The sequence below is a fragment of the Eptatretus burgeri genome, chromosome 13 (genome assembly GCF_056783735.1).
Source record: "Eptatretus burgeri isolate ZD-2024b chromosome 13, Ebu_testis_v1, whole genome shotgun sequence".
Taxonomy (NCBI): Eukaryota; Metazoa; Chordata; class Myxini; order Myxiniformes; family Myxinidae; genus Eptatretus; species Eptatretus burgeri.
Window position 1 is genome coordinate 30,247,512 of NC_140973.1, and position 127,500 is coordinate 30,375,011.

Below are 127,500 nucleotides of genomic sequence, written 5' to 3' on the forward strand. Positions count from 1 at the left end.
CAAACTGATCTTCACGAAACTTGGTAGAGTTTGTCAGAAGGAAAAGGCCTATTGTTTTTGAGGTCAACAGGTCAAACAATTAAGGTAGCATTTCTAAAATCCTTAATTTTCATCCCATTGACTTGAAATTTGAAGAGGATTTATATTTCACGTCACTGAATTCAACCAGCCAATTATTTTTGAGGTCAAATTTGTTTTCTGGATTTTGCAAGTATTGTGGTCTGCACGGTCTTCTTCTTCTTGTTACTTACGAAATCAAAAGATTTCATAAGTATATTGATGACTTCCATCATCTGTTTGTGTGTTTGTGTGTTTGTTTGTTTGTAGGCATGATAACTCGAGAACGGACGAAGCAACCAATGTCAAATTACACCACGTGATTCAGGAGGGTGATGGCTAGCGCTGATTAGATTTTGGTCAAAATCGGTCAAAGGTCAAGGTCACAGTGAGGTCAAACATTCGATTTTTGATGGTTTGGTACAGAATCATCGTAGAAACTTCTGGTTTGCGTCGCTACCTTCACAAGAGACAGCTTTTATTAGACAAGGTCAGAGGTCAAGTTGACGATTTCGTAAGTACCAGTCTATGACTGCTTGTTTATTTGTTTGTGTGCAGGATATCTCAAAAATCTGTGGACGGATTCGGACGAAATTTGGTGGACATGTTAGGTGTGTCATCAGGAAGAATTGATTCAATTTTGGTGAAGATTCATATCCGGGATCCGGATCTGATAATTTTTTAAGTGATTCCTCACCATTGAGAGATATTGATACACTAATATATAGAACGATATCTCAAAAAGTTGTGGACGGATTTGGATGAAGCTTGGTGGACAGGTTGGATGTGTTGCAAGGAGGATGAATTGATTCAATTTTGGTGAAGATCCGAATCCAGATCTGGAATCGAGAATTATTTAATTTTTAAAGTGCTTCTTCACCATTGATAGGGCCAAAAACGATATACTGTTGTACAGCATGATATTTCAAAAATGTATTGGGCCCGATATGTTCTCGTGGATCAAGCATTGCGTGGCGGAGGTATGCGCTCTCCTGAGTGCTCTTCTCGTTTATTGTTTTAGGTCGAGGAGAGACATCCATAATAACTCATCATCCCATGATCTTGAGATTATTACATCCGAACAGATTCAGCTCTTTCGGACGTCGCAGTATTGCCAAGAAGCCGAAACAGTCTGCGAGCAGTTTCTTGTGGATGGGTAATTTGGGGGGAGGGGGTGGTGGATTTGACACCGTACTATCTATTATAGTACGTACTATTGTACTATGACATGGTACTATCTGTTGAAGTATCGATTTTAAGTTCTGGATGGTGACAAGCGTCAATTATATCCATCTGTGTTAATACAGCCCAAACCTAACAGCTTGTGGCAGCATCATTTTGCCTTTGGTTTTGCAATACTGTATGTGAATACGTTTTAGCTTTGGTTCAATGGGGTCCCAGCAGGAGTTTTGAGAGTTTTTAACTGTTGCGGTTAATAAAGAATTGACTGAATCCGAACGTGCCTGGTGTTGGCTTAATGGTTGGGTTGGTGGGCTTGGGATCCTACTCGGATGTTGAATTAATACCAGGTGGGGTTGACTCTGCCTGTCATCCTTCTGAGGTTGGCAAAAAGATAACCAGCTTGCTGGTATCCTGTGACAAAGTGGCAACCTGCCCAGGATTGTGCCCAATAGCAAAGAAGACTGTTTCGGCAGCACCAATGCTCTGAAGAGTATGGTCCCAATGGATGGAACATCTTGGACGACCTTTTTTCCATGCTAAAAACTCCTCCCCCCCTCCCCCAACCACCAAAATAAGAGAATCCCCATATGTTAAGGTTATGGCCTGTCTGTGATGGATTGGTTTGTGGTAAGATTGGTTGGGGTTGGGTTGGTGTTGGATCTTTTTCATGGAGTGTCGTTAGGGTTGGGTTTGGGGACTGTGAATATGATAGTTATGATGGACCTTTTAGCCTTCTGTTTTGACGTTTTTTTTCCGTAAACCATGTAAGATCACATTCCACACATGGAGAGCAGAGAACATGTGACTGGGTAGTTTCAAGACATGACTTTGTGTCCTGCAAAAATTATGCAAGTACTTGAAACTCCTGATGAAGCATTTCCACCAAAACCTCACTTAGCACTCAGGATGAGCTCCTACATAAGAATGCACTCATGGAAAATGCACTAACATCGGTCATTATACCATTGTTAAAATGAAGTTGCATTCCCGACAGCGTTATTTCTTACACACGAGTGGTATACACGGCCGACACGAGATCAATGGATGCCCCAGATGTTCGGCCTCCTCTCGATATTTGTTCAACTTTTGAATACCTTATTAGAGGGTAGAGAGTGTAGGCAGTGAGGGCAAGCAGGGGTGAGGGGGTCGTGAGCGTCGGGGATGGTAAGGTTGCAGCATTATTATTTAATCTGGTGTTGGTGACATGCAGGTATGGTGGACTGAATGGGCTCCTCCTCCTGTATCAAATTTCCTTGTTTTAGCTTCAAGGCAGGTGCCCCTAGTCTTGCAACTTCTACTCTTTGCTATGTCTTCAATAAACATGAGAAATATACATCATATAAAATACAATGTATGAACAAAAAAACGATTAATTATTTTAATATTTATAGTGAAGTCCAGGTAACGATGATGACAATGTTGGGGTGATGGCAATCGATGACGGCGATACTTTTTTCTCCCAAAGACAATACTTTCCTTGCCCTCTTCACAATATGCTCACCTTCACCACTCGCTCGATGCAAAGAGGCCATGATTCAGGGCAAAATGAGTAGAAATTACAAATAAATTGAAAGACAAATGCCAAGCACTTTTATGAGGTCTACTCCAATCCTGACAAATCCTACAAAGGGACAACATGAGACAGAACGAGATGGGGGGGCAAGTGTGGGTCACCACACTTGATACGCCAAGACTGACAGGTGCTTGAACACGGCGGTGAGATATTTGAAATTGAGAGTGGTGGAATGATCTGTGGCCACAGAAAACCATGGTTAATCAAAACTGCATACAGCAAAAAGCAAAATAGCAAAAATGTTACACAGGATATGAAGAGTTGATACGTGAAACCATGGTTGGAAAACTGGTCGTTGGTCAGCGATGTATGCATCAGAAAATACATGAGGCCTTCCACACCATCGGAATCACAAGAAAGGAGATACATTCCAAAGGACTGTCACTCTCCTTCAGTCAGTAATGTGGTGGGCTATTTTTATAGAAACTTACATTTGGCCTTGCTCCTCCTGCACTCTTCTACCTGTACTCTTACCATGGATGGTCAGTCTCTCACCGAACATCAGAGCTAACAAAACAAAAAAATTCTCCCATCTCATTGTCCACATGCGTCTCTGTCCATTCCTACGTCTGTTGGAATAATCTCTGGGTCCAATGTCTCGTCCTCATGTACTTACCCTTCATTTCTTCTGCACAAGCCAATTCCTTCCCATTTTGTTCTCCTTCTCCTCCATAGATCTTTGTCTGGAAAATGCATTTTTTTATCTATAGATATAATCTTTTTTGGCATATCTTGGACTATTTCAGGTGGTATATTTATCCAACTTTTTAAAGACCCGCATCCCATTTTAAAGAAAACTGAAAATGTTTTTAGTATTCAGAAGTTTACGGCTTTGACATGGACAAAGCATAATAAATTTATTACAATTAAATTATGTCGGCATATTGTACGACTACATCAGCAGATTGGAGTTTCAAATAGATTACAGAAGGGAAGAAAGGTAGATTGCTACCAAGCACACAGTTATAAAGCTGTACCTTACGTATAATTGTATGTGGAATCAATATAGTTTGAGCTTCAGAATGTCATTTAAGAGAGGCTACCTGCTATTGCTTGGCCATTTTTTAAATGCACAATTAAAAATAATTGTATATAGCAAGATAAGAAAGGTTACATTGACAAATCCAAATTTTCCAAAAAGATAATAAAGACAATGATGGAACAAAATGTTGCTACATAGCTTTACAATTGGACAAAAGTTGTTTGAATATCACATACATGACGAAATAAATTGTGTGGGGCAAGTCCGTTTGGCGTCCTGTATGCCGCCATTAGTTGATGGACATTAAAGATCCTGTGGTGTCCTTCGTGAAGAATAGAGCTATCGCCGGCACCCTGAACGAATCACAAATTCCTGCTCTGACTTCTTGTGTTGGAGTGGTGACCGATCCAGGTTTGTAACCCTTGCCATAGAAACTGCTTCGGCAGCATCGACGTTCTGTACAGCTCAGTGTGGGCACAGTTCATGATCCGATCGAATCAGTATGGATGGGGCACAGGCCTCCAATATTTAAAGATTTAATGACACCTTTAATGAAATTCAAAAGTTCACATTCATTGATCGAAAATTAAGAATTCTCCAAAGGATATCAAAATTATTTACTGAAGAAAAATAATAAGAATAAGAATAAGAATAAGAATAAGAATAAGAATAAGAAGAAGAAGAAGAATTGCAATTGTTTACACAAATACTGGAAAAAAAAAAAAGAGGAAAATAAAAACCTTATTTTGGGTCTCCAATGAAAATAGAATTGTACATTGTAGTCCACACCTTGAAAATAGAAACCATTATTACTTGCCATAATCAGTCTTTTGCATCTCCAATGCCATCAGGATTGATAGCAAACATTGCTTCAGATTCTGGCAGGCATGGCGAGTCATATATCTTGCATATTCTCGTTTCCCCCCTGCCTTTTCGTAAGTACAATCTGTAGGAAAGAAGATTTGCATAGTCTTGCAGGTTATCGACCAATCCACTCTTCTGAGTTCTGACCACTTGACCAAGTAGAGTTCCTTCAAGTGAACTGTACCAGTAACATTGCCGACATATCGGACAATCAAAGCCTGTTGGGTTAACTTCATCAACAGCATTATATGGAGTCACAAAACATTATGGAGAAAAACCAAACTTATGACCCCATGTGCGTAGTGCAAAGTGGGAAAAGCAATTGGTTCCCTTTGTTTGTCAGTCTTCCACTCTCTCTCTGCCTGTGTGTCTGTCAGTCTATGATTAAGGAAGTTCAACTGAATTTCATATCATGACGACTGTAGAACACAAATTGGCTTGTTTGCACTTCCAAAAACCTGCAGTTCCAAAAACCTTTTTCTCAGACATCGTTCCAAAATTGTCAGTTTCTCTGAGAAGAGTTGGTCGGAGGTTCAGCTCTGGACTGTTCTGTTTGACCCATTGGCTTTGTACAATTATCATTGCACCTGTTATTCTAAAGTTGGCAAACAAAACCAATGTAGATTGTGCTCGGAAACGCAAAGCAAGAGTTGAAAAGACCCTTCTCATGTCCCTTTTCTCAAGACTGTGTTGGGCAATGTGTTATAGGAACTCTCTTGTTAGAAATGTAAAGTACAAGTAAGTTCTCCTACAACATCATTAATGTGTACCTAAAAAGTGTTCATCCACAGCTTGATGGAGTACTGCTCCCCCATCTGGGCTGCCCCCCCCTGCCTCACATATTGCTCAGCTTGACGCCATGGAAACCAAGGACTTCAAGATTATTAGAACCTCCCACGATGAAGTTGAGTCTGAGCCTATCACTTCACCACCGCAGACAGGTCGGTGGGCTCTCCATCTTCTACTGCCTCCTCTCTGGTCTTGCACACTCTGCTCTTTCCGTTCTTTGTCGCCCCGTCCCCCACAGGTTTCTTCAGGGCATACGTGGTCCACCATCAACCCTCTTCTGATGAAACTACCTAAATCCAGGATTACTTCTCATCTTCACTCATTCCTCTTTTTTCACCACTTGTGGAACCAACTTCCATATTCTCTTCAATGTCATTCTTTCCTCCAGGTCTTCAAGACAACTGTTCATCTCAGATTGTCCACAATCCAAAACCATAATCCTTTCTCCTCTTGTTAACCCCCCCCCCCCCACTCCTCCCACTCAAACTACCTCAATCCCTCCTCCTCTTCCAAATTTATACTTTTCCCTCCTGAGAGTTTCCTTCTGTATCCATCGTGGCCACCCTATGTATCCTTCTCCTGCTTTCCATTCCTCCCCACACACATTGTTTGTCCAAGTCTGCCTCTATATTGGCCTACAGCTCTGCTGTTGGTGTTGCACCCTCTGCTCTTTCAGTGCTTTGTCCCTCCTGAGAGTTTCCTTCTGTATCCCCGCTCTCCCAACATTCCCGTTTGTCCTGTTGTGTCCTGATCTGTTCAGTGTATTGGTACCAGCTCTTCCACGAGCCTTGACTCTGTATCCAAACAATAATAATAATAATAATAATAATAATAATAATAATTTTTTTTAAAACCACGTCGTTGGAAACTAATTTTCCCATTTAAATTCATGTAAATAACATTTAATGTGTCCCAAGTCTAAATTTTTTGCACTAAAAACACCTTTAATGATTAAAAAAAACAAAAAACACTTTTTTGTACATTTACATTCAATAACATCCTAATCATAAAATAAAACGCTGAAAAAAAAAACAAAAAAAAAACCATTATATAAACAACAAAGTAATGTGAAAAGTCAAATACTGACCGACGATGGTCATGGATGGAGGAGGTGGAGTGCGAGGGGGAAAATGGTGGGAGAGTGCGCTATTATGAGGAGGTGGAGGAGGAGGAGGAAGATGACACAGGATCCACCGCCTACAGTGCCTCTACATTGTCATCACTGTGGTTTGTCCTAGGATTGTTCACTGGCATTTTTGTTGATATTAAAATAAGATGTTAGAGACTTGCTTACCTGCCTTTTTCATTTCATGATAAATTTCCATGTAGCATCTCAGACATTCCTGCACTCCATTCTCTGTTCAGATAATCGTTTGAAAACGTTTCCATTTCCTGTTCAATTTACTGGAATGCCACATCCATACGTTTACACGGCAATATATTTTCTACTGTCACTTCTTCAGTTTTTTCTTCCTCCTTCTCAAGCACATTTACCCTTTCCAGTTCTATCAAGTCCTCGTTCATCACACCGATTTCCTTAGCTTCTTGGCCACATGCTCATTGTCCTTATTAATGCTCATGGGAAAAAATACTCTTTGCAAGACGTTTGTTTATAACTAATGGGTGATGTTTAGCAGAAATTGATTAAACAAACAAAAAATAAAGTGCAAGTTCACCAGGTATGGCATGGGTAGTGGAAGTGCTCTTCCACCTCTTCACATCCTTACGTGTACATTAGGTATACTGTATCAACCGTTTGGGATGCGATGCCAACGCAAGCAGTTCCTAATTCTGCATTGATTGGAGCGGTGGGGGGGGGGGGGAGGGGTGGTTGGCATGTGGAGCAAAGTCGAAAAATACGGCATACTGACAGGAACAGACGACGGATGGAAACGTTGAGGCATTGTTAAGAAAAGTGTTCTTATATTGTGAAATGATGTTGGAAGAGATGTTATTGGAGAACTTACTGCAGGAGATATCTGGAAAGAGTCGAATATGACCATTTCATTCCATATTCCAAGCCCAATAATGAGACAAATGTTCAATATTGAAGGGTCAATGGCATGCAGCTTTATGTCAAACTCAAAATTTGTACATTCATTCATTCACAATTAATGCCTCCAAAATAATTAATACAAAAAAATCCCCATCAAATCAGTGCACTGGCAGAATTGGAAAGCATTCATAAGCAGTTGACAATGTTTGAATGGGGCATTGGCCTACATTTAGAGATAGAGATAGATTAATGTGTGGGGATTTGCATTTAGCTTAACAATTTAAGGAAATCAGGTTGGAGTCGGTGTTATGAGAATGCAGAGCAAGATTTTTATTGTGAGTGCGAGTGCACAGTCTGGTTGTGACAGCTCTCTGGGTGGATGCGGTTAACCGGTGGCAATTCAATGTCCGAGTACAATATTTAACCAAGATTAGCTTCTTCATAAAATTAAGGTTTCAAAGATAGCGTAAGGCAATGAATGGATTTGATGAATCTCGCTGTTTGCTAGTAATGCGACTGTAAATAGTCGAGTCTCAAACTATTCTCGAGGGCAGTGGTTAAACTGAAAAATCACAATGCTATCTATTCTGTACACTCTACAACACTGCGATAGTGATTTTGTCAAGTAACAGAAAAACAAAAAATATACCATCAGAGATGGGGAATCCCCTGCCATTGAATGAAAAAGGTCATACATATTCCAGATAATGAGGGAGGTGAATTGGAAACAAGACACCATTTGGTCATCATCTCGAAAAAGTTCCCCAGGGGTGAGGAACGTTGTAACCAAAAATAATTGAAATCAGATAAGCGGTTTTCCATTTATTACAAAAAACATTTTTTCAAGATGGCCACCCCAGCCGGCCATCTTGGATCCGGCCATGCCCAAAATCAATAGCGTTCTTCCTTTTCAGGTGGTACATGTGTGACCCAAATTTCAAATAGATTTATGAGTTATACAGTTTATGAGTTATCGCACTCACAGCTATAAATGTTGACGCCCGGACGGACGGACAGCCAGACGACCTGGGTGACAACAATATCACCCTTCTGCCATGCGGCGGGGGATTAAAAAAAACGACGAAAAAGTAGAGGGGCTTCTTAAATCTGGCATTTATGCCACGTATGTCCAACCATTGGGTGTGATGAGGGAAGCATACCCTTTTGCTCGCAAAAATGGAAAGGTTGGTGGATTGCTAAATAAATGCAAGGTAAAAAAAGTAATTTAAAAAAAACGATATTACCTGGTTGTGGAAGAGTGAGCCATTATGTTTCCACCTATAGGCTTCTTGGGATCGGCAGAGAACATGGCTGCACCATCAACCTGTGCTACCACTTGGTTGGTGATCACCACAGCGACTCCAAACTACAAACCAGCAGACGAAGCAAGTACTTAAGTAAATCAAGGAATGAATGCAGAAAACATGTTCAAACATTCATAAAAAGTTTACTACAAGAACAGAAACCCAAGTTATAGTATATCACAGATAGTGAAACGATCAACAAATGCCATTTGCTGGCTGATCAAATTATGAAACTGCTGCCAATGACTGAACCTCCTGCGGATGCCGGCTGTCACCGGTTCTGCTATGCGTCGTTTTGTAACAAGGATCATATAAAACGCGCTGAAGCCAGGAAAAGGAAATCAGAAGCCAGCACTACTGCAGTTTCTGCTCGAGCCAGTGAGGTGGTGGGCAGACGAGAAGAAGAGGGGCACTCATACCACAAAATACATAGAAAATCCCTCAGAACCTCTGTAGAAAGGGTGGCTGGTAAATCAGCTGGTGTACTGCCAAGAATTTGTGTCATATGCCAGAAAAAAGACAAATTCATCCGAGTCAAAGGAAAATTTCAACGTGATCAGTTGTCCCTGGCAGAAACGCAGGATGGAAGAAAGCTGAGGGAAACTGCTGAGCAGAGGAGAGATTAACGTGATGTGAGAATAATGACAACTATAAAGGATAAAGACTGTGTGGCGCTGGAAGTTTGTTATCACCGTAAATGTTATTACAAGTATGTGAATGACATACCACAGACAGAGTCAAAGTAAACTCCAAACTCAGAAAGTGAACTATGACTCAACATTTGACATTTTCTGTGATAAAGTAATCCAGGTAAGACTCATTGATTGAAAGCAATCGATACATATGAAGAAGTTGTGTGAGATGTTCAATAACCTACTTAGAGTATGCGAAGGTCAGGATAAGGCCAACTACCAGGCAACAAGACTGAAGAAAAGACTGCAGGAATGGTAGCCAGACATGATTTTCTATCGTCCACCAAAAATGTCTGAGAGCGAAGTGGTGTACATGAAGGACATTGATATTGATTCCATTGCTCAGGCTGCTGTTGTAGACAGTAGCTCTACAACAGAAACAGAGTCAACTACAGAGGATGAAGCCAGCCAGGGTCCACAGCAGGGTGACTCAGGCCTCAATTTAAATGTTCTATACTTGGGAGCACTCATGGTGAGGGATGACCTGAACAAACACCAAAGTGTGGACATTACATGGCCCTACTTGGAAATGCTGGAGCCAGCACGAGAGCTTATACGGGCAACTCGTACTTCAAACTGGCTGAAACACCTTGCGATCACGAGAGCGTCAATGCCCTGGTACTTTGCGTACGATCACCTAAACTATGCAAGGTACTTACCCGTTTACTGGCTGGAAATGGCCGGGTGAGAGCACTCCCACCCAGACACCTATCAAGCGTGCATGGATGGCAAATGGACTGCCCAACGGCATACTCGTTATGGATTTAGTAGTGTTGCGTGTGATCAGATCATAAAGCAGACTTTAAATCGAGACAGGAAGACCAGTGGAGGAATCATTGGTTACACTCAGAAAAGCACAGCTGTGAAGAAGTGGATCCTGTCCCAACCAGCACGTGCGGAAATCGCAAGGAAATGTGAGTCAATGGCGGGTATCCATGACGAGCCCCGAACGAGAAAGGATTTGGATGTGTCGAGCTCAAAGAAGAACGAAGCAGTGGTGGTACAAGTGATGGACACAGTACTTCAAATGATTAACCCTTTCTCCGGCACTCACCTTGAACTCGTCAATATTAGTTCAGGTGTCATTGCACCGCCAGCCACTTCCACGGACTTGATGAACGCGTATGTCAAGGGAGAGAATGCTGTCGTGCAATTCATGCGTGATCGGCTTCTCTCGGGCGAGGTCCTATTCTTCAGTCCGATTTTGAAGGCCAAATTGGCAACTTTCTCGAAGGCGCGAGGCAGGTCGGCGACTCCCCACCAGCAGACGCCGAAGGTTGAAATTGCGAATGAACGTCGTCTTTTCACACGACTGCTGTCGATTGGCGAGAAAAGCAATGCAACACTCCACGATCTGCTCGCATACCCACTGGCGAACATATCTTTCCCGCTGGCATCCGGTGATGGTTCGATTGCTAAGACGGACAAAGCCAAACTCCACAACCATATACTGAAACTGTGGCCCGATTGCCGTGTGGATGCTCGGCCTATCCAAGGTGCAACAATTGTGGATGGAATGGCCGTTATTCAGGTGATAAAGGCTGGTTGACTGCCTAACACTTTCTGCAAACTGGAAGAGATGGTGCTGAACATCGTAGTGGCCAAAGCACGACATAACCAATCTTCGAGACTGGACGTGGTGTTTGATACTCACCCAAGTATCAGCATCAAGTGGCTGGAGCATGCCAGACGAGCAGGCAGGGTGGGCGATCTTCAGGTATGAACCATCTACAGACGTGATCATGCCCTTCCAAAACAGTGGGCCAATTATCTCCTGAGCGGAGCCAACAAGGAGGCGTTGATAGAGTTCATCGTCGAATCATGGACGAGAAACATCGCTCCATCAAAACTGGATGACATGCTGTTGTACGTCAGTCATGCCGGCAAATGTGAGAAAATCAAGGCGTCGAATGGTGTCATGACTGTGTCGTCAGTACCTGAACTTGAATGTGACCATGAGGAAGCTGACACGAAGCTCCTGCTACATGCCGCTCACGCGGGACAGAATGAAGAGTCGGTGCGCATAGAGAGTTTCGACACCGATGTGTTTGTGTTGGCATTGGCTCACTCGAAGTCGATTCGGGCGCAAAATTTCCATCTGGTCACAGGAATTCCCGAGGACATTATCGTCGTTGACATTAGGAAGCCGAGTAATGCCCTGGAAAGTTCTGTCTGCGATGCGTTGATAGGTTTGCACAATTTCATGGGAAGTGATACCACCAGTGCATTCCATGGTAAGGGCAAAACAAGGCCATTTGACTTGATGATGAAGGGTCCCCATCTCATCACTTGTTTCGGGAGCATTGGTCGAGGATTCACGCTAGGTCAGAATATCATTCACGACCTGGAACAATTCGTCTGCGCCATGTACAATCAGCCGACCATGAAGAGTGTGGATGAGGCTCGCTACAAGCTATTCTGCAGCCAGTCGCTGGGAGAACAGAAGTTGCCACCTACAAGCGACGCTCTGATGCTGCATTGCAAAAGAGTGAACTATCAGTCTGCGATCCACCACCGCGTGACTGAGAGGTTTATTGAAGCCCCTTCTCCTACATTTCACGAATGGGTGGAACGCAACGGAGCACTGATTGTTCACTGGCTGAGCAAACCACCAGCGCCGAAGGAACTGTTCGAGGCGACGAAATGTAATTGCAAGAAGACGAAATGCGAGACCAACCAGTGTTCTTGCCGGTCAAAAGGACTGTCCTGCGCAGAGTGCTGTGGGTGTCAAAACTGCGCCAACGATGAACAGACCCGTGCAGAAATGGAACTTATGGATGATGAAAGCAGAACTGATGATGATTCCGACGACGAACTGTGAATGCAGGTGTCACACTGCTTTTGCTGTGGTGATCTACTACACAGTAGTATTCAGGTTGGTTAGCATGTAATAGTGGACTTGAGTTTTGTAATAGCAGCAGTCAAGAGCCTAGTTCAGCAAACGCTTCAGAGCAAGAAATACTGGAGTTCTAAGACAGTAATCCTCTTGTGGCGGTTCTACTTTTTATCAGGCTGAGTCGCGCAGTCTCTTTGTCTTTGATTTAATCCGCAATAGCGAATGTAACTGTCTTTTATAGGCGCTGTAACTGCCTTTAAGAGTCAATGTAACTACCTTTAATAGCTCGTGTGGCTGCCTTTTAAGCAAAAAGTTGCCTTGGTCAACTCGAAGGCCTGTCTGGTCGGGCCAGACGTTTTCGGCCGGTAAAAATATGTAACTGCTTCGGTTTATGACCTTTAATTATAAACATCTTTAATAACAGTGAATAGGGTTCTGAATTAACATATTGTATCATTTTAAGACCTCACAAGAGTTTTCTTTGACGTACATATCAGTCTAACCTTGATTCTTCATTTCTGTGTCAAAATCGTGCTTTAATATTCGGTTTATCTTTAATTGCCAAAAATGACCAATTGTGTCACATCCTCGACGTGGAAACAAGTGGATTTGGACTCAGCATCTAAAATTGTTTAAGTATGCCAAATTTCATCCAGATTGGTGATCTGCACAACGAAAATCATTTTCTGAAGGTAATAGGGAGTACCTCCACATGGTCTATTGGAGGGAGCGGTTGAGGACATTGAGACGTTCAAAGATGTCAACGAGATAGCACAGTTCTGACAGCCAAGAGTCCGACTCAAGCAACGCCACCCATGCCGTTTTCCCTTGTGTGCGTAGGAACTCCTTCAGTTCATCTTTGAGCTCGTAAACGCGCAGAAGAAGGTTTCCTCGAGATAACCATCTGACTTGAGTGCAGAATAGTAAATTCTTATGGTCGGCGTCCATCTCCTGGCATAATAGCCTGAATAACCAAGTGTGGAGGGCCCTCGATTTGATGCGATTCACCATTTTTACGACTTCTGAGAGCACACTCTGCAAGGTTTCTGGCAAAGTACGAGAGGCGAGCACTTCTCGGTGAATCATGCAGTGTACCATGGAGGTCTGAGGAGCCACCTCAAGCAATTTCAAGGATTCAAGCCTTGAATCCAGAACGCATTCCTAACATTGCTGGCGTGCCGTCTGTTGTCGAACCGAGCAACTTTCCGAAGTCCAGATCATGGTCACGATAAAACTGCTCTACTTTTCCAAAAATGTCCTCGCCTTTGGTGGTGGCCTCCAATGGTTTGATGAGCAGAGGCTCATCGACAAAGTTATCAGCCTTGATGAAGCGGACCCAGACGATGAGTTGCGCGTATGATGCGATATCAGTGGACTCGTCCAACTGTATGGCATGCCATGGCGATTCCTTGATCTTCTGTACGACCTGAGACGTTACGTCCAGACTCATATCTTCAATTCTGCGTTGGATGGTGTTGTCAGAGAGGGGTATAACTGCCAGTTTCTTCGCCGCTTCCTCCCCAACCATCAGAGATAGCATGTCCTTTGCACATGGCAGCACGAGTTCTTCCGCAATGGAGTGAGGCTTTTTAGTCTTGGCAACATGGAGCGACACTCGGTAGGAGGCCTCTAATGCCCGAGAATTGGTCTGATGGCATGTACCCTCTCTGTCAAGACGCGTATTCTTGAGTGCAAGAAGTTTCCTCTCAAAGAACGCTCTCTCCTTATCCTGATAAGGTGCATGTTTTGTAGTGAAATGCCTCTGCAACTTATTTTGTTTCATAGACTCCGTAGAAAGCACTTCGAAACAAATCACACACTGAGGCCTCTGTGCCCCACTTTTATCCACCACGTAGTAAAATCCAAGGTCCAGAAATTTATCCTGGTAAGAATGTTCTCGAGATTTGCTGGTGGCCGGTGCTGCCATCACAAATAAGGTCTCGAGTCATACGTGGAGACGTGAATAGACGTTAATGATAGAGTCAGAGTCTGAGTCTGAGAGGCCTTGGATCAAACCACTAATTTCCCGCGAAAATGAACCGCTCTTCAGCAAGCCCGCGCATCGGCTGGATCCCATTCCAAGCATCATGTTGCGCCGCCGGTTCCCATACTTTGAACGAACCGTTTATATTACATCCCGTAAAAGTGAACACCGATCGAAAATAGACAATTTTTTTTTTCGCTGCAAGCGGATGCCCGTGACCCCACAAAATTTGCTTGGCGACCCCACTTGGGGTTGCGCCCCCAGGTTTGAAAAACCAAGGTTTACATGGACATTGCTCAAAAAACAAAATTCCATTGCTGTGCATTGCCGAAAACTTGAGTGATTACAAGTAATGTGGGTCCGTCTCCCATCCCTCTCTTCCACATCCCCCCTCCCCCTCTCTGGAAAGACAACTTCATGGTAGCCTATGATTGCTTGCTGGGACATCTACATTTTCAAAAATTTACTCAACAAGCAATATGCTTAACACATTTTATGGGATGAAGCCAAACAAGTGACTAAGTAAGATACACACACAATTGTAAACAAAACAGGAACAGTTTGACCAAAAATTTAAAAATCTTACCTCATCAGCAAGCCTGAGCAGGATGCGCAGAAAGCGAGCAAGGTGCATTTGACGTGCCGACAACTCCGCCCGACCAGAGTAATCGGTGCGATACAATGCAGTGGCACTGTCCACAATGATAAGTGCATACCTGCAAGACCACACATGTAATGCAAAAGGAAATAGGATGGTTGGAATACCACTGTAGTTATTACTCCGAGGCATGCAAAAACGAAAAGTGGGGTTAAGCAATTGGTTCCTGTCTGTCCATCCATCCGTCTTATCAGTTTATGATTGAGGAACAACTTATTTGAATTGAATATTATATTTTGAACATAAATCTGAACATGAATCAGAAAACAAACCTGCCATTTAACAGCACTTCGTCTCTGAATTTGTTCCAATCGCACATGCGTAGAGGAGAGATAATTTTTACCTGTGACATGTCGCAGGTCTACAAGAGCTCTGTGTGGTTGTTGCTGCTGTTGTTGTTGTTCGCTCACCTGGACTTCAATGTTCACTGAACTCTCCAGAATTATGTAAGATTTATACAGGCACGCACACAACGTGATAAGCAAGCCTCCTGTCTCAATAAACTAATGAGTGAAAGGCATCAGACTAAATGGGAACAAGACAAAATGCAGATTTCCTTTAAAATATACCAGTCTATCTGTTGCAGTGTGGCTTGCAAAAAGCAGAGACCCGTGGAAATTCCACGTAATGGAGAACGTGACTTCAAATCCTAAACCCCTCACAATCTCTGTCCCTTCTCTCCAACTCTGTCCTCCCCTCAACTCCCCCCCCAATCCCTCCAAGTTCTCAACCCACCCTCACAAAACCAAGTCCTCAACCACCTCTCCCAAAGCCTCAATCCCCTCTCCAAACTCCCATTCCCTCCCCACTCCAATATACAACTTTCAAGCGATGTAATCCGCACCACAATGCTCGGTGTGCATGCATAGAAACCCCTCGCAATGTGGCTCATCAGAAAGGCCAAATGTGCCGCATAAAGATGAACATAAAATGGCTCGCAAAGCTTCGAGAGGAAGGAAAATACTTGGAAACATACCTGCAAGAAAAGGATGTGCTTCTGCACAACAAAAAATTTGGAGAAATTTCTGATCAACTCGCCAAAAAGTTGTCATCTTGCAGCCTGTACTGCAAAAACTCACGATGACGTGTGCCCGTGCAAGGCCTGGGGACAGGCTGTGGACGGGTGCATTCTACCGGACCTCCCGATCATCCCTATCAGTAAATGGACTTTGAACCTTGCGTGATTACCTCGTGTGAACATGGCAGGCTTGGTGATCTATTTAATGAAATCTGCAATCGGAAAGCCGATGCCGTCATCACCAACATTCAGGCAGACTTACTTCTCAGAGGGAGACACTGTATCTGGTTTAGTCAATTCTTAACACCGATGGGAAGGTCATATCTGGCACTTGCCAATGTACAGGTTAAGTTTAATATGATAATATTTTATGTTAACCATGTTTGGGAGGAGTGGGGGTGGGGGAAGGACGGGGGTGGGAGTTGTTTTTGCTGAGTGTCGTCATAAATATATTTTTCTTTGTTTGGTTCTGAGGCCACAAGATAAATTATACTCGATTTTTGCATCTTTTGATAAAAAGTTGAAACGTCCGTGTGTGCGTGTGCGTGTGCTTGTTTTTCCACTCCTGACGCAAGCTTGTATTACCAAGAAATGGTATGAACCCGACACCCATCATCTATGGATACTTCACGCATTTCCGAGATTTTGATGACTCGAATTTGCATTCAAGAGCAGAACAATAATGAATAACCATTTTGAAATTACCAATCTTTCGTCTAAATGCTGAAAATTATGATTAAAAGACGATAAAAAAAGTGATGGAATCCATCATCGCTTCAGACATGAAATCCTTCCTCTTCTCCAATGGCTTGATTTCCAATCATCAATTTGGTTTCAGACCAGGTCACTCTACCCTGGATATGCTGCTTCTGCTCTCCCATCAATGGATGGAGGTCCTCAATGCCAAACAGGAAATCCGAGCCGTATCCCTGGACATATCACGTGCTTTTGACACAGTCTGGCACCCTGCCCTACTCACCAAACTCTCTTCCCATGGTATTCAAGGCCATCTCCACTCATGGCTCGCAGACTTCCTCTCCTGTCGCAGTCAACGTGTGGCCCTAAATGGAGTTCTTTCATCCCCTCTTCCTGTGCAGGCTGGAGTTCCTCAAGGTAGCGTTCTGGGCCCTGTTCTTTTTCTGGTTTTCATCAATGATCTCTCGGACTCTCTGGAAAATCCTCTATTTCTCTTTGCCGACGACTCCACCCTCTGCCGTACCATCTGTCATCCCTCAGACCGGCAAGCAGCAGCTTCTTCGCTCACTGCAGATCTGGATAAAATCACAAACTGGTCCAACACGTGGAACATGTCTTTCAATCCAGACAAATCTCACACTCTCACTATGTCTCTTCGAAAGGACCGTTTACAAAACCCCCCCATCCACTTTCTCAACAATCCTCTGGAAGAAGTCTTTTCTTTCAAGCTTCTAGGTCTCACTATCTGCCATGACCTTTCCTGGGAAAGTCACATTTCCAACCTTGCCTCAAAAGCCAGTCGCCGACTGGGAATCCTCCGTCGTGCTAAGTCCTTCCTCGGCCCTCGAGCTCCTGACCACTTGCAAAGCTTTTGTCCGTAGCCTGATGGAGTACTGCTCTCCCCTCTGGGCTGGTGCTCCTGCCTCCCACCTTTCTCGGCTTCACGCTGTCGAAACCAGGGCATTTAAGATCATCGGCATCTCCTGCAATGAAGCTGAGTCTTTGGGCCTCTCACTCAATCACCGCAGGTTGGTCGGTGGTCTTTCTGTCTTCTACCGACTCCTCTCCAGCCTTGCCCCCCCCCTGCTCTCTCTGCGATTTGTCCCCACCATATTTCCACAGGGCGCTCAAGGTCCGCCAACAACCCCCTTCTGGTAAAACTACCAAAATCACGAATCACTGCTCATCTTCACTCTTTCATTCCTCTTTTTTCCCGCCTTTGGAATAAACTTCCTCACTCTATTCTTTCCCATTCTTCCCTACAGGCTTTCAAAACAGCTGTTCACCACCACCTCTTATCTTCCCCCATCCAAATCCTCGATCTTTTCTACCCCCGATAATCCACCCAAGCCCACTTCCTTCATTTCTCCTGCTTTCCTTCCTGAAAGTCCCCGAAATGTCCATCTTCTCTTCGCCATGTTCCCCGTCCCATCCCCATCCCTCTCCCTTCCACAGTTCACCTAATGTGTCTGTTCCCCACTGTTTTGTCCCTTCCACTCCCGCCCCTCTTGTCTCATGCCTCCTTGCTGTGAGTTGTGTGTTAGCTCTCATACGAGCCTCGACCAAGGTATACAAAAAAAAAAAAAATTTGAATTACAGATTTTGCATTAGCAACAGCAGGTTACAAGTACCTGGTGAGCAGAACCAAGTCATTGAAAATGCACACAGCACATGTGCAAAATGCCTTGTTTAGTTAGCATTAGTAGGGTGAATATACTGATTCTGGCTCACTTTTCCCCATGTAAATGAATGGGGGATTTTCAGCGATTCATATTTTTTTCCCAAAAAAATAAACCCCCTTTTTATCCCAAGGTATATTTATTTGTCTCCCCTTTTAACCTGGGGACACTTTTTTTCAAATAACCCATGCAATAAGATAAAGATTTGTTCAAGTAGTAAAGTGGTAATGTGATTTGTTAAAGGTGATTCTAAAGAAATATCTGAAACGTCTAAGCCTCGGGACACTCTTTTTCAAATAACCGATGCATATTGTTTAGCTCACTCATTGAACCTATAAAGATATGTTCATTCTCAAATTCCTTCAATAGTTTAATTTTCTTTGCACAATAATCCCCATCTAAAATGTTGAAAAACAAAACATTTGAATCTTTATATTTTTTAAGATACCCCTTTTGTGCCATTACGAAATGATAAACTTCTCTTAATGCTCTTGTTTGACCACCTCCTGAGCCACAGGTTATTTTTGTTAAGCCACGCCCACTTTCCTCTTAGCCCCGCCCACTTTCCGTGGAATTTTTATACGCCCCGCCTACTTTTATTTAAGCCCCGCCCACTTTTGCTAAACCCCACCCACTTTTCATGAGGTTTCTTATAAGCCACGCCCACTTTTCCTACGCCCCACCTACTTTTGCTAAGCCCCGCCTACTCTTACATCATTTCCAGTTCATCTCTGACTCACAAAGAAATCACAAGAAAATTCCAGCATATTATGGTTTTGAAAAATTTCCCAATGAAGGCTTGCCCAGGGAATTTCCAAAGGAAACCACACCCATCAGTCTTTCCCTATAAAAGCCTCAAGCTCAGGCTCCATTTTAAACATTTTTTTTTGCTGGCAATGGTGTGCTGTGTGCTTGCCTGGAACTCTCCGACTTGTATGGAACTAAACCTTCAAGTTGATGAACTGGATTCAAACCTCTTATCCATTGAGGTAAGATTTTATTTCCCTATTTTCAGTTCCTTTTCATCGACATAGACTCATTTAATAATTAAATAACTTAATTAATACATTATTATTTTCTCTCACAGGAAATTGGATCTGAAATGCAATATGAAAATACCGATTTTGCCACAACTTGGGGCGAAATTGTTGGCTTGTTTGAAGACCTTATGAGCGACCAAGACCCACAGAACGAGTTCGTCCTTGATGACCCAACCAAAGAGTTATACCTTGGAGACCAGCAAAATCCTGAAAAAGTTTTACAGCAATAGTACTCATTGTGAGTTATCAAGGCAATACCCACTGAACAAGTTATACCTTGATGAGCCAGAATACAAGTTTTACCTTGGAGACTCACAAATTTTGAAAAAAAATCAGTAAATGAGTTCTGCCTTGATGGTTTAAATAACTACCTTGGAGACTCAGGAAAAGGGTTCTGCCAAGATGGTTCAAAATATGGGGCCTACCTTGGAGACTCACAAATTTTGAAAAAAATCAGTAAATGAGTTATTCTTGGTGGTTTTAAATATGAAACCTACCTCAGAGACCTCACAAATTTTGAAAAAAATCAGTAAATGAGTTCTGCCTTGATGGTTTAAATAACTACCTTGGAGACTCAGGAAAAGGGTTCTGCCAAGATGGTTCTAAATATGGAACCTACCTTGGAGACTCACAAATTTTGAAAAAAAATCAGGAAATGAGTTATCCTTTAGAGACTTTGTAAGTTGGTTTTATTTTGGAGACTTGAAATGTGGGTTCTGGCTTGATAACTCACAATGTGATACATATCTTGGAAACTCAACAGGAATGTGGTTATACCTTGAAGACTTGGAAAGTTGGGTTTATTTTGGAGACTTGAAACTTTTTTGGAGACTTTTATTTATTTATTTATTTATTTATTATTATTATATTCATTTATATTTTGGAGACTTTTGGAGTTGCTATCACTCTTTGGGATCTAAACCTATCGATGTAGTTCTTTGTCGGATGGTGCTTGATGGGAGCAAGATCAAGAAAGTTCTGGGAAGAAAGTGCAGGCTTACTCGCCCTTTCTACGTCATCAAACCTGAAAGCCTTAAAAGACAGAATTGGAAGAAGAGAAAAAAAAAAAAAAACGTAAAAAATATATATAGGTGGAAATCTCATTTTGAAAAAGACATTGTGTTGGGCGAGGATTGAGTTGGGGTTGAGATTTTGAATGTGAGGGTTGGGACACACACACACACGCACGCACGCACGCATGCACACAAACAAAAGTTAAGCCTCGACTGTTCAGTTTAGGATTCTGTGTTTGGGGTTCACAGATCTAAGAACGTCCCCCCTTGACACACATTATATACAGTTATACACCTCGGACTTGGCCCTCGAGTGTCCACAACGGTGTTTAGTAGGAGGGAGTGAAGGGACAACCCATTGCTCCCATTGCACACACATTATATACTGTTATTCACCTCGGACTTGGCCCTCGAGTGTCCACAATGGTGTATAGTAGGAGGGAGTGAAGCGCCAACCCATTGCTCCCATTGCACACACACACACACACACACACACACACACACACACACACACACACACACACACCAACAAACAAAAGTGAAGCCTCGACTATTCAGTTGAGGATTCTGTGTTTGGGGTTCACAGATCAAAGAACGTCCCCCCTTGACACACATTATATACTGTTATACACCTCGGACTTGGCCCTCTAGTGTCCACAAAGGTGTATAGTAGGAGGGAGTGAAGGGACAACCCATTGCTCCCATGGGTATTATCTGCTTAGTTTTGTCTTTTGTGATTCCTGTGAATAAAATGAACCTAAAATCTCTTCCCCTTCCAAATCATATGTCTTATAAGTCCAAGGAACCGTATCTATTACATAAACAATTTTAAAAAGTTTGTTCGTCCATTGTTTAGTATAACCCTTTTCAAAATGAGATTTCCACCTATATATTCTTACGATATCACCAACTTTGAATAGGTTTTCTGACATTAATCTCTTTTTCATATTTTAATTTTGTAAATGTTTCTGATGGTTTCATATTTGTTGACGTGTGAATCGTGTCATTATACTTATCCACAATATCCTGAATAAAAGATGACCATTGTGAACAGAGTTGTGTGAATTTTTTATATAGTCTCTCTTTTAAGGTACGATTAAAACGTTCAACAACAACTGCCTTCCCTTCATTAAAGGTACTGTATAATGTAATACTGTTATTTTTTAGAAAATTCAGAAATGTCTTGTTATAAAACTCTTTACCCTCATCAGTCCACAATTTTTTTAGGTTTTCTCTTACTTTTATTAAATATCTGTTGAAAGGCGAACATAAGAGTATTTCCTGTTTTGTTTTTTCAAGGGACAACCCATGCGTATCTACTCCTCAAATCAATAACGGTTAAAGCATATTTGTACCCCTTATCATTATTGAGTTCAATCAAATCAGCGGACCAGATAGAATCAACTTCCTTGGAATAAACTTTCCTTCTACGAAACTTTGTGAATATTGGTTTATGTAATTCATCAGCTAATTGCTCTTCAGTCTTAATGACATCATTAGAGCCTATAAGTTTTTGGAATTTCCAAGTCCAAGTTTCAATTTAGCACTGATCATCTTCTTCACAATGAAACGATCAACTTTTTCTCTCAAGGTTGGATTTTGTATCAGAGACAAATTATACAACATTTCTCTATCGGCTTCATGCTTTTCTTCCAAAGTTGTGGTATTCCCATAATCAATATCGTGTCTCATGCACACTTCATCAACTCTATTGATGGGTTTACTCCATGATTTAGGATTGTCTGCCTCATCTAATCTTTTATCCAAGTTTGTGCCTGGACCACAGAAAGAATACCCTGGAAGATGAAATTCCCCTGGTATTCCAGTAGTTGTAAATTTACTTCCTGATAAAAACTTTTGTATATCTCCTCTGAGTTTGTGTTTGGAGATAAATTGATTTTTTTTTGAACCACACACCGAACATATACCTTTTTGTATAACCCTGTTATTTTTACTTTTAATATATGAAATATTTTTAGTATTAGTTTTCTTTTTACATTTGAGACAATAACTCATTTATTTATGAGAAAAATTCCTGCAGAGTGCAAAAACCTTTTTAGTTTCCAACATGCACATTTGAATCTTAATTTTTAAAACATAAAGAATCCTTAGAAATGCCTTCACTCTCTCCTCCATTTATTGAAGAAAAAAAAAAAATGAAAAACTTGAATTAAAATGAATATCTTGTCGATGACAATAGTCTTGTAGAAAATATTGCCAATAGACTTGTCAATTCTTTGTTTTCCTCCTCGGTGGGTTGAGTTATTTTCTGTAATACCCCCAATCTTTTTTTAATCTCATCGGTTTCCATATTTTCATATTTATTTAGTCTCGCTCTTTCCTCCCTCTCCTCCCTCTCTTCTCCCTCTCCCTTTCCTCCTTCTCTTTCTTCTCCCTCTCCTCCTTCTCTCTATTCTCCTTTTCCTCCTCTTTTCTCTCTTCTTCAACTCCTTCCTCATCCCTTATTACCCTTGAATCGCTTACACCCCATAGAATATCATACATATATTCATCAGGATTTCTTGTTATTCCTGAATCCAAAATAATTTTTTTTACAACAGGAAACCAATAAAATTTCTTTTGAATTTCTAAAAGAGCCTCACCTTTTCTTAACTTTATAATTTTTTCATTATTTAACATTCTAATTAAATCTAAAGTTGTCGGTTTATCAACATCAGCATAATGCCAATCTTTTATTGAAAATACCTCATTCTTATGTTGTAGAACATATTTATTAAAATACCGAATACCCTTTTCTTGAAGGTATGCTTGGACACAGAAATGATAATTTTCTTGAAGCCTTCTTGCTGCATTATGAATTAGAAATATATGTTAGAATAATATTATGGCACGAAACACCTCCCCATCTTTAAATCATTTTGTATTTCCTTACTTATTATATATAATCCTGTTTTTTCTGTTTTCATGATATAAACAAGGGCAAAACCATTATTATATTTACCCTCATTAAATTCTTTTATTTGTTGTTTACTAATCGTGGCCCCACAAAACTCATTCTCGATACCAAGTGGATAATATTCTTCCTTACGAGACTGATTTAATTGTTCCAGGTCTTCGAGGTCAATTTTAAATGACCAATTATACCCTAAATCATTCATATCATACCCCCATTGTTCAATTGTCATACAAACGATACGCCCTTCTTTATAAAAATTTATTTTAATTTGAACTGTGAATTCTGTATGACCTGGAGATAATATCAACACTTCTGTATCTTTGGAATACACGGCCGTTTTATTTAAGGATATATATTGTGATAAATCGCTTAATCTCACCAAGTCATTCGCGTCAGTCAGGCTTGGATAATTTTTTAATTTATAAGCATTTTTCATGTTAATATTTTTGGTTATATTATATTTATGTCGTTCAGCCTGTGCCTTTGTGTAATAATTTGATAAATCAATATCCAGTTCTTGGGATACACCAAAGATAGAACCATCTTTACCAACATAAGTCATTTATATTAGATTAAAAATAATATCATAAATTTTTTTATTTTTGTTGAGTTGAAATAACACATACAGACATAATTGACCACAACACTTGGAATTTAATTCTTGGACTTGAAATGTTTGATAAACACCATTCTGTAAGAATTTTATGACTTCAACAGGTGGTGGAAGACCAAAACTATCAAAATAATATTTGTCTTGACTATTAAAAATACAAACCCAATGAGAACCGTTCCCATTATTATCTTCTAAGTTCATAATAATATTCTTTGTATGTTTAGGGAACATTTGTTCATTCATCTCTCATACAAATAACCACATTATGAATTTTTAATTTCTTACAATATTTGACAAGTTGTAAATTTGATGTTGTATTCTTTCCAAATTCGTTAAACCACTCATCAATGCTCATTTATTTATTACAAAGATATAATCCATCACCTCTTTTCGTTAATTTTACACCTGCTTGTGCTATAGAAGAAAGCATATCTCCAACTAACAATCTTGCTTTATCAGGCAGACCTTCAAGTTTTTCAGCAAAATCTACAATTACACCACTTCCACTAATTTGTTTCTCCAACTCTTTGTTATGTCTTTCCAATTATTTTTGAGCCTGGAGTTGAGCCTTCCTTTCGTTGGCAGTTTTCACCGCTGTTGAAATACCACCCGTCAATGCTCCAACCGCACTTAAACCAGCAAATAAAGGAATTAGAAATGGGAGAAATCCTCCACTCGTCTCTCTTATTGAATATTTTTTCAACATTGGTTTTGTCATTTTAATTTTAAGTGAGCCAGTGTCATTCAAGATTTTAACCTGTTCTCTTGTGAGCAAAACATCAATTCTTACTGCTCCTTTTCTCTGAATTGTATTAACGTTAATCGTACAAGGCTTTTGATTTTGAACACAAGATGATAGTTTATGAAGATTGATTTGATTAACATATACCCCAGTTGGTACTTTGCCACTCATTTATTTAACAAAAAATGTGAGACTAATCATCACACCATTATCTGTATTAATCTGTAATTCTTTTTCTTCCAAAAGCAAACAATATGTATCAACTTCTTCACTCTCTCCTCCTTCAATGTATAGGGAAGTATCCACTCGATTAGACTTTATAGTTTTCTTTTGAGCACTCAGGTAAAACGCATAGATTGTATACAAACTTTTAAATGCTGTCATATCCAAAATAGGTTCTTTATTTCCATTACTTTCACACACCTTTTGGTAAGACTTGTATGCTTCAGCAAAATCATTTTTTTCCCAATTAATTTCCAATCTATCTCGTGGATAAAATGTTCCATCTAGAGAAACGCGAAGTTGTTTCACCTTAGCATTATCACTCAATGCATTATTCTTATCAGTCGCAGTATCACCATCTGGCTTTTTAAAAATGATCCACAGATATCGTGGCTTTCCTTCCAGAACACCCAAATTCCACGTGTAAGTGGTTTGGTTTAGTTTAACGTGTTGACGTCTTCTTTTGAGGTATGATACACTGAGTGGTTTCTTTGAGTTAAGTCTTCTATTCAACATCTCTTCTGTTTTAAGATTAGGAGTATATTTACTGATATACCAACTCATTTCCTCAATTACAAATTTATTCTGATCACCAAAAGCACTACCAACACCAAAAAACAATCTATTTTCATTATCATTCCTTTGTAGTTGAAATCTAATTTTAAGACCATACAGAACTTTATCATGATCACAAAATCCAAATATACCTTTAAGAGGAACTGCCACAGTAAAACTATTAACTGCTTTTGTATCATCATTATACGCTCCTTTCCTTTGAGTATATCCAGGGTCTGTGTTTGTTCCGGTTGACATATCAGGAATAAAACCTTCGACAGACCCCTTTCCCATTCTATCACTGAATGTATAGAGTGTAAATTTCATCATTTTAGATACAGCAGAGACATAATCAACTGCTTCAACTTCTTGTGTTCCAATATACAAACGCACACTATCAAACATTTTCCAGAAGAAATCATTTACAAGTTTAGAGTTTGTGTTATTCCCAGCCTTAGTGAATTTAAATTTACACAACAAGAAACTTTCGGATAGATTCAAATAGGTTTGTTGATTATTTATTTCAAAACTTTTTGTACCATTCGTATTCCAGTCTGTTCCAGTTATTGCATTTACCTTGAAGTAATCTTCTCTTTTAGTGGAGTTTGAGATAATAATAGTATCATCCAAATCATAGATACTATCAATTGCTTCCATACTTGCATTTATTTAGGAAAAAAGATGTTAAAACTTTTGAAACCCTGATCCAAGTATTCGAATTATTTTCTGTTGTTCTTGGGGGGACAACTGAGTTTTGCCTTTCTTAATTTCTTTTATTGCTTGTAATTTATGAGATTCCTTCTGGGCATCTTTTATGCTCTTTACAGCACCTGCTACATTTCCCACAGCAGAAGCAGTTGAACCAATTAGATCTTTATGTTTAAGAATAGTTGAACCAATACCCATTAGAGTATCAATTATCCCATCTCCTCTAAATTGATGTCCAACACCCCTTTGTCTCCTAGGTTTATAGTATCCTCTACCAAGATACATACCTTCACCCTTGTAGTATGAGGAAAGGAACATCCCATCCCCTGTAATTATTTTATATTTTCCCAACTCGTGTTTCCTCACAATAACCATCATATTTATTTATTGGAAAACTTCACGTAGGTGAATTCTGATGGATATAACTTCTCCATTAAAAGAAATCATACGATTATCTTGGTCGGTTATCCTAAAATTTACTCTGTGTATGGTTTTTCCTGACACAGGGAGATAAACCAAATTTTTGGGTTCCATATTGAATTTATAACCAATTGGGGTTGAGTATGCGCTGAATGAAAATATTGTATTTGTTTTTATTCCATCATTATAAGCACCATCAATCAAATCACAGTGAATTAACACCGAATTTATTCCTGAGGATATTTGAATGACATTATCACTGTAAAACGTCCCATTAGTTTCAATCTTTTTTGAGGAGAAGCCCAATAACTCTCTAAATGAATTATCAATTGTGAAATCAACCTTGTAGTTATTTTTAACTTTAATCGTTGATTTTGAAGTATGTTTTTGAATGTCTATAACAATATTTTTTGGTTCATCACCCTGTTCTTTCATAAGACGTGCAATTTCGGAAGATATTTGAGAAATGTCATATGCTCCGGGTGAGACTGTTATCGTTTTGTATCCACTTCCGGGATTATAACTAAACTTGTCATTTTTATCAGTTATATTAAATAAGGTATTATAAGTTTTCATGGACAATAAAGATGCCTCATATTCTTTTGTTGGGTCAAGTTGTAGTGGGTATGGGAATGAAGATGTGTGGTCACTTGTTGTGAAATTAAAACTCAGGATTGTGCTTCTCATCTTATTTAATAAGAGATAAAATGTCTTTATATTGAGATTTATTAATTATTTTCATGTTCATCAACTGGTCTAAAATGGCTGATGCTTCATTAAAACAATTGTTATTTCCAGCCTTCTTACTACCTAACAACAATAACAGTCTATTAACTAATTGCGATGGGTCATTTGGAAGAAAACTAATACCTGAACCAAGGATACTTAAAGCCTGAATAATGTGTTTCTCCTTCTCATTTTTCCTACTTTTACCAGAAATACTAACCCTATAATTTAGAGTGTTCAGCAGATCAATATATACTCTATCATCATTATTTTTCATATCCAATGGTTTATCAATATACTTTGATTCATCCCTCACAGTTGAACCTTGTCTTCACTCTTTTGTGAGAAGAAACATTAATCTCGGAGTTAGTTTAACAGGGGGTTGAGCAGAACCCAAGAACCTTAATTCATCATTAAATATCAATACCTTTTCTTGAACAAGATGAAATATTGCTGGTTGTTCTGTTGGAATGAGTCCTGCTTTGGTTTTTGAATCCGCTGAATATTCATTGTTTTGAAGAGCATTCACAATATAATCAGGGGGTCGATTTATCTCTTCCAGTTCTTGAAATAAACCTTCATCATCATATTCCAATTCTCCGAAATGCTCTAATTCTTCCTCCGTCATTTGATCAAAATCTTTTAACATTTGAAGTTTTTTAGGAGTATATTCTACTGTGGGAACTGTGGAAACATCTTTCATTTTTTCTTGGGAAGTTTTGAAAAGTGGTTTAAAAATTTTCTCTTGTTTTCTTTCAAATGCTTCTTCGCCCGTTAGTTTCTGTCTGCGTTTCTTCTTTATGTCTTCCTGTTGTTTTACAACTTTTGAAACCAACTCTTGATGTTCCTTAAATCTTCTTGCTCTTTCTTTTGCATCCATTTATTTATTGGAAAATATCATTTAATGAATTGTAAAGATCAACAGGGAAATTTTCCTTTCTTCATCATTCAAGTAGATGTGTTCAAATAAATCCTTTTCTTTAAATATTTCATCAAATTCTTTATTAACATTAATGCGAGTTGTAATTTCTTCTTCACTAATACTTGCATCTCTGCTTTTCATACGTTTGCGTTGAGTTTCTTCATCAACATCAAAACCGAATGATAAAATCTTCACTCCGCTCAGATGTTTAATAATTTGTCTCGTTCCTTCTGGATTAGTTTCTAATATCCCAAGACCACCAGATTTTAGTTTCCTTAACTCACTCTTGCCATGTGAATATTTTGTTGTACCAAGAGAAACCTCCTCAAATATTTGACCTTCATTCCTCAATCGCATATGTTCCTCCACTGAAATATAGTGACAATCTTCACCTTTTACTTCTCCAGGTCTTATTGCTCTAGTTGTTGTTGATACAATGCGTATCGTGGGGTGTTTTTTAAGTAAATTTACAATATTCTCATTTGTACTACACAAGAACCTTGATTTATGAAAGTTTTTTTCCAGAAGCAGATTTACCCACAAGATTTATAATAATAGTTGTCATATATATATATGTAATTGTTTATAAAATGGCAAATGCTGAAACGGGACATTAGCTGGATGTGAGGCATCAGAGACTGTCCCCCACGATCTATTCACAGTACACTCTGTATACATTGAAGCCAAAGAAGGCAACACACATCCAACTATCCTACCAGCAGTATGCAAAACCCTCTGGAGCTGAAGCTTCTGTTGCTGGGTGCAGCTGCCATACCACACACACACAGAGAAAAAGTCAAAACACTTTCTATCATGGCCCGATAAAACTGGATGAGAATCCCTGTGAAGGCCAAACTTTTTGAGCTGCCGCAACAAGTTGAGGCGTTGCTGAGCTTTCCTAACAAAAAAAAAATCTGTATTGTGGTCCCACTTGAAACTCCTGGTAATGGTTGTACCTTGAAGTTTAAAGCAGTCAACAATTTCAATAACTTCACCATTCATGGTCAGAGGGTCAACAATCATCTCCATCACCTCAAGCGGGCGGCCCGCGCTCCGTCACCCTGAGCGAGTTGTTGTGAAATAACAGCCGATTTCCAAACCGTTTGCCATTTTGCTGAAAACAGGACATTAGCCAGATATGAGGCATCAGAGACTGTCCTGCGTGATCTATTCACTGTAAACTCTGGATACATTGAAGCCAACACACATCCAACTATCCAACCAGCAGCGAGGAGGGGTGGGGGAAGGGATGACTGTCATCCCTCGCTCCCCTCCTCGCTACCCCTCCTCCCTCTTTTTCCCCATCCATGTCTCTGTCTCTGTCTGTCTCTCTCTCCCCCCGTCCTCGCCCCCCCCCCCACATACAGTATTCCCATCAGCGAAGCGACGGGTGGTATCTGCTCGTGTGTAATATTTCATGCATAGGAAGCTCACCATGATTTTCTACTGGCGTTTCTACATGAAAGATATCAATTAATGACTGCAAAAGTTATGCCATTTGCCACTGTATTGACTAGAACAGAGCCTCAAAGACTGGTGGTCACAGAATTCTTATAAATAACTTGGAGCAACACTTACCTGGATTCTGCCATCATGGCAGAAGCCTGATATAATAGCTGAGATTGATGATCTGTATTGAAAGCCCGGGCATATGCGACATTGTCCAACACGTCACTCCCAGACAAGCCATACCTATAGGAGCATCATGACAGTGTATAATTCCTCTGGAATAGTGCATTACTATCTACACTGAATATATCATGGATGATCTCTTGTATTCCACAATACATTTTATGTTGGACGAAAATGAAATTTTAAAACCATTTAAAGATACAAAACAAAAATAAAAACAACTTCAAGGAAGAAAATTATATTTAATGCTCTGCATGGAATGAAACAAATACACAAGGGGAGAAGAGCACAACGAAGCTTCAGGTATGTTCAAGAAAAGGATGAATAAAGCAGGGTTTTGTTGAGTGACGTCATGAATGCAAAGTATACGATTCCATAACTGAAGCATGCTGGGAAAGAATCATTACAAGTGAACACACCTTTCAGCCACAGCCAGCATGCGCTCAGGCCGGAATGTCCCTTCGGTGTCAATATACATGGCCTTCCCCTCACCTCCCCCTCTGTCAATTGGAAGCTGGCAAGGATATGGAACAGTGAGAAAAAAATTGCACATGACAATTGTACAAACATACATTGGAATAACAATAAACCAAGCCAAAAGGTGACCACGTGTGACTTCTTTAAGGTCACACTGAGGTGAACAGAGCTGCGATCCACCAGGAGCGACTCCTTGAGGAATATCTGCCTACGAGAGATTCCGATGAGAATCATTCTACAGAGTAGCCATGAAAAATGTGTTTGCCTCATAACGTCACCAAATGACGTCATAAGGTCTCAAGCTTGACATATCCAGAAAGCACTCATCGAGGTGTTCAATTTGAGGTACTACACGATATGGTTCTTAAAACTTGAAAATTTGACCTTGGGGTCAAATATGTTTGACCTCAGGCGCTAACCATGAAGGTCAAGGCCAATCGCCATCAAAAATTAATCAGCTGAGCGCCAGACCATGAACTATACTCCCATGAAGTTTGAAGACTATCCGATCAAAATTACTCAAAAAATAAGGGTTTCGTCGACTCCCCTGATTTGCGACAAAGTGACCTTGACCTTTGACCTTGACCTTCAAAATTTTATGCGCTGAAAGGGACCACTATAGGCCTCTGATATGCGAAGTTACAAAAATTTCCAATGATAACTGTGCTCTGCAGAATTTTTCATACGTGATTACAGACAAACAAAAAAAAACAAAAACATACAAGCTGACTAACATATCTTGCAAAAACTTCGTTTTGGCAAGATAATAATAAAATACAATCGAAAATAGTTTTCAAAATGCATATATGTTTATTGAGCAAAGAGCTATATCTAAGCCTGGTTTTGGCTTGGAGATTAGGGTGGCTGGCCTGGGATCTTCTGGTTCTGAGTTTGAGCTCCCGTCAACCATTGAATTAACACCAGGTGGGGTTGACTCAACCTGTCATCCTTCTGAGGTCGACAAAATGAGAACCAGTGTTCCGGTATAGGGTCACAACATCAGCGACATAGTCGTGCACCAAAATGGTCATGGGGCATTTCATCAGAGGCAGAATGGCAGCACGTACACATTTCATCAGAGGCAGCATGTGCACACGCAGGCAGAATGGTGCTTCACTTGTAGCAGGACACGCGCGCGCAAAATGGCACCGTCACTCATAGCAAGGCAGACATACGCCAGGCAATGCGCAAGCAGCTTTCCACACGAAGGCTCAAAAACATGCCAGCCTTCCTCTTCCAAAGGTGCCACCTGCCTCGTGTGGTCCTCACACCGACTTTTTTTGTTTGTTTTTGGATTTTTTTTTTCTTCTTCCCCTTAGGGGAGGGGGCATGGGCTTGGTTAAAACACACATCAACCACACAGCCCCCCCCCCAAACAACACCCCCACCAACAGCATGACATATGATTTTATGCTAGTTTTCACTTCTGCATGAGCAATTTTCACCGTTCGTGCACGCGAGAGAAAGCCGAAAGCCCTACATTGTCTCATTCTATCCCCTTTCCATCAGGACGCATTGGCTTGGAAATAGACGATTTATTTACACTTTGAACTTACAGGACATTTGATTAAACACACCGCAGGTTTTTCCTGAACAATTCATTTTGACGCAGACATGGTTGTGGATCATTTACCTCAGGACCACAGTTTTCCATTGACATTCAACACCCACCTCTCTTTCATCGACGTTTGACGCCCCGTTCGGCAGCTCTATGGCAGCTGTCTGGCGTTTGTCCAGTGTCCATGGCGTCGTAAGCCAGGCCTGTGTTAATTGAGAGTTGCGTCTTGTTTGATGGTGGGGAAGGAATGATCGCGGGGGTTGACGGTTGGAGGTCACGTGCAGCGATGCGCCAATTGGCAAGCTGGATTTGGCTGAAGTCTGCTTGAGGCTCCACCCACACTGCTCATCTATAAAAAGGATGGGAGGACAGTCTTGGTGATGGTTGGTGACAGTTCCTGACCATTAGTTACAGCTCCTGCTGGTTCTGCTCAGCACCTGGCTCTTGGCGTCCCTGGTTCCTGGGGGTGACGACGTGATGTCGATTGGTGTCCGAGCCTGTTTGCGGGTGGGTGCACGGCGAGGCAGGGCACTGGCAGCGGACGAAGGTATGCACACACGTTTTGGGTCATTTTATTAGACGCATGATGACTTCAGCCTTGGTAAGCAGAGGCCAGATTTATTTTCCCCCTGAATTATCTGCTGGGTACCCACGTCTCGTGTTTAATTGTTAAGTAAGGCATCGTGATAAGCATCTGCTCTTTGTCTTTTTCTATAAATGCTTGTTGAATTCTTTATTTGAGATTATTTTGATTGATTTGAATTCATCCATTTACACCACAAGAATTAAACAGGTCTTCAGTTTATTTAATTTTCTTCATAATAAATTCCTTGACGTTTCAACCTGTCCGTGCTTGTCATTTCCTTCCATTGATCCAGCATTGTCCGAACCCAGATAGACTGGGAGGTAATTCCCAAACGAGTTAACCTTTCAGAGTCGGCGTGCACCATTGGTAAAAGCTCGGCCACCTTACTTAAGATCTGATCAAGATAAGATTGGTGCATTGCCGAGAGCGCGTTCCCCATTCAGGAGGCCATGTGACCTCCAGTTAAACGGCAAATTAGACGGTGGACACTGGAACTCGTGGTTAACTGATTGGCGTTCGTGGTTGTTAAGCAACCCACCGTACCACGAAGTTAATTGTGAGCGGTGGCCCCAGGTCCGGTTCTTCTGAGGAGAAACAAGGATTAACCCCCTCATAAATACACTCAGTACCTGTGGCCGTAACAATATATACATATGTGTGTTACGGATTTTAAAATCCGATCCGACGAACGCATACCAACATCCAGGACCTCAGATAGTTATTTCCCTAAATGCATGTCCAGGATAGACCCATCCCCATGTCTGATGGGATTCTCAATGTGATGCATTGAGAAGGGTAAACAATAGATCTCCTCTCTTATGGGAAGCTCCTCTTTTTCTCTTTATGACAGACACATTCATGCACGCGAGAGCGCATTTCTTTCACCGATGCCGATGCCCACCTTTCCCCGTTTCTTTTACAGACGCCGAGACCCGCCTTTTTCCAGCGACGCGAGATACACATTTCTTTCATGGATGCCGAGACCAGCCCTTTTTCGATCGGCGTTTGACACCCACACCACAGACGTGGCATCGTAAGCGAGGAATAATAACGAGACACGTAGGTTGTCATGGTAACAGTGCACAAGTGGGGTGGGGTGAATTTGGGGGGAGTCTGTGCCCGCCCAGACGGGCCGCCTATATAAAAAGAGGGGGAGGTCCGTTCTTGGTGTGTGTGTGTGAGCAGCGCGTGCGTCAGTCGACAACAACAGTTTGTCAGTCGGTGGCGTCAGTTCGTCCGTTCCAGAGATGAGAGAATGGCGCGCGCATGCGGGTTGGTCATCATTGAAAGTCAGTCGACGAGTGAGGCACGGGTCAGTCGACAATGAGTCAGTTTGTCAGTCAGTTGGCGATAGCTGGTTGCAGTTATGGCAGCTTCGAGAGAGTTTCGTCAGTTCCAGTCAGACGGCTGCTTTCATCGTTCCAGTCAGACAGTTTGCTTCATCCGTGCCAGTCAGATAGCTGGCTGCTTCGTTGGTTCCAGTCAGACGGTTGCCCTTGGCATCCCTGTTTCTTGGGGGTGGCGTTCAAGCTGGTTGGCAAGTGAGTGCATGGCAAGGCTGGGTGCTGGCGACGGACAAAGCACGCTCACACATTTCAGGACGTTTTTATTTGACGGACGACTTCTCTTTAGTGAGCGAGACGATTCCTCTTCCCCCCCTGAATGATCTGCTGGGTACCCTTGTCTGTGTTTAGTTGTTAATAAGTCAATCCCCAATAAGCATCTTCTCTCTGTCTCTTTTTCTATCATTTTGATTGATTTTGCCTGATTAATTATTGATTTGCTTGCGATCAATTTGATTTATTTGGAATATATTTATTTTTACCTCACCTCAATAAAAAGTTATTTATTTATTTATTTTCTTGCTCATAAATTATTTGTTGACGTTCCTACCTGTCCGTGCTTGTCCTTTCCTTCCATTGATCCAGCATTGTCCGAACCTCGATAGACTGGGAGGTAATTACCACACGTCTTGACCAACAATAGTCGGCACGAACCAGCGGTTAAACGCTCGGCCACCCTAATCAAGATAAGATTGGTGCATTGTCGAGGGCGCGCTCCCTGTTCAGGTAACCACGTGACCTCCAGTTAAACGGCATAATTAGACAGTAGACACTGGAACTCGTGGTGAACTGGGTGGCGTTCGTGGTTCTAAAGCAACCCACCGTACCACAAAGTTAATTGTGAGCGGTGGCCCCAGGTCAGGCTCTTCCGAGGACAAATGGGGATTAAACACCCGAGTAACAAACTGGTGTCTCGGTACCCGTGGCCGTAACTATATATATATATATATATATATATATATATATATATATATATATATATATATATATATATATATATATATATATCAAACATCTCCTCTGGCTAAACAGTTGCATTGGCTCAGTCTATTTAAGGCATTAGCTTAGCAGAGCTACAGCCCACGACATCTCCATAGGATTGTACTTTTTATGTTTACATAGTTGAGGAAGAGAATTTAATTTTCTATTTTATAAACCAGTCCACCCCGGAGAGGAAACATCTATGGAAAAGTGTTTCAGGCTTGTTGGCCATTGTCAGCATGGAGCAGAAACTCCTCCACTCTCACAAGCACAAGATCAGATGAACTAAATGGAGCAGAGGAAGAGCAGGAGACATTAGCGGGGAAGTTGGTAATCACCAAGTCCAGAAAGAAGGATTTGCCATTGTGAGAAATCCGAGTCGGCAAGTTGACAGATTGGGTCAGTCCCATTTCTAAATATATATGCCCTCCCTCGCTCAAATTAATACCCCCACCCGATTGTAAAAGAGCTGCTTTTTTCGTTTTTTTTGTATACGTAGTCGAGGCTCGTGGAAGCGCAACTACACTGAACACATGAGGACGCAACAGGACAAAATAAAAGGCAGAGAGAGTGGGGGGGGGGCACTGACAGCAGAGCTAAAGGTCAAGATAGAGAGAGAGAGAGAGAGAGAGAGAGAGAGAGAGAGAGAGAGAGAGAGAGAGAGAGAGAGAGAGAGAGAGAGAGAGAGAGAGAGAGAGAGAGAGAGAGAGAGAGAGAGAGAGAGAGAGAGAGAGAGAGAGAGAGAGAGAGAGAGAGAGAGAGAGAGAGAGAGAGAGAGAGAGAGAGAGAGAGAGAGAGAGAGAGAGAGACTTGGACATACAATGGTTCTGGGGAGGGATTGGGGGCAGGAAAGGATGTACAAAGCAGACAAGATGGATACAGAAGGAAACTCTCAAAAAAAAAAAATGTCCATTTGGAAGGAGGAAGACTCGAGGTGGGGTGGGGTTAACAAGGGTAGAAAATATCATGCTTCTGCATTGGGGACGTTCTAAGATGGTGGTGAACAGCTGCAGGATTCTCAGTTGGAAAAAGTTATCAACCAGAGATTTGGCCAATAAGATCTCAAAATGGAAATGCAGTATAAAATACTTAATACTGTGGTCAGAAACTCCAGGTACATCTTGGCAGGTGATATGCAGGTGACATAAATCCTATAAAAGTTGGCATTTAACAGTTTGTTGGAGAACTTGGTGTGAGAACAACTCAAGATCAGAAAAAAAATGAGAAAAATAAAACTACACTTTAAGCACCCTGCCACAACTTACCTGGCATGTTACAGCTAAAGTGTGACAGAGTTGAGTCTTTCCCGTACGGAATTCTCCAAACAGCTCTGTAATAGAGCCCGTTTCGATTCCCCCTGCAACAAAAATGATAAATTATTGCCTCTTGCAGATATATATATATATATATATATATATATATATATATATATATATATATATATATATATATATATATATATATATATATATATATATATATATATATATATATATATATATATATATATATATATATATATATGAAAGCCTGGTGTTGGCACAGTGGTTCGGGCAGTGGCTTGGGACCCAAAAGGTCCTGAGTTCAAGCCACGTTGGGACACTGAATTAATATATATATATATATATATATATATATATATATATATATATATATATATATATATAAAAAACCAAGTCGAAAACACCAGGGGGTTGACTCAGCCTGCCATCCTTCCGAGGTCGGCGAAATGAGTACCAGTTGTACTGGGCCCGGTGTATGCCCCAGTTAGAATAGGTATACCATATCCCTGTGTGTCGTAAGAGGCGACCAGGGTTGCGTCAGGAAGGGCATCCGGCGTAAAAACCTATGCCAAATCATTATGCGGAAAACAAAACGAATTTCCATACCGGATCGGTCGAGGCCCGGGTTAGCGAAATGGAGACAGTTGATCCGCTGTGGCGACCCCTTACGGGAACAAGCCGAAAGAAGAAGATATATATATATATATATATATATATATATATATATATATATATATATATATATATATATAAAATCTTCTTCTTCTTCTTCTTCTTTCGGCTGCTCCCTTGAGGGGTCGCCACAGCGGATCATCCGTATGATCCGCATAGTGATTCGGCACATGTTTTACGCCGGATGCCCTTCCTGACGCAACCCTGGTCGCCTCTTACGACACAGGGATATGGTACACCTATTTTAACCGGGGTATACACCGGCCCAGTACACTGGTACTCAGTAAATATATATATATATATATATATATATATATATATATATATATATATATATATATATATATATATATATATATATATATATATATATATATATAATTTTCAAAAACCGTCCATGCACAATTTTCAATATATCTGGCTGTCAGTCCCATGGAAGATATGCAAATGCAATCTCAATTTGATCAATAAAGCGTGAAGAAACCAACCTTGCAGGAGCTTATCCAGCTCTTTGGAACCAGTTCCAATCTGAATGATCTCAGATCGACGTTGGTGGAACTCCGTGGCCGTTGTGAAACCCATCGGCACAAGCTTAGATGCTTCTGCCTGGAAGGAAAATAAAGTACTGCAACTAAGGATACAGGGGCAACTAAATGCAACTCAACAAACACAGAACAAACTTGGACAGTCAGTAGAGAGCATACCTCTGCCACGCCATGTCTGATCCACTAGATCAGTGCTTCTCAATCTTTTTCAACTCGAGGCCCACTCTGACTCTGAGGAAATTTTCGAGGCCCATCATACAGAATCGCAATGAGAAAAATGGCAATAAAACTTAATGCCAAAACAAATCTTTATGCATACCTTTAATGAGACACTTGAGCTTGCTTCTTGGAAATAAGATGGTCAAGTCGTGGTTTGATGGGGGACAGGCTCACACGCAAAGTGGCATTCAGAGTGTCTGTTTTTAGACTATTTCGTGCTTTTGATTTTGTCACAGTTACAATGGAGAAGCCCGATTCACAGAGATAGGTTTTGGTGAATGGTAAATGAAATCTGATGGCACGCTTTGACAAAGAAGTGTATTCACTGCTTTCCAATATCCAGAATGAAGGAAGGTCTGTCTACTTGTGCATGCTGAAGCTTCAGACTACTGTCTGCAGAAAGTTCCATCAGTTCATTTTCAAGTACAATGGACAAGGCCACATCTTCTGAAGCAGGATCCACTGAGAAAGGGTTCAAAATTCAAAGGTTTCTTGCCTTGGGTCCTCTGGAAAGTAGTCTGCAAACTTTTGTGATAACTCGGTCAAATGCTGGATTACGACCCCAGATATGTCTGTATGAGGAGTGGATTCCAAAGTTTCACTCAGAAGTGGAAACATCTCAAGTCGTCCATCATTCACTTTTCTCTTCCAAAGAACAAGCTTTTTCTTGAAGCCTTCAATTTTGTCAGCAACCAAGAACACTGAACTATTCCTACCTTGCATTGATATGTTGAGCTGATTTAACTGGTCAAACACATCTGACAGGTAAGCCAATTTGGCACAAAAGTTATCATTACTGTAATGATCAGCAAGTGGTGAGTGTTTCTCTTCAAGGAACATGTGGACTGCATGTCTCAGTTCAAAGAGGCGATTAAGCATACGTCCTCTTGAAAGCCACCTCACCTCACTGTGGTACAGAAGCTGCAAGTGATGAGAATCAAGTCTTTCACAAAGTGCAGCAAAACACCTTGAGTTGAGTGCACTCTTCTTGATGAAGTTCACAGTTTTAACAGCGACATTAATGACTTCATTCAGTTCTGGTGACATCTGCTTTGTTGCCAGATTTTCTCTATGTAAGAAGCAGTGGGTCTTCTTGGCATCTGGCGCCCTCTGTTGGATCTGTTTTACAACACCACGATGGACTCCTGTCATTGATGCAGCACCATCTGTGCACACACCGACGCAGTTCTTCCAATCAATACTCTTGTCAGTGAAGTATTTGTAAAGGCAGAGCATTACATCATCTGCAGCTGTTTTTGTGGGAAGGTCTTTGCAAAACAGTAGATCCTCATGAACATCACTGTCCCTGCAGTACCTCACGAAAACGAGCAATAAAGCATTATTGCTAATGTCAGTAGATTCATCCAACTGAATGGAAAAATATGGACTGGACTTTATTTTTTCCACCAGTTGGCATTCAATGTCATCACTCATTTCAACAATTCTTCTCATCACAGTATCATTAGAGAGTGATACGGACTGAAGTTTGGTTGCAGCTACCTCTCCAAGAATTTCGACACATACAAACAGCACTGGGTAAAATAAGCTCTTCCGCGATTGTGAAAGCTTTCTTGCTATGAGCAACACGAGCAGCAACCATGTAGCTGGCTTTCAATGCTGATTTTGACCGAGTTGTAAATGTTGTAATCACTTTCTGCTGTGCCTGAAGTCCAGCCCTTTTCCTCTCAAAATATTCCTTTGGCTTACCTGCACTATTTGGGTGTCTTGTGTTTAAGCGTCTCTGAAGCTTTGACAGTTTAAGCTCCTCGTTTGACAGGATTTCAGCACATTCAACACACTGTGCTTTTGGCTCAACATCACTGCCTACCATCGTGAATCCATATTTAATGGAATCGGGGTCATATTTCCTCACCACAACCTTTCGAGATTTTTCTGTAGCAGATTTGTCTTCTCCATCACACTTTCGTTTCAAAAATCTAACCATTTTCGGTTCAAGAAATTATCCGCGAAAGTTGAAAAGTTTACAAAAATTTCAAGTTCATGAACGCATGAACCAAGTACAAGGCACGTACATGCATACACGCGCACGTGCACAATACACACATACACACGGATATAGTACGTTCACATCACAGTTACATGTAGATCGAACGCGCGTAAACCACCACTGCATAAACACGACGTACGGAAGCACAAAATGACTCAATCTATCTCTCTCTCGCGCGTTCGCTAGACGGTTTCGGAAAGACGGAAGTACAAACAGACCTAGATGAATTCCAGCTGTGTCGTGCAAGTCTTGCACTGTAAGATCAGACCCTGTATTATATACTTCTTTTCTTTTTTGCCGACCTCGCGGCCCACCTGTGAGGGCTCCGCGGCCCACTGGTTGAGAATCACGGCACTGGATGACTAGAACATATCGGGGCCAATAATTTTTTGAAATATCATGCTATATATCTCGTTTTTGGCCCCATCTCTATCACTTTGAAAATAAAAAAATTCTCATATCCAGATGTGGATTCGGATCTTCACAAAAATCGAATCATTTCATTCTTGTTACATATCCAACCTGTCCATCAAGTTTCATCCGAATGCATCCACAACTTTTTGAAATATCGTGAATATATATATATATATATATATATATATATATATATATATATATATATATATATATATATATATATATATATATATATATATATATATATATACATACATACATACATACATACATACACACACACAGTCATGCGCCGCTTAACGACAGGGATACGTTCTGAGAAATGCGTCGTTAAGCGATGTCGTCATTGTGAGAACATCTTGGAGTGCACTTACACAAACCACGATGGTATAGCTGACTACACACCTCGGCTATATGGTATAGACTATTATCAGGGGTGTTACAATCCCTGTTGCTGACCCTCCAATCAACTGTGGTCCACCTTCGCTTGTGGAAACACAGGCTGCGGTGAACGGGTTGAAATGGGGGTAAAGCTCCAGGGATCTGTGGCATCCATGCTGAACTTCTCAAGGATGGTGGAAATGCTGCACCCGTGTCGTTGCATGCAGTTCTGTGCTCTGCCTGGAACACAGGTATCATCCCAACAGACTGGAGGAGGGGGCTTGTTGTCCCTCTCTGGAAAGGGAAGAGTGATCGCCAAGACGGCAACAACTACCGAGGGGTGACACTGCTCTCAGTGCCGGGCAAGGTCTTTGCTCAGATAATTCTTGATAGGGTTCGCCACATCTGCTTGAGCACCAGCGTCCAGAGCAGTCAGGCTTTTCACCAAAGAGGTCAACGATTGGCCGTATCCTTGCTCTTCAGGGCCTCACCGAACGCAGACGAGAGTTTCGGCAGGGGCTGCTTGCAGCTTTTGTTGATCTCTGTAAAGTGTTTGATTCAGTGAATCGGGATGCCCTCTGGAGGATTATTGGTCTTCGTGGGGTGCCACCAAAACTGATCGATCTGATGTCTGAACTCTACTCTGGAACTGAGAGTGCTGTGAAGTGTGGTGATACCATCTCTGACTTATTTCCAGTTGTTACTTGAGTTCGTCAGGGGGTGTGTACTGGCCCTCACACTTTTCAGCACTTGTATGGACTGGATTCTTGGGAGGACGTCGGAGAGATCAAGCTGCGGTGCATCATTTGGGAATGTCAAGATCTCTGACCTTGATTTCACAGATGATGCAGTCATCTTTGCGGAGACTTTAGATATCCTTTTGGGGGCCCCTGAGGTGCTGAATGAGCAGTCGGAGCCGCTGGGATAACGGGTTTCCTGGGTCAAAACTAAGATCCAGGCTTTCAATGACATCTTGGATGCCGCTGTCCTGTCTGTGCCTGTTTGTGGTGAGGATGTTGAGGTCATGGAGAGATTCACTTTTCTTGGTAGTAATATTCATGTCTCTGCCGGCTGCGAGTCAGAGGTCAATAGACGTCTGAGTTGGGCCTGGGGAGTCGTGGATTCACTGGATAATGGGGTGTAGCGCTGCTAGTACCTGTGCGGGAGGACGAAAGTCCGAGTCTTCAGGTCCTTGGTGTTTCCAGTCTTGCTCTTTGGATGCGAGACTTGGACTCTGACCAAGGATCTGAGACGGAGACTTAATTCCTTTGGTACCAGGTGTCTTCGGAGAATCCTTGGCTATCACTGGTCGAACTTTGTGTCCAACGCGCGTTTGCTGAGAGAGACTCAAATGAGATTTCTTACCTGCATCGTCCGTGAGCGTCAGCTGCGGCTGTATGGACATGTGGCTCGTTTTCCTGACACTGATCCTGCTCACCAGATTCTCTCAGCGAGGGAGTCTCGTGAGTGGTGGAGGCCAATGGGCCAACCACGTGCCTCGTGGTTGATCGGCATCTCAAGGAGATGGGGATGGGCCAGGCATCTGCCTGGGGAATGGCCAGACGGAGGCCCCTGGAGTACCGACGCAAAGTGGACACAGCGACGCGCTGCTCTGGCGCATGCTCCCATACCTGAGCTGACCTGACACTCATGATGCAATAAACATTCTTGCAATTCAAGACAGAATCAGCACTTTGGAAGAATGAAATTTGTTGAAAAACCTGGTACACATTTCTTTTTTTTTGTATATGCATGCCAAAACTCATGTTCTAGTTGAGTCACAGGGATTGGGTACCTATATGATGACAGTGGGAAAGTGGGAAAGGAGCAGGTATGAAACTGATAACAAAGAAAAAAAAATTGTGGAACAGTGGAACTGGATAGAAGATAGAAGCCCATTCCACAGGTGGGACAAAAGAAGAACTAGAAGGGCACTCGGTGGAGCGCATACCTCTGCCACGTCGTGCCTGATCCATGAGAATATATCTGGCCCAATACATTTTTGAAATATCATGCTATATATCATTTTGAGCCCTATCTCTGGTGAAGAAGAATGGTGAAGAATCACTTTGAAAATTGTCAGATCCGGATCTTCACCAAAATTGAATCATTTCTTCCTTGTCACTCAGCCAACACGTCCACCAAGTTTCATCGGAATCCATCTACAACTTTTTGAGATATTGTGCAATATATCTTTTTGACCCTATCTCTCAATGGTGAAAAATCACTTTTAAAATTCTACGAGTCGGATCCGGATCTGGATCTTTACCAATAATCGAATCAGTTCGGCCTTGTCCCACACTGAACCAGTCCACAATATTTCATCTGGATCCGTTCACAACTTTTTGAGTGTCCTGTACACAAACAGACAAAGACAGACAGACAGAAAGGGGTGAAAACACAACCTCCTTCACCTTCAGTGGTAGAGGTAATTGAGCCTTGTCCCAATCTTCACTTCCTCCTCGCTTTAGCAGAAAATTCAGTGCAGCAGGCTCAATAAGTACATCCAAAAACATCCTCACGGTTCCTCCTCGATGGGAAGTCATCAATTATTACGACAAAACCCTCGCCTGCTCTCCCCCCTCCCTCTTCCCTCTTCCAGAAAAGTCCAACGCAGGCACATCGCGTCACCAATCGTGACTTGTTGCCATGCAGAAGAGTGGAGTACAGCCAATTACCAACTGTGGGGGTTAGTCCGCCCCCGACCAATAAGGGACATGTCAGAGATGAGTGTTGCGGAAGGCTCCGTGGTGTTTTTAGAGACGCGTCAGCCTCATAGAGTCATCCGAGGCAACGTCCATTTCAATATGCTCTTCATCTTAAACAATATTGTGTGACTGGAGTGTAAACATGTAGCATCTCCACTCCTTGCTCAGCGGGTAACACATCATCAAACCCAATCTGTGGAATTTGTTGTTCTGGACCAGGAAGTTGACGTTATATTGTCATTTTGATGCCAGTGGAGATGGATTATTTCAAAATCATATCGGACATGAACTCGTGAGATGTTATCCTTCGTATCCATTTAAAGTTAATGCTGATGTGTGAAAAGTTTTTATGAACTTTAAACTGCATGGAAACCAAAGAATTAGTATAATTTTTTCAAGCAACTCTCCACAGGAAATTAGAAAACACAAGTATGAAGGGAATTAAAATAAAAGTTTGGGAAGGGGTGGGGGATTGGTGAGCTGCCAGAAGGAGAGGGGAGGGCAGCATGGCCAGGAGAGAGCAGTAGTTAATCTTACCAAGATCTTTTCAGCCTTGGCTTCACTGATGCCTTTGATGTTGAGCAGCTCTTTCTTTGGTGCAAAGGACACTGCCTCCACTGTATGGAAACCTGCCTCCTCAAGTTTCTTGATGTCATTGGCACTCACCCCACATTGCTGTTGCATGGAAGGAAAACAGGCCAGCATCAGACAAGGATATGTTGAGTCATTCCATCTGAAATCACCAAATTTAAGAAAATGTTCCCAGTTGACCCCCTCAGATTTACTTTAAACTTTCATAAAATAGTTCCCAGGTATCAAAATGAAGCTGCGTAAAATTTTAGGTCCATAGATGCGGTCAACTCCGAGATATTGAGGGTTGAAAATGTGGTTGTGGCCCTATTTTTATGGTCGTTGCGAGCATCACAAAATGAACGGCTACTTTTAAACTCCCACAACTTTTTAAATATTCATGCTTGAGCCTTGAAATTTTCAGACATTATTCTTCTATAACTGCTCTGTAAGAAACAAACATAAAACGGAGTATACCTCTATTAATTTTTATGACCTGATCAGTTGAAATCCAGAAAAAAAATGTTGGTTTTGTATGAAGACCCAACTTTGAGACCACATATATTTTTATTGACCCATCCCAGAAGCTTGAATTTTTTTCAGGTAATAACTGTATGGTAGTAGTATTCAAATACATGTTTACTTTTCTTAATCAGTCATATTATAATACAGTTATGATCCCTCAAAAATTGAAAATTTTCATTTTTCCCCAAAATTCAGGTGAGGATTGCAAATATATGACAAGGTATACCACTTCAAATTGTTCACCATTTGAAAGAGCATATTGAAGTTTACAAAAAAAGGAAAAAAAGAGCATATTCCTGCCTTCCTGGGGCTCGCTCTTCTCACTAAAGCTGATGCCAGACTCACCAAGCAGCCAGTTTCTTTTTACAGCCGATCGCAGACTCCCACAAGCCGTTTCTCATCCAGCAGAAGGCAGACTGACCTCATCCAGTCCCTCTTGCCTTTCGGGGCGGCCTTTTCACGAAAGCCGATCGCAAAAACCCTCATGCAGTTCCTCTTACTGCCGATCGCACGACTCGATGCTGAGGCAGTTCCATGCTTGCCTTCTTGGGGCGCGCACCTTTTCACGAAAGCCGATCGCAAAAAACCTCATGCAGTTCCTCTTACTGCCGATCGCCCGACTCGACACTCATGCAGTTACTCCCTTTCCTTCCCGGCGCTCGCTCTGGACACTCCCCCGGGGACCCGCGATTGGTCCATCACTCGAGATTGCAGCTGCCCCCCACCAATCGGCTGCCGACACGTCTCGCCGACCGACACTCTCAGAGCGCTGGGCGGGGCTTGTTCGGAGAGGGGAAGGAAAAAGAAGCAAGGCGCCTCCCGGTCCATCACCACTATACGAACACTGGACAGCCTGCTACACCTCCCGACACACACGTAACGTCCAATTACCGAACAACTTGACTAAACATGCATTTAAGGGGGAATATGGGCTAATCCTATATTTAATAACACACTAAGGGCCATTTCCACAACAATACAACATTCCGTGTGAGAAAACAGGCGAACGCAGATCTAGTCCGATTCTGCTGAACGTCTGTCCCTGTGCTTTGTTTATTGTCATGGCAAAGCAAGGTCGAAAGGGAAATTATAATCTACGGAACTGGAATGGCAGGTCACTGTCGGATGGTATAAGTGGTATCCTTGGAATTAATGCATGTTTTCCTGCTGCCGGTCCATTAATCAGGATTACTTCAATCACATTTGGGCTCATTCGGTAGACTGTACAGGTAGACATTCATGATATTTGGTGGATCCAATGAACGTAGAACAATAACTGGGCAGCCAACTTTCAGCTTAAGTTTGTGCGGTGGTATCCCTGATATTTCAATGGAATTCAGTAATTCAACGGGAAAGTGCACCGCTTCCTCCGGAGTGAGTGTAGTGTTGATTGCATTATAAATCTTGACTTCTCCTGGGTAGCGGTCAATGACGGTAGAGTTGACAGCATCCACCGTTTCATTTAGAGGTGCTAGTATCGCTCGTTCCAACAACCAGTTGTCGTCGTTTGGAGCACATCCTGTTAATCAGACATCGATTTCCTCGATTAACTTGCATGGAGTTTCGTGCTGGGGGATCCCTTCTGGTAAAGTGATGGTGTTCGGTTTATTTTCAACAGGGTAGTTACCGTCTCCAATGTTCATGAGGAGGTCCGCGTAATTAGCAGCGGTAGGGTTGTTTGCAAGCTGTGCTTGAATGTTGTCGCGCAGTCGGTGCATTGTAACATTGCGCCATAACGGCGATCGCTTCAGCGTCGCATCGATTATGTTTGCACGTGTTGATTATGATTATGATTATGATTATGTTTGCATGGTTTTGAATTCCCACAAATATCCTGTAGGGTCCTATCGATCGCTTCATAGCGAACGCAGTGAGCTTCATACTTAACGCGTGCACGTGAGAGAATAGGAAACAACAACAACAACAACAACAACAGCACAATATCCCTGGCTATTTGGAATCAGTGTCGTTGGATATGACCTTTTGCTTCCAGTTGTTTTTAAATGCTGTGTGCTGTATAAATACGATTGCATTTTATTTCTATCTTGTGAATATTACTTAACGCGTGCACATGAGAGAATAAGAAACAACAAAAACAACACAATACCATGGCAATTGTGAATCCGTGTCGTTGGCTATGACCCTTTTGCTTCCGTTTTTTTTTTCTGTTTTTTTTTTTTGTTTGTTTCCGGTTTTTGTCATGGGGAATGATGCATGCGGGGAGATAAAGGCATCGTCGGAGACATGAAAGACCCAAATAATATCAGACATGGTGTATATTTCCTCCACTGATTTTAATAAAGATATCTCCCGCATCATCCAAAAATAATTTTTAATCGTGATTTCCGTTATTTGATCGCTGATCGCGAATCCAGGCCGAAGTAACCGGAAATTGCGCATACAGTTGTGAACAAGTTATAGGTAAAGTCAGAAGCGAATGCAAGAAGAATTATACGTTCGCTTCTCGGCTTTGCCTATTCCATATTACACGGCCCTGTGCGTCATCGAAGCCTCGTCCACAATAATTGCTATGGCTTCGTTCATCCCTCTCGCGATTGCTGTCCCTTTTTTCATCGAGCAGGTTGGTGTATCTCGTTTGTGAGCATTCAGGGGTACTTTGAAGGCGGAATGTAGAGTACGTCCCCCTGTTAGTAAAGTTGCGGCTATACCACTCGATGCTGTACAGCAATAGCGATACGGCCATTCGATCTGATGTTTGCGAGAATTGAATTCAAGAGGAACGTTTTACCTGTCCCTCCAGGAGCGTCAACAAAGGTGATACGGCAGCGCTGTGTGTTTACCTTGTCGACACATAGTGCGTATATTTCTCTCTGATTTGCCGTCGGCGGATGCTCGTGGTTGTTGACGTCCTGGTTTTGTTCACAGACGTCCAAATCCGCGTACCGAACGTACTCCCGTGCGTGCTTTGCGGCCGTTGTACGGTCAATCACAGGAAGGTTGTAGTTATCCAGAGTTTGACCTCGTTGTGCGAGGATGTGGGTTACTTTGGTTGACCAAAAAAAAAAAATCAACAGGACAATTAATTTCCGAAGAATTTGCGGGCTCTGTGCGATAGTTGCCTCTCGCAAGGCATAATATGTAGATTAAAACGTGAACACGAGAGTTTACCACAAACCTTACATCGAGTCTTGTGATCGGCTGCGGTCCCAAAGTTTCCTCCTCCGCCGTCACCTCCGTCTGAACCTGCATTGCCATTGTTGCCGCTTTCCCACAACAACCGAGCCTACGGAAAACGACCGCACGGCAAGGGCTTCAGGTTCAGGCCCAATGGTACACTGAGGTAAAAATTTAATCAAAATGTACATTACGTGTCTTAGAGCCATCTATGGTGACGGATAATACGATTCATGAAAACGTAAACAAAACAGCACTTGCCAGCAAGCGGCCACAACGCTTCATACAGCCCGCCAAACCTGCTGCGTCACTTCCTGTCTAAATTTTTCTCTCACAAACAAACGAAAGTTTAAACATTTAACCCACTCGAAAAAAGGCAAATCGATGGCGTACTTGACACGTCTAAAAACGCAAACATACGTTTGAGCAACACAGATATCGTGAAATTGACCGGTATTGCAACGGGAATTATGAGGCTATACACCGCCTCAAATATTTTTTTCAAATGTTAAATAAATACGGAACGGAATCGAAATGAATCAAAGTTGACAGTGGAGTCCCGAAGGGTAACATGTTGGTTCCGTTAGTCTTTGTCATGAATATTTTGTGTTCTTCCACTGAATATGCAAATGAGACAAACATATCCGCCTGCCCACATGATAAACCTCAAAAGGGACTCACTGCAGCGAGACTTGCTTCAACCTACAGATTGGTCGTCTGTGGAAGACGATGGCAGCTACCTGTCAATACTGATCAATGCAGATTACTCCATCTTGGAAACGGCAATAGCGGGGAGATGATGTATCAACTGCGTCGTCAAGTGCGAGAAGGAACGGATCTTGGGATCGTTTATCTGGACAAGAATGTTAAAAACTAGATCGACTCTGCTAATTTGAGCTAAAAAAGCGAGAGCACACCCGGTCTCGGGAAACGTTTCGCCGGCTTCCTCAGGCACACGATCATTGTGCCTGAGGAAGCCGCCTGTGCAGCTACAGTTATAACTATAGTACATGAGAGTTGTACTCACATATACTACAGGAGTCTGCAGAGAATTACTACAAGAAAGGAATATTATTTTTCCCTGGGGGATCTTGCTGTCTCTGTCTCTGCATGTCTGTCTGTCTGTCTGTCTGTCTGTCTGTCTCTCTCTCTCTCTCTCTCTGACCCCCTCCTCACACCCCTCCCTTCTGCAGTGTATAGCAACATTTGATGAGGCCTCCTCACCTCTCCACACCTCCCCCCACCTTTTTCCTCGCTCCCCCTTCTTCACCCCACCAATAGCGTCCCCTACCTCCTTTCCCCTCCCCGCCCTCCCTTTGTCCATCTTCTCTGCCTACCCTGCCTCCTTTATCTCCCTTTCCTTCCTCCTCTCTCTCCCTCCCTCCTTCTCCCCCCTCCCCCTCCCCCTTCCTCAATATCCCCATCAGCAAAGCGACAGGTTCCCCCCTCCCCCATGCTGTCTCCACCCCCTCTTACACTGTCTCCTCCCTTTACCCTCCCTTCCCTCATGCTGCCTTCCCTTCCTCTCCCCTCACACCTTCCTCTTGCCAAACCCTCTCCTCCACCATACAACTCTGGAGGTCGAGTAGTGGAAGGGCTGTCAAAGAATGTGGGAGTTAGACAAATGAAAGCTTTTGAATATATATATATATATATATATATATATATATATATATATATATATATATATATATATATATATATTTTAGCAGTCAGAACTGCTGTTCGGATCAATTCAGTTTTTAGAAAGCGATGAATCGTCAGATCACGGCAGGATAACAAAGAGACAGATTGAATTACTTCCAGTCATAAGTGATGGATGAGATCAGACGGGAAACGCAACATGACATGGAGTTGTCTCAAGTGTTAGATTCTGTCACTCAGGGTTGGTCTCCAGAGGCGAAACAGGTTCAACCTTTCTACAACCGGAAGGATGAACCGTCAGCCCATTGTAGCTGTCTGTTGTGGGGCACACACATAATTGCATCCCAGTCATTGTGCAGTCGTGTGCTGGGACAGCTACATGAAGGACACATTGGGGTAGTAAAGATGAGGCATTAGCACATAGCTACGTATGGTGACCCTCAATTGATAAGGACATCGAACATGTCGCTAAATGGTGTGATTGGTGTCAGCTACATCAGAACATGCCACAGGTGTCACCTTTCCATCCACGGGAGTGGCCCTCGGCCCCATGGCAGACGATACACGTGGATTATGCTGGGCCGTTTCTTGACACTATTTCTGGTGGTGGTTGATGCACATTCCAAATGGCCAGAAATTTATGTCATGAAGTCAACTGCATCACAACAGACCATTTCCAAACTGCGTGAGATTTTTTGCCATGAATGGCATACCTGAACAGCTGGTATCTGATAATGGTCCTCAGTTCACATCAGATGAATTTAACCTCTTCATGAAACGTAATGGAGTTAAACACATTCGGTCTGCTCCTTACCATCCAGCCACAAACGGGCTGGCTGAACGTTTTGTCCAAACTTTCAGACAGGCTTTTCGCTCTCTGAGGGAAGAGGAGGGCACCAATGAAGCAAAGTTAGCCCGTTTCCTGATGTACCCTATCGGAATGCTCCTCATGCAAAAACCGGAGAGAGTCCTGCAAAGATGCTTCTTGGCATCTGCGTACTAGATTGGCAGACCACTGCATACTAGATTGGATGCGGTTAAACCTGATATCAGAAAAAGGGTCAAAGATAGATTTTTTTCAACGGGTCCTTGGTGGAGGTAAAGGCAACAATGTGTGAATTTCTGGAAGGACAGCCCGTTCTTGTGCGTGACTACCATCAGGACCACAAGTGGGTAACTGGTGCTGCGAGGTCAAGATGATGTTGCAGTTGGACCCTGCATTTGGAAACGGCATGTGGACCAAATGCGGGATACCGGGTTGAGCTGTGAAGCTCAACCTTTCCAATCAGCAGACCCTCCTGCAAGAATGGAGTCAGAGGGGTCGGGGTCAACTGAGAAGATATAATACCTGCACCAGCGGAAGCGGTTCCCGCTAAGACCAATGCTATACCAGCATCCACAGATGCTGCATCTCAACCAACCGAGATAGCTCCAGGGACAAAGCGGTATCCACAGAAATACAAGGGTATGTTTCACCCCTGTGCTCATCTACGAGATGGTACATTTCAGTTACCTGCTTCTAGTGGTGGATTGCAGTGTTCTATTGTTATGTTACTCTTATAATGTCTTTGATTGTGCTATTTTCTGGGGTTCATCAAATGAGTAAAATGTTCATTTATTGTTGGTGTGGGATTGGATGAAATATGGAAATATGGTGTATTTACAGCCTTGCGTGTTGATATACAGTGTGGAATAACATAGTTCCTATGCAGTGTGGCATAAAGTAGTTCCTATGCAGTGTGAAATAAAATAGATCCTATGCAGTGTATAATAAAGTAGATCCTATGCAGTGGGGAATAAAATAGTTCCTATGCAGTATGGAATAAAATAGTTCCTATGCAGTGTGGAATAAAATAGTTCCTATGCAGTGTGGAATAAAATAGTTCCTATGCAGTGTGGAATAAAGAGGTTCCGATGCAGTGTGGAATAAAGTAGTTCCTATGCAGTGTGGAATAAAATAGTTCCTATGCAGTGTGGAATAAAGTAGTTCTTATGCAGTGGGGAATAAAATAGTTCCTATGCAGTGTGGAATAAAGTAGTTCCTATGCAGTGTGGAATAAAATAGTTCCTATGCAGTGTGGAATAAAATAGTTCCTATGCAGTGTGGAATAAAGTAGTTCTTATTCAGTGTGGAATAAAATAGTTCCTATGCAGTGTGAAATAAAGTAGTTCCTATGCAGTGTGGAATAAAATAGTTCCTATGCAGTGTGGAATAAAGGAGTTCCTATGCAGTGTGGAATAAAATAGTTCCTGAAATGAAAACGAGAGAAGAACCTTCAGAGTGTAGGCTTTATTCCATTTGATTGAAGCCGCTTCTACGGGCACACCAGGGAATACAGGTGCAGCAAGGAGTACATAAGCAGTAAGGTATACACGTGCAACTAATCACCACAAAATAAATCAGTATAAGCCCGGAGTCCGATATACTCTCAATTCTCACCATTCAACGAGCACCAAGTGAACCGCCGCCGTAAACGACAATGCCCCTGGGACAATCCCCCCGACCGAGCGGAACCTTAGCTTTATCTATTCCGTGCTCGAGCCGTGCAACATGTGATCACACGTCACGACCTTCAATTCACCACAGTTCCTATGCAGTGTGGAATAAAGCCAATTCCTGTACCTGTCATGATTTTGTGGAGCTCCACTTAATCCTATTGCATATGTAACAGTTGACAACGTGTTCGACACCGAGTTTTCTTTTCCAACTAAAATGGCCGCCAGTCGGCCATATTGGATATAAAAATGTGTATGTGTCAGCCATTATTCATTATTTGTGTGCCACGTTTGAGCATCAGTAAATGCATATCCGAGATATGGTTGAGGACATGTTCAACATCGGGCCTTGTTTTTAACAACTAAAATGGCCGCCAGTCGGCCATCTTGGGTCTGATGTCGAAAAAAACAACTACGTATTTATTTATATATATATATATATATATATATATATATATATATATATATATATATATATATATATATATATATATATATATATATATATATGTATATACCATCATGTGTTGTCTATGTGCCAAGTACGAATAAAATCGGTTCATACATGTCCGAGATATAGTTGCAGACGCACATACACGCATGCACGGACACGAAAATCAAGACCAAATCCATGAGCCCCCGTTTCGGACTGTCAAACTGAGGATAATCCGTATACTGTACAAGGGAAATGATACAAATAAAACATGAATTATGGTTCCTGGAGGGAGGAATTACGTGTTGTTGGTCTTGTTGGTCCGTGGTGTCCGTGGTGTCCATGGTGTCCCACTTTTTGGAAGAAAAAAAAAGAAGTTTGTTTTCATTTTGAGGCAGAATATCAAGAGCTTCCAATTGACTAATACTAGCAGAGTACCCGCTCTATGGGTGATCTTGTTCCAAACATACAACATGTTCTTCTGACGCATAGGCCTACCTTTATTTGGGCGGTGTATAGGCAACTGACAGCTCTGTATACACAACAACAACAAAAAACCCATGAAGTTATGTACATGAAGCAAAAACATACCTGCTGCTTATAATTCAAAACACCTCACTGCACTGGAAAACGTGGGGACAGGAATATTGTAGTGAAAATGGTGAAGTTCTGGAATGCTGTACTGTAAATGGTGAAGTTCTGGAATACTGTACTGCAAATGGTGAAGTTCTGGAATACTGTACTGTAAATGATGAAGTTCTGGAATACTGTACTGTAAATGATGAAGTTCTGGAATACTGTACTGCAAATGGTGAAGTTCTGGAATACTGTACTGCAAATGGTGAAGTTCTGGAATACTGTACTGCAAATGGTGAAGTTCTGGAATACTGTACTGCAAATGGTGAAGTTCTGGAATACTGTACTGCAAATGGTGAAGTTCTGGAATACTGTACTGTAAATGGTGAAGTTCTGGAATACTGTACTGTAAATGGTGAAGTTCTGGAATACTGTACTGTAAATGGTGAAGTTCTGGAATACTGTACTGTAAATGGTGAAGTTCTGGAATACTGTACTGTAAATGGTGAAGTTCTGGAATACTGTACTGCAAATGGTGAAGTTCTGGAATACTGTACTGCAAATGGTGAAGTTCTGGAATACTGTACTGCAAATGGTGAAGTTCTGGAATACTGTACTGTAAATGATGAAGTTCTGGAATACTGTACTGCAAATGGTGAAGTTCTGGAATACTGTACTGCAAATGGTGAAGTTCTGAAATACTGTTCTGCAAATGGTGAAGTTCTGGAATACTGTTCTGCAAATGGTGAAGTTCTGGAATACTGTACTGTAAATGGTGAACTTCTGGAATACTGTACTGCAAATGGTGAAGTTCTGGAATACTGTACTGCAAATGGTGAAGTTCTGGAATACTGTACTGTAAATGATGAAGTTCTGGAATACTGTACTGCAAATGGTGAAGTTCTGGAATACTGTACTGCAAATGGTGAAGTTCTGGAATACTGTACTGCAAATGGTGAAGTTCTGAAATACTGTTCTGCAAATGGTGAAGTTCTGAAATACTGTACTGTAAATGGTGAACTTCTGGAATACTGTACTGTAAATGGTGAAGTTCTGGAATACTGTACTGCAAATGGTGAAGTTCTGAAATACTGTTCTGCAAATGGTGAAGTTCTGGAATACTGTACTGTAAATGGTGAACTTCTGGAATACTGTACTGTAAATGGTGAACTTCTGGAATACTGTACTGTAAATGTTGAACTTCTGGAATACTGTACTGCAAATGGTGAAGTTCTGAAATACTGTTCTGCAAATGGTGAAGTTCTGGAATACTGTACTGTAAATGGTGAACTTCTGGAATACTGTACTGTAAATGGTGAACTTCTGGAATACTGTACTGTAAATGGTGAACTTCTGGAATACTGTACTGTAAATGTTGAACTTCTGGAATACTGTACTGCAAATGGTGAAGTTCTGAAATACTGTTCTGCAAATGGTGAACTTCTCGAATACTGTACTGTAAATGGTGAAGTTCTGGAATACTGTACTGCAAATGGTGAAGTTCTGGAATACTGTACTGCAAATGGTGAAGTTCTGGAATACTGTACTGCAAATGGTGAAGTTCTGGAATACTGTACTGTAAATGGTGAAGTCATTTAACTTTAACATTGTTCCGAACAAACGGGCACAGGAAGAATGCAGGCATGATAGGATGAATTGTCTTCTCGTGCGCCAAAGTTCCCTGTGTAACATTGTTAAAAACAGGAAGAAATGGGGAGGACAGAGAGTTGGGGGGGGGGACGGTGCATGCAGTTGGAAGAGGGGAGGGGGGTTTGAGGGCTTGGCGTGTGGAATGGGGATTGAGTACTTGGGGTGTGGGGCAGTTGAGGACTTGAACAAGAAAAGGGGAGAGGATGACAGAGTTAGGTTGGGGAAGTGGAGGCAGAGATGGCACAGAGTTGGGATTGAGGGATTTGAAGCTTTTGAGGGGTGGAGTTGAGGACTTTGAGTGGGGGGGGGAGGGTTGAGGGTTTGAAGAAAGGGGGAGGGAGCCCAGAGTTTGGGTGTGGTGGTGCGCGAGGGGGTGGCAGCGAGAGGACAGAGTTGGGGGAGGGGCTGAGGACTTGGGATTGTGTGTGTGTATGTCGAGGGGGGAGGGGTGGTTGGCATCCTGAAGTCACATTTACATTATGCAGAATTTCCATGGGTCCCAGATAGTCCCGTTGGGTCTTTTAGGTCCTTGTGGTCTTTTGGGTCCTCTGAGTCCTTTGGGTATGTTTGGTCTTTGGGGGTACTCGGGGTCTTTTGGGTATTTTGGTTTCTTGGAGTCTTTAGGGTCATTTGAGTCTGGGGTATTTTTGGTCTTTTGAATGTTCGGGGCCTTTGGGGCATTTTGGATCTTCGGGGTCTTTTGGGTATTTGAGGGTCTTCAGCATCTTTTGTGTCTTTTGGATATTTAAGGGTCTTCAGGGCCTTTTGAGTCTTCAGGGTATTTTGGGTCTCATTGGTCTTTGGGATATTTTGGGTCTCATTGGTCTCTGGGGTGTTTTGGGTCTTCGGGGTCTTTGGGGCATTTTGGGTCTTTTTGGTCTTCCAGGTATTTTGGGTCAGGGTCTTTTGGGTCTCATTAGTCTTTGGGGTCTTTAAGGATCTTTTCGGTATTTTGGGTTTTTGGGGTCTTTTGGTTCTTTCAGGGTCTTTTCAGTGTTTGGGGTATTTTGGGTCTTCGGGGTATTTTGGGTCTTAAGAGTCTTTTAGGTATTTTGGGTCTTCAGACTATTTTGGGGGTCTTGATGGTCTTTTTGGTCCTTGGGGTCCCGGTTATTTTGGGTCTTGATGATCTTTCAGGTATTGCAGATGGCGCTTCATATATTCTCCGCAGCACACCGGCACATCCTACCCCCCACCTCCCTTCCCCTTCGTCGTGACGTAATAAGTCTGGCACCTCACAGCTGAAGTCTTCGTGATGATCACCTCTGTGTACCCTGAAACTGGACGGTCTCGATTTGCTTTTTCATGTTTGATGTCATCCTGTATTTTTTTAATAACGTGGTCTATATAGATCTGAGTAGATCTGTAAACTCTGTAAAGCACAATAAACCATGAAGCGGAGTTTATGGAGGGCGGTTGGGGGTAAAATAAAAAAATACTTTTGCGTTTCCACTCATTCACAACGGGGTTAGTTTTGTGATAATGTTTATGTGTTTTATGATGATCACGTTGGTGAAGCTTGTGTGACGTCATAATTTCGCCAGTACGGAAGACGTGGCAGGAATTACATCTGAGGCCTTGTTGGACTATCGAGTAGATCGGTGGGGACGGGGTGTGAGACTTCAGGGATATTGAAGCCCATCCTCAATAAACGAGAGGCCATGAAGTCTGGACGTGATCCTCATTAATGTACAAGTCGAGTTCGAGTTCGAGTTCGAGGATTCTTCTGTTTTATTCTCGCTTCGTCCGTTTTCTCTCTCCTCTCCCTCCCGATTTTTTACCTTGATTTCCTTGTGTCCTCAGCATGGGTTTGTGTAAGTGTCCGAAACGCAAGGTGACCAACCTGTTCTGCTTCGAACACAGAGTGAATGTGTGCGAACACTGCTTGGTGGCAAACCACTCGAAGGTGGGCTCCAAACCTGTGCTCGTTTATGTTTGTGCCACAAGATTTATTCTCACGTCATTTCTCTGCTTATTGCCTTGGGCTCTCGACCCGTTTAAATATGACGTCAAACGTTGGTGTCCTCGGGTGCTCTCACACACGTTGGTCCTGATAACGCATCCATCCATTTCCCAAGGTTTTGGAATTGACTACACCTTTGTGGTTCTGCCGCCCTCCCACAGGTACAACTAAAGGCCCATGTAAACCTGGTGTTGGCTCAGTGGTGTGGGTGGCGGCTTGGGATCCTGGGGTCCTCAGTTCAAGCCCCGTCGGCCGCTGAATCAATACACCAGGGGGTTGACTCAGCCTGTCATCCTTCCGAGGTCGGCAAAATGAGTACCAGTTCCAGTGTGTGGACTGGTAGAGGGGCATTGCATCAGCTACACAGTCGCGCTTCAAGAAATGATAGCTACCCGGGAAGCTAAGCTGCCACACGACCACCACCACACTCTAAATTGAGCTTAGGTACATCCAATCTACTTTGATCACCGTTGAGATGTCTCCACAACTTGATCGGAGTCCACCTGTGGCCAATTCAACTGATTGGAGGTGATTTAGAAAGAAACACACCTTTCTATATACGGCCCAACAGGTGACATTGCATGTCAGAGCAGAAACTCTACCATGAAGTCCAAGAAACTGTCCGTAGAGTCTGAGATATAATTGTGAGGAGGCATAGATCTCGGGAAGGGTATAAAACAATTTCTCGAGTGTTGAAAGTTCCCAAGAGTACAATAAGCTCCATCATTAGGAAATAGAAAGAATATGCAACTACACAGACTCTTCCTCGAGCTGAACTGAGCAACTGGACAAGAAGGACCTGGTCATGGAGGTGTCCAAGAACCCAATGACCACTCGGACAGAACTACAGAATTCCTTGGTTGAGATGGGAGAACCTGCCTGAAGGACAACAATCTCTGCAACACTTCACAAATCTAGGCTATATGGGAGTGGCCAGACGGAAGCCACTCACGAGAAAAAGGCACGTGACCCCATGCCTGGAGTGTAAGTTCGATGAGGCATTTATTACTTACGAGATCTTTAGATTTCATAAGTATGTTGATCACTTCTGGACTCTGTTTGTGTGTTTGTAGGCACGATAACTCGAGAACGGAAGAAGCTACCAATGTCAAATTACACCACGTGATTCAGGAGGGTGATGGTTAGCGCTGATTAGATTTTGGTCAAAATCGGTCAAAGGTCAAGGTCACAGTGAGGTCAAACATCCAAAACATTCGATTTTTGATGGTTTGGTACAGAATCATCGTAGAAACTTCTGGTTTGCGTCGCTACCTTCTCTCGAGACAGCTTTTATTAGACAAAGTCAGAGGTCAAGTTGACGATTTTGTAAGTACCAGTCTATGACTGCTTGTTTATTTATTCATTCATTCCCTCTAACTAGCAAGTTGCCCGTGCCCACATTGGATTCTAAACAGGAGAGGGATGGAGGTGGCAGAAATGCATATCATGTCTTCTGTCATCAAGCCAGCAAGCTGGGAGCAACAATTCACATTTATTGCCACATCTGATGCAATTTAAATGCTCTAATGGCACTGAGGTGCTCCATTTGAAACTGTTCGATATATGTAGCTCTTTGATGCCTACGGTTCGTAATAAATATTTGTATTGGTGTCAAAGCCAGTGACGAATAGCAAATTAATAGTAAGATGCAATAAGTTACCAGGGTGGCAGGTTAGCTCATTCCATGTCATGTTTTCCATTTGAGTTGTTCATATCTGTTTAATCCCTGACGGAGTTGGAGTTCATTACAAACTACAGTTCAGATTTTGTGCCACCATAATGCGCTGAATCTCGTTGCCCTTCGGTTTTCGGATGGTGATGTAGAGCCAGGGACAGAGATGCTCGTTAGATCTCATGGTATCTTTTGAAAAGGACCAGCTATTGTGTGCTTGGTGTACCTAGGGTCTGGTTAGGGGCATTAAATAAATCTTCCTCCCCCTCCTCTGGTGAGTGTGAAGGTTTGGATGATCTGTATCCATACCCTGGACTGATTAAATAAATGGGATTTAGTTTTATAATTGTATCGCTGCATTATGTCAGCTGGGTTGTGGGCGTAGCAGAATAAATGGGCAAAATGACTGAACAACTTGTCCTTGTATTTGATCTCCGATGGTATCACGCCATCCTTGGATTGATTTTTAAAGTGATATTGTGGCTTGCAAACTTTCATATCTTTGCTCCAATGAAATGATGTTTGTGCTACAGTGCATCGTGCAGTCTTATCTACAATGGCTCCAGGACAGCGATTATGATGCTACGTGCCGTCTTTGTCAGCAGCCATTGAACAATGCAGAAACAGTGCGATTAATATGTTACGGTAAGCTTTACGCACTTAACTCATCCCATCTCCACTTGTTTATTTGCCACCTGTCAACCTCAAACCTTGATATACAAATTGCCACTTGTTTTGATTCATGACTTGAAAGGCTTCACCAAGTGTGTGGAAAGAGCCACACTTTGTTTACTTGTTTATTTTTGATAGCACACGCCACAGAATCAAATCTTCCTATCCCATTTGACCGAGTTCACTTGTTAAGTTCAGAAATGCAGATATGGCACACACAGTTGAAGCTGAAGCATACTGTACAGCGTGAACAAGCATCTAGGCACAGTGTAGTGGAAGACATTGGATGACACAGACTGACTGACCTGGCCATAGTTTCAGCAAGGAGCGATGCATTTCAATTCAAAACTAAAACGGCACTCGGTAGAGCACATTCCTCCAGCAGGATGAACAGTTTACGTTTTGTATACCACTGATAGGCCGGATCTGTCAAAATCTAATTGGTTTGTTATTATATTGTTCCCTAACCAAGTTATCCACCAAGTTTCATCCGAATCCGTCCATGACTTTTTGAGAGATCATGCGATACATAATTTTTGTCCCTATCTCCTAATGGTGACGGATTACTTAAATTCTAGTATCTGGATTGGGATCTTCATAAAAATCGAATCTATTCATCCTTGTCACACACCCAACCTGTCCACCAAAGTCTGTCCGAATCCGTCCACAACGTTTTGAGATATCCTGCTCACAGACAGACAGGAAAACAGACAAACAGGGATGAAAACATAACCCCTGTCCACCTTCAGTTAATTAAAGGAGAGAGTGCCATTTTGAAAAATTATACGGACTAGGACGTAGGCTTTGTTTGGCGATTTCAAACTGCTTACCAAACCATTGCAAAGAAGGAAACAAATGGTAACTACAAAAATGAGAATCTGTTTTAAGAGCTTAATACCTCGTTCTCTAAAGGAGTTTTTCCAACGTTCTTTGCCTTTTTTGTCATATTAAGTGGCATACGTATCTTTAACTGCATTGATAATAAAACAAATCTGTGTGTGTGTGTGTGTGTGTGTGTGTGTGTGTGTGTGTGTGTGTGTGTGTCTGTGTGTGTGTGTGTGTGTGTGTGTGTGTGTGTGTGTGTGTGTGTGTGTGTGTGTGTGTGTGTGTGTGTGTGTGTGTGTGTGTGTGTGTGTCGTCCCTCGGATGGACATTAAACCAGTGTCCTCTCTGCCGACATTAGTTGGATGGCATTAAAAATCCAATGGTATCCTTCGCAAAGAGTGGGTGAGCTATCGCTGGCACCATGAACAAATTCCAAATTATTTCCCTAACCTACAGAGAGCATTACATCCATCAGTGGCACAGTCATGCCCTCAACCAATGATGCTGCATATAAAAGAAGACGAAGACCCACTCCCACTCATTTGCACTGACTGCTCAACCGATGAAATAAATCATGAAATTTGCACTGACTGCTCAATAAATCATGAAAAAAATCAGATTACATTGTGTTGTGCCAGCCATTCTTGCTTGCAAAGCACCAGAGAAAAACATTCTTCTTCTGAATTTGATTGTCCTTTATTTGCCCAAAACAGTTTGCTTGCCTTCCTATGCTTTGCAGACGTTTTTCATTGGGATTGTTTGAGCAGCGCAGCGAGTCAGCTTCCAGCGACCACGGCGCCTGCTGGTTACCAGTGTCCGGGTTGTGCCGGTCCCATCTTTCCCCCTTTAAACATGGTTTCTCCCGTGGCGATGGTACTTCGAGAAATGCTCGGCACTGCTAGTTGGGCACGAACGAGCCTTGGCCTACCCATGGTGAGATAATAGGTTGGATTGGGGAAGAAGATGGAATGTTATTGCGAGAGCATTGATGTAAAGGTATGGATGAATTATGTATTGAAGGATAAAAATCAGGTTTCCTATTTCAGATAAGAAAATAATCAACCATTTATTTTTGGAAAAAACTACTTTTGTACTTTTTTGCACTAAAAAAATTTCAAATCCCTTCCGGTAACGTAAAAAAACAAAATAACCACTTCCTGTCATGAAAAAAATCACCAGGAAATATTAAAAAATCACTTCGGGAAATAAATAAAAAAATCACTTCTGGAAAAAGTTTTATAAAAAACAAAATAAACACTTAATGTCATGAAAAAAATCACCAGGAAATATTTTAAAAATCACTTCGGGAAATAAATAAATAAAAATCACTTCTGGAAAAAGTTTTCAAATCCCTTCCGGTAATATAAAAAACAAAATAACCACTTCCTATCATGAAAAAAATCACCAGGAAATATTTTTTTTAAATCGCTTCTGGAAAAAAAAAAATCACTTCTGGGAAATTTTAAAATCCCGGTAATATAAAAAACAAAATAACCACTTCCTGTCATGAAAAAAATCACCAGGAAATATTAAAAAAAAATCACTTCCAGAAAAAGTTTTAAAATAATTCCCGGTAATGTAAAAAACAAAAGAACCACTTCCTGTCATGAAAAACATCACCAGGAAATATTTTAAAAATCACTTCGGGAAAAAAAAAATCACTTCTGGAAAAAGTTTTATAAAAAACAAAATAACCACTTCCTGTCATGAAAAAAATCACCAGGAAATATTAAAAAAAAATCACTTCCGGAAAAAAGTTTTAAAATCATTCCGGGTAATGTAAAAAACAAAATAACCACTTCCTGTCATGAAAAAAATCACGAGGAAATATTAAAAAAATCACTGGGAAATAAATAATCACTTTCAGCCATGAATAAAAGAAAAAAATCATTTCCGGAAAAAGTTTTAAAATCACTTCCATTAATGTAAAAAAACAAAATAACCACTTCCTGTCATGAAGTAGTATAAAATCACGGTAGTATAAAAAAATGACTTTGGGAAATATATAAATTATAATGACTTTCGGTCATGAATAAAAGAAAAAAAAATCACCTCTGGAAAAAGTTTTAAAATCACTTCCGGTAATGTTAAAAAACAATAACCACTTCCGGTCATGGTAAAAATCACTTCCGTAAATAAATGAATAAATAATAATCATTTCCGGTCATGAAAAAAAAGAATAAAATCACTTTTTTTCAAAAAAAAAGAAAATCACAAATCAAAAAATCTCTCAGTAGTTACAGTTCGATCTCAACTTGTGTTTTAATTAATTGATTACAAAATGCATAGAATGCCCAAAACTGGTCATAAATAGTCCTACCAATTCCCCTTATTCGCATCACTACCTGTTCTCTCTCATTTACATCCCAAACGTCATTTCTCACTTGTTATAATCATACCACATCAACTGTCACCTCGTGAAAGTCCAATAAATGCGATATATAAATACAGTCGAGCCCCAATACAATTTATATGCAGCAGTGCAGTGGATTTGGTTCAACAAATAGCAAAGCAAAATTTTCAATAACATAATGAAGATCAATTAAAGTATTAAACCAATGTGGAGAAATAAATCCACGTCCAATGGGGCCGGAAATAAAGTTATGAGAGCATGAACCAAACTTTCAGTCATCCGTTGATTTAATTGTGAGTGGAATTGTATATTATTGGGCAAATAGAGGAAATTCGGTAAACACATTTTAGCAACTTCAAGGATTTAGGAAAGTGTTGAGTCCACAGTGACATATAAAAAGTCTACACCCCCTTTCAAATTGTCACCTTTTGTTGTCTTGTAGCCTGGAATGAAATTTCATGAAATCAGACTTTTTCCACCTTTACTTGCACGTCGTAACCCACAACTTCCAAGTGAAAATCAGATTTGACAAATTTCAGAAAATTAATTAAAAATACAAAACAAGAATCTCTTGGTTGAATAAGTGTCCACCCCCTTATATAATAGCAATTGTAAGTTAGCTCAGGTGTAACCAATCACCTTCAAAATCACACAAAAAGTTAATTGGCCTTCACCTGTGTTAAATTGCAGTGATTCTGATTATTTCAGAATAAAATTAGCCGTTTCTGTAGGTTTCCTCTGCTGGGTAGTGCATTTCACAGCAAAGACTCAACCATGAGCACCAAGGAGCTTTCAAAAAACCTTCAGGAAAAAGTTGTGGAGAGGTACTGATCAGGGGATGGGTATAAAAACCTTTCAAAGGCCTTGAATATCCCTTGGAGCACAGTCAAAGACAATCATTAAGAAGTGGAAAGCGTATGGTACCACCAAGATCCTGCCTAGATCAGGCCGTCCCTCCAAACTGGATGACCGAGTAAGGAGGAGACTGATCAGAGAGGCCACCAAGAGGCCAATGGCAACTTTGAAAGAGCTACAGGCCTTTATGTCAAAGACTGGTCACTGTGTGCATGTGACAACAATACCCCAAGCATTCCACAAGTCTGGCCTGTACTGTATGGCGGCAAGAAGAAACCAATTGCTCAAAAAAGCCCACCTTGAGTCTCGTTTGAGGAATGCAAAAAAAAAAAAAACACTCCGGAGATTTTGAAGCCATGTGGCAAAAAGTTTTCTGGTCTGACAAAACCAAGATGGAACTTTTTGGCTTAAATGCAAAACATTACATTTGGCACAAACCCAACACAGCAGATCACCCAAGGAACACTATCCTTACTGTGAAGCATGGTGGTGACAGCATCATGTTATGGGGATGTTTCTCATGAGCAGGGACTGGGGCACTTGGCAGGATGGAATAGAAAGTGGATGGAGCAAAATACAGAAAAATCCTGGAGGAAAACCTGTGCCCTCTGCAAAAAGTTGAAATTGGGACGGAAGTTCACCTTTCAGCATGACAATGACCCGAAGCACACAGACAAAGGCACAATGGAGTGCCTAAGGAACAAAAATATAAATGTCCTTCAGTGGCACAGTCAGAGTCCCAACCTAAATCCAATAGAAAATCTGTGGCATGACTTGAAGATTGCTGTCCACCAACGCTCCCCATGCAAATTGACTGAGCTTGAACAGTTTTGTGCAGAAGAATGGGCAAATATTTCCCAATTAAGGTGTGCAAAGTTTGTAGAGACCTATCCCAACAGACTCGTAGCTGTAATTGCTGTCAAAGGTGCTTCCACCAAGTATTAACTCAGGGGGGTGGACACTTATCCAACCAAGATATTCCAGTTTTGTGTTTTTAATTAATTTTCTGAAATTTGTAGAATTTGTTTTTCACTTGGAAGTTATGTTATGGGTCACGATGTGTAAATAAAGGTGGAAATAGTCTGATTTAATGCAATTTAATTCCAGGCTGTAAGGCAACAAAAGGTAAAAATTTTGAAAGGGGGTGTAGACTTTCTATAGGCACTAGATTTGAAATGGTTAAAGCAGAGATCAATTGGTGATTCCTAATTTTATGATTGAGGTTGAAGCTTTTTGACATTGGATGATGGGTGAAGGACCAGTATATCAGTCTTCACAGCACTGAATTTGAGAAAGTTAATGGACATCCATATATGACTTGGAGATGAGCATTCTGTGGAAGGAAAGGAGATGAGTATAACTCGATGTGGGACTGTAGAAGAATGCGTGCAACATGGATGTGCTATGTATGGGAGGATAGATTGAGGAGCAAGGCCAGAATTGAGGTGATGGGAAACTGACGGTCCACTAATCTGCCTGCAATGGGCGAGCAGACTTCAAACTCAACCTCCTGTTGAGTCATGCCAATAACTTGAACTCGATAGCTGACAGAGGAAGATGGGAAGCAGCTGCAGCACCCTCGAGTAGAGGCCTCTACTCATTCATACTTCAGATCATGACCTTATGCATTGTAATGATCTCTGAAAAGCTCAACATTGACTTAGCTATGTGGAGAATATCTAGGTGTCAGTCAACCATGAAGGCCAATTTAGAGAAATGGTCAACTCAAGACAGGTTGTGATATTATGTGAGGAAAATGAGCTTCAGGGCCTGCATCTCTTCCATGGGTTGGTCAGAGAAGTAAACTGGGAAGTTTGAAAGTCAATCCTTGTGAGATCTTCCTGCATTGAATAACGTGCTCCTGGTTAGATGACCGACGACTTGGTTTTTCCAGATCTGCTGAGATTGAATGCCACAACAGCTTGCTTCTCAGAAGTCTGGTGCACTGATCTGCACAGGGTGGAATTGTCAGCAAAATGGTACAGAGTGTTTTCCAGGATAGCAGAGAGGTCATTGATATAGACCAAGAAGAAGGTTGGACCTCAAACACTGCTTTACGGGACACCAGCCTCGAGAGGCAGATTACAAGACAATACCATCAAGCGCAACACATTGTTTCTTCTTTCACAGAAGACAAGATAACCATCCAGCAAAAACAGGTATTTGATGTAACTTAACCATTGTAGTTATAATAAGGGTAATGATGTCACTTATCCATTGTAGGAATAACATGGTAATGATGTCACTTATCCGTTGTGGGTATAACAAGGTAATGATGTCACTTATCCGTTGTAGGTACGAGCAGCGTACCTGCTGTTCGGGCGATCTTGTCCCAAGCAGACAACATGTTCTTCTGAGGCATACCTTTATTTGGGTAGTATATAGGCAACTGACAGCATTGTCTAGTCAAAAGAAACAAATAAAGAAATAACTCATGAAGTTTCGTGCATGAAGCAAAAACATACCTACTGCTTATAATTCAAAACACACCTCAATGGACTGGAAAACGTGGGGACAAGAATACTGGACTGTAAATGGTGGAGACTTGTAATACACTCCCCCACCTGGAGGTGGTGCTGCATGATACATACTTACATAGAGAATTTGCTTCCCCCCCCCCTCCCAAGACCACCAGTAAAGATAAAAACACCCATATACATTGATTTGGGTTATGATGATCCTATGTAGCAAGTCTGGATGTAATCAGCCCAAAAACTGTCAGAGTAGTGCGACAAACAAGCACACAACCACCGGTCCGTGAATTTGTGGAATTCACCGGTCCGTGAATTTGTGCAAGTAAGTATATCAAGGTAATGATGTCACTTATCCATTGTGGTTATAACAAGGTCATTAATGATATCACTTATCCATTGTGGGTTGAACATATTACATACAGAAGTGTCGGACAAACGCCACAGTGATGCGGGAAATTGGGCTAGGGATGAAATGTAAACATTTTGGCCTTTCGTGACTGTTTACCAGGGAAATTATTTTGTAGAATTGTTTAACAATGAATGTTTCTTTGTTTTTACTTTTCACGCTGTACACATGTACTATGTTTTTTTTGTGTTTTTTTTTTTTCAGGTCGATGAGTCAACACAACCACCAATAGTTCTTCAAGAATCTCATGACACCACAGACTGGTCTACATTTGATGGTAGGTATTTTTCCATTAACTTAACAGTGGGACTGTTAAGCTGTTCGAATTAGCTTGGAAAAACCCAAATTTAAGCAGTTAAAATATGCATTCCATCACATTTTGTCACCATTTTTCTTTGCCAGCCTGTAATGTGCAAGTCAGCATTCAACTCTTCTTTAATTTTTATTTTTTATTTTCCGAGAAACGATTTGCCCTGATCCTGGCCAGACTTGCCAGCTATTTTTCTCTTATCACCTCTCCTTTCCAGCCATTGAAGGCGCTGCACCTGGGGATTCCAATGCTGTGAGTTTTGCGCCTGGCGATGGGAGGTTTGAGTTAATCGGTGATCAAATCGATCGGGTTCAATATCCCGGGCTTGGAAATGAGGAGAAATCTTACACGACGCTGAACATTCCTGAAGAAACCATGCCTTTCTCAGGAACAACAGGTATTGATCCTGGTTAGTGGAATAGCAAAGTACATGATGAACCCTGGGCAATAGAAGGCTGCAGGAGTTAATGATGCCAGGGGTAAAAAAAAAAAATTAAATCAAGAGCAGGGGTGACAAGATGTCAAACTAATGAAATAAATTATAATGGTATGAATGGGTCATAGAACAAAAGGAAAAGGAGGGAAATGGGGGAGGAAGAAGGAGAGAAGGGGGAGGGAGGTGAGGGGAGTGTAGTGGAGGCATAGATGGGTGTGTCTAGTGTGAGGGAAGAGTGAGCCAGCTGGGGAAGAGGAGTTGTGTGTTGAGGGTGAAAATGTGAGTGGAGAGAGGTTTGTGTGTGTATGTGTGTATATACGATGGTTATAACAGGCTGGTATCATAGGTCCAGCAGGTCAGCCCGGGCAGCGCTGCTGATTAATGACCAGAATGTCCCAAACTGATCAAGAAGTGGTCTGACTAGGTAGTTTGAATGTGGGATCAATGGAGGGGAGATGAGTCTAGGTGGTGTAGATAATGCAAACAAGGAGGTTGAAAGTGTTGGGTATGTGCAAGAGACCAAATGGAAAGGGGATAGGGCGAGGAGGTTGATAGGAGGGTATAAGATGTTGCACGTGGGAGGGTATGGAAGAAGTAATGGTGTGGGAATAACAGTATCGAGAGAGATCAGCAAGCAGGTGTTCAGAGTGGAAAGATGGAAGGGATGGATTGTTATGGCGTGCGTGGTGGTACAGAGGCAAATGGTTTGTGTTATGTCGGTATATTAGCCACAAACGAGAAGCAAGAATTCAGGGACGCACTGGAGAGGATAATGGGAATGGTTGAGCTGGAGGAGGTGATGTGCATTGCAGGGGACTTCAACACACATGTGGGAGGAGCAGAACTGGGTGAAGAGGAATGCTTTGGTAAATTTGGATGGGGAACAAGGAATAGAGAGGGTCAAGATCTGGTAGCAAGAAATGTGATGGCCAAAGCTGGTTTGTTCTTTCAGAAGTGGGACAGCCACAAAATTACTTACAGGAGTAGACAGCATAGAACGGAACTGGATTGGTTGGTACTGAGGAAGCGACAGTCCTGGAGGATCGAGGATTGGAAGGCAATGGTGGGAAAGCATCTCACCCCTACCACAAGCCGGTGAAGAAAAGGAGGGAAGTTAAGAGCAGGGGTTGGAAGGTTATTTGGTGGGGGAAGTGCAGGGACAATGTCCTCATAGAGTGCAAGGAGAGAATGAGGGCCAGCTATGAGTAGCTTAGTGAAGATGCTGCAGATTTGGAGGTATGAAAGAAATTCAGGGCATTGCAGAAATTGTATGGAAAGACATCAGGAAAGGTTGCATCGTCTATTTATGGCAGAAATTAGGTATGGTGGATGGAGGAAGTAGCGAAGACAGATGGGGAAAGGAAGGTAGTTTGGTAGAGGATAGAGAAGATCATGGATAGAGGGGACCAACCAGATGCAGGGTTACTGCACCTGTATGGTCAAAGGAAGAAAGCACCAAGAAGAGCTGTGGATAAGGTGAGGAGTGATCTGGAAGAGGTGTACAAGTTGGAAGAGGATAGTGAGAAGAAGATGATCTATAAATTGACTTGTGACAGGGATGAGGATAGCAAGGACATGAAGGAGGTGGGGGAGAGATGGTGATGGCAACACCGAGATGGATGGGAGTGCCGGCCCAGACAAAAATGCTACAGTGAGAACTATAGTATATGAGAGTTGTACACTCATATACTACAAGCCTGGTGTTGGTTTAGTGGTTAGGGTGGCGGCTTGGGATCCCAGGGTCCTGAGTTCAAGCCCCGTTGGCTGCTGAATTAACACCAGGGGGTTGACTCAGCCTGTCATCCATCTGAGGTCGGCGAAGTGAGTACCAGTGTACTGGTCCCGGTGTATGCCCCGGTTAGAATAGGTATACAATATCCCTGTGTGTCGTAAGAGGCGACCAGGGTTGGCGTCAGGAAGGGCATCCGGCCATAAAACATTGCCTCAAGAAAAAGCCTAACCCCTGCACAGCAGGGAAAAATAGCTGTAAAAACGGTCATTTATTTTTTTATATTACACTCATATACTTCAGTAGTCTGCAGAGAATTTCTACAGGAAAGGAATGATATTTTTGCTTGGGGGGGAAGCAAAGGTTAGTTTAGTGGAAGGGATAAGCCTGGTGTTGGCTTAGTGGTTAGGGTGGTGGCTTGGGATCCTAGGGTCCTGAGTTCAAGCCCAGTTGGCTGCTGAATTAATACACCAGGAGGTTGACTCATCCTGTCATCCTTCCGAGGTCGGCAAAATGAGTACCAGTGCACTGGCAAGGGGGACACTGCATCAGCGGCATCGCCGCGTCCCAACCAATGATGCAACCAGCAGCTACAGGCTGCACTCGATAGAGAGAGAGTGGAAGGGATGTACAACAGAACAACAGAACAGCGATTTAGACACATTTTTCATAGGTCGGCATACGCTGGCTAAATCGTCAAGGTGTGACTGCGTGGTTGACACTTCCAATTCTCAGACGGTTATGATTTAAATCGGCGTGCGGCAGGTTTTTAACAGGCTACGCCACGAGTTCGTCGGCGATACGTGCAGCGCGTTATGCCTAAGTTAAACTATCGTTGGGCGTAGATTGTGAACGCCGACAACAGGCTAAGCATTCGTTGGTATAAGTTATCTATAAGACAACGAAACGTTCTGTGCCCGTTACTAATATGTTATGCATACGACCAACACGTTATGAATACGACCAAAACTTTTTTTAAAACATCAAAATTTCAGCGTACGCCAACGTTTTACATACATTTTTATACGTTGCCATTGCTGGCGAAATCGTCAAGGTGTGGAAAGGCTCAACAAGGTATACAAAAAAAAAGGGAAGAGTTTTGGTTGGTCTGTAGATGTCAGAGGAGTTTAATGTGAATATCACTTGGAGGCAGGGAAGCTCTCAGACCACCTGTGTTTATCATGGTGATGTAGCTGGTAAGCAAGAGGGTACATATGAAAGGGATTTGGGAAGCATGGACTGAGGACAGGTATGGATAAGACTACTTCTTCTTGCTTATGGCAGCTTGGCTGCCGGGTAACTATCATTTTGTTGTGGCGCGACTGCGCTGCTGATGTTGCGCCCCTCTACCAATACACTGGTACTCATGTCGCTGACCTCAGAAGGATGACGGGCTGAGTCAACCCCACGTGGTGTTAATTCAGTGGCCAACAGGGCTCGATCTCAGGACCCTAAGATCCCAAGCCAGCCGCCCTAACCGCTAAGCCAACACCATGCTTATGGAGAAGACTGAGGTGATGTAGATCAGGCAGTGGAGAAAGGAAATGAATATCAGGTTAGAGGGGAAGGAGATCAGATGTGGAAATAGGTTTGAGTATCTGGGAGCAACAGTGACCGGTGATGGTAAGTCAGGGACAGAGGTGCGGAAGAAGATTCAGGTGGGTGTGAATGCGTGGAGGAGGGTAGATATGAGAAGAGCCTAGATATGACTGAGACTGACCTTGGAAGGATGAGAGGCTGTCTACCCACCCGGTGTTCATGCCATGGAGGACAGGACTCAAGCCATCCACCTTAACTTTTAGGCCAACACCAGGCTTATTTCAGGAGTGAACAGGGTGGATTAACTGAGAGATGAGACTTGCATTCAGCTGAGTTTGATGGGGAGATTGGTAAAAAGCCAGTTGAAGTGGGCTGGACACGATGTGGATGGAGGAAGAGAAAATGGCAAAGAGAGGGCATAGGTTGAGAGAGCAAGGAAGGAGAAAAAGAGGTAGAGTTTGTTGAGAATGGAACATTGTGTGAGGAGGGATATCAATAAGGTGGGGGTAGATAGAGAGTGGAGGGAGTTGGTTGAGGACAGGGGGAAGTGGAAGAGTATCACGATCGAGGCAGGGCAGAACCTTGGTACATTGGACCTCAACCCAAATAAAGGGAAGATGAAGAGAAGAAGAATAATGGGTGAGGAATGTGGGATCATTATGAAAAGAGCCTAGATATGACTGAGAATAACAATTGTGATGATGCCAAATGATGAATTGGTGGCAGTAATACCATTTGAAGCATCGTTGTTTCGTTTAAAAGATAGTTAATTGGAGATTGCTACTTGGTAAGCCATATAATGTCATGTTTGTCAAATGTTTTTGTCATTGCCAGGCACGCAAGTATCAGCACAACGAAAGGCACATGAAATTGTACGAGAGGTTTTGCAGTTTCCACACTCGTCAAATGACTCAGATGAGGACAAGTACCGACGTCGGCCTGCATTCCAATGGCTAGCTCAGTGGCTCAGGTACTTAGCAGTGTATGGTGAGGGTTTATATTGTTACACTTCCACTAATCAACCAAGGTCCTCGCCCATTAATGTTTTTGGCAAGTTCCATATTATTTTTTTCTTTGAGTCATTCCACCTCATATCACCGGAGGCCTCCCAGTTGACCCCCTCAGATTTACATTAAACTTTCATAAAACAGTTCCCAGGTATCAAAATGAAGCTGCGTAAAATTTTAGGTCCATAGATGCGGTCAACTCCGAGATATTGAGGGTTGAAAATGTGGTTGTGGCCCTATTTTTATGGTCGTTGCGAGCATCACAAAATGAACGGCTATTTTTAAACTCCCACAACTTTTAAAATATTAATGCTTGAGCTTGAGCCTTGAAATTTTCAGAGATTATTCTTCTATAACTGCTCTCTAAGAAACCAACATAAAACGGAGTATACCTCTATTAATTTTTATGACCTGATCAGTTGAAATCCAGAAAAAAAATGTTGGTTTTGTATGAAGACCCAACTTTGAGACCCCATATATTTTTATTGACCCATCCCAGAAGCTTGAAATTTTTTCAGGTAATAACTGTATGGTAGTAGTATTCAAATACATGTTTACTTTTCTTAATCAGTCATATATAATAGTCATGATACTTCAAAAATGAAAATTTTCATTTTTCCCTGAAATTCAGGTGAGGATTGTAAATATCTGACAAGGTATACCACTTCAAATTGTTCACCATTGGAACGATCATATTCAAGTTAACTTAAGTCTAACATTTCAATGTGGTATAATGTTTCTATCAATATTTTTTAAAATATTTGAATAAATGATGTTCTGCCAGTGCTGTGCGTATTGTGTGTGCTATTTAATGAACAGTCCTTTTACATGTAGTACATATGTGTAGTACATGTATATACAATGTACATACATATCATCTGCTCTTAGGATACCATGAACACAATACTTTGAAATTTGAATTTGTAATTCTTTGTTTCTCATTTGTAAATAGCAAGAGCTTAACTCATCTGGCTGGGGCTAAAAATAGAACTCAGGAATAGGGGCTGATCTGCTGATGTCAGAAGTGTATATAGTTACATTCAAGGGAGGACATTTGTTGGGTTCCTTTGGTCCATGTGATGAAAGTTATTGATGCTCCCCTAACGTCAACTGGGAGGCAGTACAAGCTCGCACCTGACTTGGAAAAGCAGATCAAGGACCTATTCAAATCATTTACATGAAATGTTTTATTACATTGTTATTGCAGTATGTGATATAGCCTGGTGTTGGCGCAGTGGTTAGGGCAGCGGCTTGGGATCCAAGAGGTCCTGAGTTCAAGCCCCGTTGAGCCACTGAATTAATACACCAGGGGGTTGACTCAGCCTGTCATCCTTCCGAGGTCGGCGAAATGAGTACCAGTATACTGGGCCGGTGTATACCCCGGTTAAAAGAGGTGTACCATATCCCTGTGTCGTAAGACGCGACCAGGGTTGCGTCAGGAAGGGCATCCGGCGTAAAACATGTGCCAAATCACTATGCGGATCATAATGGATGATCCGCTGTGGCGACCCCTAACGGGAGCAGCCGAAAGAAGAAGAAGTATTGCAGTATGTGATATATTTTTGTATTATTAATTAAAATCATAGAACTAATCATTCATGATTACCATGGTGCCCACACCATGCACACTCTTCATGTATTCACGACTGTGTTAACAACAGTTTTAAAAAAAATTAGAAAATATATTTTAAAAAAATATACCACTTTGATATTTCATGCTTTTGTAAACTTGAATATGCTCTTTCCAATGGTGAACAATTTGAAGTGGTATACCTTGTCATATATTTGCAATCCTCACCTGAATTTCGGGGAAAAATGAAAATTTTCAATTTTTGAGGGATCATGACTGTATTATATATGACTGATTAAGAAGAGTAAACATGTATTTGAATACTACTACCATACAGTTATTACATGAAAAAAATTTCAAGCTTCTGGGATGGGTCAATAAAAATATATGGGGTCTCAAAGTTGGGTCTTCATACAAAACCAACATTTTTTTTCTGGATTTCAACTGATCAGGTCATAAAAATTAATAGAGGTATACTCCGTTTTATGTTTGTTTCTTACAGAGCAGTTATAGAAGAATAATGTCTGAAAATTTCAAGGCTCAAGCATGAATATTTAAAAAGTTGTGGGAGTTTAAAAGTAGCCGTTCATTTTGTGATGCTCGCAACGACCATAAAAATAGGGCCACAACCACATTTTCAACCCTCAATATCTCGGAGTTGACTGCATCTAGGAACCTAAAATTTTACGCAGCTTCATTTTGATACCTGGGAACTATTTTATGAAAGTTTAAAGTAAATCTGAGGGGGTCAACTGGGAACATTTTCTTAAATTTGGTGATTTCAGATGGAATGACTCCTTTATCTTATCTTAAATCACATTTGCATTTTCTAACTTCAGCAAGGTGACTGACTGTATGACCACTTGTGACAGTAAAAGTGTGGTTTATGATACGACTGGCATCAGCAAAGTTATCTTGTGACTTGGACCAACACCTTAAGGCCTTGCCCCCAAGTGGTGCTGATTGAGTAAACATTGGCATTGAGCATAAGTTTGTTTTGGCTTCTGCCGAATAAGTCACCGGAGGCATTTTATTTGTTTGTTTGTTTGTTTGTTTATTTATTAATTACTGCAGTGCAATTATTTGCAATATGATTCATGTATTAAGATTTGAGTACGAAATAATTCGCTGATCTGAATTGATACTCCAGCTTTTGCCTGGGGGAAGCAGAAGTTAGTTTGGTCGAAGGGATGTACAATGGAACAAAGGGAAGAGTTTTGGTTGGTGTCGGAGGAGTTTAATGTGAATATCGGTTGGAGGCAGTGAAGCTCTCAGACCACTCGGGTGATGAATCACCCTGCGTGTGAAACACGAGGATACCGTTTATAGCTGGGTTGGGATTCAAACCCAGGCTAAATGGCTTTGAGGTGAGATTCGAACCCAGGCTTCGACAGGATACAGATGTAATACCCCCTCTTTCTGGTAGGATACCTCCAGATGAAGTCATTCTTTATTACAAGTCATAATTAATTACACCAGTTCTTTGAGAAATTAACCCGTCCATAAGCACGTGTTTTTCACTCGTTTGTCTAATTAATATGTACATATCTCTAATATGAAGACAGACACTAATCGTAGGTTTGTTGCATGTTTTTTTTTTTTTATTGTGTTAATTATATATTTGTTTGTCCATTCTGTTTGCTGTTTTGATTTGGTTGTTACTTTATGAGCTTGCTTCTGAAATTATTTGATTTCTCTCTCCGACTTTCATTGCTCCCTCTCCCTTCCCAATTGCTCCATCCAAGACACAGATCAACCGGTTCCCAGAGTCGGCGACAGCTCTCATCCCGGAAACGATGTCTTTTGCTGTCTCTGCTGGCCATCCTTGCATTGCTCACTTTCCTTGTTGTGATGTCTCACCTCGGTCAACCTATGCTCCAAGGAGATCCCCTTCTTGATCCCATGCAAAACCCAAACATTCACGTACAACCACAATGACAATAGTTAGTTATGTGCATTTTAATGTGACCCTTGTGACATCCCTCAGACTGTTGGCTTTTGTCTTTCCATTGGTGTTTGTTTGAGGTGTTTTGTCTCGTTTACCCCAGGCTGCTCACATACAGCAATTACAGTAAAATGTCAGATGTAAAATTTGACAAATTAAATGACCTGATTGTTTTCTTCAATTTTACATTGTGAGCGACCCAGAAACATCGCATCAGTAAGCAGTAAATGTAGAATAATAATGATAATGAGTTCAATTCATTGGTATGACTTGGACCGGGTTTGAACCATTGACCTCCCAGACTAAGATGGACGATCTAACCGTTACGCCACTGAGACATTACGCCACCATTCCTTAAAAAGACGGTGCTGTTGAAATTTGAGGAATCCGTCGTGTGCATCATGATTTGAATCTTCCACAATTGAAAATCGATGAACCCTCTTCTTACCTCGACTGACACAGATTGCTGTATTTGCATTTAGTAACGTTGAACTCATTTAAAAAGCGGGTTTTTTATTTTTAAAGGAGTTATTCTATTTGAAGGAATATCATGCTTAACGAGAGACAATTGCTTCACAATCGGCTTCAGAGTTAAAATTAAAAAAATTCCTCCACTGCAATCCAACAAGATAAGTGAATGGTGTGATGAGTTTAAAATAAAGTTGAGATTTCCCTCAGGACTTTCCCAACTTCAGACTTTCAGGCACATTTACAATATTACAGAAAATGTTTTTGAAACATTGAAAATGAAGTGGAAAACCTCAAAACCAATAATTTGCTTTGGGCGTTAATTTTGCATCTCGATGTGACCAAAGTGGTGAGAGCTGTCAATTTTCAGTTTATCGGGCTCGGCTTGCTGCTTACAGGTGAGATTTTTCATACAAAGACATGGAGTGAGATTTACAAAGGAAAGTCAAAATGACTGGCCCCAACCACGGAGTCTCCGTCCTGGACCATTAAACTGTATAAATGTCGACATGTTTGTATAGAAAACGGAATCCCCCCTAGCCTCACCCACCCTTCTTCAATCTCCTACTTTACTTCATGTACTCCATTTTGCCAATCTCCCCTGGAACTCTTCCTTTCTCCCCTCCCCCCCAACCCCCCGCTCGACCCCATCCCCCACCACCCACACACACACACCGTCCATCCCCTCTCTTTTCTCTCCAAATGTTTTCCTTTTATAATTTGGGTGTTCAATTTCACCCCACTACTTACCTTATGCTCACATGTAATATGTTGTTGGTCCCCCTAACCAACATTCAATCACAGAACAGTAGCTTGCATTCGTGGCTGGGACTCATGTTTAGGTAGGGGTATGGAAGTAATGGTGCTAGTGTAGTAATACGAGACGGCTGCCAAGACGTGGAATTTCCAGTTCTCCCTCTCCCCTACCTCTCCCCCACCCCCCCTTTTTTGTTATGAAAGTGAAAAATATTATTTTTCTGAAAATGCATTTTATTCACCATGGAAACCTGCATCTGGGCAATATAATCGGTCCTATATAGTTTGTGCCTCATACTGAAGGTTCTGTCCATTTCTTATTTCCGTCAAAACGGAGTAATCCTATATTTTAACAATACTGAATAATTTCTTTTGTAACTACACAAGTATCAATGTGTAATTTATGATTGAAGTTCTATTGTTTCGTGCAGATAGTATGCATACAGTGTCTGATGTTCTGCTGCCATGGTCACAGTTTTGAACGCCTTTCCACAAGCTACACTGGCATTCAATAGCGATCAACAAGACCTCATAACCACATTGTATTTTATTCATCTTTTTGGGGGAGCACGGCAATGCTGCTGATGCAGCGCCCCCATGTAGAAGGCAGCAGTAATTTGCCCGGGGTAACGGCGACGATCGCCGACTCATTGCGAAGGAGAGTGTCGGATAGTCAACATGCACAACATACAGAAAAGGAATGGTTTTGAAACAGTTAGAATAAAAAGCATTTTTCTGCATTTGAGAAGATTTTCATAGGATTCGAAAATATACTTTGAACTTGGCCATCGAATCGGCCTGTCTTAATGCCATCACCAAGGTGTTTGCACTATGCCCTCATCAATGTATGTTCTGCAGTGACTTGTGTTGAGAGATGTTCAAGGGTGTTGTTAATATGTAAAAATGGGAGCAAACGATTCTCCACGGGTGAGGAGTTCTACATAATAAATATTTTAGAAATGTTTGTCGTCAAATTGGTTTAAAATTTTGATCATCTTTCTTCTTTGATCCACATCACAGCACTTTGTCATCACAAATAACCAATGCATTGAAAAGATAACTGGAAGTTGAGAGAAAATGTGAAGTTCCCTTTGAATGAATTTTCTTGTAAGTTGCTCCGAAATATCAATTTTACAGCAACAACTCGTATAAACACAGAACCAGAACACAACATGGACATCACTGGATGAAATTATGCAAGATTGAATTTATTTTATTGTTACTAAAAGGAGGACATCAATATTACACAAGAGCATAAAGAGGATGTAACATACAAACTGATCACAGAGGAGTTATTTCTGTGAGTGTCCCAGTGAAGCTGAAAGCATCTGATATGAACACAAAATGTGAAACTTAATCTGGAGAAGCGAAAACTTGAACATTATAGGAATGAATTTCAAAAGAAATTGGGAGGGAAATTTGAACCACTTCTGAATATAGAATGGGAAGCTTTGTATATGGTCAGGAGCTCAGATGTGCCAAGGAAGGACATAAAACGACTCACATGCAGCCTGGTGTTGGTTCAGTGGTTAGCGTGGCGGCTTGGGATCCTCGGGTCCTGAGTTCAAGCCTCGTCAGCTGCTGAATTAATACACCAGGGGGTTGACTCAGCCTGTCATCCTTCCAAAGTCGGCGAAATGAGTACCAGTTCCAGTGTGTGTACTGGTGGAGGGGCACTGCATTCGCGACACGGTCACGCTTCAAGAAATGATAGCTACCCCGGCAGCTAAGCTGCCATACGACCACCACCACCAAACGACTCACATTCTCCTCTTGGAAGGCAAATCCGACCAAAGGCAACCTCAGATCATTCCACAAAACCTGCAACAAGTGTATATATACCCAAACAGTTGGGGGGGAAAAAACAATCAAGAAAGGTACAAATGAAACATTACACGTGTTGAGGTATAGAAAAAGACATAACAAACCATGGATAAAGGGAAAGGTCTCTCATGCTAAGTGAGAAACAAAATACTGGTTTACTTTAAAACATTCACGGTTTCGCTATTCGCGGGCTCTGCAAATTCTCGGGTCACAAAGTGTGACATACATTCGTGTATTCACATTTTTTATTTTTATATGCACTTCAGGACTGGTCTCCGATATCTACTGCCGCTGATATTCTTCCACAGAAACCTGCTCTCTCTTATGTGTAGATTCATCCCATCTCGCCTTCGATTATCTTACCCATCCTCCCGGTCTTGGTACTCTGAATCCTGTGAAGAGGCAGTTGCTTTGAACAACTTGCATTCTCCTCCTGGAAGGCAATTCCGACTGAAGGCAACCTCAGATCATTCCACAAAGCCTACAACAAGTGTGTGTAATACCCACAGAAGAGCCAGAAAACAACATCTGTCCAATCTCAAAAATGAACTTTCAAACTTGTCTCCCTCCTCTAAAAGCTGGTGGTGCCTTGTCAAGTCGATCTCTGGTGTATGCTCCCCTTACATCCCTTCCCTCACTTCAAATGGCCCCACAGCCGGACTGCTCATGAAAAGGCCAAATGCCTCAACTCTGTGTTTGCTTCAAAATCCGTGAAGGAGGTGGGCTTTGGGTGGATTAGCGGGGGTAGGAAAGATCATGGTTTTGGATGGGGGAAGATAAGAGGTGGTGGTGAACAGCTGTGTTGAAGACCTAAAAAGGAAGAGTGGGATTGAAGAGAGTGTGGGAGTTTGTTCCAAAGGCAGACAAAAAAGAGGAAAGAAAGGGTGAAGGTGAGCAGTGATTCTTGATTTTGGTAGCTTTACAAGAATGGGGTTGCTGGCAGACCTTGAGTGCCCTGCAGAAATATGGGGGGGGGGGGGAGTGGGACATATCTCAAACAGAGCAGGGGGGCCAGGCTGGAGAGGTGACTGTAGAAGACAGAAAGGCCATCGACCTGCCTGCGGTGAGAGTGAGACCCAAAGACTCAGCCTCATCGCAGGAGTAACCAATGATCCTAATTGCCTTGGTTTCCACAGCGTGAATCCTAGAAAAGTGAGAGGTGGGAGCACCATCCCAGAGGGGAGAAGAGTACTCCATCAGGCTGTGGACGAAAGCTGTATATGGTCAGGAGCTCAGGTGTGCCAAGGAAGGACTTTGCATGACAGAGGATGCCCAGTTGGTGACTGGCTTTGGAGGCCAGCTCGCAGTATCTCTGGCATGCGACCAATCAGTGCCAGAACTGGTCGGAATCAGTTATGTCAGCATAATATCCGACCATGACGACCAGCAGTACATCCAATTTTGTTGCCATATCTTCAACGTACACACCTAGCTTGGTGTAGACAACATCTGATCTGAGGTTTAGGAGAGAATATTGAGGTGTTATTCTCTTTACAGATGTCAAGGTTCCATATTGACAGTAGTGATGGTCGTTGGTGTGTTTATCAATGAGAAGGGGAACATTATGCTGACGCAGGCTGTGTTGTGCAATGTTTGTCGTTTGGTGGTGGAAGCGCGATAGTATAGGGAGGCATCACCGCACATCACAGAACCCAGCTGAAGGTCATTAATGGCAATTTTACAGGTATTCGGTACTGTGATGAAGTTCTCCATCCTTACTTCCTCCCGTCTCTGAAGGTTCATGGACGTCACATCACACTTCAGCAGCATAACGTGTGCCCTCATGTCACATGAGTGGTCACTGACCATCACACAACAGACCATTCCTATACTTCCCTGGCCAGCTGTTTTGCCTGATCCTTCTCCCATATAATAATAAATATCCTCGCACACATATAACTTTTTTTGTTTAAAGTGGAACAACCATTGCGCCATCTTCAAAACCAGCCAGTGACATTGGTTCAACTGCGGTAGGCCTTGGTACAGATCTGGAATGACATCTCTCAAGCTTTCTTCAACCATCTCGTGTCCTCAATGACTCACCGTTGTCAAAAGTGTGTCAATGGAAATTGTGGTCACAGTGGATACTGAGCTGTTAATTGCCTTTTAACCGCACCCCTCTTCGAGCTTCTGCAGATACATCTTGCACACGGGTGTGTGAACATTATCAAGTCAGGTAAGATATGGGAGCATGTGCTGGAGCAGCGCGTCGCTGCGTCTACTTTTCGTCGCTACTTCAGGGGCATCCGTCTGGCCATCCCCCAGGCAGATGCCTGGCCCATCCCCATCTCCTTGAGATGCCGATCAACCTGCTGCAACCACGAGGCACGTCGTCGGTCCATTGGCCTCCTCCACCCACGAGGCTCCCTCGCTGAGAGAATCTGGTGAGCAGGATCAGCATCAGGAAAATAAGCCACATGTCCATACAGCTGCAGCTAACACTCATGGACTATGCAGGTAACAAATCTCATTTGAGTCTTTCTCAACAAACGTTCGTTCGACACAAAGTCCAACCAGCGATAGCTAAGTTATCTTCAAAGAGACCTGGTATCTCCGATCTCCTCCCTTGATATGCACCGCAGCTTGATATCTCAGATATCCTCCCGAGAATCCAGTCCATACAAGCGCTAAAAAGTGTGGGGGCCAGTCCACATCCCCTGACAAACTCAAATAACAACTGGAAATAAGTCAGAGATGGTATCACCACATCTCACAGCACTCTCAGTGCCAGAGTATAGTTCAGACACCAGATTGATCAGTTTTGGTGGCACCCACGAAGACAAATAATTAATCCTCCAGAGAGCATCCAGATTCACTGAATCAAACACTTTGCAGAGATCAACATAAGCTGCAAGCAGCCCCTGCCGAAACTCACGTTTACATTCAGTGAGGACCTGAAGACCAAGGATATGGTCAATCATCAACCTCTTTGGTGTAAAGTCTAACTGCTCTGCACGCTGGTGCTGAAGCAGATGGTGGCAAACCCTATCAAGGATTATCTGAGCAAAGACCTTGCCTGGCACTGAGAGCAGCGTCACCCCTCGGTAGTTGTTGCAGTCCTGGCAATCACCCTTCCCTTTCCAGAGAGGGACAACAAAGCCCGTCTTGCAGTCAGTTGGGATGATGCCTGTGTTCCAGGCAGAGCACAGAACTGCATGCAACGACATTAGTACAGCATTTCCACCAGCCTTGAGAAGTTCAGCATGGATGCCACAGATCCCAGGAGCTTGACCCCATTTCAACCGGTTCACCACAGCCTGTGTTTCCACAAACGAAGGTGGACCACAGTTGATTGGAAGGTCAGCAGTCGGGTTTGTAACACCCCTGACATCCAATTTGACAGCTGGTGGATCAGCCTGGTACACCCTCTCAAAGTAACCGGCCCAGCTTGCCTTCACTTCAGACTCTTCTGTCAAGAGCCCACCACCCTCCGCTCGAACTGCAGTGCACCGAGGGATGGGTTGGAGGAACATATGCGCGAATTCCCCTGTAAGCAGGATGAGAATCACTTGACCATAGGTGATGCTCTACCCCCTCAGATTCCTCACACACATACAGTTTTACACCTCACCTCCCTGAACAGCTAAGCTCTGCCATTGAGCCTGGCCCTGTGACTCTGGTCAATGGTATTCAGTGTACTTTGAGAGACAAAATTATTCTTCGCCCTATGGTGAGTTCCAAGGCAACATTAAATGTGGTGGTCTAGAAAGCACTGCACAACTCTTCAGGATTCCCCAAAGCACCCAGACCCCCAAAATCCCCCCAACCTGTTTGCAAATTCCTCAGCTACCCTCTCATCCTTGAGCTTGCCAACATCCAGCCTAGGCTGGGATGGTACCATTCTCCTGGATTTAAGCTGCAACTTAAGAGTTGCTACAACAAGCCGGTGGGCAGTATTGAGGAACTGAGCACTCCAGTAGACCCTGCAGTTCTGGATGATCCTCCAGTGACCATCAATGAGGACATGTTCAATCTGCTTTGCCACACCACCAGCGTTGGAATACCAAGTCCAACGATGAGATTTTGGGCGCTGAAACCATGAACCGGCCACCCTAAGTCCATGACATCTTGCAAAGTCAAGGAACTTAGTGCTATTCTGGTTCATAGTTCCAGACCCATGGGGACCAACACACGTCTCATAACCATCCCTATCAGTTCCAGTCGATGCATTGAAATTCCTTCAGACGAGAAGAGTATCTCGCCTCCGGCACTGATCAACCACAGACTTGTAGTCATTAAATTTGTGAACTAAATAATAAATATCTCAAGTTATTTTTAATCATGTACTCATTGATATATTTAAGTCTTCCTGGATCTTATGCAACATTTCCACATTGCCACAAAGATTTAATTAAAATGACAAATCAATATCAACAGAAGGCAGATGTATGTCTTACACAAAGCAAAGACAACAGGAAACATAGTTAATCACATTTACAATGGAATCCTCTCAACTGCAGCATTTTACTAACGTTCAAATAATATTTTATGAACGAGGAACAATGTCTTTTTTTCATTCACACATTATCTAGCAACACCAATTACAAATGCTTAAAGAGGAAATCTTTGACAGTACCTTTCGTCGTTTTAAGATATTAATAGATGTTTATTGTTATTTGTGTCTTTGAGATTACATCCCTGCTTTGAGGTTCCAGAAGAGATCATCATAGCAAAGTCGTTTATTGCAGATGTGAAGAAAGTGTCAACTAGTCACCGAACTTCCTGCGGGAAAACACGTCATGGTCCCATGAATCAGTTCAACCAAAAATGTATCATAATACCTGCACCGGAATGTTCTGCAGGAAAGTTATTAGCAAATCAAAACAGATTACAATGAAACTTGATGCATCAAGAAAAGCACGGTGGTTTGGTTTTTGTGATATTTTACCAAGTTCATCGAGCACAAGGTTCCTGCTGTAAAGTAAACATCAGGTTATACAAATAGCACATTCGAATCAAAGTAATTTCTCAACTATGTACTCGAAATTTACATTACACCAGAACTTCATTTCGGGATTTACATGAAAACATTTATTTTAAACTATGCTTATCATCCTTTCATTAAGCTTGGTGTTGGCTTAATGGTTAAGGTGGCTGCCTTAAGATCCTAGGGTGTTGGGTTCGAGCACCTGTCGTGCCATTACATAACACCAGGTGGGTTGACTCAGTCTGTCATCCTTCTGAGGTCGGCAAAATGAATACCAGCTTACTGGAAACATGAGGCACTGCATCAGCGGCACAGCCGTGCCCCCAGCAATGATGCAACCAGCAGCCACAGACTCTGGATACAAAAAAAAAATCCTTTCATTGCAATGAGAATGTGAACAAAAGATGAGTATCAAGAGATCAATTGCATATTGGAAGATTTATCATTTCAACAGCAACAAGCACAGATAAATTGTTATTATTAATATAATTAATGTGGAGATCATTTCATCTGGTGATGGTAGGATAGCCAAGAGGTAGCACAGTCCCCTCTGAGCTATGTAGCCTGGGTTTGAATCCTGACACAGCTACAAACTGTCATACTGGTGTTTTTCAAGCAGGGCAAGGCATTGATGTGTGTGTGTGTCAGTGTGTGTGTGTCAGTGTGTGTGTGTCAGTGTGTGTGTGTGTCAGTGTGTGTCAGTGTGTGTGTGTGTGTGTGTGTGTCAGTGTGTGTGTCAGTGTGTGTGTGTGTGTGTGTGTCAGTGTGTGTGTGTGTGTGTGTGTCAGTGTGTGTGTGTGTCAGTGTGTGTGTGTGTGTGTCAGTGTGTGTGTGTGTGTCACTGTGTGGGTGTGTGTGTGTCAGTGTGTGTCAGTGTGTGTGTGTGTGTGTGTCAGTGTGTGTGTGTCAGTGTGTGTGTCAGTGTGTGTGTGTGTCAGTGTGTGTGTGTGTGTGTGTGTGTGTCAGTGTGTGTGTGTGTCAGTGTGTGTGTGTGTCAGTGTGTGTGTGTGTGTGTGTGTCAGTGTGTGTGTGTGTGTGTGTCAGTGTGTGTGTGTGTGTGTGTGTGTGTGTCAGTGTGTGTGTGTCAGTGTGTGTGTGTGTGTGTGTGTGTGTGTGTGTGTGTGTGTGTGTGTGTGTGTGTGTGTGTGTGTGTGCGCCATCTCTAAGGATGGATATTAAGCTGAAATACCCATCTCTGCTAGTATAGCACTCGTCGCTGGCGGATGTCAAAGATCCCAAGGTATGTCATGAGACAATAGGGGAGATATCGTTTGCACCTTGAGCAATTTCCAAACTCCTGTGCAGTTAGTGAAAGACTTGGGCCTTCCCGCCGACCTGACAAGCCGTGCATACAATTTATTGTTCATGATAATTAAGCAGGCAGTTTGAATCCCTTGTACTTATCATATGAAAAATGTTCTTTGATCGTCTTCGCTGTGCAGGATGGACGTGGCACTGTTTTCTTCTCTCAGGATTCTATTGGTGAATCAAATGAACTGCCGGTGTTGCAACAGAGCGATATATCCTGCAAAGACATTTGAACAGTTTTCGAGTTTGTAATGATGCATTGTATGGAATGTTTAAGTGATTTACACTGTTTTATTAAGTGATGTACATGCAGCACTTACATATTATCCTGATAGCACATCTGACTTGATAGTTTCCAAACATGTTCCAAAGAATACAAATTGTGAAATACCATGTGTGAATAAGTTTTCATTGATGTACCGAACTTGTAGCACCTTGTACCGACATCCATCAATAAGATTTCAATCCACATTCATGTATCTGCTGGGATTTGCTTACAATCCTTTTTATACGCACGATAGTTGTTCACAACACCGAGGGATACGAGAAGTTCGACTGTGGTCCAGGGCGATGAGCCATGCAGTTAATGTGGACTCCATGGTCACCATTATATTGCTGCATCTCAATTATTACCGTTTCCTTCTAGTTACAACAGTCGCATTCTGCAGGTGCATTCACACCTGAAGTACAAGACATTGATCATCTTGTCAAATTCAAATGAGGGCATATTGTAGGGATGGAATTGCACAGTGGGGTGGGACACAAAAGTCTGAATCCGAAAGAGCATGAGTGGGCAACTACTTGTTTTTAACCGCTCACGTGCATTCATATCGTCACCGCAGTTATGATGCAGCAATGAGCAGAATCCCAATTATGATTGAGTGACTGTTTTGACACCTAAAGGGTTTACTCTGCTTCAGCACATGACCCAAAATGAGTTTCTAATCAGCTCTATAAACAGCTGCATGCGGAGGTTAGATCTATCAGGGCTTGAGATTCAGAAAGCTTGCGGGCCACAAACGAAACGCCACCTGAGGTTGATTCTGCTCTTTCTTGTATAGTTCAAAATTGGTATGGTACAATTTACTTAATTTTGTTGAACTAATAGTTAATTTTGTTGGCTGCCTGTGCCTTATCTATATAAAATATATCTAATATATAAAACTCTTTCTAACTACTGACTCACTCATATACATGTTTAGTACTTTCTAGGTTGGTTAGAAAGCTGAAATTTTGCAGACAGATGTAACCCGAAGCCAACATCTCAAGAAAAAAAAAATCACAAAACTGTCCCCAAATGTCCGTAAAGGAAAAATAATAATAAAGAAAAGTCTGCCCGCTCTTGGAACTTCGCTCTTGCTCACGGAGTGTCACGTGATCGGAGACAATGGAACATTACGTTATTTTTCACAGGCACAATAGGTCATTGGTGTTTCTCGGTTTTATGGCGGTATGATTCGAGAAGCGTCTGTGGTTTTTGTCATTTAGAGATGATATATGCTGGTAAGAAGTCATAAATATTTATTGTTTACAGATGGTGTTCAGTGGTAAGTGTTACAGTGTAAGTGTTTCAGTGCATATTTTAAGTATTGCATGTTTACAAATACAGTTGGACCTCTGTATCAGGCAGGCACCCTGGTTATAACAGACATTCAGAAAATGTTTTTGTCAATGCATATTTCCCTCCATCTTACGATCCATGTTGCTGGAAAATCCGGATATAGAGAATGATCACTTTGTCCCGGCAAGTTGAATGTAGACACAAGGCCATGTGTTCGAAAGTCATCAATGTTCACATGAGATTGTTTCTTTTGATGCTTGGATAATTAATTTTGGCAATCATTTTATTATTCCCTGCGTTTTTGAATCGCCCAGGTGGTAAAATACACCACCCAGTGAAACTGCCGAGGATAAGGGGCAGAGACACTCTGCTGGGTGTGGCTTGCTTTGACTTGTGCCCTCTTGGAAGAGTCAGGGAAAGAGTCTCAGAGAGACAGAATTTCGGTTTTTGGAAATGTAACTTATGTTTCACAGTAGCATTTTGTTGGTGCAGTAAGGCATGCTTTCTTCATCATATATCTATAATTCCAGCAATGTGTGTGTGTGTGTGTGTGTGTGTGTGTGTGTGTGTGTGTGTGTGTGTGTGTGTGTGTGTGTGTGTGTGTGTGTGTGTGTGTGTGTGTGTCTGTGACCGCTGTTTCTCGACAACCACTGGTCCGATCCAATTGAAACTTGCCAGGTATATTGCTGGGGACCTGAGGATGTGCCTTTTCAAGGTTTGATATTAATCGGGCAAGTGCTTCCCAAGTTATGGCCATTTATTTACAAACCAATGACATGACACGTTGCTGCGTAGACGTGGCTGCGTAGGCCGGTGCGCGGCTGGCCGACGATGATGTCACGGGCCGTGCCGGTTACATGGTAGCGAATGTCATGGCAAGCAAAGACAGGGAGGTAAACTTGATTTTAATTTGGATTTTAATTAACTCTGTGTGTGGACGTGTGGTTATCGCGAGAATGTGAGAGCGAAGGAATGGCCTGAGTGGTTGTCGTTTCTGGCTCGCGGTTTGAAAGTTTTTTTTTGTTTGTTTGTTTTTGCGCACGTACGGCCACACACGTACAGGCACGCACGTACGAGCATGTGAGAACGAAGGAACGGCCTGTGTGGTTGTTGTTTCTGGCACGCGGTTTGAAAGTTTTTTACTTACGAAATCTTTAGATTTCGTAAGTATATTGATGACTTCCGTTTCTGTTTGTTTGTTTGTTTGTTTGTGTGTTTGTGTGTTTGTTTGTTTGTTTGTTTGTAGGCACGATAACTCGAGAACGGAAGAAGCTACCAATGTGAAATTACACCACGTGATTCAGGAGGGTGATGGCTCGTGCTGATTAGATTTTGGTCAAAATCGGTCAAAGGTCAAGGTCACAGTGAGGTCAAACATCCAAAAAATGATAACTCGAGAACAGAAGAAGCTTCCAATGTCAAATTACACCACGTGATTCAGGAGGGTGGTGGCTAGTGCTGATTAGATTTTGGTCAAAATCGGTCAAAGGTCAAGGTCACAGTGAGGTCAAACATCCAAAAAATGATAACTCGAGAACGGAAGAAGCTACCAATGTCAAATTACACCATGTGATTCAGGAGGGTGATGGCTCGTGCTGATTAGATTTTGGTCAAAATCGGTCAAAGGTCAAGGTCACAATGAGGTCAAACATCAAAAAAATGATAACTCGAGAACGGAAGAAGCTACCAATGTCAAATTACACCACGTGATTCAGGAGGGTGGTGGCTAGTGCTGATTAGATTTTGGTCAAAATCGGTCAAAGGTCAAGGTCACAGTGAGGTCAAACATCCAAAACATTCGATTTTTGATGGTTTGGTACAGAATCATCGTAGAAACTTCTGGTTTGCGTCGCTACCTTCTCTAGAGACAGCTTTTATTAGACAAGGTCAGAGGTCAAGTTGACGATTTCGTAAGTACCAGTCTATGACTGCTTGTTTTGTTTGTTTGGTTGCACGTACGGGCACGCACCTACGGGCATGCACTTGTCGATTAAAAGCATGCAAAATGACTGTTATACCGTACTGTGTTTACCGCCGGGTCAGGAATTAAACCCAAATGAGACATAGAATCACGATCTCTCTTGCATCTATGATGTAAATCATTATTAATCTAAGTACAATCAATGTAACAAAAAGGAAAAGATGCGAACTTTAAAATTAATGGCTAGTATTAGGTGTCCACAACCATCCCTGACTATGTTGTGGAACATTGGTGAAGGCCCTCATTTTTTCACCTTTATTTGCTATTAAATTCGTTTTCTTCACAACTACTTGAGCGATTGACACAAAACTTTCAACGTCTGAGCGCCTACGCATGGAGAATTTTTTTTTAAACAAAATTACATGATGCTTGGATGGAAAATATAGTCAGCATTCCAAAAAAAAAATCCGTTTTCTGTAGGCATGTGTTGGAGGATGTTTCACACATCAGGAATAAATGGCCTCGACCTCGCTTCGCTCAGCCTCGGATGAAAAGCTCAAATTAGCTCTGTTGTTAATGACGTGCAACATGGGAGCTGATACAAGAATATGAAAATTACTAATTGTTTTCCATTTCAGTTTATAAGTGTTATTGTTGCAGTGCATAAAAAAAAAAATATATATATATATATATATATATATATATATATATATATATATATATATATATATATATATATATATATATATAATGCATATGTAGGCTAACAGCTCTTTCACGTTTGTCTTCAACTTAGAACCATAAACTCTACCTCTTAGAATCGCCGAGCAATTAAAATGTAAACAATAGTTTTACTGTCATGGCCAAAAATATTGGCACCCTTGCACTTTTTTCTGTATTTCTTTGTATTTCGTTTTCTTTTCTATTTCTTCGTATGTATTTCTTTGGTTTGCAGTGGAACAAAACAAAAAAGCTGAAAAAAGCGATTAAACCTTAGCTTATTCCACAAAGAAATCCTAAAATTGCCCGGACAATGTTATTGGCATCTTTTGGAAGTTCTTAGAAATAATTTGATTTCAAGCAGGTGATTCTCCTTTACTTTGGTATTGAACTTACCTGTGGTGAATTGCAGGTGCCTGCAATATAAAAATCACTCATTCAACCAGTTTGAATGGAGAAAAGGAGTCATTCTGCTTTTTGTGTCACTGTGTGTACCGCAATGGGCATGGAGAAAAGAAATAAATAAAACCAGAGAATTGTCTGAGGAGGTCAGACACAAGATTGGCACCAAGCATGAAACAATCTCAAGGTAACTTGTCCATCTCCAGAGACCTTGATGTTCTTGTGTCCACCGTACACAATGTTATCAGGAAGTTTAAGGCCCATGACACTGTAGCCAACCTCCCTGGACGTGGCCGCAAGAGAAAACTTGATCAAAGATTGCAGCGAAGGATTGTTCGAATGGTGGAGAAAGCACCTTGATGCCAAACAAACTGCCAAACAGATTCAAGCTGGCCTTCAGACACAAGGTATGACAGTTTCAACTCGCACCATCCGTCGCCAACTCAATGAAAAGGGGGATCTGAGGTAGGAGACCCAGGAGGACTCCATGAGAGAGACGTAAGAAAGGCCAACTGGAGTTTGCCAAAACACACCTGAACAAGCCAAAAGCGTTATGGAGAATGTCCTGTGGACAGATGAGACCAATTTAGAGATTTTTGGTCAAGCACATCATCTCTATGTTTACAGAAAACAAAATGAAGCCTTCAAAGAAAAGAACACCTTCCCTACAGTCAAACATGGAGGAGGTTCAGTGATGTTTTGGGGTTGCGGTGCTACCTCTGGCACTCGGTGCCTTGAATGTGTGCATGGCATCATTAAATCAGGAAATTACCACGACATTTTGGAGCTCAATGTTGAACCCAGTGTCAGAAAGCTGGGTCTCCGTCGAAGGTCATGGGTCTTGCAGCAGGACAATGACCCCAAACACACTTCAAAAAGCACCCAGGAATGGTTCAAGACAAAACGCTGGACTGTTCTGAAGTGGCTAGCAATGGGTCCAGATCTAAACCCATTGAACACCTTGTGGGGAGATCTGTAAACAGAGGTTGGGAGAAGGCACCCTTCAAATATGGGAGAACTGGAGCAGTTTCCACAAGAAGAGTGTTTTGCCAAACTACCAGTAGAGAAGGGGAGGAAGCTCATTCATGACTGTAGGAAGTGCTTGGCTGGAGTTATTTTGTCCAAAGGCTGTGATACCAAATATTAAGTCGAGGGTGTCAATAATTTTGTCAATGCCATTTATTTTTATTTTCTGATTTAAAAGTATATATTAAGTTCTGAATCAAAAACAAAGGTCCTATAATATTAACAATGAAATATAGAATTGTGGAGACCAAATACTTTTGTCAATTTCAACTTATTTTTCGAGAAAATTGTGAGTTATTTGAAAAAAGTGCACAAGGGTGCCAATAGTTTTGGCCATGATTGTATGTAATAACTTGAAGTCAGATTAAATGAAAGAGAAAGCAGCCAGGCCTAATCAGTACCACACAAGGTATCGCCAAACTGAACACAGTTCGGGGAATGTGGTGAGCAAAACAGATGCCAAGTCTTGAATACATTTGGTTAGGTTGGCTAGGGTTAGGCAAGTTCAAGTAAGGCCCAAGAGTAGAAATCTTTTAACTACCACTGCACAAAAATCCCAAGAGCAAATGGCCATGTGGGTAAAGTTAAAGCAAGTACTATATCAAGCCCTGAGACAAATTGTTGAGTAATAGTGAGCGTAATAGTCCCAGGTTCCGTGCGAGCAAGCCATGCCCCAGAGGAGTAAACAGGGGTTCGGTGTGATGGCAGTCAGAGTTGAGAGATCAGAAGGAATGCATGAGGTCGGTGTGAGGAGGGCAGTTGTAGTCATGGTAGGAACATGGTTAGAACGCAGGATCTCGCTTTGCTCTCCTCTCGGCACGACAAAATAACTTTCCTTCGACGCATGAAGAAGACGGCACGATTCTCATATTCGTGCTGAGGTGATTTTGGCTACTGTGGTGAAGCGAGACGCTGGTCATCAACTCTTGGCTGGTCATGAGACGGACCCTGAGCCTCGTGTGATTCAGCGAAGGGGATGGCACCATCCTGAAAAGAGCGTATCAGCAGGCACGATAGACGAAGAAGCTGCACGATGGTCGGTGAGCCTTGGGGGTTCAATACCGCTCACAAATTGCCTGACGAACGTCCCTGCTGCGAGAGAGCGGCTCAGCATCATTTTGTGCATGTCTACATGTGCAAATTGAAGCGCCTCGATTCCACGTTCCATAAAGACCATCTCTGGACCAAGCTAAGTGCCAGAATAAAGGAAGGATTTTCTGTCATTTCGTTCCCCCTTGTCTGTATTTAAGTTTGTGTGTAGAGGCGTCTCGATTTCGACTTTAGGATTAGTTTACGTCACGTTATTTTATTCTGATTATTGCCCTTAGTAAATATGTCTATTTTCATTAAATCCGATTATTTTAAGTAGCTGTATCTGTGTATTTGTCATGGGGTTCGAGTATAAACCTCCCCGTGCATCCATTTCTGTGCCCCTGTCACACCGCCATTGTGCCCCACCCTTCCCGCACACGTGATAATCTCCGAGGATCAACGTGTCCGCCTCCTAATGAGGAAAAAACCGCTCGACCATCCGGGTTGGCGGTGTTGACCGCCCGTCACCACAAATTTGGTCAGGGGGATTAACCTGGACTGCCAGCGCCATGACAATAAAAACCTGATTCACAATAGGAGACGAAGAAATTGTATGCTTGGTCCGCTAACAATAGGTTACCCTGCCTGAAAGCCTTGGTAAGCTAATAAAACGAGTTCCCCGACAAGAACCTTCAATGAAGGATGAGGTCATTTGGCCCATTAAAGCCTCCGCTAATATTGCCAACCTTAGGTTTTGTCCATGCTCTATCCCTTTTAAATGCTGGAAGCAGCAAGCACCATTTTTAAAGTCTTGGGTATAACTCGGCTGGGGTTTGAACAGCCGACCTCCCAGACTCAGAGCGGACGCTCTAACCAGTACATGACCAAACTCAAAGAAAGAGAAACAACTTTGTAATATTGAAGCTTATTGGGTAAAGGTCAGGTCATTGATGGGAGCATACACCAGAGCAGCGCGTCGTTGCGTCCACTTTCCGTCGGTACTTGAGGAGCCTCCGGATGGCCATCCCTCATGCAGATGCCTGGCCCATCCCCATCTCCTTGAGATGTTGATCAATCTGCTGCAACCATGAGGCACGTGGTCAGCCCATTGGCCTCCTCCACTCACGAGACTCCCTCGCTGAGAGATTCTGGTGAGCAGCATCACCGCAAGGAAAATGAGCCACATGTCCATACAGCCACAGCTGACGCTCACAGACTATGCAGGTAACAAATCTCATGAGTCTCTCTCAGCAACCGCTTGTTGGACACAACGTCCGACCAGCGATAGCCAAGGATTCTCCGAAGAAACCTGGTACTCAAGGAATTAAGTCTCCGTCTCAGACCTCTGGCCAGAGTCCATGTCTCACATCCGTAGAGCAAGACTGGAAGCACCAAAGACCTGAAGACTCGGACTTTCGTCCTGCTAAACAGGTACCGACAGCGCCACATCCAATGATCCAGTAAATCCATGACTCTCCAGGCCTGACCCCGACGTCTATTGACCTCTGACTCACAGCCAGCAGAGACAAGAATATCACTGCCAAGTTAAGTGAATCTTTCCGTGACCTCAACATCCTCGCCACAAACAGGTACACAGAAGATAGCAGCATTCAAGATATCATTGAAAGCCTGGATCTTACTTTTGACCCAGGAAACCCGTAATCCCAGCGGCTCCGAATCCTCATTCAGCACCTCGAGGGCCCCCAAAAGGATATCTAGAGTCTCCGCAAAGATGGCTGCATCATGATCTGCATCAAACGATGCACTGCAGCTTGATCTCTCCGACATCCTCCCCAGAATCCAGTCCCTACAAGTGCTGAAAAGTGTGGGCTGCCCTGAGCTACCCTGCGAAGTGCAGCAGCACAGGAGAAACTCCCACAGAGTGGGTTTACAGTTTTCTTCGCATTTGTGGGTTTTGCGGAATGAAGTGTTTTATGGTGGCCGGAGTGCAAATCCTGCCATCATCCTCCGAAAAAAGAAGTAATCCAACTGCAGGAGGACGTCTGCAGACACAGTTGGGCACTAGATACGGATGGCCGTTGGCTCACAAGAAGCTCCTTAGCCCTTTGAGAAACTACCCCAAACTGTTTCCAGACATATTCTCAAAATCTTTAAGAGCAGACAAGAAGAAGAAAAAAAAACTTAAATACATTCTTTATTTTAATCGTGTGCAACGCAGATGCACTGTGTCATTCTCTGGCCCCAAAGTCAGCAACACAGCACACATGCCATGAGTGGCATGCAAGATGATTTTGAGTGGCACCTGTAATTAAAGTCGAATTAACGGCGAACAAACTAAGTTTGGAAAAAACCCGATTAAAAACTATAGTCCGGATGTCAAACACCATTTTTCAAGATGACCTTGCATTATATTAGGGTCCACACAATGTTTTTCTGCATTTTTGTGATCACCAGACCAACTGAATGAATATTCTGATTGATGCCACTCTGGCACCCTTGAGCATTTTTGTAGAAACCCATTAATATGCAAATTAGCGGTGGCCATTGTCAAAATTACTATTTTTCTTAATATCTCCAAAAGTAAGCATCCAAATAGCTTGGTTGAGGTGTCCACATCCATGTTTTTGGGGTCACTGGTCATGATAAACCCACTTAAAATTTAATAACACTTAAATTTAGCTCATTAATATGCAAATTAGCAGTCGCCATTATCAAAATAACAATTTTTCTTCATATCTCCAGAAGTAAGCATCCCAACAGCCTGGTTGAGGTGTCCAAACCCATGTTTTTAGGCTCACTGGTCATGATAAACCCACTTACAATTTGATAACATTGAAATTTAGCTCATTAATATGCAAATTAGCAGTCGCCATTATTGAAAATGTAGATAAATAGACATAGAGATAGAAAAAAAAAACACCAGTCTTTGTGAATATAGATCACTTTATTATTCATACAGATTCAAAAATTCGACAGTATGCAATGAAAGCAGCTAACAACATGAACAAAAGAAGACATTCCTGTGTAAATCAAATGTTCATATATATATATATATATATATATATATATATATATATATATATATATATATATATATATATATATATATATATATATATATATATATATATATATATATATATTTATATATATATATATATATATATATATATATATATATATATTTATATATATAGATATATAACAGGTTTGTAAATCTTATGAAGGCAACTTCAGTGCTTGGTGTCTCATTCAGTGTCAGAGTCATCATCAAGGGCAAATGCAGCAGCTGTCTTGGTGCGCTCATTCCTGCAGCCAGTATCTCCATGGCACTTACAGAAAACTGTGCATGGTAACTTAGCTGCTGTGCAGCGGCATTGAGCTGTGTAGCATTGCTTGTCGGAGGAACATCCACATCGTATTAGCTCCAAGATCTCTGGTGGTGCAACAGCGACGTTGGACGGCAGCATAATTGGAAGTCATGATCTTGATGCCTCATCACGTTTCCATCCGTACTGAGTGGGATCCAGAGGTGGTGGCTGCAGCTCAGCAGCTGACTTCCATATTGCTATCTGGATATGAGCGCGTCGCACATTTTGTTCAAAGGACTCTGTAGTTGGTGGCAGAGCCTTTAGGTCTGGTGCTTTGATGGCATTTGGTTTCGCCATCTTCATAGACCACACCTCTTTGCGAACATCAGACATGTTGCTTCTCTCCTTGCTACCATAGCAAACAGCCATAAACACAGTGGCTTCGGCGATGACATCGTCAATAGATGCATCCACATTCCCAACTTTTTGAAGTGAATGGCCTGCTGCGAGTGTCTTCTTGCCAGTCAGTTTACCTCTACCATACATCTGGGCAACGTGGCCGGAGTGCAAAAATTATGTAAGCAAAAAATGACAGGTGTCGCAACCTGTCAGTGCGTGTAAGGCTAGTAGGTCTTGCACCATCCCGGAATGCTTTCTGGCAGTGGCCCCAATGTCGATCAACGATCGGCCAGGACATGTTGCTTCCATTGTTACGCAGCATTGAAGATGAAGTTCTGCGAAGTGATACACAAGCAAGATGAACACATCAGTATCATCACAGATGACTGTGATGCATTTTGCACCATCTTCGGCAACTTTAGCGACTTGCTGAATTATGATGACATCTGCCTCATGTGTCATCTTCAAATCAGTGCGACACCTTTGGGCTCCGTGGTGTATTTCCACTGGGGTCGACTCCTGTCCCGTAATGACGAGCCTGTGTTGGCTCTGCTTTCTCTGTTGACTAACGTCAATCAAATTCTGGCAAATCAGTTCTATCAGCTGAACTTTGTTCTCAGTTACTGACAGAACCACCAGCTGTGCAGGCAGTGGAGTCTGGCTGTTCAACCTGTGGCGCCTGCTAGCTTGCTGCCTAGCTCTTGCTAATCTTGTTCCACTCTTGATGCTGAAATCATGATATCTGTCAAATGCCAGATATACATCTGATTTGTCCACCTTTGCCATTATGTAGCTCGTGAAGTTGTCAACAAAGTCTTGCACAATTCTCCTGCTATGCCAATGAATAACCCAGAGGATTGCACAACCATCGAAGATGGTGACTTCAGGTTGTGGACCCAGTCTTGTTGAGATTTCCATTTGGAGATTCTTCTTCAATATCGACTTTGTCTTTGCTATTCTCATCTCCCCCTTTTCATCGAACATTGATGTTGGCACAGGTGCAAGCTCGTACTCTAAGACGCCACATAGTTTGATGTTTCGACTTTGTTGGAGTTCCATGACCCTGGAGTAGATGAGATTTAGATCACAAACCTCAGTAGATCCCACACTCATGACTTTCCATGTCACTACCATAGTTATGACTTGTTTAGATAAGGGAGCGTTGAATCCTGCTGGCGCGTTGGCGCGTTCACCTTCTCCGGTCCAATTCTGCCAGTTGCAATATTGACAACTCTGTCTGCTTGTTCGTTTGGGTCAAGTGGGTCGATAAAGGACTGGAGTTTTCTCCTTATCTTATCTCGGTCCTCTGAATCAGATCGAATGCGTGATGGCTTCTCTTCCTTGTGAATGGTCACCTCTGTGACTATGTGCCCCTCAGACATATCTGTGAGATCGTGGACTATCTGACTAAACGTGTGCATACTATAAGCCCACTTCTTCAGTGTAGAAGGCTTCAGTGTAATGCCAACGATTCCATGTATGCCATGACCGTAGCGCATGAACGTGGACTCGATGTACATATCCGACTATATGCCGTTCCATCGGCCCTTCTTGTGCCGCATCACGTGATCTCCTTTTAAGAACATTTCCAGAATGTCTCTATAAAGTCTTTCCATCGATCGAAGGTAGTAGAGCCCATATCTAGCATAGTTGTGATGTCCAGCCACGAAGAAGTTGGGGAGCATCTCCTTCATAGCCCAAAGATGCAATGGCCAGTCTCCTTCACGCTCAGCACGAACAAACGCCATCATGATGAATACAGGTTTCACAACGTTCTGTACCCATAGTTGTGTGGTCAAGCTCTTTGTTGCTTTGGTTTCAAGAGTGTCCATTAAGTCTTCATGACTTTCTGCCTGAGCCACGCTGGAATGAAGGACCTCCTCAGTCACCAATCGCAGGACCCTGAAGTGTTGGGGAAACTTTTTTCCAGCAAGCATATGGGCAACACCTCCAAAGGCAGATTTCATCACGTCTTCCAGCCCACTTTCAGCCATCAAGTTCCCCACACAACCGATGAAACTCATAAGGGTGTGCATGCCGCCCAGCCTTGGTATGAACTGGGTAAATCGCTCAGGATAAATCCATTTAACATTAACGGCCACTCGATACAGCTGTTGGTCGTTTGTAAAGATGGTTACGGTTTGTCCACACTCTGCGGTCAAGCGTTTTCCCTCCTCCATTGCTGTAAACATCGTGTCCAGATCAGCTGGATCCATATCTACGAGTGGTGTATAAATGACCCTCATTACAGGTTGGATGGATCGTCCTTGCTCTCTGCAGAGCTTCGTATTAAAGCCACCAAACTCTGGTGTGTTCTGATCAGAAGGGATTTGCTTCAGAAAAGAGAAATCCATATCTTGAACTCCCCGAAGTTGTGTAACTTGATGAGCCAATACGCGGAGAGGTAACACCACACGTGTGGCTTCTTCAACTGGCATCACTGGTTTCTCAGGTCTCTTGTACCTTTGAACCGAAATGTCTTCTGTCACAGGTGTCTTCATTTCATCACCGGTCAATCGTCTGATGATGGTTTCATCTTCTCATGTGGAAGATATCTCCTGATCTTTCATGGTAAGTAGTACTGCAAGAGAATGTGTTGAAATGAGTCCATTCTGGGATGAGATATTTGTGTCGAAGTTGTCAGCAACAACCAGAACGAGGCCACATTCAGCATTGGTGGTTCCCCTAATCCCAGAGTGAACAGTTGCAGCCTTTGCTGCTGATCCCTTGAAACGCTGAAACTCATCATAGGAACAGGTCACACGATAGTTGTACAACTGCTCAATGAGGCTTTTACGACTGACTAGAACTCCCAGTGCTATTTGGAGTGTAGTTGGTTGATTGGTGATCATATTCGTTATGATGTTTCCTATCAGAGCGCCTGGAAGTGTGCAGTCCAGTTTAGCTGATATTTTGGAGAGTGGCAATTGAAGGGTTGAACTCACTGCTTCATTAGCAATATCTATATTAATTCTAGTCTGATAGGAACTGGGGTCAGACGACAACTGCTTCGATTCCTGTGCAACCTTCTTGGCAATTCGTTCCATGGAAACATCAACGGCGTCATCTTCATCTGATGCTACTAAGTTGATCGCAGTAAACGCTCTGCTGCGAAACAAGATTAAACTAGCGACACCTTCACCAGACAGAACCAGAATCTCAGAGCCAAGTATATCCAACAATTTGGATAACAGGGTTCTTCGAGAGTATAGCTTTCCTCCATGATCCTTGTACATATTGTGGACTTCTACTGAATTCCAGATGCGCAACATGTCGTTTTTCATCGATAGGATGGTAGAACTGACAGCTGGCTCGAAGTCCTGAGTTTCTCTGCCACTGTGTGCTGCTGCTGCAACAGAACGGGGTGCCATGAAGGACTTTCTGCAGTCGTCATGATATCTCGCATCAGCAGCATGAATATCGCTGATTGCGCCCATTAATCGTATCTTTACCTGGCGTCCTTCTTCATCCTGGCGGGAATCGATAACATCCAGAATAGTTCGTTTGAAAGTTGTCTGATCAACACGATCTGCAGTCCGACAAAGGAGAACTCGCCGCCAACGATTAGGATTCTTCTTATCAAAGTCCATGATGCACTTTCTCCGCAAAAAAGGCAATGTTCTTCAAAGTCATATACAGTCAACCCCCACTTTATCGCGGTTCACCTATCGCGCCCCCGGTTCATCGCAGGTTTTCCCTTGGAACGTAACTAATTTTTTCTGCGGATTCCCCCGGTACATCACGGTAATAATATATAAAATATAAATTATGTAAGCAATAAATTATAACGCATGGTGCTCGACCAGTCACACAACGCACGAGACAAAGTTTCGCTTGTGAACTTCGAATATTTTCTACGTTTTTTTCTCCAAGCCCCACGATGCCGCCCAAATGCCCTGCACCTTCTAAGGCTTCTGGCAAGGAACCGAAGCGCCAGAGGAAGGTCCTGACGCTCCAGGACAAGGTCAAGGTGCTCGATATATGCTTCAGGAAGGAAAAAGGTTTGCCGCTGTTGGACGAGCACTGCTCGTACCCAGCACCTCAAAACCTACCAGACCAGACGAGTCGATCTCCGGCACCTCAAACCCAATCACTGCCAAACCGACCAGACCAGACGAGTCGATCTCCGGCACCTCAAACCTAATCGCTGCCAAACCGACCAGACCAGACGAGTCGATCTCAGGCACCTCAAACCCGATCACTCCCAAACCGACCAGACCAGACGAGTCGATTTTTTGGGGAGGCGTCCATTCATCGCGGATTTTCACTTAGCGCGGGGAGGTTTGGAATGTAACCCTCGCGAGAAACAGGGGATTACTGTACTGTCGTCTTTGAACAGCGGCTTCTTTTGCTTGTTGAAGCATCTTCCAAACAGACATTACTCATTCGTTTCAAGTGTCTTTCTATGTGTGAGCATGATGTGTACGTTGACACACAGTCTCTGTGGCATTTGAGCTCGATAGATTCGTCTGCCTGTAATCTCTGTTCAAGCTCTTCATGTATACCATCTTGTCTTGCTTTGCTTGACCGGATGATACTTCGCACTCTGTCTGGACCAACTGTTACCAGAGGTTTTCCAGCTTTAGTTGCCTCGCAGGGACTGAAGAAACAGTCTCCCATGGTGATGGACCCTCAACCTGTGACAATAGAGGTAATTATAAACATCAGTAAACATTTAATTTCTTTGTTCGTATTTTAAAAAATTCTCAGGAAACAGGTTCCAGCCTTTGTACTTTTAAAAATCAATAAAATACACAGTTGCTTTCAGACAAATCATGTTAAATTAAAAAAAAAAAAACGCTTGCAAATAATATCGATCGTTCTACTGTATCAGAAGACATTACTCTTACTTAAAACTCAGTTCTCCATGTTTCTTTCATTACATTACAAGCCTCAACTTACTTGATCAGAAACAGTTCATGCTGTTGATCTTCTGAGGTCAGCCATTTCTTCACAACCGTACTGGGGATAAAAACGGCTCTGGGCAAGTTATTTTCAAACAGTTTTGTTGTTGTTGTATAACTGTACTGCAAAAACGCCAATCGGCGCGGACAAATTCAGGCGGTAGGGTTATGCTAATTTGCATATTAATGAGCTAAATTTCAATGTTATCAAATATTAAGTGGGTTTATCATGACCAGTGACCCTAAAAACATGGGTGTAGACACCTTAACCAGGCTGTTTGGATGCTTACTTTTGGAGATATTAAGAAAAATAGTAATTTCGACAATGGCCACCGCTAATTTGCATATTAATGGGTTTCTACAAAAATGCTCAAGGGTGCCAGAGTGGCATCAATCAGAATATTCATTCAGATGGTCTGGTGATCACAAAAATGCAGAAAAACATTGTGCGTATCCTAATGCACGCTTTTCTGGCCAACACTCGGACTACTATCCTTCACTGCTTTGTCAATCTCTGGAATAATACAAGAAAAAACGAGCTTGAGGCAGCAATGAGGCTGAGTCTTTGAGTCTCTCAACGCAGACAGGTTGGTGGTCTTTCTGTCTTCGACCGTCTCCTCTCCAGCCTACCCCCCCCCCGCTCTGTCTGAGATATGTCCCCCCAATATTTCCGCAAGGCGCTCAAGGTCCACCGGCAGTCCCCTTCTGGTAAAACTATCAAAATCAAGTATCACTGCTCACCTTCACTCTTTCATTCCTCTTTTTCCCCACCTTTGGAACAAACTCACACACTCTCTTCAATCCCACTCTTCCCTCCAGGTCTTCAAAACAGCTGTTCACCACCATCTCTTGTCTTCCCTAAACCAAAACGATGATCTTTTCTACCCACACTAATCCACCCCAAACCCACCTCCTTCAATTTCCCTGCTTTCCGTCCTGAAAGTCCCTGTAGTGTCCTTCTTGTTTACCTTGTGTACCCTACCCCATCCCTCTCCCTTCCACAGATCTCATGTCTCCGTTCCCTATTGTTTTGTGCTTCCGTCTCCTGCTCCCTTTGTTATACATACTGTGTGTTCGCTCTTGCCAAAGAAAAAAAAAATAAAAAAACTTCGGTGCAATTTCTGAAATCCTGAATTTTTCTCTGATTGACTTGAAATTTCAACAGCATTTACGTATCCCTTCACTGAATTCCACTCCCAATTATTTTTGAAGTCAAAAGGTCAACTTAGGCCTGATTTCTAAACTTAAGAGATGGGGTCAAAAACGATATACATCATGATATCTCAAAAAGTTGTGGACGAGTTATGACAAAACTAGAGGTGGATGAGTTGGTTTGGTGATGAGAACAAGCTGATTCTATTTTGGTTCAGATCCAGCTGATCAATGGGATACAAAGTGTAAACTATTCACCCTGGTGGAGGTATGGGCTCTACCCAGTGCTGTTCTTCCCAATATTGTCAGGTCAAGCCAGATTGGATCTGTGACTTGCTGCAGGTATCATGTAAACCTGTACTAACCTGTTCCATGGTTGGGTTGTCGGCTACTAAACCGTTTCCCCCACCAGGTTTCCTGGTGAGGAGGGTGTTTGGATATGGACACCCAGCAGGATTAGTTAAACTACCAAAAGTTAAATTAGTTTGGTAGTTAAATTAGTTTGGTAGTTAGATTAGTTTGGTGGTTAAACTACCAAAACAGCAGTATGAAACTAGAAGGGCACTCTTTGACATTGCCAGATATGTCTCCGCCCACATTACATCATTATACATACTTGCATCAAGTTTGATTTAAATCCCTGAACCCAGATTCAAAATATTAAATCATTCTGGCTGCCAGACCATGCGTCCGATCAGGTTGAAATTTAAAACATATATTCCCCATGACTACTTGATCATAATTGTGACGTTTCACATCGATTGATGAAGCGGTTCAAGAGAAATTTGTGTTTTAAAAGATTTTCGTTCAAACCAATATGGCTGCCACCACCGTGTGACCGATTAATTATTCGTGAACATCCTGATATCCCCATTGCTTGGGGACTAGGTGGGTGAAGTTTCCCCTCGATCTGTCAAGCCATTCTGGAGAAGATTTTAAAGGTTTATTCGTCAAAATAAAAAAGATTTTAAAAAATCACAGCTGCCAAAACATGTGACCTATGACAGTATAGGTGGAGAACTTATTGTTTCTCATGAATAGGACTGTAACGTGTACCTGTAACGTTTCGCCTCAATCTGATCAGCCGTTTTCTGAGACGATTTTTGAGGGTTTTTATGTTAAACACGATATGGCTGCTGAACAACATGACGTCATCAATCCCCCCCAATACAATTTAGCCTTAGATGACCCTCAAAATGTTTCATATTGATCGGATAAAGTGGTTGACTTATGCCACGACGTCATAACGAAGCCACCTATGACATCATCCAAAACAAAAAAAAAATCACTTCCCACAGGGAATACTTCATATGTGCCAAGTTTCAATTTTTTAGAATGGAGTGGTTTCAGAAATGCAGATGTCCAAAGTTTTTCCTTTTTTCCAACATAGCTGCCACACCCCATGACCTATGACATCATAATTATCATTAAAACATTCCACATGAGTAGTCCTACCTATGGTGAAAATTTGTCACCTGGATAAGCGGTTGCAGAGAAAACAAAGAAAAATTACATAAAATGTCATAGGCGTCATTGTTTTAGTAATTTTTCTGAACGGAATTAAAGGGCTAGCTCATATTTATGTACAACTAAAATGGCCGCCAGTCTACCAATTGCCCATCTTTGATCAGATTGCAAAATAAAGCGAGGTGCACGTGTATGCCATTGCATATTGTTGTGCCAAGTTTGAACAAAATTGGACCATGCATGTCTGAGAAATCATTTAAGTAACAAAATGGCTGCCAGTCGGCCATCTTGGACCTGATCTCGAAAAAAAAAATGATGTGCATATGCATACCCAGCCTGGTGTTGGCTCAGTGGTTAGGGTAGCGGCTTGGGATCCAAGGCTCCTGAGTTCAAGCCCCGTTGGCCGCTGAATTAATACACACCGGGAGGTTGACTCAGCCTGTCATCCTTCCGATGTCGGCAAATTGAGTACCAGCTTGCTGGGATAATTGAGCCATTCGAGTATCCTGCGGCGGAGTGGCGACCTGTCCAGGATTGTGCCCAACTGCCCAGGAAACTGCTTCGGCAGCACCGACACTCTCTGTAGAGAGTATGGTTGCAATTATTATTATTATTATTGTTATTATATGCATACCAACATGTGTTGTCTATGTACCAAGTACGAATAAAATTGGTCCATTCATGTCAGGGATATGGTTGCAGATGCATGTACGCACGCCCACACACACGCACGGACACAAAAATAGAGACCAAATCAATAAGCCCCTGTTTCGGACTAAGTCCAATGGAGGCTAATTAGCATGGACGGATGTATAGTGAGATCCGTTAGATCGCTATTAACATAATATTGTGCACTTCCGGATATAAGCACCAAACTTGGCAGGTGGTGAGATATGATCATAATAAATAAATCTAGAAGGGGAGCCAATCGGTTCGGCCATGCATGTTCTGAGAAATGCGAATGGTTCGGTGGATGTGTGGAGTATGGTTGAGAGAGAGGAAGACAAATGATGACCTGTGGAAGATGATGGGAATAGAGTCTGTGATGGATGTTGTGAAGAGAAACAGGTTGAGATGGTTGGGTCATGTGTTGAGGAAGGATGAAAGTGACTGGGTGAGAGGAGTGTTGGAAATGAGTGTTGTCGGAAATAGAGGACGAGGAAGACCGAGAAAAACTTGGCTAAAGGTGGTGGAAGAGGAAATGTGGGCAAGGGGATTAAGAAGGGGAGATGCAGAAAATAGGGTAAAGTGGAGAAGATTGTCATGGGGCCCACAAGGCTAACCCCTGCTTTAGCGGGGAAAATGGCCTTTAAATGCGTGTGTGTGTGTGTGTGTGTGTGTGTGTGTGTAGCCAATCAAAAAATTGCCATTTTCCAAGATGGCCGCCAAACTCACTTTCGAACCATCATAACTTGCACAAATGAATGAAAATCACATTTCAGATTAGGTCAAACCCCACTAAATCGAGCTCGAGGATTCTGAATATGACACTGAAACTGACCTCAGATGACCCCTTGGCCACCATTTTCCAAGATGTCTGCCAAACTCGCCATATCAGGATGTGAGGAGACATTCAAAATCCGACTGAACGATATAATGGAGAAATTATAGTAGCGTTACAGAACATGTCTTTCCGCATAAATAGGCACCAAAAATTTGAAAATCGGTTGATAAATGGACAAGTTACAGTAATTTCTGTACTGTATCCACAAGAAGTAATTTAATTGAAATGCTATTGTGTTGACTAAATTCCTATGAAATCCTTCCACAGTTCAAATTTTCCACAACCACACAGCCCCATGGGTACACACGGTTTACTTATCATCCACTAATAGCCTTTCAAAATCAGTAAAATTTATGAGTCTGTATTACATCAGCACTCGGGAAATTGGTTCACGAGCGCCAGCCAGAGTGACCACTATATTCGTTACGTCTGTGTGTCTGTGTGTCTATCTGTTGGGGAGTCGATCTAGTCTATCCTTATTATCAGTATTTCCGTCGATATGTTTGTCTGTTGGGTAGTCGATCGATTGGGTAGTCGATCTCGTCAAGATAAAAAAAATGTAAAAAAAAAATTTTTTGAGATTTTTTTTTTCTTTCTACCGTTATTATCAGTATATCCGTCGATATGTTTGTCTGTCTGTCTGTCTGTCCCTCTGTTCGGTCCAGTGCTCCGTTAATACAATGGCGATTTTGATGAAACTTGGTTAGCAGGTTCATACCATGACCTAGCTGTGTGCAAATGAAAACCGTTGCTATGGACACCACCGTTGCCGAGCAACGGGACTATGAAATTTTTGAAAAATCATAAAAAATTAATTTTTTCGAAAATCAAAAATCGGGCCACGAGCAAATGTGGGCAGTACATTCAGCCATATTGTCAAAAATTTCCAGCCGGATCCTATGAAAACTGTCAGAGAAGATAGACTTTGAATGAACCCTGGTCGAAAACAATAAAAAAACGAAGTTCGTTATATCTCAGAGACTATGAGTCAGATATACATGAAACTGGTATGGTAGGTTCATGGTATGTCCTAGTTATGTGTGAGAAAGAACCGTTGCTATGGACCCCTCCGTTGCCTAGCAACGGCCGAAAAACCTCTAAATGTGGGGGTATTTTAATGAAAAACAATCTGCAGCATTAACCCTTGAAGCAAGAATCATTAATTTTCTGGTGCTTAATCCTCAGGTCATTCCCCATCGAATGGGCCCATCGCGTAAGGTTCTATTGGGTAGTCGACTAATCATGTCCGCCTATCGGCTTGTCTGTATGTATGTCTGTTCGGTCCAGTGCTCCGTTAATACAATGGCGATTTCGATGAAAAAATTTTTTTTTTTTCGAAAATCAAAAATCGGGCCACGAGCAACTGTGGGAAGTACATTCAGCCATATTGTCAAAATTTCCAGCTGGATCCTATGAAAACTCTCGGAGAAGATAGACTTTGAATGAACCCTGGTCGAAAACAATAAAAAAACGAAGTTCGTTATATCTCAGAGACTATGAGTCAGATATACATGAAACTGGTATGGTAGGTTCATGGTATGTCCTAGTTATGTGTGAGAAAGAACCGTTGCTATGGACCCCTCTGTTGCCGAGCAACGGCCGAAAAACCTCTAAATGTGGGGGTATTTTAACGAAAAAACAACCTGCAGCATTAACCCTTGAAGCTAGAATCATGAATTTTCTTGTGCTTAATCATCAGGTCGAGCCTGGTGTTGGCTTAGTGGTTAGGGTGGCGGCTTGGGACCCCAGGGTCCTGAGTTCAAGCCCCGTTGGCTGCTGAATTAACACCAGGGGGTTGACTCAGCCTGTCATCCTTCCGAGGTCGGCGAAATGAGTACCAGTGTACTGGTCCCGGTGTATGACCCGGTTAGAATAGGTGTACCATATCCCTGTGTGTCGTAAGAGGCGACCAGGGTTGGCGTCAGGAAGGGCATCCGGCCATAAAACATTGCCTCAAGAAAAAGCCAAACCCCTGCACAGCAGGGAAAAATGGCTGTAAAAACGGTCATTAATCATCAGGTGTTGAACCGTTGCTATGGACGCTTTTGTTGTCTAGTAATGGCTGAAAAAGGACTAAATTCGACTTGATCGCCTACCCATGTCCGCCTACCGACTTGTGTGTGTCTGTCTGTCCAGAGCATAACTCCGTGGACTTTGATCCGATATTGATGAAACTTGGTTATGTGTTCGATATCAATGTTGAGTTGCGTTTTCCTGGATGAGGGCGTGTTACGCCCATTGTGAGTGGAACCACGCACAAAAAAATAGCCATTTTTAGGGGGTAGTTGGATTAAAAAATCTATCTTCTCCGAGGGAATTGACTGAATGGAATGGGTTCTTCGGTATTTGAATAGCAAAATGAATTATCTAAAACTTGTCATTGTCCGATTTTTCATTTTCATCCCAAGGTCAAGGTAACAAGGTCACGAACTTAGAAAATTTCGAATTTTGACATAAAAATCATACGACAGCCCAAACTTTGAGAGCAAGGATGACAATATTTTTTATGCATAATCTTGAGGTCATTGCCCACCTAAAGTCTTGAAACCATTTTGCTCTATCTCGAACACCTTGCCCGTGGCGCCCCCTTCGAGTTTGTTTTTACGCTGATTTCGTCAAAGTATGGATAATCCGAGGTGTGCGAAATGCCATATAGCCTATATGACATTATATTGTTCCTGGAATGTTCCAGAGGAAGTTTTGTACCAAAGGTCATAATCCTTGATCTTTGACCTTTAAAGGCCACAAAGGTCAAATTTCAAAGTTGTGGGAATCGAACCGGGTTTTCGACCTTCTTCGACGAACTAACTCCAATAAGCTATTGCACGTATCCTGTTTCCGTATTTTAATGTCCACAACATTGTTTTGTGACCTTTCAAGGTTATGCAAAGGTCGTATTTTGAAAGTTGTTGAACGAAACCAGGTTTTCGACATTTTGCAGCGAATAATCTGTCACCCATACCACATCATGTTGATAATTTTTATAACTTGGTCAAAAATTATCACATTGTCTCATCCTTGACTTCTGAAACAATCGACATCGTCAAATACCGCTCGTGAACCATTGTCATCTTCAGACTTGTCACTTTTTTATTTTCCTATTTTTTTCATTTTTTTCCTTTGTATTCTCTTATTACCATAAAAAATAACATGAAATGAACTAATTTTGCGTTTAACACACTAACCGAACATTTTTGGTTCACTCGGAATTTACTCAGTTTAAGTAAATCCTTCCATATAAAACAGGTTCCTTTGTGATATGTAGGATACCTTTTCCGGAAAATCGCCACAAAATATTTTTAATGGAAATTCCAAATAGAAAATGTGTTCCAAAACGAAGTCAAACATATTTTCAAGCCCATACACAAAAGTATGTGCCCAAAACAGTGGACTTCAATTGAATGAGACTACTGTCATTGAATGAGACAAAAAGTCAAAAATCATACCTCCAAACTGGTCCAAATATACTAATTTTAAATACGATTTAAAAATTTACCTGAGATAAGCCTAATGTACAATATTCACTGTATATTTAGAGGCTCTGGGATCTATGACAAGAATGGAATTGGAGAAACCTACTCACTCACTACTTTGTACAAGGACATTTGGCACACAGTGGCGTGCACTTCACCGAGGCTTTCACGCATTTGCAGTGTCGACACTCAGTTCTACACGCGCACCGGATCAGTTCACGGCAGTCCTTGGATACAGTTAGCTTTGTTATCCAGAGGGGTTGCCACGAATCTCCAGCCTTTGTCCAACCGTAATCGTTCGGCGCCACATCAGGTCGTCTGGGATTATCACATGTGACCCAGATACTGGCTTGTAATACAACTCGTTTAACATGCTGGTACAAGGCGTCCTGTAAAAAAGACAATTCTGTTAAATAACAGTGAACAAAGGATTTGAGAAGCAGTGGTGTGGAGGAATGCAGAATGAAGATTTTACTTGGATGCTACCTGGCAAGAAATGTTGACATCATACCTGTGTTGGCGGAAGTCTGTTCAGGTTCCTGACGTTCCCTTGACAGAAGAGGTGCATCCTAGATTCATTTACTCCATTCACGTCTCCCCGTTCATCGGCCTTCACGTACATTGCCACCACGAATTCTCGATGGCCTGAAATTCGGGCGAGTCCGAAGACGGAACGACGAATGGACACGCTGCAATCCAGGCGAATGCGTCCATAGCTTCAGGAGTATCCGACCATGCCCTCCATGCCGTGAGCTTGCCTTTGTTGACGAAGGCTGAGGTCGTGTCAGAACCGGTTATCGCATGAAAGAACGGCAAACCTCGGGCTCGGTCATCACCAATGTTATTGTAGATAGTATTGACGTGCAAATGGTTGAACGCACCGTGCTTGAAGCCGAAGCCGATCCAAAGGTCGACATCTCAAAACTTCTCCTGGATCAAATGGAAGATTCCAATGATAATCACAACAACGTCACTGTCCACTGTGCAGATTTTAATGACGCGAGCCCCACTTTCCAAAGCATTGAAAAGATGGACCATCATTCTCGTGTCGGCCCACTCATGTGAGCAGGTCGACATCCTTCTGTCAGTGCCGACAGAAAGCACTTCCTCTCCGGCTGATGAAGAATGCCCCAGGACTGTTTAAGTGACTCTCCAAGACCTTATTTGAGAGATAATGGAATAGTTCCGTTTTGTTCTTGGGGTGTCTCAAGAACGCCTTCCACCCTGGGACCTCAATCTCGTCTGACCCCTTTGTGTGGATGCCAGTCCCCCGCTTTTCCCGAGCATGCTCCTTGAGGCTGTCCTCGATGTATGTGTCCCAGATGACATTAACTTCATCACTGTATTTCAGCTACTGGTGAAGTAGGACAGAAAAACTCCATTTGCATATTAGATAAACGTCTTTGAAGTTCCGTTGGGTGGGAGCGCGTAAGCAACTGCAGCCCCATCGAAGATGGTACAGTCGTAATGAGTTGGTGGCTCGGCGTTGGTATGTTCACCGGCACTCTCCAGGCACTTGAGGACGTCGGACTTTTTACCGAATTTCATATTTCCATCATCCGTCAGAGACGACGGAAAGCCACTAGTCTCATGTGCAAAAAAGTCCTCCACGTCTCCATCTCGATGAGTGACAGCAACGTACGTCTGTCCGAACAGGGACGGGTCACCGCTCAGACATTTCATTTTTGAGGATATCTTTGCATTTCATCTTCGTTTCTTGGCTTTGAAAATGGTGAATCCATTCTTCTTCAGTGGCTCTGATATGGCTCTCGTGCATTCTAGTAACACGTCCTTTACAAATGCTTCGTATTGCGCTTTGCCAGTTGACTCGAGTGCCAGCAGGTTCTCAACAGCAGCTTCTGGGGCGCATTCCCCCGATCCGAGCGTCACCAGCTCGGGACATTTCTCAAAGGAAGGGATTGCCTCTTTGTTTGATTGCATGGAACAGTTGTCTTGCATGACAGTGGAAATTTTGCTGAAACTTCTCTCTGCCCTCATGATGGTTGTAGTCGATGGAAGTGTCTTCATCCTCATCCAATAATTCTTCGAGAAGCTATGCTCTCTCCGGTCCCGCGATGATCCATTGCCGTAGCGCAGCCGGATCGTCCATGAGGCCCACAGCTCCACCAGAACCCTTGACCTGTTTATTCATCTGTTCGTGGCATTGGTCGATTGGCATAGAGCTGAATGCCCTTCGCGATCTCGACACAACCCTGTTACCTTTGACGAATTGCTGTTCAACCGTCTGAGGCAACGAATAGAGATCATGGATGTGTACGGGCAGCCACCGTGCATAATTGATGTGGTCCATTGCGTGGAACAGTGGTGCAAGGGCGTTGAGAACTTGCCGATAGAGGAAGAAGTCTCCTTCTCGATGGGCTCTGACAAATATCAGAACGAGTATTTGAGTCGCAACACCATGTCCCAGAAGTATATTGTCAGATACTTGTCATCATCGGCCGCATCGCCATCTCTATCTTGTTCACCCGTCAGATGAGCATCTTCCTTCAGTTTTGACAATGCCAATGCAGTCAACTGATGTGCATACCGAGTCCTCTTGAGGTGACTTGCACCCAGGAACGATTCAGCGGTGCCCGGTGTTGTCACACCAGCATGTGCGAGGATGTCGGACCAGCCAGAACTGACGAGAATGTCGCCCACAGTATTCCATAACGCTATCTCGATGTGTAATCCGCCGAGCATGATCACATAAGCTTGTTCTCCATACGCATCCGGCCATTTCGATTGAACTGTCTTCGCGATTGTGAAGAGAGGTTGATCTACGGCCATAACGGGTACTTGCCCAGGATTTAGCATATCCACAGCTTTGCGAATGATGTCCATACCATGCTTGACCATGGCGGGGTCCACAGCCTTCTCAAACAGAGGTAACAAGGCGGTCACTGTTTTGCCGTTGGGACTATCTGTTTGTTTGGACACATGGTATGCAGACCATGCAATTGTTCTGTCATGTTTTTCAACGTCGTCTTCATCTAGAGCTGCTGAGGCATGCTGGAGCCACTCATCTTCTTTCTCCTCAGCCACCCTTAAAAGGTCGGTGGACCGCAGTTGTGTGTCATTTGCAGGTTGACTGGCAGGTGGCGGCTTCACTGCTTTCATATTGAAAGAGACAAGTGGCACAACTGCGTAATGGTCAGGGAGGTTATGTTTTTCTTTCGAGATTGGTGGTATTCTTTTCGTCCGTCTCCGTCTCCGTCTCCGTCTCCGTCTCCGTCTCCGTCTCCGTCTCCGTCTCCGTCTCCGTCTCCGTCTCCGTCTCCGTCTCCGTCTCCCTCTCCCTCTCCCTCTCCCTCTCCCTCTCCCTCTCCCTCTCCCTCTCCCTCTCCCTCTCCCTCTCCCTCTCCCTCTCCCTCTCCCTCTCCCTCTCCCTCTCCCTCCCCCTCCCCCTCCCCCTCCCCCTCCCCCTCCCTCTCCCTCTCTCTCTCTCTCTCTCTCTCCCCCTCGCCTTGGTTATCTTCATCTGCGTTCTGGAAGTAATTGATACCTGTTCCATGGAAAGCGGCCGTTGCCGTATTTGATAACGGGTTGTGGTCCAGATTATCTAATGCAGCAACAGTGAAGAGACCACGTCGAAGATGTGCTGGGCACACCACACCATATTCTTCATAGCGCTCAGAAGCTGATGTGGTGAGCCACTGTTCAATCTCCAGAACTCAATTGTAAGAGATGCATATGCCCAGACGATGGAGCTCTTTGATGATGGCTTTGCACCTTGTCCCAGAATGAACATTCAGTTCAATGTAAATTGGTAGGAGAGGTTCACGATCTAGGCTGTGTCATGGTTTCACTTTTGACTTGTTTGGGATTTTCTTGACATTGAAGGCGATAACCTGGGCGACGCTCAGCGTAGCCTGTGAATCCTCTGCATCTCCTTTGATGCTTGGACTGTTCAATATGAATGAGACGATCGACAGCAGGCTGGATGGTACTGATTTGTTTTGTCCATCATGCAGAAATGACCCATTAAATCTGTTCGCTCGATGGTAGAACAGGTCCCGACGGATGACTTTCGCAGCCTTAGCTAGGATCAATGCGTCATCGGTGAAGTTCCAGACTTTCACTGCATCCTGCAACAGTACCTTCATAGATAAATCCACTCCTCCGGACAGTCTGCTGAGCAAACTATCATCTGCTAACTGAGCGGCGATCATTCTCACTCTCCTGTCCACCTCCATCGTACTGAAATTACCCAGTGTTCCACCATTTAAGCAGAAAAAGCAGACATCTGTTGCAATGCGCTGGTGTTTAGGCCTGCTTGGTTCTGGATCACCAGTTATACACCGTGTCGCTGGTCTCTTGTGCGGCCAGTTTCGTTCCCTGTCCAGCTTGGTGTTGTTGAACTTAAGGTAGCACGTTTTGTGCCACGATGCTCCATTCTTGATGAAAGCAAACAGATCATCTCGGTCGACTCTAACGTTGCAGGGCAAGCATTGCAGTTTCCTGAACTCGCCAACATTTTGGAGGAAATTCACGTAGGTTTTCTTAGCAGCGTCTCGTCCTTGTCTGTCCTTTGTGGGGCATTTTAGAGACTCAGACGTTTTCCGCTGGCAGATGATGCACTTCTTCCATTGGATGTCAGCGACGAGACTTGGAATCTGGAAGTGTAATAAGTAATTTCTTTAGTCCATAGCCCAAACACAATATGGTAGACATGTCATGTACTACACAATATGTACTATGTTCGTTCTAAAGCTTATCATAGACTCCAATCCTCCACTGACTACCATCATCTACCCCAGTCCCACACTGACTACCACCATCCACCTCAGTCCCCTTTCTACCACCATCATTCACCGCAGTCCCCCAGCCAACCACCATCATCCACAGCAGTGCCCCTGCCAACCACCATCATCCAACACAGTCCCCCAGCCAACCAGCATTATCCACCGCAATCCCCCAGCCAACCACCATCATCCACAGCAGTGCCCCAGCCAACCACCATCATCCACCGCAGTCCCCCAGCCAACCATCATTATCCACCGCAATCCCCCATTCTCAACCACCATCATCCACTGCGGCGCTGCAGTCCCCCAATCAAAAAATTCCACTGACATCGTCGCATTGGACGACTGCGCTGTGTCGAGTGTACCGATCGAAAATGAACATGCATGAATTTGCCATATTTAGGCTAAAAGTTCTCAAATAATCACTTTTTTTTAGTCCAACAGATAAAAATCACTCACCTGTGATGAATCTTCCTCCATAACAGGATCGATATTGAATCCAAATCGTCGAAAATCATTTGATTGCATTCAAATCCCGCCGAAAAAAAAACTTTTGAGCTCCATTTTGTTCGAGAAAGTGCGCTTCCTCTATTGAAATCTGAAACATTTTCAGGGTGTGCCCCATTCCTCCACCACAAAACGGAGAGAACTCCACCCACCCATAATTTACGGTGAGATTAATTAAAAAAAAATTACCCCCGTGTGGGGGTGACGGTCATCTCTATAATGTTTTTTACTATCATAATCGATGAACCGTTGCCAGATATCTCCTAAAATGACAGACTAGATAGGTTTTGAAAATGGCGACTTTCACAACTTTCGTGACCTCGTGACCTTGACCTCGAATCTGGGAAAAATATGACGTTGGGTATCACTCATCGACCTCAACCCACATAGCAAATTTCATCAAGATCGGAAGTAAAAAGTTTTCTTTGTACCGGGAAGTGTTTTTGACCATCTTCCAGGTTACGTGGCGGCCAAACGGGATGGAAATTCAAAAATGTGTCCGGTTAGATACAAGATAATATTTTTTACTATCATAATCAATAAACAGTTGCCGAATATCTTGTAGAATGGCAGACTAGATAGGTTTTGAAAATGGCGATTTTTATAACTTACGTGACCTCGTGACCTTGACCCTGACCTTGAACCCAGACAAAAGTTATATCGTTGTGCAACACTCATCGACCTCTACCCACATACGAAGTTTCATCAAGATCGGAAAGAAAAATTGTTGACGGACGGACGTACGGACGGACGGACGTACGGACGGACGGACGGACGGACGTACGGACATTTGGTCCGGCTTTATTAGGTCATCTCGGTAGAGATGACCTAATAAGGCATTTTCTTCGATTGGCTCCCCTTCGAGATTTATTTATTATGATCATATCTTACCACCTGCCAAGTTTGGTGCTTATATCCGGAAGTGCAACATAACATTATTAACAGACAACACTAGTATGCAACTTCGTCAGCAGAGGCATAAAAATAGGTGATGTTCATGTGTTCCCAGAAGGAGGAAGGAAAGGAAATTGGTGGTGATGGTCCAAATCCTGCCATTTTCTCAATGCAATTTCAGGTGGTTTACATGCGAGACCTAAAAGACTGAGCAATGCAAGACATTGGGATTTACAGCTTTGTAAATTTTCCAGCTTAAGATATAAAGAAAAGTGTTTTATACAGGTGCTGCGGCACAGGTAAGAATGGAACTGAAAAAAAAAAGAAAAAAAAAGGAGAGCTGTTGCATAAACTCTTCACAGCAAAGATTGTGCAACATCAATTTATGACAGGTGTTCCAGCGAGACCACTGAGATAAAACACATTGTATCAAAAATCACATCAACAGAAAAATCACAGGATGGGTGTTTCATCAACTGGAGTTCATCGATTTGAAAGAGGTATTAGAGTTGACCGTGATCATAAAGCTTTTGTTTATAACATGAGAACTCCAGACTTTTTACTGTAGAATCTCAACACTGTTTATGCTTCCGCCTGCTCAACATTAAATCTGTTATATTATCATTGGGAAAAGGAGAATGGAAAAATAATGGAGGTTGGTGAGGCAGAGGGCTGGGGGGACGAGGGCAAATCTCTGATCCTCCTATATTTCTCAATGAAAACATTTGACTTCACAGATATGGATATTCTCGAAGTTGAATGGAAAGGTGACATCAAACATTGAGAACAGGGCTGCATCATATGATGACCGGCCCATTTAAGGTCTAATGTGTTTGCTTGCAAAATCATTCAACTTTGTGAAAATGATTTACTTGAAAAGATATCAAAAGGAAAATCCTGACCATTCAGATTTAGAAGCAGAGAAAAACTTTATTTTACCAGTTAGACTTGTACATCCCCTATCGAAGGCATTTTGGGGGAAAACTGATATTTCTCAACAAGCTATTCTAAAATACCAATGATTGACAGAAAACGACTCCATACACCAAGGTGCTTGTAAGGTCATTTATTGAACAATAACATGAAACACAGGAGCATTAGGACGATTCCGGGTCAAAGAGTGAAGCTTTTACGGCCATCACCATTAATGTTAATCACGGAAACTTGGTGGCTGAATGCGATCGAAGATATTAGCTTGATGAATACACGTATCTTCTTCCCCGTCCAAATCATGAATTGCTTCATACGAAATGGAGAGAACCGAGGCTTCACAAACTTTGAAAAACTGCATCTCTCTTACCATGGAATTTTACATTATGGTTCTTAAATGGACAGCTTAAAAAGATCCAAAACAAGAAATTAAACTACCAATTCTTCAAAGACAATATTTTATAAGCAAATCACAATTACAGTGGACTTCTTTTTCACAACAACTAAAATGATACACAAAAATGACATCATCATTTAAGCAAAGAATGAAAAGGTTACTCATTAGCCTGGTAAAGTTGCCATTTTTTGCATTGAAAACAAGCACAACCACAATTTGAAGCATTAACATTTTGCGGAAATGGAATTGCATCATAAAACAGTGTGAACATTGCTTGATGCAACCCAGATAGTAAAAATAATAATACAAGAGGGGCAGCGTATGAAAAAGAGCAGCACAGTGACAAGAAATAAAACTTCGAAACAGTTCATAACATCACTATCATCAGTATTATTATGTTTCTTCTTTGGAAGATAGACTGGGGTGTGTATCTTCACCTTCAGCTTGCTCCTCAGTGCCAATACTTGACGGAGAAGGTATCTTATTGACAACACAAGGAGTCGCTGCACTTGGAGCAGAAGCCGGAAATTTTAATTCAGCATTCGTACCACTGTAGAAAATACCACAAAGGTCTTGAGCTTTCGCTGAAGCCAGAAGCATTTGGCGACGTGTCATCATCGGCTGTTGCGCATCCAAAGTCGGAGGTGGCGGTACTGGGATGGCCAACACAGATTCTAAAACCTCAGTGGTTCCTGGAGCACACTCCTCCTGCATACTGGCTTTGTCAATTACACAACATTTCTCTGAATTCTCCTCTTCTTCCTCCTTTTTCACTTTGTCTGAAGTCATGTCGATTTTCATTGCAACAGGCTGCTCGTTCGCAATCGAAGGTGGCGGTACCGGGATGGCCAACACAGATTCTAAAACCTCAGTGGTTCCTGGAGCACACTCCTCCTGCATACTGGCTTTGTCAATTACACAACTGTTCTCTGGATTCCCTTCTTCCTCCTTTTTCACTTTATCTGAGGTCATGTCGATTTTCATTGCAACAGGCTGCTCGTTCGAAATCGAAGATGGCGGTACCGAGATGGCCAACTCAGATTCTAAAACGTCAGTGGTTCCTGGAGCACACTCCTGCATACTAGCTTTGTCAATTACACAGCTTTTCTCTGAATTCTCCTCTTCTTCCTCCTTTTTCACTAAATCTGAAGTCATGTCAATTTCCATTGCAACAGGCTGCTCATTCGAAATCGAAGCTGGCGGTACCGGGCTGGCCAATACGGAGTCTAAAACCTCAGTGGTTCCTGGAGTACACTCCTCCTGCATACTGGCTTTGTCAATTACACAACTGTTCTCTGGATTCTCTTCTTCCTCCTTTTCCACTTCATCTGAGGTCATGTGGATTTTCATTGCAACAGGCTGCTCATTCAAAATCGAAGGTGGCAGTACCGGGATGGCCAACTCAGATTCTAAAACGTCAGTGGTTCCTGGAGCACACTCCTGCATACTGGCTTTATCAATTACACAACTTTTCTCTGAATTCTCTTCTTCCGCCTTTTTCACTTTATCTGAAGTCATGTCGATTTCCATTGCAACAGGCTGCTCATTCGAAATCGAAGGTGGCGGTACCGGGATGGCCAACACAGAGTCTAAAACATCAGTGGTTCCTGGAGCACACTCCTCCTGCATACTGGCTTTGTCAATTACATAACTTTTCTCTGGATTCTCTTCTTCCTCATTTTTCACTTTGTCTGAAGTCATGTCAATTTCCATTGCAACAGGCTGCTCTCTTTCTACTTCAACTGATGAAATATTTTCAACACTGCCCTTCTCAAAGGATTCCTCTTCAAGTGGGGAATTAGCACCTGCTTTTCCTTTAAACACTGCTGCTATTTCTTGGAAATCCCCAATCTCTGCATCAAGTCCCCCATTTTCCACATTGTCAACTGCCACCGTTTCAACATTTTCAGTTGCAGTCTCCAGGTTAATGTCAGGAATCTTCAATAACCCTTCTTTGTCTTCTTCTACCACTTGTGTTATGGCAGGTTTACATTCCTCTTTCAACTCTTTCTTTTTTTCTCGTTTCTGCATCATTACTTGCGGTTGTTGTTGCTGCTGCATCAAGCTGTCATCTTTCACAACTGGGAGGGGTTTTGCAGAATATTTTCCACCAATGGACAAAAACATGTTCAAAGGTACTGGGCGCTGCATTGTTTGTGGGACTAAAGAACTGGGCTTTCGTTGGGATATTGGAACCAAGGGTAGCTTGGGACGAATTCTGGGTTGGCTTGCCACTGGAGGCACATTTGTCACTGGTGGTGAAATAAATGTCTTCCCTGAAAGGTTAATTGAAATTTGTTTGGATGCTTTGCTACTGAACGCTTCTTTCTTTGCCTCTCGTATTCCAATGACTTCTTTAGCTTTTGTTGCAGCACATTTTTCAGATTCACCTTCTGCAACTTTTTTTTTGTCTTCTGTCACCCGAAGAGTTAGCTTGATTTGAGTTTTACTTGAAGCATCAGTTCCACCATCAGTCTTCATCTCATCCAGCTCTACAAACTGCTGTTTCTCCTTTTCCAAAATCTTCATCAGCTTCGTTTTCCTTTGCTGGCTATCTTCATAATGCTTGCGTTTTTCTTCAACTATAAGTCGTCGTTTATCCTCTTTGATGACAGCAATCGCAGCAGTACGATCCTTCCTCCAGCGGTGGAAGTAGTTTGGATTTGTGCGCAAGTACCTCTGCAGATGTGCAAAGAAGCGCAATTACAGTAACCATAAAGCACATTGAAGTAACCCTAATACAACATATTATACCACAATGCAAACAAGGATCGCAATTCATCACAGTACGATTTCAAAAGCAAAATTATGATTGTATGCAATACGAGGTTGCACGAATGCAAATAAATCCTGGACTCATTTTCTTTCATAAAAAGGCAAAATGTTTACTGGCAAGAGATTTTAAGAACTCGGGTTGATCTTTTTGGTGTTCCCATCTGTACCCGTGACTCATGATGATGCTGAGAACCGACGTTCAAATTCCCACATCCAATATGTATTTGTTCATTGGAAACAAATGTTTGTACAATTTGTGTTTGTGAATGTATGTCTTTGTCCTATAGGTGACTTGTATACAAGATCTACCATGAGCCTTAGATAACTGCTAAAATAGCAAAAAGTACTAACGACATAAACGTTAAGTGTTACAAAAGGGTCACTTTTGAGTGTTGCTATGCCTCATATTTCAAACCATTTTTTCCAACTTATCTAAAAATAATTTCAATGGGGTTAAGGCCTTTTCAAAGTTTTCTGAAAAATGCTGAACAATGCTATGAGAATGACAGAGTACAGCTTGTATGTGCAATCCTCAGGAAGGCAAGAGCGAGCGAGAAATATTCAGTGACAAAAAAACTGATCTGAGGAGACAAAGGCAATAATAACTAGAATGGCACTCAGTAGAGTGCATACCTCTGCCAGGGTGAACAGTTTATATTTTGTATCGCACAGGGAGGCCGGATCTGCAGACCTGAAATAAAATCAAATTGGCTTGTTCTTGTCATCGAACGAACTCGTCTACCAAATTTTGTCATAATCCATCCAAATTTTTTTAAATATCATGGTTCATTTTTGGCCCCATCTCTGAATGGTGAAGAATTACTTGTTAAAAAAAAATTATCGTATTTAGATCTGGATTCGGATCTTAACCAAAATTGAATCAATTCATACTTGTCACACACCTAACGTGTCCATGAAGTTTCTTCCGAACCCTTTTTGAGATATCGTGCTGTGCAGTAAACTTGCGTATATCAAGGGTTCCAATATCACGGGTTTCCGTCAATTGTGGGCAACCTATTTTGTTCCGATTTAGTTATCGTGGTATTTAATTTCGGCCAATCGCGGTTTTTGATCTGAGATGAGTCATTGTTTGCATCCGCATGTATGATTAGATTCCATTACAAGCCTTTGTTGTTTCTCACACACCATTAATTGTAGAAATCAGACCAGCATACGGGAACGAAGCTAAATGTAATAATGAATCATCATTGAACAGGAAATGACATACGGAGATCCTGTAATACTAGACCGACAATATTTAGTCGACACACAACAGTTAATAAAGGTAAAACGTAAAACGATGGACAAAATTAATCGTGCCAAAAGGCAGAGAAAGGCTTTGACATTGTGCGAAGAAATAAAGTTGTTAGATATGTCGGCAAGAAGTGAAAGTGCGGCATATGTGGGCTACCATTACAGGATCAATAAATAAACTGTGTATAAATGTGAATCAAATATCCATGCAAGGGTTCCTGCGAGCAAAGTGAAAAGGGCTCATTTCAATCCCGTGATCCTCATATTGAAAGGATGGAAAAAACACTTGTTTGGATTAAGGACAAAACAGGAAAAAATTCCTTTGAGTGTACCAGTGAACCAGAGAACCCATTGCGGATTTACCCAGACTTTGAGTGGACCAGTGTAAGGGAGGAATCATTGCAGATTTACCAACGTTTGCACGAGGAACCTGTGACCGAAGGCTCCGGTTCAACCATGGCTCATGGAACAGATCGAGGCAAAAGGATTTATGTCAGAGCAGATTATTAACGCCAAAGACAGGATTATTTTGGAAGATGATACCATCTCACAGCTAAGGATCGTTTTACCCTTCTTATATGTGGCAAAGCAGCAGGCAACCTTTTTTTTTGTTCTATAATGTCAAGGCAAAACTTTACATGTATGACCGCCTATCCATGAGGAACAAAATGTTCACACATATGATGTCATAAATCACGTGGTTTGGCAGCCATGTTGAATTTACCCAAAAACCTATAAAAAATCTCATCCAGAATGGCTGGACAGATCGAGAGGAAACGTCACACAAATGTTCCCCATGCCTTGGGGATACAGGGCATTCAAAAATAATTGATAGGTCACATGGTCTGGCAGCCATATTGGATTGAGTGAAAATCTTTAAAACATCCTTTCTCTTAAACTGCTTCATCAATCGACGTGAAACTTCACAATTATGATCTCGTGGTGATGGGGAATATGTTTTAAATTTCAACCTGATCGGACGCAGGGTCTGGCAGCCAGAATGATTTGATTTTTTTTTTTTTGAATAAGGCTCACTTGGCTACACCTGTATGGGGTTGAGGGTGGAGGAGCAGCTGAAACCCAAATCCTATCCAAGTTCCTCATGATGACCTCATCTTTGCTATTTGCTTGTTCGGGTTCCTTCTGATGACCATAATGCAGAACTGTACCTGTTTGGGCTTCCATTTGATTTGAATTGAAATTATTTTAATCCCATTCTGAATTCAAATGAATAATAATAAATGTCATGGGTCAGGGTGAAGTGTCCAATCAAAGCGGGGTTGCATCAAAGCAGGAAGTCTTGGAACCCGGTCATTACCGCCAGCAGTTATAAAGTGGCAGTTCTAGTTATGTCTATTATTAATCACGTAACACACCAGTACACAAACACTACACAAAATATACTACACCACACCACACAAAACAAGTCCTGGCAAGGGTCTGCAATCTCTGATTGCTTTTTTTCTTATTATTTGTGATGTTTTTGATATTACCGTATTTTCACGACCAAAAGGCGCACCGTGCCAAAAGGCGCAGTCTAAGTTGTGTGTGCCGTTCCTGTATTTGACACACACATAAGGCGCTCCTCACGATAGGGCGCGGGTTTTATATGAATATCCTCTACTACGTACGTCCGCCGTACAACAACACACTCACACAAGCACACAAGTGTGCGTATTTAAAAATAGATCGGGAGCAAAATTGAGTTTGGTTGTGCTTTATTAAAGTATTAGTTACAAAAATACTAAAACAATCAAATACCGGTAATAGTCTTTAATCAAATCCATCGAAATCCTCATCCTCTGTTTCGGAATCGAACTGCGCTAAACCCAACCTAGCAGGTCCACCTTCCTCGCCGTCAGAGTCACTTTCTGCACCGTGCGGCTCCTCCGAAATGATGCCGGCTTTAGCGAAAGCTCGGACAACAGTGCCAGCAGACACGTTAGCCCAGGCATCAACAATCCAGTGGCAAACTGTGGCGTAACTCGCCCGGCACTGCCTTCCACCCTTTGTGAAGCTGTGCTCTCCTTCGGTCATCCACCGCTCCCACGCCGCTCGCAGCCTCACTTTGAACGGCCGGTTCACGCCGATGGCTCGGCTGGATCCGTTTGTCGCAGATGTGCTTGCTGCAGTAGGAGCGGAAGTTTTCCATCATTTCTTGATAATCCGCCGGACGTTGCTGCGCTATCGTAGTCCTGGTCCGGATGGAAAAATGGCACCGTTTCATGAAGCGAAAGCACCAAGACGGACCTCCGTGGAAATGTTCGATTTTCATTTCCTCCGCTATCGATACTGCCTTCAGTCGGATCGTGACCGTCGAAACGCTCCTCCCACTTGCTCTTTGCTCAACGATCCACTGCTCAAGTCTTTCCTCCAACTCTGGCCACCTCGCCTTGTTTCCACGGAAACTCAGCTGCGTCTTCTTCACCTGTCGCAGCTCGTTTTCCAGCTTCCTCCACTTTCGAACCATCGACTCGTTGATCTGGAAATTCCTCGCCGCGGCTCGATTCCCATGTTCCTCCGCATAGCTGATCGCCTTCAGTTTAAACTGAGCTTCATAAGCGTGTCTCTTTGCCATTTTCGGGGTTGTTAAAACAGCAATGTTCTGCATACCGCACATACCTGTTCTTTTATACACACAAAGGGCGCACTGCACTATAGGGCGCGTCGCACATTTTGACAAAAATCTAAGACGTTTATATGCGCCTTATAGTCGTGAAAATACGGTAATTAATTATAAACTGTTGTGATGTATTCTTAACAAGTACAAGCTACACCAAATTCTATTGTATGTTATCATGTACAGAGCAACTATATATATATATATATACATACACATACATATATACATACATACACATACATATATATACATACATATATATACATACATATATATATATATATATATACATATACATATATATATATATATATATATATATATATATATATATATATATATATATGTATATATATGTATATATATATATATATATATGTATATATATGTATATATATATATATATATGTATATATATGTATATATATATATATATATATATATATATATATATATATATATATATATATATATATATATATATATATATATATATATATATATATATATATATATATATATATATATATATATATAGCATATACACACACTGTACCAGTCAAAAGTTTGGACACACCGACTCATTCAAGGGTTTTTCTTTATTTTACTATTTTCTACATTGTAGTATTATCGTGAAGACATCAAAACTATGAAATAACACATATGGAATTATGTCATAACCAAAAAAGTGTTAAACAAATCAAAGTATATTTTGTATTTTAGATGCTTCAAATTCGCCACCCTTTGCCTTGATGACAGCTTTGCACACTCTTGGCATTCTCTCAACCAACTTCATGAGGGAGTCACCTGGAATGCTTTTTCCAACAGTCTTGAAGGAGTTCCCACATCTGCTAAGCACTTGTTGGCTGCCTTTCCTTCACTCTGCAGTCCAACTCATCACAAACCATCTCAATTGGATTTTGGTCGGGTTATTGTGGAGGCCGGGTAATCTGATGCAGCACTCCATCACTCTCCTTCTTGGTCAAATAGCCCTTACACAGCCTGGAGGTGTGTTTTGGGTCATTGTCCTGTTGAAAAACAAATGATGGTCCCACTAAGCGCAAACCAGATGGGATGGCCTATCGCTGCAGAATGCTGCGGTTGCCATGCTCGTTAAGTTTGCCTTGAATTCTAAATAAATCGCCGACAGCGTCACCAGCAAAGCACCCCCCACACCATCACACCTCCTCCTCCTCCTCCTCCTCCTCCTCCTCCTACTCCATGCTTCATGGTGGGAAGCACATATGCAGAGATCATCCGTTCACCTTCTCTGCATCTCACAAAGACATGGCAGTTGGAACCAAAAATCTCAAATTTGGACTCATCAGACCAAAGGACAGATTTCCACCGATCTAATGTCCATTGCTCGTGTTTCTTGGCCAAAGCAAGTCTCTTCTTCTCATTGGTCTCCTTCAGTAGTGGTTTCTTTGCAGAAATTCGATCATGAAGGCCTGATTCACGCAGCCTCCTCTGAATAGTTGATGTTGAGATGTGTCTGTTACTGTGAAGCATTTACGTGGGCTGCAATCTGAGGTGAAGTTAATTGGTGATTTCTGAGGCTGGTAACTCGAATAAACTTATCCTCTGCAGTAGAGGTAACTCTGGGTCTTCCTTTCCTGTTGCGGTCCTCATGAGAGCCAGTTTCATCATAGCGCTTGATGGATTTTGTGACTGCACTCAAATAAATTTTCAAAGTTCTTGAAATTTTCTGGGTTGACTGAACTTCATGTCTTAAAGTAATGATGGACTGTCGTTTCTCTTTGCTTAGTTGAGTTGTTTTTGCCATAATATGGACTACTACAGGACAGACAAAATAATGGTCTTTTACCAAACTGGGCTATTTACAGGATTCCAACCCTACCTTGTCACACCACAACTGATTGGCTCAAATGCATGAAGGAAGAAGAAATTCCACAAATGAACTTTTAACAAGGCACACCTGTTGATGGAAAAGCATTCCAGGTGACTCCCTCTTGAAACTGGTTGAGAGAATGCGAAGAGTGTGCAAAGCTGTCATCAAGACAAAGGGTGGCTACTTTGAAGAATCTAAAATATAAAACATATTTTACAAGGATTTACAAAGAATTAAGGCGCAGTAGGAGGCCATTCGGTCTATCATGCCTGCGTTACACCAACACCAGATTTAATCAATCTGTCGATACCCCTTCCCTTCGTGTGCAGCCTTTTTGGCGACTACACTGGTTTGCTTTGTTTAACACTTTTTTATGATTCGTTTAACACTTTTTTGGTGACTACATGTTTCCAAATGTGTTATTTCATAGTTTTGACATCTTCACTATTATTCTACAAGATAGAAAATCGTAAAAAGAAAAAAAAAAACCTTGAATGAGTAGGTGTGTCCAAACTTTTGACTGGTACTGTGTGTGTGTGTATGTGTATGTGTATGTGTATGTGTATGTGTATGTGTGTATGTGTGTATGTATGTATGTATGGGTATGTGTATATATATATATATATATATATATATATATATATATATATATATATATATATATATATATATATATATATATATATATATATATATATATATATATATATATATATATATATATATATATATATATATATATATATATATATATATATCGGGCATAGTGGCGTGCGCCTGTAATCCGGCTACTCGGAGGCTTGGGTTGGAGGATCGTTTGAGGATGGGAGCTCTGCACTGGGCCGTGCTATGAGAGGGTGTAGGGCAGCCCGGAATCATGGCGAAACCCAATCCATATCCCTGTGTCATAAGAGGCGACCAGGGTTGCGTCAGGAAGGGCATCCGGCGTAAAACATGTGCCAAATCATGTGTGCGGATCATACGGATGATCCGCTGTGGCGACCCCTAACGGGAGCAGCCGAAAGAAGAAGAAGAAGATATATATATATATTTATATTTGTTTTCGTTTTCGAACATCGTTTACGAACATCGTACTTACACAAACCTAGACACCTCGGCTATATGGTATAGCCTATTGCTCCTCAGCTACAAACCTGTACAGCATGTCACTGTACTGAATACTGTCGGCAATTGCAACACACATCCAAGAGAGAAGGAAGACGCGTTAGTTTTACCTTTGTGCTGTTCATGACGGCCATGGGTGTTGTTTGCGGCAGCTTACAATCTCCTCTCGCATCGATTATAGAAAGGTGAATAAATAGTGTTTGGATTTTATAAATACGTAATCATTGCATCGATGTTATAATTTACAAATGAAGAAACGAGCACCTGTCAATTCTGTGATATATTTTTGGAACAGTGCGATTGTTTTAACAACATAAAAAGCTTCACCAAAAACAAATTTGTGTTTTAATTTCGAATGTAACAACGATTTATTTGCGGAATTCTTCAATTCAAAGGTAATTTGCTTGCTAGAAGGTAAACGTGCAAACATTGGTTCAGTTTGAAAGCCGATTTCCTTGAATCCCGATTTAGCACGACCCTGCTGTTTTTCGCGATGACATTTTATGGACCACAACGATCGCATTATAATGGGGCCACACTGTCGTTGTTTATTATCATTGTGAAGTATTATGTACTGTACATAATTGTGCACTGGCAGTGCTACGTCGGCTGCATCACTCGGCGATAGGAATTTTTCAGCTCCATTATAATGGAGCTGGCAGATCCGTCGTGTATGCGATCACCGTCGTATATGCGATTATGTAATGGGACCACCGTCATATATGCGATCCGTCGTTGCCCGAAATAAATATATATATATATATATATATATATATATATATATATATATATATATATATATATATATATATATATATATATATATATATATCGTTTTCTATTGGACACGGACATGTTGATACTCAGAGATTATAACGCGGACGGGAGGTTTGAGGAATGGCACTGGCAGAGCGACGGAACAGATGGATGCACAGCACAAGGGGTTTATACTCAAACCCCACGACAAATACATGGACAGAGCAATTTAAAATAAATGCGGATTTAAACAAAATAGACAAATACTTACAAGAGACAATAATTCAGAATGGAATAATAAGTGAGGTAAACTAAGCCTCAAGTCGAGGCACCTCTACTTCTTCTTTCGGCTGCTCCCGACTCTGAGTTAGGGGTCGCCACAGCGGATCAACAGTCTCCATTTCGCTCTATCCTCCACATCTTCCATTGGCACTCCAACCACCCGCATGTCCGCCATCACCGCATCCATGAACCTCTTCTTTGGCCTTCTTCTTCTCCTCCTGCCTGGCTCCATCTTCAGCATCCTTCTCCTGATATACTCTGCTTCCCTCCTGTGCACATGTCCAAACCATCTCAATCTCACCTCTCTCACTTTGTCTCCAAACCGTCCTACCTGCGCAGTCTCTCTAATATACTCATTCCTTATCCTGTCCATCCTCGTCACTCCCAACGAGAATCGCAGCATCTTTAACTCTGCCACCTCCAGCTCCGCTTCCTGTCTTTTTGTTAGCGCCACCACCTCCAAACCATACAACATAGCTGGTCTCACTACCGTCTTATATACTTTCCCCTCAACTCTTGCAGCTACCCTTCTGTCACAAATCACTCCTGCAACTCTTCTCCACCCACTCCATCCTGCCTGCACTCTCTTTTTCACTTCTCTCCCACACTCTCCGTTACTTTGGACAGTTGATCCGAAGTATTTAAACCCATCCACCTTCTCCACCTCAACTCCTTGCAACCGCACCATATCACCACCCTCCCTCTCATTTACGCACATGTACTCCGTCTTACTCCTACTGACTATCATTCCCCTTCTCTCCAGTGCGTACCTCCACCTCTCAAGGCTCGCCTCAGCCTGCTCCCTACTCTCCCTACAGATCATGATGTTATCCGCGAACATCATAGTCCATGGAGACTCCAGTCTGATCTCGTCCGTCAACCTGTCCATCACCATTGCAAACAGGAAATGGCTCAGAGTTGATCCTTGGTGCAATCCCACTTTTACCTTAAACCGGTCCGTCATTCCTACCGCACACCTCACCGCTGTCACACTGTCCTCATACATAACCTGCACAATCCTCACATACTTCTCCACCACTCCCGACTTTCTCACACAATGCCACAACTCCTCTCTTGGCACCCTATCATAAGCTTTCTCAAAATCCACAAACACACAATGTAACTCCTTCTGGCCTTCCCTCTACTTCTCCATCAACATTCTCAAAGCAAACATCGCATCAGTGGTGCTCTTTCCTGGCATAAACCCATATTGCTGCTCACAAATCGTCACCTCTCTTCTCAACGTAGCTTCCACTACTCTTTCCCACAACTTCATGGTGTGGCTTAACAACTTTATCCCTCTGTAATTTCCACAGCTCTGCACATCACCCTTGCTCTTGAAAATCAGAACCAGTACACTTAATCTCCACTCCTCGCATCCTCTCACTTTCCAAGATTTTATTAAACAATCTGGTTAACAACCCCACTGCCATCTCTCCGAAGCACTTCCATGCCTCCACTGGTATGTCATCTGGGCCAACTGCCTTTCCACTCTTCATCCTCTTCATAGCAGTCCTCACTTCATCCTTACTGATCCACCCCACTTCCTGATTCACTATCTCCACCTCTTCCATCTCTATATCTCTATATCTCTATATCTCTATATCTCTATATCTCTATATCTCTATATCTCTATATCTCTATATCTCTATATCTCTATATCTCTATATCTCTATATCTCTATATCTCTATATCTCTATATCTCTATATCTCTATATCTCTATATCTCTATATCTCTATATCTCTATATCTCTATATCTCTCTATCTCTCTATCTCTCTATCTCTCTATCTCTCTATCTCTCTATCTCTCTATCTCTCTATCTCTCTATCTCTCTATCTCTCTATCTCTCTATCTCTCTATCTCTCTATCTCTCTATCTCTCTATCTCTCTATCTCTCTATCTCTCTATCTCTCTATCTCTCTCTCTCTCTCTCTCTCTCTCTCTCTCTCTCTCTCTCTCTCTCTCTCTCTCTCTCTCTCTCATTTTCTTCATTCATCAGCTCCTCAAAGTACTCCATCCACCTTCTCAACACACTCCCCTCACTCGTCAGCACATTCCCATTTACGTCCTTTCTCACCCTAACCTGCAGCACATCCTTCCCAGCTCGGTCCCTCTGTCTTGCCAATCGGGATAAATCATTTTCCCCTTCTTTTGTATCCAACTTCTCATACAGCTCGTCATCTGCCTTTTTCTTCGCCTTTGCCAGCTCTCTCTTTGCCTTTCGCCGCCACTCCTTGTACTCCTGCCTACTTTCTTCATCTCTCTGACTATCCCATTTCTTTTTCGCCAACCCCTTCTTCCTTATACTTTCCTGTACTTCCTCGTTCCACCACCAAGTCTGCTTATCTTCCTTCCTCTGTCCAGATGTCACACCAAGTACCTTCCTTGCTGTCTCCCTCACCACTTCTGCTGTCGTTGCCCAATCATCCCACCCATCTTTACCACCATCCACAACCTGTCTCGCCTCCTCCCTAAATTCCATGCAACAGTCTTCCTCCTTCAGCTTCCACCATCTGGTCCTTGGTTCAGCCCTCACTCTCACCTCCAAAATCATCCTACAGACCACCAATCGATGCTGTCGAGCTACACTCTCCCCTGCCACCACCTTACAGTCTCTAATCTCTTTCAGGTTGCATCTCCTGCTTAAGATGTAATCCACCTGTGTGCACTTTCCTCCACTCTTGTACGTCACCCTGTGTTTCTCCTTCTTCTTGAAATACGTATTTACCACTGCCATTTCCATTCTTTTAGCAAACTCTACCACCATTTGCCCTTCCACATTTCTCTTGTTGAGACCGTACATACCCATCACCTCCTCATCCTCTTTATTCCCTTCCCCAACATGCCCATTGAAATCTGCTCCAATCACCACTGTTTCATCCTTGGATACACTCTCCACCACTTCATCGAACTCACTCCAGAAATCTTTATACTCCATCGCACACCCCAAATGTGGTGCATATGCACTGATGACATTCATCATCACTCCTTCAATTTCCAACTTCACACTCATCACTCGGTCAGACACTCTCCTCAACCCCAATACCCTCTTGACATAATCTTCCTTGAGGATTACCCTGACACCATTTCTCCTCCCATCCACACCATGGTAGAACAGTTTGAAACCACCTCCAATGCTCCTCGCCTTACTCCCCATCCACTTGGTCTCTTGTACACACAGTGTGTCCACCTTTCTTCTCTCCATCATATCAGCCAACTCTTGTCCTTTGCCAGTCATCGTCCCAACATTCAGAGTTCCAACTCTCACCTCCACACTTCTACTCTTCCCCCTCTCCCATTGCCTCCGGACTCGCCTTCCCCGTATCCTTCTCCTCCTTCGCCCGAGGCACCTCTACACACATACTTAAATACAGACAAGGGGGAACTAAATAAAAGAAAATCCTCCCTTTATTCAGGCGCTTAGTTTGTCCAGAGATGGTCTCTGTGGAACTTTGGAAT

The 127,500-nt window shown here is 42.4% G+C and overlaps 4 protein-coding genes across 14 annotated transcripts in view; 1 reads left to right on the forward strand and 3 right to left on the reverse strand.

The window, feature by feature from the left end:
* Positions 1-3,643: 3,643 nt before the first annotated feature.
* On the reverse strand, positions 3,644-82,473 carry RAD51 (RAD51 recombinase). 6 transcript variants are annotated; one of them, XM_085851889.1, is made up of 11 exons: positions 81,961-82,473; positions 76,512-81,549; positions 47,235-47,337; positions 43,536-43,673; positions 37,209-37,326; positions 36,031-36,122; positions 30,240-30,334; positions 29,767-29,880; positions 14,846-14,975; positions 8,688-8,809; positions 3,644-4,740 (listed from the first exon to the last, which is right to left on the reverse strand). In XM_085851889.1, coding segments are annotated over exons 2-11 (1,038 nt in total). In that variant the 5' UTR covers positions 76,514-81,549; positions 81,961-82,473; the 3' UTR covers positions 3,644-4,616. The 6 variants fall into 6 exon arrangements, with proteins under 6 accessions (XP_085708015.1, XP_085708012.1, XP_085708016.1 ...); XM_085851886.1 differs by having other exon boundaries at positions 76,512-81,553; XM_085851890.1 differs by having other exon boundaries at positions 76,512-76,828; positions 81,408-82,473.
* ZFPL1 (zinc finger protein like 1) lies at positions 55,547-75,971 on the forward strand. The gene is made up of 8 exons (XM_085851892.1): positions 55,547-55,716; positions 55,831-55,933; positions 58,196-58,307; positions 59,899-60,092; positions 65,452-65,524; positions 65,775-65,954; positions 70,096-70,231; positions 73,584-75,971. The coding sequence occupies exons 2-8, from the start codon at positions 55,832-55,834 to the stop codon at positions 73,774-73,776; spliced, it is 990 nt and encodes a 329-aa protein (XP_085708018.1). The 5' UTR covers positions 55,547-55,716; position 55,831; the 3' UTR covers positions 73,777-75,971.
* A 19,058-nt stretch (positions 82,474-101,531) lies between the features above and the next one.
* On the reverse strand, positions 101,532-109,265 carry LOC147014164 (uncharacterized). Its single transcript, XM_085851893.1, has 2 exons — positions 106,411-109,265; positions 101,532-106,288 (listed from the first exon to the last, which is right to left on the reverse strand). The coding sequence occupies exon 1, from the start codon at positions 109,017-109,019 to the stop codon at positions 108,291-108,293; it is 729 nt and encodes a 242-aa protein (XP_085708019.1). The 5' UTR covers positions 109,020-109,265; the 3' UTR covers positions 101,532-106,288; positions 106,411-108,290.
* Positions 109,266-113,096: 3,831 nt separating this feature from the next.
* The window catches only part of ZNF318 (zinc finger protein 318), a 127,608-nt gene continuing 113,204 nt past the window's right edge, over positions 113,097-127,500 (reverse strand). For all 6 annotated transcript variants that reach the window (XM_085851881.1, XM_085851884.1, XM_085851879.1 and 3 more), the window contains one exon: positions 113,097-116,051. In XM_085851881.1, coding sequence (XP_085708007.1) covers positions 113,766-116,051 — 2,286 coding nt within the window. In that variant the 3' untranslated portion in view covers positions 113,097-113,765. The remainder of the gene's footprint in view (positions 116,052-127,500) is intronic.

Excerpts from the sequence above, each read along its gene's own strand:
- RAD51 (XM_085851885.1), bottom strand. The coding sequence starts at position 47,513 with ATGAAGCGTTGTGGCCGCTTGCTG. Across the intron at positions 37,327-43,535 it reads CCAAGGCTGAAAAGATCTTG|GCAGAAGCATCTAAGCTTGT; the intron begins GTAAGATTAACT and ends TTTTCCTTCCAG. Across the intron at positions 29,881-30,239 it reads ATGCTGGCTGTGGCTGAAAG|GTATGGCTTGTCTGGGAGTG; the intron begins GTGTGTTCACTT and ends ATGCTCCTATAG.
- ZFPL1 (XM_085851892.1), top strand. The coding sequence starts at position 55,832 with ATGGGTTTGTGTAAGTGTCCGAAACGCAAGGTGACCAACCTGTTCTGC. Across the intron at positions 65,525-65,774 it reads AGACTGGTCTACATTTGATG|CCATTGAAGGCGCTGCACCT; the intron begins GTAGGTATTTTT and ends TCTCCTTTCCAG. Across the intron at positions 65,955-70,095 it reads GCCTTTCTCAGGAACAACAG|GCACGCAAGTATCAGCACAA; the intron begins GTATTGATCCTG and ends TGTCATTGCCAG.
- LOC147014164 (XM_085851893.1), bottom strand. The coding sequence starts at position 109,019 with ATGAAAGCAGTGAAGCCGCCACCTGCCAGTCAACCTGCAAATGACACA.